Below are 136,673 nucleotides of genomic sequence, written 5' to 3'. Positions count from 1 at the left end.
ATGTCTGTATCATGCCATTGGGACTATTTCCCCGGGAGGGAGTCTGGCCCTCCTTGGTTCAGGATTCTGTCCCAGCTGTTGGGTTCAGGCTGTAGCATGACCCGATCGTATCCGGTGGGACCTGGGTCCTGCGTCCAGTATGGTTTCTCCTGGTTGACAGTATTATTGCCATGGTGCATGGGCCTTATCCGCTTACTCCGTCTCATCCATCAGGTTTCCAGCTTTTCGCACTCCTGCTAGTGGTCTTTTTTCCAACTCACCCTCTTGGGGGGGTATGACTCTGGGCTATTTCACTGGTGTTGATTGGGGTATTTTGCCATCTTTTGCAGGGGTTTCATCGGGCCAGGCCTTGTTCCTTTCCCCTCTCGTATTCTCTCATTTCACAAGCAGTTCATTCTCGGGTCTGGGTGTCACGGGCATCCGGCTCAATTCAATCTTTCAGGGGTTGTTCAGTTGGGTTCAGGGTAGTGTCACAGGTTCGATAGGGGGTTCCTTCTCATCGCCAAGTCAAGAGTCGGTGTGTTCTTTGCCATTGCGAACACTTTCCGGGTACTTGCGGGATACGTACTGCTGCCGTCCGGGAGCACCTTTATCCGTGATTGTTCATTACCTTCCCTTCTTCACCTAAATTTTGTGTCTTTTTGCCCTCTTCTCAGGCATACTGACCAGCTAGGCCAAGGCACACCTCAGGCCTTGGTTCTTAGGAGTATCACTTTTCCCGCTTGAAGACTCTGACTACAAGTTGTAAGGCTGGCCGCAGGCCAGCCTGGATTTGTAGGAGGAGCCTGAGAGGGCTATTTAAACCTCCTCCTCTGTCAGGGCCAGTGTCGGTGGGATTTCTGGATTCCCACCCACCCGTTCCCCAGTTTCATACATTCTCATAGTATTTTGTTCTTATTCTTACATTCAGGGTATGCCCTCTTCTCAGGCATACTGACCAGCTAGGCCAAGGCACACCTCAGGCCTTGGTTCTTAGGAGTATCACTTTTCCCGCTTAAAGACTCTGACTACAAATATATATATATATATATATATGTACATGTATACTTTTAATCATTATTATTATAGACCAGATACATCCTAAATATAGAACCATTTATCCAACTGTCCATCCAGAGCCTCTGGTTTATAGACCAGATACATCCTAAATATAGAGCCGTTTATCCAACTGTCCATCCAGAGCCTCTGGTTTATAGACCGGATACATCCTAAATATAGAACCATTTATCCAACTGTCCATCCAGAGCCTCTGGTTTATAGACCAGATACATCCTAAATACAGAACCATTTATCCAACTGTCCATCCAGAGCCTCTGGTTTATAGACCGGATATATCCTAAATATAGAACCATTTATCCAACTGTCCATCCAGAGCCTCTAGTTTATAGACCGGATACATCCTAAATATAGAAACATTTATCCAACTGTCCATCCAGAGCCTCTAGTTTATAGACCGGATACATCCTAAATATAGAACCATTTATCCAACTGTACATCCAGAGCCTCTGGCTTATAGACCGAATACATCCTAAATATAGAACCATTTATCCAACTGTCCACCCAGAGCCTCTGGTTTATAGACCGGATACATGCTAAATATAGAACCATTTATCCAACTGTCCATCCAGATCCTCTGGTTTATAGACAGGATACATCCTAAATATAGAACCATTTATCCAACTGTCCATCCAGAGCCTCTGGTTTATAGACAGGATACCTCCTAAATATAGAGCCATTTATCCAACTGTCCATCCAGAGCCTCTGGTTTATAGACTGGATACATCCTAAATATAGAACCATTTATCCAACTGTCCACCCAGAGCCTCTGGTTTATAGACTGGATACATCCTAAATATAGAACCATTTATCCACCCTCCATAAAGCTGTCTCGGGGTTGTTGTCTCTCATCCCTGTGAGATAATGGACACCGTGTCTTCTCTGGATCAGGATATAGGTCTGCCCACTAGACCTATTTTGGTGAAGTTGACTTCAATGTGTACAGTACACGCCATGTCCAATGACACCAATGACGGGGCTTACAATATAGACATTCCCGACCACTGTGCACACAGAGCAATGTCATGTCTACAGATCCTCCATCATACATGGTCAGTACGATTTAGTAAACATGTATTCTCTCCAATCCAATATCTACCAGGTAAGACCCAGCTAGAACCAAAACAACTAGAGAAAGACAAAACCTCGGCAGGATCTAACCCTTCTCTTTCCTATCCAAACCTAAAGTATAAAGTTTTGGGTAGGGTCTAATGTTAAAGATAATCTTTGATATTCTATAACGAAGAGGTCCAAATTTCAGAACTTCAGAGGGACGCATATCTCAGTACAGTACTGATAATTCTGATCCTTCTACAGAGAGGAGTGTCCTGTACAAGCCCCATGACCATCTCAGTGAGGATGGACAAGGACTGGCGTTACAATCCCGAAAGAATATTAAACCTCACCCTGCAGACCATTTACCTGCTGACCGGAGAGGTGAGGAGGATTCTGGGTGGTCACATGACATCACTCTTATCTCTATTAGTAAAATATAGAACTATAGTGGAAAGTTGTTGAGACTTGACTCAGATTGTGGCACCACATCCAAATATAGATGCAAAAAAGAAAAAACCAAGGATGAACATGGACTTTAAATTGGTGGCCACCAGTAGACCCAAATGAAAGAGAGAGCACTCAATTGAATAGAAATCCAAATTTATTATGACATCATAGTAAACCCCATTTTAAAATCCAAAAAATGAATATGAGATTGTCCCAAACAGGTGTAGCCTATGAGAACACAACATCACCTGTAGGTATGCCCATAGATATGGTGGACTCTGTAGCTGGTATTTAGAGAAGGTCTTTCATATCAGGGCTCCGCAGGAAATCAAAGGACCAAGGGATCGCTATGCGTTTCGCTTACAGCTTTCTATGTCTAGCTGTGTACTGTTTTTCCGTCTCTCCTTGGGGTGTTGGGCTAGGCATTCCATGTTTCCTGATTGTAATCTAGGTAAGTATCTATGAGAACTTAAATATATGTCACAAATATAAATATTGCCCTTTTTTTATTTCTATTGTCCCACGAGGAACACATACAATATATACTGTTTTTTATGTTGATGTATAACTTCTTTTTGAATATGTATACATGTATTTGCATATTGTAATGTATACTGTATTTCTCAGTACCAATAGGACCCCCTGAGGAAGCTGTAAGCGAAACGCGTAGTGATCCCTTGGTAATTTGATTTCCTGCGGGGCCCTGATATGAAGGATCTTCTCTAAGTACCACCATATCTATGGGTATACCTACAGGTTATTTTGTGTTCTCATAGGCTACATCTGTTTGGGACAATCTCATATGTATACTGTATATATGAAATGACCTGTTTCAAATTCATTTTCTGATTTTAAAATGTTTTTTTACAATGATGTTATAATACATTTGGATTTTTATTCAATTGAGTGCTCTCTCTTTCATTTGGGTCTACTGGTGGCTACCAATTTAAAGTCCATGTTCATCCTTGGTTTTTCTTAAAATATAGACCTGGCCAGATAGGTGAGGAGGATTCTGGGAGGTCACATGACATCACTCTTATCTCTATTAATAAAACACAGACCTGACCGGAGAGGTGAGGAGGATTCTGGGAGGTCACATGACATCACTCTTATCTCTATTAATAAAACACAGACCTGACCGGAGAGGTGAGGAGGATTCTGGGAGATCACATGACATCAGTCATCTCTATTAATAAAACACAGACCTGACCGGAGAGCTGAGGAGCATTCTGGGAGGTCACATGACATCACTCTCATCTCTAGTAATAAAACACAGACCTGACCGGAGAGGTGAGGAGGATTCTGGGAGGTCACATGACATCACTCTCATCTCTATTAATAAAACACGGACCTGACCGGAGAGGTGAGGAGGATTCTGGGAGGTCACATGACATCACTCTTATCTCTATTAATAAAACACGGACCTGACCGGAGAGGTGAGGAGGATTCTGGGAGGTCACATGACATCACTCTTATCTCTATTAATAAAACACAGACCTGACCGGAGAGGTGAGGAGGATTCTGGGAGGTCACATGACATCACTCTTATCTCTATTAATAAAACACAGACCTGACCGGAGAGGTGAGGAGGATTCTGGGAGGTCACATGACATCACTCTTATCTCTATTAATAAAACACAGACCTGAACGGAGAGGTGAGGAGGATTCTGGGAGGTCACATGACATCACTCTTATCTCTATTAATAAAACACAGACCTGAACGGAGAGGTGAGGAGGATTCTGGGAGGTCACATGACATCACTCTTATCTCTATTAATAAAACACAGACCTGAACGGAGAGGTGAGGAGGATTCTCCCTCTCTCAGCCTGGATAAAAGTGATCTTGCAGCGAATCCGCCGCAGAGACCAGCGGACCGCAGGCTGCAGAAGAAGATACCGGGGTTATGGTAGCTATCTGCTGCCATAACAACGGTATTCCTCTTCAAACAGCCGACGTATAATGACCGCAGGCGGTCCGTAAGTGGTTTGACCGCTTCAGCCCCGGAAGATTTTACCCTCTTCCTGACCAGAGCACATTTAACTGACAATCGCGCGGTCGTGCGACTTTGCACCCAAACAAAATTGACGTCCTTTTTTTTTCCAGATCTAGAGCTTTCTTTTGGTGGTATTTGATCACCCCTGCGGTTTTTATTTTTTGCGCTATAAACAAAAAAAGAGCGACAATTTTGAAATAAAAAGCATTATTTTTTTACTTTTTGGTATAATAAATATCCCCCAAAAATATATATAAAAAAAAAAAAATTTTCTCAGTTTAGGCCGATACGTATTCTTCTACATATTTTTGCAATAAGCGATTATTGATTGGTTTGCGCAAAAGTTATAGCGTCTACAAAATAGGAGATCGTTTTATAGCATTTTTTATTATTACATTTTTTTTATTAGTAATGGCAGCGATCTGCAATTTTTATTGTGATTGCGACATTATGGCGGACACATTGGACACTATTTTGGGACCATTGTCATTTATACAGCGATTGATGCTATAAAAATGCACTGATTGCTGTGTAAATGACACTGGCAGGGAAGGGGTTAACCCAGCCTTTCTGAACCTTTTCAACACAGAGGAACCCTTGAAATAGTTCTCCAGTCTCGGGGAACCCCCTGCTAAAAATTAGAAATCTACAACTCATGATACATTAGTGTGATGGTCAGTGGGAAGAATGGTCCTTACACTTGTGGTCATTGGGAAGAATTACCTGATTACAGATAGCTAAAAAGATCAATGGTGTCAGTAAGAACTTATCCGAGAGGCAGAAATGGCCCAATGCTGAAGGAACCCCTAGCAACCTCTGGAGGAACCCTAGGGTTCCACAGAACTCTGGTTGAGAATCACTAGGTTAACCACTAGGGGGCGATGAAGGGGTTAAGTGTGTCCTGGGGAGAGATTCTAACTTTGGGGGGGGGCTACCTACAACATGACAGCGATCCCTTACCCGAACACAGGAGCTGTGATCTCTGTCATGACACAAGGCAGAACAGGGAAACTTCTTGTTTACATAGGCATCTCCCCGTTCTTCCTCTCCACACCGCAATCGCGGGCTGCTGGAGAACATTGAGGTACCGGGACTCGCCGTACATCTGTGTGCCCTGGTCGGCAAGCGGTTAAAGTTCATGTGCCTATAGAGGCAGGTGCCCCAATACTTTTGACAATGTTCTCCAATAGTACATTCCGTTACTCAAAATATACATCACAGACCTTTGGAGAGATCAATGGATCAATGGAATATTCTCCTAAATCGCATATGAGGTCTTCTGAGATTCACTCGAGACCTCCAGGTGCGGATGGATCGACAGATCCATTTAATTCCAAGGAATCTTGAAGCCATGAAAGGATTCACAGAGGTGATAGTCCATTGTCCCGGTTAGAGTGCGGGAAATCTTCCACTGAAAACAGAGCACTTCCTAAACGGCAAAAGAGCCCTGCAAGCGGGCGTCCTTTTTCATGTCCGGAGTGCGGAAAACCCTTTGCCAGGAAATTAGACCTCCCCTAAACACCTGAGGAGTCACACAGGGGAGCGTCTTCATCCGTGCACACAGTGCGGGAAATGTTTTACCGTAAATAGAAACCTTTTCCTACACTAGAAAATCCACGCGGGCGAGCGCCCCTTTTCATGTTCCGAGTGCGGAAAAACTTTCACTAAGAAATCGGACCTTCAGAAACACCATAGAACTCACACGGGCGAGCGTCCTTTTTTGTGTACAGAGTGCGGGAAGCGTTTCGTCCAGAGAAGGCATCTTTTTCTACACCATCGAACCCACGCGGCCGAGCGGCCGTATTCGTGTTCAGAGTGAGGCAAGTGTTTCATTCACAAAGGAGACCGTGATAGGCACCTGAAATTTCACAGGGGCGAGCGTCCTTTCACGTGCGCGGAGTGCGGCAGATGCTTCATTCACAAAGGAGACCTTTATACGCACCGGAGAGTTCACGCGGGGGGAGCGTCCCTATTCCTGTTCAGACTGTCGTGAACTCTTTACGACGCAGAGAGCTTTAGGGCCGGATCACACTGCGGGCGATGCGAGGCGACACCGACTTGCCTCGCCGCGACCTGCCGCGACCTCAGCGGCGATTTGCAAATTACTTCTGTATAGAAGTCAATGCAAGTCCCCCCGAGGTCGCCCAAAAGTAGTACAGGAACCTTTTTTCTGAGTCGGAGCGACTCGAGTCGCTCCTCTCAGAACGGTTCCATTGTACAGAACGGGGGGGGGGGGCGACTTGTCAGATCGCGGCGAGGCAAGTCGTGTCGCCTCGCATCGCCCGCAGTGTGAACCGGCCCTTAATCAGAAAATCGGAGTACGCACACCCGCTAAAGAAGCTGTCAAGAGATGGTGGTAGAACTCTGTAGTCCAAATGTAGATGGAAAAGGGTGTCTATAAAGAGGTAGACGTTGGTCTTGCCGACTCTGGTGGTGGGATCTGCATTCAACATTTCCTGGCACTCTTCTTGACAACATCGGGTTGTGTCCCCATTCCTCTATCCATTCTTCATAAAGTAAAAAAAACATCAGGGAAAAAAGAAAGCTCCTGATCATGGGCATAAAAGGCATGTAAACCCAGGAACTCAACCGAAATGTTTGTAACCCCAACACCAATGTACGTTGGTGTTGACGCCTGTTGGTCAATACTTTTTTTTTTTTCCTTCACAGAAGAAGCTGGTCCAGACACTGTTTAATTCATAATAAAAAAAAGATTTGTTACAGATTCAAGCTTCGTTTTATTATGTGTTTATCACTCGTTTCCTCCAAGTTCCACTCGATAAAAGCTTTACTACCATGCACACCAACATGACCTAAAAACCTTCTTTAGGAGCTACGCTTTCCTCTGCTGAATCCAGCATTCTTCTGGATGTCCAAGCTCTGTTCACTCTTAGGCCGCGTACACACGGGCGGACTGTTCGCCCAACTTTGTCCGCTGAACAGTTTCAGCGGACAGTTGGACGGACAAGGTTTTTCGGAATTTCCGAAAAACTGTCCGCTGAAACCTTGTTTGAGCGAACAGTCCGCCCGTGTGTAGGCTTGTTCGTCAAACAAAGTTGCGCGCATGCTCAGAAAGGATTTTCACGCCGAAAGCTATAATGCAGTGTATAGGACGTCGTATTTTTCGTCCCGTCGTACGTGCCGTTCACGTCATCGCGCACGGTTTCAGCAAACTGTTCGTCCGTCGTGTGTGGCCATGTCCGTCCATGCTAAGTTTGAGCGGACTGTTTGCCGAAACTGTTGGACGGACAAAGTTGGGCGAACAGTCCGCGCGTGTGTACGCGGCCTAACATAAGCTGTCAGTGGAGAAAGGGCCCTTTGATTACAAGCTCAAAGACGAATCGCTACGACCTTGTCAGTGAAGAAGAGCTCCTTACAGTAATGAAGCCGTAACGTCCCCCCTTTCTTTTGTGATCCATGGATATAGTCCCATTATATTGGTGGACAGTGGGAATAAAGTCCCCTTAGCTCATAGAGAATGTAGTGTGTATGTGGGAGGAGAGCTGTCGGAGAATGTAGTGTGGATGGTGGGAGGAGATCTGTCGGAGAATGTAGTGTGGATGGTGGAGGAGATCTGTCGGAGAATGTAGTGTGGATGGTGGGAGGAGATCTGTCAGAGAATGTAGTGTGGATGGTGGAGGAGAGCTGTCGGAGAATGTAGTGTGGATGGTGGAGGAGAGCTGTCGGAGAATGTAGTGTGGATGGTGGGAGGAGAGCTGTCGGAGAATGTAGTGTGGATGGTGGGAGGAGAGCTGTCGGAGAATGTAGTGTGGATGGTGGGAGGAGATCTGTCGGAGAATGTAGTGTGGATGGTGGAGGAGAGCTGTAGGAGAATGTAGTGTGGATGGTGGAGGAGATCTGTCGGAGAATGTAGTGTGGATGGTGGGAGGAGAGCTGTTGGAGAATGTAGTGTGGATGGTGGGAGGAGAGCTGTCGGAGAATGTAGTGTGGATGGTGGGAGGAGATCTGTCAGAGAATGTAGTGTGGATGGTGGGAGGAGAGCTGTAGGAGAATGTAGTGTGGATGGTGGGAGGAGAGCTGTTGGAGAATGTAGTGTGGATGGTGGGAGGAGATCTGTCAGAGAATGTAGTGTGGATGGTGGGAGGAGATCTGTCAGAGAATGTAGTGTGGATGGTGGAGGAGAGCTGTCGGAGAATGTAGTGTGGATGGTGGGAGGAGAGCTGTTGGAGAATGTAGTGTGGATGGTGGGAGGAGAGCTGTCGGAGAATGTAGTGTGGATGGTGGGAGGAGATCTGTCGGAGAATGTAGTGTGGATGGTGGAGGAGAGCTGTAGGAGAATGTAGTGTGGATGGTGGAGGAGATCTGTCGGAGAATGTAGTGTGGATGGTGGGAGGAGATCTGTCAGAGAATGTAGTGTGGATGGTGGAGGAGATCTGTCAGAGAATGTAGTGTGGATGGTGGAGGAGATCTGTCGGAGAATGTAGTGTGGATGTTGGAAGAGAGCTGTCGGAGAATGTAGTGTGGATGTTGGAAGAGAGCTGTCGGAGAATGTAGTGTGGATGGTGGAGGAGATCTGTCCGAGAATGTAGTGTGTATGGTGGGAGGATAGCAGTCGGAGAATGTAGTGTGGATGGTGGGAGGAGATCTGTCGGAGAATGTAGTGTGGATGGTGGAGGAGAGCTGTAGGAGAATGTAGTGTGGATGGTGGAGGAGATCTGTCGGAGAATGTAGTGTGGATGGTGGGAGGAGATCTGTCAGAGAATGTAGTGTGGATGGTGGAGGAGATCTGTCAGAGAATGTAGTGTGGATGGTGGAGGAGATCTGTCGGAGAATGTAGTGTGGATGTTGGAAGAGAGCTGTCGGAGAATGTAGTGTGGATGTTGGAAGAGAGCTGTCGGAGAATGTAGTGTGGATGGTGAAGGAGATCTGTCCGAGAATGTAGTGTGTATGGTGGGAGGATAGCAGTCGGAGAATGTAGTGTGGATGGTGGGAGGAGAGCAGTCGGAGAATGTAGTGTGGATGGTGGGAGGAGATCTGTCAGAGAATGTAGTGTGGATGGTGGAGGAGAGCTGTCGGAGAATGTAGTCTGGAGGGGAGCTGTCGGAGAATGTAGTGTGAATGGTGGAGGAGATCTATCGGAGAATGTAGTGTGGATGGTGGGAGGAAATCTGTCGGAGAATGTAGTGTGGATGGTGGAGGAGATCTGTCGGAGAATGTAGTGTGGATGATGGAGGAGAGCTGTAGGAGAATGTAGTGTGGATGGTGGAGGAGATCTGTCGGAGAATGTAGTGTGGATGGTGGGAGGAGATCTGTCAGAGAATGTAGTGTGGATGGTGGAGGAGATCTGTCAGAGAATGTAGTGTGGATGGTGGAGGAGATCTGTCGGAGAATGTAGTGTGGATGTTGGAAGAGAGCTGTCGGAGAATGTAGTGTGGATGGTGAAGGAGATCTGTCCGAGAATGTAGTGTGTATGGTGGGAGGATAACAGTCGGAGAATGTAGTGTGGATGGTGGGAGGAGAGCAGTCGGAGAATGTAGTGTGGATGGTGGGGGGAGATCTGTCGGAGAGTGTAGTGTGGATGGTGGAGGAGATCTGTCGGAGAATGTAGTCTGGAGGGGAGCTGTCGGAGAATGTAGTGTGAATGGTGGAGGAGATCTATCGGAGAATGTAGTGTGGATGGTGGGAGGAAATCTGTCGGAGAATGTAGTGTGGATGGTGGAGAAGATCTGTCGGAGAATGTAGTGTGGATGATGGAGGAGAGCTGTCGGAGAATGTAGTGTGGATGGTGGAGGAGATCTGTCGGAGAATGTAGTGTGGATGGTGGAGGAGATCTGTCGGAGAATGTAGTGTGGTTGGTGGGAGGAGAGCTGTTGGAGAATGTAGTGTGGATGGTGGGAGGAGATCTATCGGAGAATGTAGTGTGGATGGTGGAGGAGATCAGTCAGAGAATGTAGTGTGGATGGTGGAGGAGATCTGTCGGAGAATGTAGTGTGGATGGTGGAGGAGATCTGTCGGAGAATGTAGTGTGGATGATGGAGGAGAGCTGTTGGAGAATGTAGTGTGGATGGTGGAGGAGATCTGTCGGAGAATGTAGTGTGGATGTTGGAAGAGAGCTGTCGGAGAATGTAGTGTGGATGGTGGAGGAGATCTGTCGGAGAATGTAGTGTGGATGGTGGGAGGAGAGCAGTCGGAGAATGTAGTGTGGATGGTGGGAGGAGAGCAGTCGGAGAATGTAGTGTGGATGGTGGGAGGAGATCTGTCGGATAATGTAGTGTGGATGGTGGAGGAGATCTGTCGGAGAATGTAGTGTGGATGGTGGAGGAGATCTGTCGGAGAATGTAGTGTGGATGGTGGGGGAGAGCTGTCGGAGAATGTAGTGTGGATGGGGGAGGAGATCTGTCGGAGAATGTAGTGTGGATAGTGGAGGAGATCTGTCGGAGAATGTAGTGTGGAGGGTGGAGGAGATCTGTCGGAGAATGTAGTGTGGATAGTGGAGGAGATCTGTCGGAGAATGTAGTGTGGAGGGTGGAGGAGATCTGTCGGAGAATGTAGTGTGGATGGTGGGAGGAGATCTGTCGGAGAATGTAGTGTGGATGGTGGAGGAGATCTGTCGGAGAATGTAGTGTGGATGGTGGGGGGAGATCTGCCGGAGAGTGTAGTGTGGATGGTGGAGATCTGTCGGAGAATGTAGTGTGGATGGTGGAGGAGATCTGTCGGAGAATGTAGTATGATTGGTGGAGAAGATCTATCGGAGAATGTAGTGTGGATGATGGAGGAGATCTGTCGGAGAATGTAATGTGGATGGTGGGGGAGAGCTGTCAGAGAATGTAGTGTGGATGGTGGAGGAGAGCTATCGGAGAATGTAGTGTGGATGGTGGGAGGAGGCGGTGGCGGATATTTTCTTCACATTTAAAAATATATACACTTTTCTTGATCATACATCACGGGACACAGGAGCTTCATTACATAGTGGGTTATATAGGCACCTCTGGTGATTGGACACTGGCTAACCCCCAATTAAGGAGAATTCCTCCCCTATATAACCCCTCCCATATGGGAGGCACCTCCGTTTTTTAGCCAGTGTCTAAGGTGGTTGGTCACGTAAAACATGTGCTATGAAGAAAGCTCTGTGCAGGTCCCTGCGGGGGTCTAAGGGCTATGATATCCGGATCCATATCTCGGGCCGATATTTTGACTCCCAAGATGATATGGTACCCGGGCCTCGTCATCCGAAGAAACAAGGTTTTGCCTGTAAGTCCTCTCCTTTTGGAAGACTGAGCTCTGGGAAAACCAGACTTGGTGTACTATTTACATAGTGGCATGAAAGTTTCTGGCAGAGTCTTTTACAAGGTCCAGGTAAGAGGTTCCTCTGAGAAGGAACCCAAAAAATCCTGAAGGCTGGCACAACTCTGCCTGCCGTGATGGGTGAAGGCTGGAATCTGTCTGTTTTCCGAAATTCCTGCGGCGGGGACAGGTAAGAGAAGTTAATCCTATATAAATCATACATTGTGGATTTCTTCATGTGAGTAGTTGTATGTCTTACCTGGTTTCCACCACTAGAGGGAGTAAGAGCAGCTTGATGCATACTTACATGCCTTTCAAATACACACGCTCAGTGAAGCCTGTTTTCAGATGGCTCACATCTTTCGCTGCAGACTCTGCCTCAATAAAGGTAAGAGAGAGGTCCCACGTAGTCTAGGGGTCCCGCGCGGCTCCGTAGGTGATCCTCTCCCCCCTTGGACGACCGGCAGTCCTCGTGCGCGCATGCACGCACGCTGAGCGCGCTCCCATACTAATGGAAGGAGGGGGGTGTGGTTGCGGGCCGTGCACGCCAGCGTGCACGCCAGCGTACATGGCGTTTTTCTGAGCAGGCGCCAAAGCGGCAATTTTAAAAAGGTCGCCAGTGGGCTGTAAGTGGAAGACACAGAGCTGTGGGCAGTAAGCATCCTAAGGGATTGGATACAGGCAAACCTAAGACACCTACTCAGCATCAGGTTGTGCAGTTTAAGCATATATATTTATTGTGAGACTTGGAGCACAACAGTGATTGCACTTTTGTACTAGTACCTCTGCTTTGTAGCTTAGGACTATGTCTCCTCGTAAGAGGGTCTCAGGGGGAGGTAACAAGGGCACTGGTAAATCACTGCCTAGGTCTAGGGGTCCTAAAGATGCCTGTAGATTACCATCCCCCCCTGCAAGACTGGAGCCATCATCACAGGATGAGTCGGCGCCCCTGTCAGGTTTTGCAGCCTCTCCTAATGTTTCAGCCCCGGTATATGTCACTGAAGACTCCCTTAAGGCTACATTGGAGGGTTTTGAAGGGAGAATTATGAATTTTATTTCAGCTTCCCTAAAAGATAGCAGAAAAAGGGGTAGATCCCCTCCCTCTGCTGAAATTCCTCTTTCAGATGACACCTCTGACAATGAGGAGAGATCCCTATCATGGGATAGGGATCAAGAGCAGTCGGATGAATCAGAGGAAGAGGAGAGAGTCCCCTCCTCCCAGGCACTCAGAAAGCAGGTTCAATATTATACTGAGTTGGTGCGTACCACATTCAGAATGTCCGCTGCTGAGGCCGCTACATCCTCTGTTTCTTCCTTGGGGGTCAGGAGAATCCCACAGACTGCCTTTTCCTTTCCAATTCATCCCTTAATGGATACATTGTTGTATGAGGATTGGGGACATCCCGATAAACTATTTGCTCCTCCTAAAAGGTTTTCTATGCTTTATCCTCTGGAGGAAAGTTTCACCAAGAAATGGGGGGCCCCATCTGTCGATGCGGCTGTTTCTTGTGTGAATAGAAACCTGACCTGTCCTTTGGAGAATGCTCAGATATTTAAAGATCCAACTGATAAGAAGCTGGAAACGTTATTGAAAGCCTCCTTTTCCATGACTGGCGCTGTAGTGCAACCTACAGTCGCAGCTGTGGGGTTGTGTCAGTTCCTCAAGATGCTTGGCCTCCTTCCCAGTGAGGAAGTGGAGAATTATGCAGAAATTCCTCAAATTCTGTGTTTTATGATTGATGCGATTTTGGATTCTGTCCAACAAGCATCTCGTTTGTCTCTCCTGTTGGTACACATGCGAAGGGCCCTATGGCTAAAAAATTGGGCAGCTGAGCTATCGTGTAAGAAGCATTTGACTGGGTTCCCGTTTAAGGGGGAACGCTTATTTGGGGAGGAATTAGATAAATTCGTCCAAAAGATTACAGGGGGTAAATCTACTCTCCTTCCAATCAAAAAGAACAAATGTCCATCATTTAGGCGTTCTCTTTTTCCCAGAGCATCAAGCTCTAAGCAGTGGCGACGGCCTTCCCAACCTCCCTCTAGAGGAAAGGCCCAAGGTCACACCCAGGGGCAGAAAAAGACTTGGGGGCGAAAGCCTGCCAAGCAGAGCCCAAAAGCTTCCTTGTGAAGGGGCGCCCCCACTCGGCCGAGTGCCGGGAAGGCTCCTGCAGTTTGCAGAAGCCTGGCGGGAAGAGATTCGGGACAAGTGGGTAACCTCCTCGGTATCTCTGGGCTACAAGCTAGAGTTTCAGGAGATTCCAACTTCTCGCTTCCTAAGGTCAAGGATCCCCAACGATCCAGTAAAGCAAAAACCGCTATTTCTGGCCTTAGATCACTTGCTATCCCAGGGGGTGATAGTGGAAGTGGACCCAAAAGAACAGGGTTCAGGTTTTTGCTCAAATCTCTTCACCGTTCCAAAGCCAAATGGAGGTGTCAGACCTATCCTGGATCTGAAGGATCTGAACCAGTTTTTGCACTGTCTTTCCGAATGCAGTCAATACGCTCTGTGGTCTCTTCCCTGCAAGGGGGAGAGTTTATGGCATCGGTAGATATCAAGGATGCATATCTTCATGTGCCAATTTTTTTCGCACACCAAAAGTATCTAAGGTTCGCGGTAGATCAGCGCCATTTTCAATTTGTGGCCCTGCTGTTCGGTCTCGCTACAGCTCCTCGAGTCTTCACAAAGATTCTAGACCCTCTCTTGGCAAACCTAAGAGCTCAGGGTATAACCATGATGGCTTATCTAGACGATTTGCTACTCATAGAGCAAACAGTAGTGCTCTTGAACCACAGTGTTACCAAAACATTAGAACACCTGAAACACCTAGGTTGGATTATAAACCTAGAAAAGTCGTCCCTACAGCCTGCTACCAGGTTGGAGTATCTGGGCATGGTCATTGACACCGCTCAGGGCGAGGTGTTTCTACCAAGGCCAAAGGCCATGGCTATAGGGGCTCTGGTGCGCCTAATTCTGGGCAGAAGAACTTCCCCCATTCGGTTGTGTATGAGACTGTTAGGGAAAATGGTCGCCTCCTTTCGAGGCCGTTCCATTCGCCCAGTTTCACTGAAGGCCTTTGCAAAGATGCATCCTTGCGGCTTGGAACAGGCCTTGGACCTCCCTATGTGTTTATCCCCAAGGACACGCAAGAGTCTCGTTTGGTGGTTACAGACCAAGAATCTGCTGAAAGACAAAACTTTTCTTCCTCTTCCATGGAAGATTATAACTACAGATGCCAGCCTGACGGGCTGGGGAGCAGTGTTGGAGGAGGTATGCACGCAGGGGAAATGGTCTGCGACCGCGAAGTTATTGCCCATAAATATTCTGGAAATTTGGGCAGTTTATATGGCCCTCATAAACTGGTCTCCCTGTTCGAGTTCAGTCTGACAATGCCACAGCTGTGGCCTATATCAATCACCAGGGTGGCACCAGGAGTCTGGTTGCACAAAGAGAGGTGAATCGCACACTTGCTTTTGCAGAAAGGCATGTTCCATGCCTTTCTGCAGTCTTCATTCCAGGAGTGGAAAATTGGCAAGCGGACTTTCTAAGCCACCAACAGTTATGCCCAGGAGAATGGGCTCTACACCCTGACATATTTCAGAACATATGTCACAAGTGGGGCACTCCAGACGTAGATCTGTTTGCGTCCAGATTCAACAGGAAGCTGGACAAATTTGTGTCAAGGACAAGAGATGTACTTGCTCAGGGGTCAGATGCTCTGACAGTTCCCTGGGATCGGTACAATCTAATTTATGCCTTCCCACCGTACCCGCTTCTGTCACGGTTCCTGGGAAGAGTCAAGAGCTAAAGAAAGTCAGTTCTTTTGGTAGCCCCAGCTTGGCCCAGGCGACCGTGGTATGCAGAGATCATGAAGCTGGCAGTAGGCAGGCCGTGGATCCTCCCTCTCCGGTCAGATCTGCTCTCGCAGGGTCCAATTTACCATCCTGCTTTACACAGTCTGAATTTAACGGTTTGGCTGCTGAGACCCACATTCTGAGGGATCGTGGACTTTTGGAGCCAGTCCTTTCTACTCTGGTCAATGCCAGAAAGCCAGCCTCCAGGCTTATTTACTACAAGATCTGGAAGGCATAGGTTTCCTGGTGTGAACCCAGGGAATGGCATCCTAGAAAGTATGACACTAGCAGGATCTTGGCCTTTCTCCAGTCAGGCCTAGAAATGAATTTGGCCGTAAGCACTATCAAGGTGCAGATTTCGGCCTTGTCAGTTTTTTTTCCAGAAGCCACTTGCATCACATTCCCTTGTGTGGGCTTTCATCCAGGGGGCTATGCGGTTAAGGCCACCAGTCAAACCTCCGGTATGTCCATGGGATCTGAATTTGGTTCTCTCGGCATTGCAGGGGCAACCCTTTGAACCTTTGCATCAGGCTTCATAAGTTCTTTTGACTAAAAAATTGGTTTTCTTGATAGCCATATCCTCGGGCTAGAAGAGTGTCAGAACTAGCAGCTCTCTCCAGCAAGGAACCTTATCTAATTATTCATAAGGACCGGGTGGTAATGCGTCCTAATGGGTCCTTTCTACCTAAGGTGGTTTCAGGATTCCATTTGAATCAAGATCTAATCCTACCATCCTTTTTTCCGGATCCACAGTCCGCAGAAGAAGAGTCTTTGCACACTTTATATGTGGTAAGGGCAATCAGTATCTATCTCCAGTCAACTGCTCAGATAAGAAAGACTGATTGCTTATTTATTTTGCCGGAAGGCCCTAGGAAGGGCCAGGCGGCATCAAAATCCACTCTCTCAAGGTTATTCTTCAGGCCTATAGTGTAAGGGGAAGAGTCCTCCTTTTCAAGTGAAAGCGCACTCAACTAGGGCTGTAAGTTCTTCTTGGGCAGTGCATCACCAGGCCTCCCTGGCTCAGATCTGTAAGGCTGCAACTTGGTCATCAGTCCACACATTCACCAGATTCTATCAGGTGGATGTCAGAGGGCAAGAGGATATCACCTTTGGGCACAGTGTACTGCAGGCTGCAGTTTAGATCCTCTGGTCCATGGCGGTCTATAATTATGATCTGTGTCTCCCTCCCCTCAAACTGAGCATTGCTTTGGGACATCCCACTATGTAATGAAGCTCCTGTGTCCCGTGATGTATGATCAAGAAAATAGGATTTTTATATACAGCTTACCTGTAAAATCCTTTTCTTGAGAGTACATCACGGGACACAGGGCTCCCGCCCTTCTTGGGTTTTACGTGGTTTCTTATTGCTTTGCTACAAAACTGAGGTGCCTCCCATATGGGAGGGGTTATATAGGGGAGGAATTCTCCTTAATTGGGGGTTAGCCAGTGTCCAATCACCAGAGGTGCCTATATAACCCACTATATAATGAAGCTCCTGTGTCCCGTGATGTACTCTCAAGAAAAGGATTTTACATGTAAGCTGTATATAAAAATCCTATTTTTTTTCCCTATGATGGCATTTTTCTTAACAGGCACTAAAATAATTTTCTTTCATTGCTTATGCTTTTACAAAGGAAATGTTTGAAACGCTACAGTACACTTTTCTATTGACCTACAACTCCAGAAAACATAAAATAACCACCTAAGACCAATGAAGAAGCCAATAACTTTTGCAAAGTATGTACTTTTTTTTTTTCCTTGACTGACTTTTAACTTGCCGCCTACGTTGTGCAGAAACAACGGAGGCGGCAGTCTTTATATTCACCCCAAGATGGCGATCTCACGAATTGCGAGTGGGACGCATAGACAGGAAATGAGGTGTTGTACGGACAGGAAGTAGTATTAAATGCAGGAAGTGAGGTAAGGAAAAAAAAAAAAAAAACAATCGTTTCCCAGTGAAGTAGCAGGAAGTAGAGCGGAGACATTGCTGGAACTGGCTGCAGAGGAGGTAATAAGATATTATATTATATTTACGTCAAATTACAACCCCTTCCCAACCTCTCCCCAGTGTGTCGGTCCTCTTCCTCCATATTTGTGATGCCTTTATCCATTGATTGTGTCCGTCCTCTTCCTCTATATACACGTGATGTATTTTTATCTCCAGAAAATGCTGCTATACACTTGTATATGATATACAACTACTGTACATCAAACTCAAACGCCCTCTATAAATACAGAAATACGACAAACTCAAATCCTCTATTGAGATTTCCCTCTGGGAAAATATACTGCACTTCACCTGGTAGGACATCCAGATCACGTTATTAAAATATCCTATACAGGTTCCCCCGACCCTCCTTCAAACTCCATTGACCACCACGACTCTGATCTTTCATGGTAGTCCACCTACCTATCTAAGCACTCCGTGGGTGTCACCTACAACTCTATCTCCTTCCCTCTTCTTCTTCTCCGTAGAGGTCCTCAAAGGCGTTTAGGTAATCCCTTAAAGCTCATCTCTTAAGGAAACCTCATATTATTATTATAATTATTATTATACAGAATTTTTAAAGTGCCAACAATTTACACAGCACTTTACAATACAAAAGGGAGACAATACAGTTACAATACAATAAAATACAAAGGGGTTAAGAGGGCCCTGCTCAAAAGGGCCTGCAATCAAGTGGTACAAATGGTTGTAACTGTGGGGGGTGACCTGTTGGAAGTGGTTGGAGTGGTGATAGGCTTTTGCCTGAAGGGATGAGTTTTCAGGAATCGGTTGAAAGCAAAGGAAGATGGACCCGCTACTCCAGGTGTGTATTATAACCCAATGGGAACCTACTAACGAGTGTCAGCCCCAGCCCGCTTCCGTAGGATAGCGGGCCGGGGCTGATAGAACTGCTGCACATCCTAAAGGTTAAAAATGCCTTTATTAAGATCACTGTGATGACACCAAGGACACCAGAAAACAGTCACATAGACACGTTTCACACATACATCTTGTGCTTAATTGTTAAGCATAAGATGTATGTGTGAAATAAATTTTTCTGGTGTCCTTGGTGTCATCACAGTGATCTTATTAAAGGTATTTAGATCCATTTGGATGTGCAGCCGTTCTTTTTATTCAATCTGTTGAATGCAGCCACGGTAGGAGATGGCCAGACAGATTGGGATAGTGAGTTCCAGAGGATGGAAGAGGCTCTGGAGGAATCCTGGAGACGAGCATGAGAAGAGAAAAGACAAGGGATCTTGAGAGCAGAAGGTTTTGAGAGGAGCGTAGAGGAAAGGTCCTGGAGACAAGCATGGGAAAAGACAAGGGAGCTTGAGCGTAGGAGGTACCGAGAGGAGCATAGAGGAGAAGTCCTGGAGACGAGCATGAGAAGAGAAAAGACAAGGGAGCTTGAGAGCAGGAGGTCTTGAGAGGAGCATAGAGGAGAAGTCCTGGAGACAAGCATGGGAAAAGATAAGGGAGCTTGAGAGCAGGAGGTCTTGAAAGGAGTGTAGAGGAGAAGTCCTAGAGATGAGCATGAGAAGAGAAAAGACAAGGGAGCTGGAGAGCAGGAGGTCTTGAGAGGAGTGTAGAGGAGAAGTCCTGGTGACAAGCATGAGAAGAGAAAAGACAAAGGAGCTTGAGAACAGGAGGTCTTGAGAGAAGCATAGAGGAGAAGTCCTGGAGATGAGCATGAGAAGAGAAAAGACAAGGGAGCTTGAGAGCAGGAGGTCTTGAGAGGAGTGTAGAGGAGAAGTACTAGTGATGAGCATGAAAAGAGAAAAGACAAGGGAGCTTGAGAGCAGGAGGTCTTGAGAGGAGCGTAGAGGAGAAGTCCTGAAGACAAGCATATAAAAAGACAAGGGAGCTTGAGCGTAGGAGGTACCGAGAGGAGCATAGAGGAGAAATCCTGGAGACGAGCATGAGAAGAGAAAAGACAAGGGAGCTTGAGAGCAGGAGGTCTTGAGAGGAGGGTAGAGGAGAAGTCCTGGAGACAAGCATGGGAAAAGACAAGGGAGCTTGAGAGGAGCGTAGAGGATGGTTTGGATGATGTTGTTAGTATTTTAAATTTAATTCGCTGGGCGATCGGAAGCCAGTGTAGGGATTGGTGGAGAGGGGTGGCAGACACTGAGCGGTTGGTAAGGTAGATGAGTCTGGCAGCAACATTTATGATAGACTGAAGAGGGGATAGCTTGTGGAGAAGTAGGCCTATGAGGAGGGAGTTGCAATAGTCGAGGCGAGAGATGGCAAGGGAGTGAATGAGTAGGTTGGTGGTTTCATAGTTAGTAGTTAGTAAGGTTGAATAAAGACACCAGTCCATCCAGTTCAACCTGAGTGAGTGTCTACAATTGTCCCTATCCCTGTACATTGCACACTCGCATTGGTCCCTACCCTCAGGGAGCCCACAATCCAAGGTCCCCATTCATATACTAGGGCCAATTTTGGACAGAAGCCAATTAACCTACCTGCATGTCTTTGGATTGTGGGAGGAAACCGGAGTACCTGGAGGAAACCCACACAGGCACAGGGAGAACATGCAAACTCCAGGCAGGTAGTGTTGTGGTTGGGATTCGAACCAGTGACCCTTCTTACTGCTAGGTAAGAGTGCTAACCACTACACCACTGTGCCGCCCATAAGTTAAAAAGGGGAACGTTTTTGAGATGGTACAGAGGTGAAGTCTACAAGCTTGGATTTGGGGCTGAAAAGACAGGTAAGAGTCTAGGACAGTGGTGGCAAACCTCGGCACTCCAGATGTTTTGGAACTACATTTCCCATGATGCTCAACTACACTGCAGAGTGCATGAGCATCATAGGAAATGTAGTTCCAAAACATCTGGGGTGCCAAGGTTCGCCATCACTGGTCTAGGATTACACCGAGTACCCTGGCCATATCTTCAGGAAAGCTTGTCTTTTCATGGAAGCCTATTCCACTTCCTATTTAACACAGCCTTTCTAAACATTTTCAACACAGAGGAACCTTTTGGAACCCCAGCTAAACATTACTACATTTACAACTCATGATACATCAGTGTGATGGTCATTGGGAAGAACGCTCCTTACACTTGTGGCTATTGAAAAGAATGACCCCCTTACAGATAGCTAAAAAAAAAAATCAATGGCGTTTTTGGGAATAGCTTGCTCATTGCTCAAGGAACCCTGAGTTGAGAAACCCTGATTTAAGGATTGAACCTTTACCTTCACCTTCTAACTCATCCTTACACAGGTACCACCCTTTGTATCACTTTCTCTTCCCTTTAGATTGTAAGTTATCCCGAGCAGGGTCCCCAGAACCCTCTTTATTTTATTTTTTTAAGTGCTGCACAAACTGTTTGTTAAATAAACCCTGTATAGTAATAATTGTATACCCCTTCAGATGCTGCGTAGACCCACATCATCTCTTTAGAACCCATTATTGTCCCTGGCTCCTTCAGCTGTTGCAGAACTACAAGTCCCATGAGGCATAGCAAGACTCTGACAGCCACAAGCATTACACACAGAGGCAGAGGCATGATGGGACTTGTAGTTTTGCAACAGCTGGAGGTCCACCAATTGCATATCCCATGTGTATTAGATGAGACACAGCAGTCTCTGTGATATTGATTTACCTGTTCCTACTGGGAAGATTTCCTGTCACATCCTGTTGTGTCCGACACCCATCACTTGGAAGTATGTTCCTAAATGGCATACTGGCAACCGAAAACCTAAACAGAGATTCTCAACTAGGATTCCATGGTAATTTTATTATTCATCTACAGAGAGGAGAGCCCTGTGTAGATCACATAACCACATCAACAAGGATGGACAAAAACCAAAGCCACATGACTGAGAGGATATTAGACCTCACCCTGAAGATCATCTACCTGCTGACCGGAGAGGTGAGGAGGATTCTGGGAGGTCACATGACATCACTCTTATCTCTATTAATAAAACACAGACCTGACCGGAGAGGTGAGGAGGATTCTGGGAGGTCACATGACATCACTCTCATCTCTATTAATAAAACACAGACCTGATCGGAGAGGTGAGGAGGATTCTGGGAGGTCACATGACATCACTCTCATCTCTATTAATAAAACACAGACCTGATCGGAGAGGTGAGGAGGATTCTGGGAGGTCACATGACATCACTCTTATCTCTATTAATAAAACACAGACCTGACCGGAGAGGTGAGGAGGATTCTGGGAGGTCACATGACATCACTCTTATCTCTATTAATAAAACACAGACCTGACTGGAGAGGTGAGGAGGATTCTGGGAGGTCACATGACATCACTCTCATCTCTATTAATAAACCACAGACCTGATCGGAGAGGTGAGGAGGATTCTGGGAGGTCACATGACATCACTCTTATCTCTATTAATAAAACAGACCTGACCGGAGAGGTGAGGAGGATTCTGGGAGGTCACATGACATCACTCTTATCTCTATTAATAAAACACAGACCTGACCGGAGAGGTGAGGAGGATTCTGGGAGGTCACATGACATCACTCTTATCTCTATTAATAAAACACAGACCTGACCGGAGAGGTGAGGAGGATTCTGGGAGGTCACATAACATCACTCTCATCTCTATTAATAAAACACAGATTTGCCTGGAGAGGTGAGGAGGATTCTGGGAGGTCATGCAACACCATTCTTATGTATTTACTTAAAGAGGAAGTAAACCCTGATGAGTTTACTTCCTCTTTGATTCCCTGCAAAGGTAAAGCATAATGGACTACTATGCATCGCATCGCATCGCATAGTAGTCCATTATGTGTCACTGACCTGACACAGGAGCCAGCGAAGTCACCGCTGTCCCCTGTAGTCCGGAGCATCCATCTTCTCGGTGGGTCTCGCTACTCCGCCGCAGCCATTCGACGAAGCCGCGATGACGTCACTCCCACGCATGCGCACGGGAGCCGCCACTCGTGGCATATCGCCGTTGACAGCGGTGCGCTCAGTGCACCGTAGACAGCGGTGCCTGTGTTTTGGCAAACATCTCCTAAACTGTATAGGTTTGGGAGATATTTCTTGGACCTACAGGTAAGCCTTAATCCAGGCTTACCTGTAGGTCAAAGTGGTTTGTAAGGGTAAGATAAAACTCAGATCTGACCACAGAGGTGAGGAGGATTCTGGATAGTCTGTAGTGATAATTTTTACTTTTTGTTCTTACACAGGATTATGAAGTAGTGAAGAAAACATCGAGTGAACCATTTACATCCAACAGTTATGTGAAAGGGGCATCACCAATCACAGTGCCTCCACCTCATTGCCTAAAAGAAAACTGTGGAAAGAAAGTTCTAGAAGTCATCAACAAGATGATTGAGGTGCTGACCGGAGAGGTGAGCGGTGGTGGGAATTCTGGGACATTATCCAGTAACAGACAAGGGATGTGTCTGGATGGTGACTGTATCATTGTGTGTGTCAGGTTCCTATAAGGTGTCAGGATGTCACTGTCTATTTCTCCATGGAGGAGTGGGAGTATTTAGAAGGACACAAGGATCTCTACAAGGACGTCATGATGGAGAATCAGCCGCCCCTCACATCACCGGGTAAGAGGAGACTTTATTGTAAAGGAGAGCCAATGGAAAAAGAGAGAGATGCCCCAGGGGACTGTATGGGTGGGGTTTATAAGTAAATTCGTAAACTATTCGTAAATATTGGGATGCGGTGGTGGTTCTTCGAAATTGCTGGTAAATTTCTTTACTTTTCTTATTGTAAAGGAGAGAGCAGTACGGAGGCTCCACCTAGATCCCCCATCATCTGATAAACACATAGAAACAATGTATTCAGTCAGTGTGTGTGTTTCCTACAGATGGATCCAGTAATGGGAACCCACCAGAGAGATGTCCCCGTCCTCTGTATTCCACACAGGAAGGTCACACCACCCTTCACCATCATCAGGTAGGTGGGACTGTGCATGCATTCTAAACCATGAGAAGACATTCTGTGAAATTCCTGGTTCCTTCCTTTGTGCAAATGGATTCTGCTATCCTTTGGGGCTTAGGGTGAAGAAATTAAAGACATTAAAGTTGAGGTTAAAGAGGAAGAAGAAGAGGTGTTGGTGAGTGGAGATCAGCAGTCTATGGAGGAGGGTTGTCCTCTGGATTCCCAGAATTCTACACAGGAAGATCAGAACTATACAGAGAATGGTAGATCAGGAGATCAGGTAGGTGGGACTGGGCACAAAGAACTAAAACATAATTCTATGAGAAGACATTCTTCTATGTAATCTCCTATAATTGGCAGCAGTGTTTCCAGATGTTATATTTTATCATCTCTGGAATTTAGAATGAAGAACGGAAAGACATCAAAGTTGAGGATAAAGAAGAAGAAGAGAGGTTGGTGAGTGGAGATCAGCAGTCTATGGAGGAGGGTGGTCCTCTGGATTCCCAGAATTCTACGCAGGAAGATCACCAATGTACAGAGAATGGTAGATCAGGAGATCAGCAGTCTATGGAGGAGGGGGAGATGATTATGAAAAGTAAACCGGTGGAATCTTCTCTACTTCTCAACACAAGTAAGTAATAAACACTAATTGCAGAAGCATTTCCTTTTTTTTTATTTGCTTATTTGCGTTTTAACCACTTCAATACCGGGGGGCACTTAAACACCTTCCTGCCCAGACCAATTTTGAGCTTTCAGTGCTGTTGCACTTTGAATGACAATTGCGCGGTCATGCTACACTGTACCCAAATGAAATTTTTATAATTTTTTCCCCACAAATAGAGCTTTATTTTGGTGGTATTTGATCACCTCTACGGTTTTTATTTTTTGCGCTACAAATAAAAAAATACCGAAAATTTTGAAAAAAAAAATGTTTTTTTTTGTTTCAGTTTCAAAACTTTGTAAATAAGTACGTTTTCTCCTTCACTGATGGGCACTGATGGGGCTACACTGATGGGCACTGATGAGCACCAATGTGGCACCAATGAAGTGGCACTGATAGGCGGCACTGATAGGCGGCACTGATGGGCGACACGGATGGGCGACACGGATGGGCGACACGGACGGACACTGATAGGTGGCACAAATTGGCACTGATAGCTGGCACAGATGGGCGGCACGGATGGGCGGCACGGATGGGCATGGATAGGCGGCACAGGTGGGCATGGATAGGCGGCACAGGTGGGCATGGATAGGCGGCACAGGTGGGCACTCATAGGCGGCACAGGTGGGCACTCATAGGCGGCACAGGTGGGCACTCAGGCGGCACAGGTGGGCACTCATAGGCAGCACAGGTGGGCACTCATAGGCGGCATCGGTGTTATAGTAATGGATGCCAATCAGTGCCAAACAATAATGCATGCCAATCAGTGATGCCCATTGTGGCCACTGATTGGCATCCATTATGGGCACTGATTGGCACCCATTGTGCTGACTGGCAACCTGGTGGTCTAGGGAGGATTATTGTTTTTTATTACCTTTTCCCTGGTGGTCTAGTGGTGTCCCTGGTGGTCCAGTGTGGGCATCCTCGGGGGGGCTGTGCTGATAATCGATCAGCACAGACCCCCCCTGTCAGAGGAGCAGCCGATCGGCTCTCCTCTACTCGCGTCTGACAGACGCGAGTGAGGGAAAGCCGATCACCGGCTCTTCCCATTTACACTGTGATCAGCCGTGATTGGACACGGCTGATCACATGGTAAAGAGTCTCCGTCGGAGACTCTTTACCGAGATCGTAGTGCCGGGTGTCAGACTGACACCCCGCAACAACGATCGCCGCGATGCGCGCCCCCGGGGGCGCGCAGCGGCTCATAATCCTAATCACGTCATATGACGTCCGGTTAGGATAATGAAACCACTTTGCCGCCGTCAATTTGTAATAGGGCGGGCGGCAAGTGGTTAAAATTAATTATTTACATAATTAAGAAAAAGACAAATGTTCTTGGAATTCAGCCCCAAAAAATTAAAATCTAAACCTGCTGTTTAGATGCGGATGGAGGAAGGAAATCTATATCAAGTTTGGCCCAATTTTCCAACAGGGATGAAATAATTCCACCCTGTTCCCGAAAAAGTTGTCAGACAATTTCACAGATCGACATTCTACCATTTTTATTTCCTACAAATATTAGTGGCTGAAGAAACCCTCAATAATATAATACGTTTTTGTTTTTGGGTTTAACAGCTCCCCGCCCCGGCCTACAGCAGAATGGCGGTTGGGAAGTGGTTCAGTTATCCTGACTGGGCGTCATATGACGTGAAACAGGATAACAAGCCAGCGTGGGCGCTCAGGGGGCGTGCGGGCAATCGGTGCTGTGGTGTGTCAGTCTGACCCACTGCCTCTCCGATCTTGGTAAAGAGCCTCTGATGGAGGCTCTTTACCACGTGATCGGCTGTGACCAATCACAGCTGATCACAGTGTGAACCAGGAAGTGCTGGTAATCAGCTTTCCTCGGTTTGCGCTGACAGAGCCTATTGGCGGCTCTCCTGTCAAAGGGGTGTGCACTGATAATCAGCACATTGATTAACAGTGCAGCTTCCATCAGAGGTGCCCACCACAATGCCAATCAGTGCCCAGCAGCTGCCAGTCAGTGCCCACCCAAATCGCCAATCAGTGCCAATCAGGCCCTTCACAGATGCCCATCAGTAATGCCTGTCACTACCTTCTCATCAGTGCTGCTTATCAATGTCATCTATTAGTGTCCATCGGTGTAGCCTATCATTTTCGGAATGATTCGATTTCGGATCGATCTAAAAAAGTATCGACCGATTCAAATTCTGAAGCCAATTTATTTTTATTTTTACACTGTCCCTTTTATTTATTTTTTAGCACTTTTATTCCTATTACAAGGAATGTAAACATCCCTTATAATAGAAATAAGCATGACAGGTCTTATTTATTGAGAGATCTGGGGTCAAAAAGACGCCTGGTTTCTCATTTACCGTTCAAAGCAGAAGAAACAAAAACATTTTTTATTTCTTTAAGCCCAAGAACCAGAAGTGACGTCGGAGGTCGATCCGGTCCTCCAAGGGCATAGAGCCAAGTGGGGGCTATCTTGCCCTCACACGGCTTCCTGACTAGACATTGGCTGCATCGGATCAGTTCTGGGCTTACCGACGGCTCCAGTAAGCTCAGAAATTACGATAAGTGGGTTTAGAGCATCTCTGCTGCCATCTATAACAGTGATTCCGTGGCAAATCCACCACCAGGATCACTATTATCTGAAAGCCGGCCACCTAAGGGAAAAAAATTATACCGGGTTATAGCTGTTGCCATAATCCCGGTATTTAACGTCAAAATCATGACGTACACTCCTATATCTAGTATTTTGACCAGCTCTGCTCTAGGTCCATCTCCATTCTTCAGTAGGTTGTCACGCTTCCAAGAATTGAGGCGGAGGAAGGTCCATCTCCATTCTTCAGTAGGTTGTCACGCTTCCAAGAATTGAGGCGGAGGAAGGTCCATCTCCATTCTTCAGTAGGTTGTCACGCTTCCAAGAATTGAGGCGGAGGAAGGTCCATCTTCATTCTTCAGTAGGTTGTCACGCTTCCAAGAATTGGGGTGAAGGAAGTTTAATTTCCATTCTTCAGTAGGTTGTCACGCTTCCAAGAATTGAGGTGGAGGAAGGTCCATCTTCATTCTTCAGTATGTTGTCACGCTCCCAAGAATTGAGGCGGAGGACGGTCCATCTCCATTCTTCAGTATGTTGTCACGCTCCCAAGAATTGAGGTGGAGGAAGGTCCATCTCCATTCTTCAGTATGTTGTCACGCTTCCAAGAATTGGGGTGAAGGAAGTTTCATTTCCATTCTTCAGTAGGTTGTCACGATTCCAAGAATTGAGGTGGAGGAAGGTTCATCTCCATTCTTTAGTATGTTGTCACGCTCCCAAGAATTGAGGTGGAGGAAGGTCCATCTCCATTCTTCAGTAGGTTGTCACGCTCCCAAGAATTGAGGTGGAGGAAGGTCCATCTCCATTCTTCAGTATGTTGTCACGCTTCCAAGAATTTTGGTGGAGGAAGGTCCATCTCCATTCTTCAGTAGGTTGTCACGCTTCCAAGAATTGGGGTTAAGGAAGTTTCATTTCCATTCTTCAGTAGGTTGTCACACTTCCAAGAATCGAGGTGGAGGAAGGTCCATTTTCATTCTTCAGTAGACTGTCACGCTTCCAAGAAATGAGGTGGAGGAAGGTCCATCTTCATTCTTCAGTATATTGTCATGCTTCCGAGAATTGAGGTGGAGGAAGGTCCATCTTCATTCTTCAGTAGGTTGTCACGCTTCCAAGAATTGAGGTGGAGGAAGGTTCATCTCCATTCGTCAGTATGTTGTCACGATTCCAAGAATTGGGGTTGAGGAAGGTTCATCTCCATTCTTCGGTAGGCTGTCGCGCTTCCAAGAATTGAGGCGGAGGACGGTCCATCTCCATTCTTCAGTATGTTGTCACGCTCCCAAGAATTGAGGCGGAGGAAGTTCCATCTCCATTCTTCAGTAGGTTGTCACACTTCCAAGAATTGAGGTGGAGGAAGGTCCATCTCCATTCTTCAGTATGTTGTCACGCTTCCAAGAATTGGGGTTAAGGAAGTTTCATTTCCATTCTTCAGTAGGTTGTCACGCTTCCAAGAATTGGGGTGGAGGAAGGTCCATCTCCATTCTTCAGTAGGTTGTCACGCTCCCAAGAATTGAGGTGGAGGAAGGTCCATCTCCATTCTTCAGTAGGTTGTCACGCTCCCAAGAATTGAAGTGGAGGAATGTCCATCTCCATTCTTCAGTAGGTTGTCACACTTCCAAGAATTGAGGTGGAGGAAGGTCCATCTTCATTCTTCAGCAGGTTGTAACGCTTCCAAGAATTTAGGTGGAGGAAGGTCCATCTCCATTCTTCATTATGTTGTCACGCTTCCAAGAATTGAGGTGGAGGAAGGTTCATCTCCATTCTTTAGTATGTTGTCACGCTTCCAAGAATTGAGGTGGAGGAAGGTCCATCTCCATTCTTCAGTAGGTTGTCACGCTTCCAAGAATTGGGGTGGAGGAAGGTCCATCTCCATTCTTCAGTAGGTTGTCACGCTCCCAAGAATTGAGGTGGAGGAATGTCCATCTCCATTCTTCAGTAGGTTGTCACACTTCCAAGAATTGAGGTGGAGGAAGGTCCATCTCCATTCTTCAGTAGGTTGTCACGCTCCCAAGAATTGAGGTGGAGGAATGTCCATCTCCATTCTTCAGTAGGTTGTCACACTTCCAAGAATTGAGGTGGAGGAAAGTCCATCTCCATTCTTCAGTAGGTTGTCACACTTCCAAGAATTGAGGTGGAGGAAGTTTCATTTCCATTCTTCAGTAGGTTGTCACGCTTCCAAGAATTGGGGTGGAGGAAGGTCCTTCTCCATTCTTCAGTAGGTTGTCACGCTCCCAAGAATTGAGGTGGAGGAAGGTCCATCTCCATTCTTCAGTAGGTTGTCACACTTCCAAGAATTGAGGTGGAGGAAGGTCCATCTCCATTCTTCAGTAGGTTGTCACGCTCCCAAGAATTGAGGTGGAGGAAGGTCCATCTCCATTCTTCAGTAGGTTGTCACGCTTCCAAGAATTGAGGTGGAGGAAGGTCCATCTCTATTCTCACAGTAACAATGCCATCCATGTGCAAACACTATTACAATGTGATTTTTCTGCTTTGATTGCACCCAGTTCCATGCCGGAGCTCTGAGAAACCGTTGAATGCTCTACCAACATAATGTATGAGACGTCTGACACTTATTTCAAACTTGGTTTCCCGCAGATGGACTCTATCTATGGAACTCTACTGAGGGACATCTCGTTATATCTCAAAGTTCTCATGTAGACGATAATGGAATTGTACAATATTTTGTAGGAGTAAATCCCATTGCTCAAAGCATCCATCACAGACCTTCCCATCTAGACAGATCAATGCATCCCTCGAATCGTGAGGAACCTCCACATAAATCGAATGTTGATAGTCAAGCTGTCCATCTCAGATCTCCCAGTGTGCCTACACCGACAGATCCATCCAATCCCAAGGAATGGTCTTCAAGCCCTCAAGGTGTTCACGCAGGAGTGGACTCATTAGTGTGCTCGGTGTGTAGGAAATCTTTCACTGAAAGCAAAGACCTTCTCGCCCACCAGAAAAGTCACACGAGTGCGCGTCCTCACGCCTGCCCCGAGTGCGGGAAATGCTTCCTTCACAGAGGAGACCTTCTTCGACACCAGAAACTTCACACGGGCGATCGTCCATATTCATGTTCTGAGTGTGGGAAATGTTTTACTGAGAAAAAAGTGCTCCTCACGCACCAGAAAAGTCACACAGGGGAGCGTCCTTTTTCATGTTCAGAGTGCGGGAAATGTTTCATTCTGAAAAACGCACTGGTTAGACACCAGAGAATTCACACGGGTGAGCGTCCGTTCTCATGTTCATTTTGTGGGAAATCTTTCATTCAAAGAGGAGACCTTCTCAAACACCAGAGAATTCACACTGGGGAGCGTCCTTATTCTTGTCCAGAGTGCGGGAAAGCTTTCATTGAAAAAGGAAAACTTGTTATACACCAGAGAAGGCACAGGGGGGAGCGTCCGTTCTCATGTTCAGAGTGTGGGAAATGTTATACCGAGAAAGCAAAACTTCTCGCACATCAGAGAATTCACACGGGCGATAGTCCTCATTTATGTTCAGAGTGCGGGAAATGTTTTATTCAGAAATCAGACCTTCTTAAACACCAGAGAATTCACACTGGCGAGCGCCCTTTCTTATGTTCAGAGTGCGGGAAGTGCTTTACTGAGAAAGGCGCACTTCTTACGCACCAAAGAATTCACACGGGTGAGCGCCCTTTCTCATGTCCAGAGTGCGGTAAATGTTTCCGTCACAAGAAACCACTTATTACGCACCAGAGAATTCACACCGGTGAGCAGCCTTTTTCATGTTCAGAGTGCGGGAAATGTTTCACTGAGAAAAAAACACTTCTCGCACACCAGAAAAGGCACAGCGGTAAGAGTCCCTTCTCATGTTCAGAGTGCGGGAATAGTTACAGGGAGAAGGCAAAACTGCTTGCACACCAGAAAATTCACACGGGTGAGAGTCCTCATTTATGTTCAGAGTGCGGGAGACGTTTCACTCAGAAATCAGACCTTCTTAAACACCAGAGAATTCACACGGGCGAGCGCCCTTTCTTATGTTCAGAGTGCGGGAAATGTTTTATTCGCAAGGAAGCACTTACTTCGCACCAGAAAATTCACACCCGTGATCATCCTTTTTCATGTTCAGAGTGCGGGAAATGTTTCACTGAGGAAAGAGATCTTATTACACACCGGAGCACTCATACCACTGAGGGTCAGATTTCCTCCTAGTGAAAAATTCTTAGTATAACCACATGAAGATACACAGTATCTCACAAAAGTAAGTACACCCCTCGCATTTTTGTAAATATTTTTCTTCTATCTTTTCATGTGCCAACTCTGAAGAAATGACACTTTGCTACAATGTAAAGTAGTGAGTGTACAGCTTGTATAACAGTGTAAATAACACAACACACAGCCATTAATGTATAAACCGCTGGCAGCAAAAGTGAGTACACCCCTAAGTGAAAATGTCCACATTGGGCCCAATTAGCCATTTTCCCTCCCCGGTGTCATGTGACTCATTAATATTCCAAGGTCTCAGGTGTGAATGGGGAGCAGGTGTGTTAAATTTGGTGTTATCGCTCTCACTCTCTTACTGGTCACTGGAAGTTCAATATGGTACCTCATGGCAAATAACTGAGGATCTGAAAAAAAAGAATGGTTGCTCTACATAAAGATGGCCTAGGCTATAAGAAGATTGCCAAGACCCTGAAACTGAGCTGCAGCACGGTGGCCAAGACCATACAGCGGTATAACAGGACAGGTTCCACTCAGAACAGGCCTCGCCATGGTCCACCAAAGAAGTTGAGGTCACGTGCTCAGCGTCATATCCAGAGGATGTCTTTGGGAAATAGATGTATGAGTGCTGTCAGCATTGCTGCAGAGGTTGTAGGGTGGGGGGGGGTCAGCCTGTCAGTGATCAGACCATACGCCACACACTGCATCTAATTAGTCTGCATGGCTGTTGTCCCAGAAGGAAGCCACTTCTAAAGATGAAGCACAAGAAAGACCACAAACAGTTTGCTGAAGACAATCAGACTAAGGAGATGGATTACTGGAACCATGTCCTGTGGTCTGATGAGACCAAGATAAACGTATTTGGTGTCAGATGGTGTCAGGCGTGTGTGGGGGCAACCAGGTGAGGAGGACAAAGGCAAGTGTGTCTTGTCTACAGTCAAGCATGGTGGTGGGAGTGTCATGGTCTGGGGCTGCATGAGTGCTGCCGGCACTGGGGAGCTACAGATCATTGAGGGAACCATGAATGCCAACATGTACTGTGACATACTGAAGCAGAGCATGATCTCCTCCCTTCAGAGACTGGGCCATAGGGCAGTATTCCAACATGATAACCACCCCAAACACACCTCCAAGATGACCACTGCCTTACTAAAGAAGCTGAGGGTAAATGTGATGGACTGGCCAAGCATGTCTCCAGACCTAAACCCTATTGAGCATCTGTGGGGCATCCTCAAATGGAAGGTGGAGGAGCGCAAGGTCTCCAACATCCACCAGCTCTGTGATGTCATCATGGAGGAGGGGAAGAGGACTCCAGTGGTGACCTGTGAAGCTCTGGTGAACTCCATACCCAAGAGGGTTAAGGCAGTGCTGGAAAATAAAGGCGGCCACACAAAATATTGACACTTTGGGCCCAATTTGGACATTTTCACTTAGGGGTGTACTAACTTTTGTTGCCAGCGGTTTAGACATTAATGGCTGTGTGTTGAGTTATTTTGAGGGGACGGCAAATTTACACTGTTATACAAGCTGTACACTCACTACTTTGTAGCAAAGTGTCGTTTCTTCAGTGTTGTCACATGAAAAGATATGAGAAGAAAATATTTACAAAAATGTGAGGGGTGTACTTACTTTGGTGAGATACTGTATTGAAAAACTGTATGGAGGCATTTAAAGTGTATATTTGAAAAAATAAATAAAAAATATGTATTTATTCTGTCTATTTCTCCAGTGAATGCGCATTTCTTCATGTTTTTTAGTCATTAACCACTTCAGCTCCGGAAGGTTTTACCCTCACCCTCTCCCCCCCAATACGGCACTGCGTTACTTTAACTGACAATTGGGCGGTCGTGCGACACGACACTGTACCCAAATAAAATTGATGTCTTTTTTTCCCCCCAGAAATAAAGCTTTTTTTTTTTGTTGGTGGTATTTGATCACCGCTGCGGTTTTTATTTTTTGCGCCTTAAAAAATAAAAAAAATGGACAATTTTGAAAAAAAAAAAAAAACAATATTTTTTTACATTCTGCTATAAAACACATCCAATAAATTTTTTAAAAAAAATCTAATTTCTTCATCAATTTAGGCCAATATGTATTCTGTTAAATATTTTTGGTAAAAAAAAAAAAATCCAATAAGCGTATTTTGTTTGGTTTGCATCTACAAATTATGGGATACATTTATGGATTTTTTTTATTTTATTTTTTTTACTAGTAATTGCAGCGATCAGCATCTTATAGCTGGGATGCAATATTGCAGACAAATCAGACACTAACTGACACTGTTTTGGGAAGCAGCGCCCCTAGAGCAGTGTTTCTCAAATCCAGTCCTCAGGCCCCCCCAACAGGTCATGTTTTTAGGTTTTCCATTATTTTTCACAGGTGATTTGATCAGTTTCACTGCCTTAGCAATTACCACAGCTGTTTCATCTGAGGGAAATCCTGAAAACATGACCTGTTGGGGGGGCCTGAGGACTGGATTTGAGAAACACTGCCCTAGAGTAATCAGTGCTAAAGAAAAAAATATGCACTGTCACTGTACTAATGACACTGGTTGGGAAGGAGTTAACATCAGGGGGCAAGCAAAGGGGTTAAAATGGAAGCAAAGCTGGTTTGTCAACAAATGGCTGACAGGCAGGCTATTTAGGACAGAAGAGACCCTATTGAGACCCTACATGACAGCTGACAGGCAGAAGGATGCACTTCTGTCATAAATGCATCCTCCTGCCTGTCAGCTGTCATGTTCGTCGAGCCGCTCAGCTCAGCAAACATTTACGACCCCCGATCTGTCCCGCGGTAAATGTGGTTCCTGTGTGACTTCGCGGCTCAGCGAACATTTACGGTCCCCGATCCGTGCCGCAGTAAATGCGACTTCCGTGCGCATGCGTGGGAGTCGCATGCTCATAGTCAGGCCTATCAAAAGGTCGAAGGCACGGGACCCAGAAGAAAAAAAAAAGACCGGGTGGAGATGGAAAGCGCTGGGGAACAGCCGGATCGATCCCAGCGTTGCGCTGAAGGACACCATAGGACAGGTAAGTCATACAAGCACATTATGCCATAACCTACCTGGGGGAGCTTAAAACAAATTTTTTTATAGCGGGTTTTACTTCCTTTATAACTGTGTGCCTAAACTGTGTTTGTGGGGGGGGGGGTGCTTTTACTAGGGGAAGACACGGTTCCTTGTCTCGGCTTTGCAGGAACGCAGGATCCATGCCTTCCCTACTGACGGAATGGGGACCTGCCTTGTTTACATAGGCAGCTTGCCGTTCCGCCTCTAGAGAATGATCAGAGGGTGTCGGCAGACATCGAGTCTGCGGTACCTCGCTGATCGGCTACCGCTGTGCATAATCACAGCAGGAGTGAGCTGCCGGTATGTATTCGCTTCCCCTACCCGGAAGTGCAGGATCACGTGTGTACATATAATATATATATATATGTGATCCTGCACATAGCAGCCGCCCTGTAGCAGTAAAACCGATATACGGCGGTCGTGAAGTGGATAAAATGTTGGTAATACAGAAAGATACTGGTTCACCTGCCAGACACCCAGCAAGCTTAAAACTTCCAATAGTGAGCTTTTTCTTTTAAGCCCGTGGTGTGCGAACACGCTCCAAAAGCTTCACCCGGTGCCCAATGAAAGTGCACACCAAAAAGCGAACACAACAAAAATGCACATATGGTCCTCCAAAATAGAAGGACCTCGCCCTGATCCCCCCGGGGGCGTTAGGCTCCAGACGGCGGCGGAATGGGGTGCTTTCACAACGAAGCCGGACCAACCATTGCACTGGCTGGGGCTCCCTCCGAAGGGCGACCCCCCAATGAGAAAGAGCGAACTAAGCCAGAAGGCCACGTTCACCCACTCCCAGGACTTTCAGGGCAGCCCACGAGGACCTACACCCTACTCATCAAACGTGAAACAAAGCGTACATAACCAACAACCAAAAAAAAAATACATAAAGGTGGGGAAAAGGGAAGTGGAGAAAGTGTAATATTGTGCCGTTGTAAAAAAAAAAAAAGAAGAAGAAGAAAATGCCCGGCCTTCCAGCCAGGCTTAGAAATTCCTCTGCTCCCAGCCAAAAGGTCCGGCCCAAGAGGCAGGTGCGGAAAAATATGTGGTGGTGCAAGTGACCTTGGTGCCGTAACACAAAGTGACCCTCTCTCACAGTGAGATTACGGGCACATCCGCCAGTGGCGTTTTTTGGGACCCGGCCTTCCGCCAGACCCCGTGCCTCTCCATCCTCACCAGGGGTACCCTTCCGGCTTTCTCGGGGGATCCTAATGCTGGCCCCCAAGTTCATTAGGATGCTCCGGACTCAGCTCGAACCAATACTAACCTTCTAGGTACCATTACACCAGAGGATTTGCATAGCCAACCCCCCAACCGTCCTCATAGTTGGGTCACATAAGGGGTTCTGGTAGGGACACAAGTGTAGGAGGACTCCAATGAGGGACACAAGTGTGCAGGGGGGCTCTGGGGAAGACATAAGTGTGCTGGGGGGCTCAGGTGATGACATATGTGTGCAGCAGGGCTCTGGTGAGGGCATATGTGTGCAGGGGGGCTCTGGTGAGGATATAAGTGTTCAGGGGGGCTCTGGTGAGGACATAAGTGTTCAGGGGAGCTCTGGTGAGGGCATATGTGTGCAGGGGGGCTCTGGTGAGGACATAAGTGTTCAGGGGGGCTCTGGTGTGGACATATGTGTGCAGGGGGGCTCTGGTGAGGGCATATGTGTGCAGGGGGACTCTGGTGAGGACATAAGTGTTCAGGGGGGCTCTGGTGCGGACATATGTGTGCAGGGGGGCTCTGGTGAGGGCATATGTGTGCAGGGGGGCTCTGGTGAGGACATAAGTGTGCAGGGGGGCCCTGGTGAGGACATGTGTGCAGGGGGGCTCTGGTGAGGGCATATCTGTGCAGGGGGGCTCTGGTGAGGACATAAGTGTTCAGGGGGGCTCTGGTGAGCTCATATGTGTGCAGGGGGGCTCTGGTGAGGACATATGCGTGCAGGGGGGCTCTGGTGAGGACATATGTGTGCAGGGGGGCTCTGGTGAGGCTATATGTGTGCATGGTGGCTCTGGTGAGGATATATGTGTGCAGGGGGGCTCTGGTGAGGCTATATGTGTGCATGGTGGCTCTGGTGAGGATATATGTGTGCAGGGGGGCTCTGGTGAAGACATATGTGTGCATGGTGGCTTTGGTGAGGACAGAAGTGTGCAGGGGGGCCATGATGGTGACACAAGTGTGAAGGGGGACCCCTGGTCTAGGGTGACAATTCTTATCCTCCATAGATTCAATACAGTGTAGTGAATGATGGTTATAGGTCTCCTAGGATTCATTTACAGTACTATGGTCCTTTAAAAAAAAAGTGCTGCCTTGGTCGCATATTTCACACAGACTGAAACATAGAACCAAACTGTTCTTATACATGGAAAAAAATGACAATATCTGGAGAAGACAATCAGAACATGTATATGAATCCAGTCAATATATAGAGAAAATTACCTTTAATGAAGAAAAGAAGAGGAGAGCGGTCACAGAATGCCGCAAGGATGGTGGAGTAGAGCTGTCGGAGAATGTAGTGTGGATGGTGGAGGAGATCTGTCAGAGAATGTAGTGTGGATGGTGGAGGAGAGCTGTCGGAGAATGTAGTGTGGATGGTGGAGGAGAGCTGTTGGAGAATGTAGTGTGGATGGTGGAGGAGATCTGTCGGAGAATGTAGTGTGGATGGTGGAGGAGAGCTGTCGGAGAATGTAGTGTGGATGGTGGAGGAGAGCTGTTGGAGAATGTAGTGTGGATGGTGGAGGAGAGCTGTCGGAGAATGTAGTGTGGATGGTGGAGGAGAGCTGTCGGAGAATGTAGTGTGGATGGTGGAGGAGAGCTGTCGGAGAATGTAGTGTGGATGGTGGAGGAGAGCTGTGGGAGAATGTAGTGTGGATGGTGGAGGAGATCTGTCGGAGAATGTAGTGTGGATGGTGGAGGAGATCTGTCTGAGAATGTAGTGTGGATGGTGGAGGAGATCTGTCGGAGAATGTAGTGTGGATGGTGGAGGAGATCTGTCTGAGAATGTAGTGTGGATGGTGGAGGAGATCTGTCGGAGAATGTAGTGTGGATGGTGGAGGAGAGCTGTCGGAGAATGTAGTGTGGATGGTGGAGGAGATCTGTCGGAGAATGTAGTGTGGATGGTGGAGGAGATCTGTCGGAGAATGTAGTGTGGATGGTGGAGGAGAGCTGTCGGAGAATGTTGTGTGGATGGTGGAGGAGATCTGTCGGAGAATGTAGTGTGGATGGTGGAGGAGATCTGTCGGAGAATGTAGTGTGGATGGTGGAGGAGAGCTGTCGGAGAATGTAGTGTGGATGGTGGAGGAGATCTGTTGGAGAATGTAGTGTGGATGGTGGAGGAGAGCTGTCGGAGAATGTAGTGTGGATGGTGGAGGAGATCTGTCGGAGAATGTAGTGTGGATGGTGGAGGAGATCTGTCGGAGAATGTAGTGTGGATGGTGGAGGAGATCTGTCGGAGAATGTAGTGTGGATGGTGGGAGGAGAGCTGTCGGAGAATGTTGTGTGGATGGTGGAGGAGATCTGTCGGAGAATGTAGTGTGGATGGTGGAGGAGATCTGTCGGAGAATGTAGTGTGGATGGTGGAGGAGAGCTGTCGGAGAATGTAGTGTGGATGGTGGAGGAGAGCTGTCGGAGAATGTAGTGTGGATGGTGGAGGAGATCTGTCGGAGAATGTAGTGTGGATGGTGGAGGAGATCTGTCGGAGAATGTAGTGTGGATGGTGGAGGAGATCTGTCGGAGAATGTAGTGTGGATGGTGGAGGAGATCTGCTGGAGAATGTAGTGTGGATGGTGGGAGGAGATCTGTCGGAGAATGTAGTGTGGATGGTGGGAGGAGATCTGTCGGAGAATGTAGTGTGGATGGTGGAGGAGAGCTGTCGGAGAATGTTGTGTGGATGGTGGAGGAGATCTGTCGGAGAATGTAGTGTGGATGGTGGAGGAGATCTGTCGGAGAATGTAGTGTGGATGGTGGGAGGAGAGCTGTCGGAGAATGTTGTGTGGATGGTGGAGGAGATCTGTCGGAGAATGTAGTGTGGATGGTGGAGGAGAGCTGTCGGAGAATGTAGTGTGGATGGTGGAGGAGAGCTGTCGGAGAATGTAGTGTGGATGGTGGAGGAGAGCTGTCGGAGAATGTAGTGTGGATGGTGGAGGAGAGCTGTGGGAGAATGTAGTGTGGATGGTGGAGGAGATCTGTCGGAGAATGTAGTGTGGATGGTGGAGGAGATCTGTCTGAGAATGTAGTGTGGATGGTGGAGGAGATCTGTCGGAGAATGTAGTGTGGATGGTGGAGGAGATCTGTCTGAGAATGTAGTGTGGATGGTGGAGGAGATCTGTCGGAGAATGTAGTGTGGATGGTGGAGGAGAGCTGTCGGAGAATGTAGTGTGGATGGTGGAGGAGATCTGTCGGAGAATGTAGTGTGGATGGTGGAGGAGATCTGTCGGAGAATGTAGTGTGGATGATGGAGGAGAGCTGTCAGAGAATGTAGTGTGGATGGTGGAGGAGAGCTGTCGGAGAATGTAGTGTGGATGGTGGAGGAGATCTGTCGGAGAATGTAGTGTGGATGGTGGAGGAGATCTGTCGGAGAATGTAGTGTGGATGGTGGAGGAGAGCTGTCGGAGAATGTAGTGTGGATGGTGGAGGAGATCTGTCGGAGAATGTAGTGTGGATGGTGGAGGAGAGCTGTCGGAGAATGTAGTGTGGATGGTGGAGGAGAGCTGTCGGAGAATGTAGTGTGGATGGTGGAGGAGAGCTGTCAGAGAATGTAGTGTGGATGGTGGAGGAGAGCTGTGGGAGAATGTAGTGTGGATGGTGGAGGAGATCTGTCGGAGAATGTAGTGTGGATGGTGGAGGAGATCTGTCAGAGAATGTAGTGTGGATGGTGGAGGAGATCTGTCGGAGAATGTAGTGTGGATGGTGGAGGAGAGCTGTCGGAGAATGTAGTGTGGATGGTGGAGGAGATCTGTCGGAGAATGTAGTGTGGATGGTGGAGGAGATCTGTCGGAGAATGTAGTGTGGATGATGGAGGAGAGCTGTCGGAGAATGTAGTGTGGATGGTGGAGGAGAGCTGTCGGAGAATGTAGTGTGGATGGTGGAGGAGATCTGTCGGAGAATGTAGTGTGGATGGTGGAGGAGAGCTGTCGGAGAATGTAGTGTGGATGGTGGAGGAGAGCTGTCGGAGAATGTAGTGTGGATGGTGGAGGAGAGCTGTCGGAGAATGTAGTGTGGATGGTGGAGGAGATCTGTCGGAGAATGTAGTGTGGATGGTGGAGGAGATCTGTCGGAGAATGTAGTGTGGATGGTGGAGGAGATCTGTCGGAGAATGTAGTGTGGATGGTGGAGGAGAGCTGTCGGAGAATGTAGTGTGGATGGTGGAGGAGATCTGTCGGAGAATGTAGTGTGGATGGTGGAGGAGATCTGTCGGAGAATGTAGTGTGGATGATGGAGGAGAGCTGTCGGAGAATGTAGTGTGGATGGTGGAGGAGAGCTGTCGGAGAATGTAGTGTGGATGGTGGAGGAGATCTGTTGGAGAATGTAGTGTGGATGGTGGAGGAGAGCTGTCGGAGAATGTAGTGTGGATGGTGGAGGAGATCTGTCGGAGAATGTAGTGTGGATGGTGGAGGAGATCTGTCGGAGAATGTAGTGTGGATGGTGGAGGAGATCTGTCGGAGAATGTAGTGTGGATGGTGGGAGGAGAGCTGTCGGAGAATGTTGTGTGGATGGTGGAGGAGATCTGTCGGAGAATGTAGTGTGGATGGTGGAGGAGATCTGTCGGAGAATGTAGTGTGGATGGTGGAGGAGAGCTGTCGGAGAATGTAGTGTGGATGGTGGAGGAGAGCTGTCGGAGAATGTAGTGTGGATGGTGGAGGAGATCTGTCGGAGAATGTAGTGTGGATGGTGGAGGAGAGCTGTCGGAGAATGTAGTGTGGATGGTGGAGGAGATCTGTCGGAGAATGTAGTGTGGATGGTGGAGGAGATCTGTCGGAGAATGTAGTGTGGATGGTGGAGGAGATCTGCCGGAGAATGTAGTGTGGATGGTGGGAGGAGATCTGTCGGAGAATGTAGTGTGGATGGTGGGAGGAGATCTGTCGGAGAATGTAGTGTGGATGGTGGAGGAGAGCTGTCGGAGAATGTTGTGTGGATGGTGGAGGAGATCTGTCGGAGAATGTAGTGTGGATGGTGGAGGAGATCTGTCGGAGAATGTAGTGTGGATGGTGGGAGGAGAGCTGTCGGAGAATGTTGTGTGGATGGTGGAGGAGATCTGTCGGAGAATGTAGTGTGGATGGTGGAGGAGATCTGTCGGAGAATGCAGTGTGGATGGTGGAGGAGAGCTGTTGGAGAATGTAGTGTGGATGGTGGAGGAGAGCTGTCGGAGAATGTAGTGTGGATGGTGGAGGAGATCTGTCGGAGAATGTTGTGTGGATGGTGGAGGAGAGCTGTCGGAGAATGTAGTGTGGATGGTGGGGGAGATCTGTCGGAGAATGTAGTGTGGATGGTGGGAGGAGATCTGTCGGAGAATGCAGTGTGGATGGTGGAGGAGAGCTGTTGGAGAATGTAGTGTGGATGGTGGAGGAGAGCTGTCGGAGAATGTAGTGTGGATGGTGGGAGGAGATCTGTCGGAGAATGTAGTGTGGATGGTGGAGGAGAGCTGTCGGAGAATGTAGTGTGGATGGTGGAGGAGATCTGTTGGAGAATGTAGTGTGGATGGTGGGAGGAGTTCTGTCGGAGAATGTAGTGTGGATGTTGGAGGAGATCTGTCGGAGAATGTAGTGTGGATGGTGGAGGAGATCTGTCGGAGAATGTAGTGTGGATGGTGGAGGAGATATGTCGGAGAATGTAGTGTGGATGGTGGAGGAGATCTGTCGGAGAATGTAGTGTGGATGGTGGGAGGAGATCTGTCGGAGAATGTAGTGTGGATGGTGGAGGAGAACTGTCGGAGAATGTAGTGTGGATGGTGGAGGAGATCTGTCGGAGAATGTAGTGTGGATGGTGGAGGAGAGCTGTTGGAGAATGTAGTGTGGATGGGGGAGGAGATCTGTCGGAGAATGTAGTGTGGATGGTGGAGGAGATCTGTCGGAGAATGTAGTGTTGATGGTGGAGGAGATCTGTCGGGGAATGTAGTGTGGATGGTGGAGGAGATATGTCGGAGAATGTAGTGTGGATGGTGGAGGAGATCTGTCGGAGAATGCAGTGTGGATGGTGGAGGAGATATGTCCGAGAATGTAATGTGGATGGTGGAGGAGATCTGTCGGAGAATGCAGTGTGGATGGTGGAGGAGATATGTCGGAGAATGTAGTGTGGATGGTGGAGGAGATCTGTCGGAGAATGCAGTGTGGATGGTGGAGGAGAGCTGTTGGAGAATGTAGTGTGGATGGTGGAGGAGAGCTGTCGGAGAATGTAGTGTGGATGGTGGAGGAGATCTGTCGGAGAATGTTGTGTGGATGGTGGAGGAGAGCTGTCGGAGAATGTAGTGTGGATGGTGGGGGAGATCTGTCGGAGAATGTAGTGTGGATGGTGGAAGGAGATCTGTCGGAGAATGCAGTGTGGATGGTGGAGGAGAGCTGTTGGAGAATGTAGTGTGGATGGTGGAGGAGAGCTGTCGGAGAATGTAGTGTGGATGGTGGGAGGAGATCTGTCGGAGAATGTAGTGTGGATGGTGGAGGAGAGCTGTCGGAGAATGTAGTGTGGATGGTGGAGGAGATCTGTTGGAGAATGTAGTGTGGATGGTGGGAGGAGTTCTGTCGGAGAATGTAGTGTGGATGTTGGAGGAGATCTGTCGGAGAATGTAGTGTGGATGGGGGAGGAGATCTGTCGGAGAATGTAGTGTGGATGGTGGAGGAGATCTGTCGGAGAATGTAGTGTGGATGGTGGAGGAGATATGTCGGAGAATGTAGTGTGGATGGTGGAGGAGATCTGTCGGAGAATGTAGTGTGGATGGTGGAGGAGATCTGTCGGAGAATGTAGTGTGGATGGTGGAGGAGATATGTCGGAGAATGCAGTGTGGATGGTGGAGGAGATATGTCGGAGAATGTAATGTGGATGGTGGAGGAGATATGTCGGAGAATGCAGTGTGGATGGTGGAGGAGATATGTCGGAGAATGTAGTGTGGATGGTGGAGGAGATATGTCGGAGAATGTAATGTGGATGGTGGAGGAGATATGTCGGAGAATGTAGTGTGGATGGTGGAGGAGATCTGTCGGAGAATGTAGTGTGGATGGTGGAGGAGATCTGTCGGAGAATGTAGTGTGGATGGTGGGAGGAGATCTGTCGGAGAATGTAGTGTGGATGGTGGAGGAGATATGTCGGAGAATGTAGTGTGGATGGTGGAGGAGATCTGTCGGAGAATGTAGTGTGGATGGTGGAGGAGATATGTCGGAGAATGTAGTGTGGATGGTGGAGGAGATATGTCGGAGAATGTAGTGTGGATGGTGGAGGAGATCTTTCGGAGAATGTAGTGTGGATGGTGGAGGAGAACTGTCAGAGAATTTAGAATGGATGGTGGAGGAGATCTGTCGGAGAATGTAGTGTGAATGGTAGGGCGTTGATCTTGATTAAGCTCATGATCTGAGTGTGAAAGGCGTCAACAGCTTGTCCTGATTTGCTTCTCTGTCTGTGAGGACAATACATTTTTTTTTTCATTGCTTATGCTTTTACAAAGGAAATGTTTGAAACGCTACAGTACACTTTTCTATGGATCTACAAGTCCAGAGAACATAAAATAACCACCTATGGTGAATGAAAAAGCCAATAACTTTTGCAAAGTATGTAAAAAATGTTTTTCCTTGGTTGACTTTTAACTTGCACAAGAACATGGAAGAATGTTTTCAAAGTGTTCAGAAACAACGGAGGCGGCAGTCTTTATATTCACCCCAAGATGGCGATCTCACCAATTGTAAGTGGTACGCATAGACAGGAAATGAGGTATGGTACAGACAGGAAGTAATATTAAAAGCAGGAAGTGAGGTAAGGAATAAAAACAATGGTTACTGGTGAAGTAGCAGGAAGTAGAGCGGAGACATTGCTGGAACTGAGGAGGTGATAAGATATTATTTTATATTTACTTCCAATTGCAACCCCTTCCCAACCTCTCCCCAGTGTGTCGGTCCTCTTCCTCCATATTTGTGATGCCTTTAACCATTGATTGTGTCCGTCCTCTTCCTCTATATACATGTGATGTATGTTTATCTCTGACAAATGCTGCTACACACTTATGATATACAATTTCTGTACACCAAACTCCAACGCCCTCTATGAATACAGAAATATGACAAACTCAAACCCTCTATAGAGATTTCCTTCTGGGAAAATATACTGCACTCCACCTGGTAGGACATCCAGATCACATTAATAAAATATCCTATACAGGTTCCCCGACCCTCCTTCAACCTCCATTGACCACCACTACTCTGCTCTTTCAGGGTAATCCACCTACCTATCTAAGCACTGCTTGGGTGTCACATACACCTCTATCTCCTTCCCTCCTCTTCCTCTTTCCATAGAAGTCCTCAAAGGCCTTCAGGTGATCCCTTGAAGCTCATCTCTTCAGGAAAGCTCATATTATTATTATTCTACAGGATTTATATGGCGCCAACAGTTTACACAGCTCTTTACAATTTAAAAGGGAGACAGTACAGTTACAATACAATAAAATCCAAAACGGTTAAGAGAGCCCTGCTCAAAAGAGCCCACAATCTAATAGGGTGGAACAAGTGGTACAAATGGTTGTAACTGTGCGGGATTATCTGATGGAAGGGGTAACAGATAAGTTGGAGGGGTGTTAGACTTCCCTGATGAGATGAGTTTTCAGGAATTGGCTGGACGCAGCCAAGGTAGACGATAAGCTGGACAGATTGGGGTAGTGAGATCCAGAGAATGGAAGAGACTCTGGAGAAGTCCTACATCATCGTTTTTGCAATTACGTCTCGCCCTTAAATACTGGCTATATGGTATAGACCTGATAAGGGACTCGGGATGAAAACTGGAGGCATGAAGAATATTATTCCCCGCCGTAGTTTTGCGATACAGACTGCTGCTGAGTGTACCATTGTTGTTCCTAGAAACTGAAACATCGAGGAACGGGATGGTATTGACATCCGAGGACCAATATTTTCGACACGGAGGAATCTTTTGAAATGACTTTCTGTTCCCAGGGAACCTCTGCTAAACATTAATATAAATAAATATAAATATATATATATATATATATATATATATATATATATATATATATATATATATATATATATATATATATAAATATTTTTTTTTTTTCAAAAAGTTTTTATTTAGCATATCAAAAAATAGACATACAAGACATCGGGTAGGTGTTACAGCAAGTATATTCAGCAATGAATTCCACAGCGATCCAGACATTAGTGTAATCATCAGCAGTCCATAGCCATAGTTTTCTGGCTCTCCAACCCTCTCTCACTTTGATAAATTTGCTTTTATAAAACCGTAGAAAGCCATCAGTTCAACCCCCCCCCCCCCCCCCAACTTTCCCCTTAGAAGGAACCATTCCTCCCTATTCCATGAAGGGCATGACCCTCTACCCCACCCCACCCCAGGGATTTCAACATTCCGTTTTTGAAAGCCACTGGCAATGGGATATAAAAACTTTACCTATCCTACTACACCCTTCTAACTTCAATGTTCATATTTTCCGGTGTCCTCGTATTCTCACCCTCTAGCTCAACTCTGCCAATGGAATTACACTCTTATGTACTTCCAGAACTCAATGTCCTTCTTCCTCCAGTTCTTGGAGTCCACCCATCTAAACCATACCTTTCTAAATTTCTTGGGGGCACCCCTGGCCTTATACGTCATTTTATAAAAAAGTACATCCGCGTTTGCTACGCTAACCCACATCCCTACTGTCAGCTGTTGTCCATAAATCCATTTCCGGGCTATAAGTTTCCTTACTCCAAAGTATAGGATCCTAAGGAACAGTTTAGTGTATACATTCATCTCCTCCTGGTCAAAGACCCCCAGGAGGCAACATAGGGCAGAGCATATATTAGGTAGTCCAAAGTTATCAGAAATAAATTCAGTTACTTGAGACCACAGTGGTCTTATATTAGGGCATTCCCACACCATATGGATGAAAGTTCCTTCCGCCCCCATACATTTATGACAGACTGCAGATTCCCTCCTACGCATTCGGTGTAGTCTATTTGGCGTGTAGTACATCTGGTGAAGGTATCGAAGTTGAATCATCTTATCCTGGAAGAGATGACAGATACAAGACCGGTATCGAGAGCCTCTTGCCACAGTTCCTAAGACAGCTCCGGGACAACAGTCACCCACCGTGCTCTGGCCTTGGACAATAAATCTGGGTTCCCAGGACTCACTTTCCTATAGTATCTAGTAATTCATTTAGATGGATCCGGTGTCAATCAGAACCTTATCCGGCTCCATATTCTGTACATGAAGCTCACCATTCCCAAACTGAGCGCCTGCTGCATGACGCAGCTGAGCATAGCGGAAATGCCACGTCCTGGGTATTCCAAATTGTTCCCTCAATTGTGTAAAAGTTGAACTGGATGGACTTGTGTCTTTTTTCAACCTGACTAACTATGTAACTATGTAACTATGGACAATCCATTGTCCTGGCATATATGATGTAAATATTTTATCCCATATTTTGCCCATATCTATCCATCTGTTAATTAAAAAAACTCCTCCGAGGATTTATTACACCACGAAGGGTTATTTGGGGATAGCCATAAGGCTCCATCCCTTCTCCATTGGGAAGAGAGATGGAATATTTTTCCAGGAAGCGCCAGAACTGACCAAACCTTCCTCTCTGGGATCATGTTCCTGTACACCATATTTAGTAGGGCTTTTTTGCGAGGTGGAAACAGCTGCTTCCAATAAAGTAGTGGCATTAGGTGTCTGGGGAAAAAGTCACCATTGTAGAAAGGACAATTGTGAAGCAAAAAAATAGGAGCGCAGGTCTGGGAGGACCATCCCCTCCCATTGTAATTGGTCATTTTAGAACTGCTAGAGAGACTCTGGGGGCGCGCGATCCCCACAGGAATCCCACAATAATGGAGTCAATGGTTCTGAAAATCCGTAGTGTAGCAAAGCCCGGGGAGTTCAAGAGGATATAAAGAAATTTAGGGAGAAAAATCATCTTAAACAAATTTATTCGTCCCATCAATGTGATTGGTAAATTCTGCCATTTCTGTACCTTCTCTCTAAAAGTCCTGACAATTGGTGACAGATTAGTCTCCAGAAACCGTGAGATAGGGAACGTAACCACAATCCCTAAATATTTGAAAGAAGTTGACGACAAGTGAGCGGTGCCGGGAATTCTGGGACATTATCCAGTAACAGACAAGGGATGTGTCTGGATGGTGACTGTATCATTGTGTGTGTCAGGTTCCTATAAGGTGTCAGGATGTCACTGTCTATTTCTCCATGGAGGAGTGGGAGTATTTAGAAGGACACAAGGATCTCTACAAGGACGTCATGATGGACAATCAGCCGCCCCTCACATCACCGGGTAAGAGGAGACTTTATTGTAAATGAGAGAGCAGTACGGAGGCTCCACCTAGATCCCCCCATCATCTGATAAACACATAGAAACAATGTATTCAGTCAGTGTGTGTGTTTCCTACAGATGGATCCAGTAATGGGAACCCACCAGAGAGATGTCCCCGTCCTCTGTATTCCCGGGATTCCACACAGGAAGATCACACCATCCCCCACCATCATCAGGTAGGTGGGACTGTATTCTAACCATGAGAGGACATTTTATGAAATTCCTGGTTCCTTCCTTTGTACAAATGTATTCTGTTATCTTGGGGGTTTAGAGTGAAGAACTGAAAAACATTAAAGTTGAGGTTAAAGAGGAAGAAGAAGAGAGGTTGGTGAGTGGAGATCAGCAGTCTATGGAGGAGGGTTGTCCTCTGGATTCCCACAATTCTACACAGGAAGCTCACCAATATACAGAGAATGGTAGACCAGGAGATCAGGTAGATGGGACTGGGATCAAAGAACTAAAAAATAATTCTATAATGCCGCGTCCACACGACCGGACTTTTTGAGGGACTAGGTCCGACGGACATTTTCGACGGAGTTCTGACAGAGTTCTGACGGACTTTCCGAATGAACGGACTTGGCCACACACAATCACACCAAAGTCCGACGGATTCGAACGTGATGACGTACGACCGGACTAGAATAAGGAAGTTCATAGCCAGTAGCCAATAGCTGCCCTCGTGTCGGGTTTTTGTCCGTCGGACTAACATACACACGAGCGGATTTCTCGGTAGGAACTGGGTCCGGCAGAGTTCCGGCTGAAAAATTTGAAACATGTTCCATTTCTAAAGTCTGTCGGATTTTTGCAAATCAAAAGTCCGCTGCAGCCCACACACGATCGAATGGTCCGCCGGAATCGTTCCGTCTGACCTTTTGATGTCGAACAGTCCGGTCGCGTGTACGCGGCATTAGAGAACATTCTCCTCTGTCATCTCTTATTATTGGCAGCAGTGTTTCCAGAAGTTATATTGTACCATCTCTGGAATTTAGAATGAAGAACGGAAAGACGTCAAAGTTGAGATTAAAGAAGAAGAAGAAGGAGAGAGGTTGGTGAGTGGAGATCAGCAGTCTATGGAGGAGGGGGAGATGATTATGGGAAGTAAACTGGAGGAATCTTCTCTACATGAGGACACAAGTAAGTCATAAACACTAATTGCAGAAGAATTTCCTTTTTTTAATTTACTTCTTTGCGTTTAAAGAATTAATTTGACATAATTTCATATGTTGAAAAGGACAAATGTTCTTGGAGCTTACCCCAAAAAATTTTAAATGTAAACCCGCTGTTTAGATGCAGGTCCACCTAGATCCCCCATCATCTGATAAACACATAGAAACAATGTATTCAGTCAGTGTGTGTGTTTCCTACAGATGGATCCAGTAATGGGAACCCACCAGAGAGATGTCCCCGTCCTCTGTATTCCCGGGATCCCACACAGGAAGGTCACACCATCCCTCACCATCATCAGGTAGGTAGGACTGTATTCTAACCATGAGAGGACATTCATGGTTCCTTCCTTTGTACAAATGTATTCTGTTATCTTTGGGGTTTAGAGTGAAGAACTGAAAGACATTAAAGTTGAGGTTAAAGAGGAAGAAGAAGAGAGGTTGGTGAGTGGAGATCAGCAGTCTATGGAGGAGGGAGGTCCTCTGGATTCCCAGAATTCTACGCAGGAAGATCACCAATATACAGAGAATGGTAGATCAGGAGATCAGGTAGATGGGACTGGGCACAAAGAACTAAAAAATAATTCTGTAAGAGGACATTCTTCTATGTCATCTCTTATTATTGCCAGCAGTGTTTCCAGATGTTATATTTTATCATCTCTGGTAATTCAGAATGAAGAACGGAAAGACATCAACGTTGAGGTTAAAAAGGAAGAAGAAGAAGAGAGGTTGGTGAGTGGAGATCAGCAGTCTATGGAGGAGGAGGAGATGATTATGGGAAGTAAACCAGAGGAATCTTCTCTACTTCTCAACACAAGTAAGTAATAAACACTAATTGCAGAAGCATTTCCTTTTTTTAATTGACTTCTTTGCGTTTAACCACATCAATACCGGGCACTTTCACCCCCTTACTTCCCAGGCCAATTTTCAGTTTTCAGCGCTCTCGCATTTTCAATGACAATTGCGCGGTCATGCTACGTTGTACCCCAATGAAATTTTTATCATTTTGTTCGCACAAATAGAGCTTTCTTCTGGTGGTATTTATTCACGACTCCGTTTTTTATTTTTTGCGATAAAAGCGAAAAAAAAAGAGCGGAAATTTTGAAAAAAAAACCAATATCTTTCTATTTTAACCACTTCCCGACCAGCGCACGACGATGTACGTCGACAGAATGGCAGAATGGCACGGGCAGGCATATTGGCGTACAGGTACATCCAATATTCGATGCCGCCCTGCCATCGGGAGCGCGCCGCCGGCGGCGCGCTCCCGCGCTGGTCGGGACCCCCGTGAGTCCGGTCGCGGGACCCGCGGACTCGATCGCCGCGGGCATCCCCGCGATCGTCTCACGGAGCGGCCGAATAGAGCAAATGCTGTGTAAACAACATTTGTCTATTCTGCCTAGCAACTAGTGACGCTGATCTCTGCTCCATGTGATTGGAGCAGAGATCAGTGTACACTAAATGAAAGCCCAACCCCCCCACAGTTAGTAACACTCCCCTAGGAACACTTAACCCCTACACTGCCACCCACTGGTTAACCCTTTCACTGCCAGTGTCATTTACACAGGAATCACTGCATTTATATAGCAGTGATTACTGTATAAATGACAATGGTCCCAAAAATGTGTCAAAAATGTCCGATGGGTCCCCCACAATGTCACAGTCACAATAAAAATCGCTGATCGCCGCCATTACTAGTAAAAAAAAAAAAATAAAAAAAAAAAATTATTAATAAAAATGCTATAAAACTATCCCTATTTTGTAAACGCTATAACTTTTGCGCAAACCAATCAATAATCGCTTATTGCGATTTTTTTTTTACCAAAAATATGTAGAAGAATACGTATCGGCCTAAACTGAGGGAAAAAAATGTTTTTTTATATATTTTTGGGGGATATTTATTATAACAAAAAGTAAAAAATAACGCTCTATTTTTGTTTATAGCGCAAAAAATAAAAACCGCAGGGGTGATCAAATACCACCAAAAGAAAGCTCTATTTGTGGGAAAAAAAGGACGTCAATTTTGTTTGGGAGCCACGTCGCACGACCGCGCAATTGTCAGTTAAAGCGACGCAGTGCCGAATCGCAAAAAGTGGTCTGGTCTTTGACCAGCAAATTGGTCCGGTCTGAAAGTGGTTAAAAGAAATCCCAAAAGAATCAAATTTTGTCATAAATTTAAGCCAAAATGTATTCTGCTACATGTCTTTGGTAAAAAAAAAATCCCGTTAAGTGTATAATAATTGGTTCCTGTGATCATGGACATATGTACGCAGATGATCAGGTACAGATGTGTGCAGGTGATCACGGATATATGTGTGCAGATGATCATTAGGACATATGATGTTACTGTTACATATGTGGGGGACAGGTCTTTTTACTGTGTGGGGACACTGGTGGGCTGGTGATTAGTGTGTAAAAAAAAAAAAAAAACCTGTAAAAACAGCTCATACTCACTGATCACCGGCCGGCTGCAGCGATTCGCTCTCCTCTCCTCACTGACAACTTCTGTGTGAGGAGAGGAGAGCCGATTGCCTCTAGCAACCGGCTCTCCATTTACATCACATGACGGCTGTGAATGGACACGGCCGTCTTATGATCAGGAGAGCCAATCCAAGAGAGGTCCTGCCGATCGGAGATGCGCCGTGTCCGGGTGACACAAGCGCATCGGGAATGGGCCACTGCGTGGGCACGTGCGCGATCCCCCTCCTTCTGGGGGAAGTTCCTAAACAACCACTTAGGAGGAAGAAGCACCCACCCCGCCGTATAGATGCAATGGCCGGTGAGATGTGATTAAAGAATGAATTTTATTTAATTTCATGGAGTTGAAAAAGACAAATGTTCTTGGAATTCACCCCAAAAATGTTTAATCTAAACCTGCTGTTTAGACGCAGACGGAGGAATGAAATCTATATCAAGTTTCGCCCAATTTTCCAACAGGAATGAAATAATTCCATCCTGTTCCCGGAAAAGTTAGATAAGATAATTTCACAGATTGACATTCTACTATTTTTATTTCCTACAAATACTAGTAGCTGTAGAAACCCTCAATATCATGGGGTGTTCAACCTGGGGTAGGCAGGATGAGCAGACAGCTAGCTGTTGTCATAATCCCGGTATTTAACATCAAAATCATGACTTGCATTCCTATATCTAGTAATTTGACCATGTCTGCTCTAGGTCCATCTCCATTCTTCAGTATGTTGTCACACTTTCAAGAATTGAGGTGGAGGAAGGTCCATCTTCATTCTTCAGTAGGTTGTCAGGCTTCCAAGAATTGAGGTGGAGGAAGGTCCATCTTCATTCTTCAGTATGTTGTCACACTTCCAAGAGTTGAGGTGGAGGAAGGTCCATCTTCATTCTTCAGTAGGTTGTCAGGCTTCCAAGAATTGAGGTGGAGGAAGGTCCATCTTCATTCTTCAGTAGGTTGTCACATTTCCAAGAATTGAAGTGAAGGAGGGTCCATCTCCATTCTTCAGAATGTTGTCACGCTTCGAAGAATTGAAGTGGAGGAAGGTCCATCTCCATTCTTCAGTAAGTTGTCACACTTCGAAGAATTGAAGTGAAGGAGGGTCCATCTCCATTCTTCAGTAGGTTGTCAGGCTTCCAAGAATTGAGGCGGAGGACGGTCCATCTCCATTCTTCAGTATGTTGTCCCATTTCCAAGAATTGAGGTGAGGGAAGGTCCATCTCCATTCTTCAGAATGTTCTCACACTTCGAAGAATTGAAGTGGAGGAAGGCCCATCTTCATTCTTCAGTAGGTTGTCACGCTTCCAAGAATTGAGGTGGAGGAAGGTCCATCTCCATTCTTCAGTATGGTGTCACGCTTCCAAGAATTGAGGCGGAGGAAGGTCCATCTCCATTCTTCAGAATGTTGTCACACTTCGAAGAATTGAAGTGGAGGAAGGTCCATCTCCATTCTTCAGTAGGTTGTCAGGCTTCCAAGAATTGAGGTGGAGGAAGGTCCATCTCCATTCTTCAGTAGGTTGTCACACTTCCAAGAGTTGAGGTGGAGGAAAGTCCATCTTCATTCTTCAGTAGGTTGTCAGGCTTCCAAGAATTGAGGTGGAGGAAGGTCCAGCTTTATTCTTCAGTAGGTTGTCACGCTTCCAAGAATTGAGGCAGAGGAAGGTCCATCTTCATTCTTCAGTAGGTTGTCAGGCTTCCATGAGTTGAGGTGGAGGAAGCTCCATCTCCATTCTTCAGTATGTTGTCACACTTCCAAGAATTTAGGTGAAGGAAGGTCCATCTTCAGTAGGTTGTCACGCTTCCAAGAATTGAGGTGGAGGAAGGTCCATCTCCATTCTTCAGTAACAATGCCACCAATGCACAATCAATATTACAGTGTGATTTGGGTGTACTGTATCCTTTTATCTCCCAAAAGTAAGTACACCCCTCACGTTTTTGTGAATATTTTCTTCTCTCTTTTCATGTGACAACACTGAAGAAATGACACTTGTCTACAATGTAAAGTAGTGAGTGTACAGCTTGTATAACAGTGTAAATTTGCCGCCCCCTCAAAATAACGCAACACACAGCCAATAATGTCTAAACCGGATACTGTACGTTACATTTTTTTCTGCTTTGATTGCACCCAGTTCCATGCCGGAGCTCTGAGAAACTGTTGAATGCTCTACCAACATAATGTATGAGACGTCTGACACGTATTCAAAACTTGGTTTCCCGCAGATGGACTCTATCTATGGAAGTCTACTGAGGGACATCTCGTTGTATCTCAAGGTTATATTGCCGAAGATAATGGAATTGTACGATATTTCGCCAAAGTAAATCCCTCCAATAGTGAGGAACCTCCACAGAAATCGAATGTTGATATTCAGGATGCCCATCTCAGATCTCACAGTGTGCCTACACCGACAGATCCAGGAGTGGACCCGTTATCATGCTCCGAGTGCGGGAAATGCTTCGTTTACAGAAGACACCTTCTTCAACACCAGAAACTTCACGTCGGCGATCGTCATTCATGTTCAGAGTGCGGAAAATGTTTTACTGAGCAAAAACTGCTCCTCAGGCACCAGAAAATTCACACAGGGGAGCGTCCTTTTTCATGTTCAGAGTGCGGAAAAGCTTTCAATCTGAAAAACACACTGGTTAGACACAAGAGAATTCACACGGGTGTGCGTCCTTATTCATGTTCAGAGTGCGGGAAATCTTTCATTGAGAAAGATAAACTTGCTATACACCAGAGAATTCACACGGGTGAGCGCCCTTATCCGTGTCCAGAGTGCGGGAAAGCTTTCATTGAAAAAAGAGACCTCATTAAACACCAGAGAATTCACACGGGGGAGCGTCCTTATTTATGTTCAGAGTGCGGGAAACGTTTCAGTCAGAAATCAGACCTTCTTAAACACCAGAGAATTCACACGGGTGAACGTCCGTTCTCGTGTTCAGAGTGTGGGAAATGTTATATTGAGAAAGCAAAACTTCTTGCTCACCAGAAACTTCACACGGGCGATTGCCCTTATTCATGTTCGGAGTGCGGAAAATGTTTTACTGATCAAAAACTGCTCCACAGGCACCAGAAAATTCATACAGGGGAGCGTCCTTTTTCATGTTCAGAGTGTGGAAAAGGTTTCATTATGAAAAACGCACTGGTTAGACACCAGAAAATTCACACGGGCGAGCGTCCTTATTCGTGTCCAGAGTGCGGGAAAGCTTTCATTGAAAAAAGAGACCTTCTTAAACACCAGAGAATTCACACGGGCGAGAGTCCTCATTTGTGTTCAGAGTGCGGAAAACGTTTCATTCAGAAATCAGACCTTCTTAAACACCAGCGAATTCACACGGGCGAGTGTCCTCATTTATGTTCAGAGTGCGGGAAATGTTTCATTCAAAAATCAGACCTCCTTCGACACCAGAAACTTCACACGGGCGATCGCCCTTATTCATGTTCAGTGTGCGGAAAATGTTTTACTGAGAAAAAAGTGCTCCTCACGCACCAGAAAATTCATACAGGGGAGCGTCCTTTTCCATGTTCAGAGTGCGGAAAATGTTTCATTCTGAAAAATTCACTGGTTAGACACCAGAGAATTCACACGGGGGAGCGTCCTTATTCGTGTCCAGAGTGCGGGAAATCTTTCATTGAGAAAAATAAACTTGTTTTACACCAGAGAATTCACAGCGGGGAGCGTCCGTTCTCGTGTTCAGAGTGTGGGAAATCTTTCATTCAAAAAAGAGACCTTCTTAAACACCAGACAAGTCACACGGGGGAGCGTCCTTATTCGTGTCCAGAGTGCGGGAAATGTTTCCGTCACAAGAAATCACTTACTGCGCACCAGAGAATTCACACTGGTGAACAGCCTTTTTCATGTTCAGAGTGCGGGAATTGTTTTGCTGAGAAGAAAACACTTCTCGCACCCAGAGAAAACACAGTGGTGAGCCTCCCTTCTCATGTTTAAAATGAGGGAAGTGTTACACGGAGAAGACGAAACTTCTTGCACACCAGAAAAATTCACACGGGTGAAAGTCCCTATTTATGTTCAGAGTGCGGGAAACATTTCATTCAGAAATCAGACCTTCTTAACCACTTGCTTACTGGGCACTTAAACCCCCCCCCCCCCCCCCCCCCCCCTCCTGCCCAGACCAATTTTCAGCTTTCAGCGCTGATGCACTTTGAATGACAATTGCGCGGGCATACAACACTGTACCCAAATGAAATTTTTATCATTTTTTTCCCACAAATAGAGCTTTCTTTTGGTGGTATTTAGTTACAGCTCGGAGTTTTATTTTTTGCTAAACAAACAAAAAAAGATGCAAAATAAAAAAAAATTTAAAATCACGTTTAATAGTTTGTTATAAAATTTTGCAAACGGGTCATTTTTCTCCTTCCTTGAAATGTGCTGATGAGGTGGCACTGGTGGGCACTGATAGGCTGCACTGGTGGGCACTGATAGGCACAGTTAAGGTGGCACCGATAGGCACAGATAAGGCAGTACTGATGGGCACAGATAAGATGGCATGGATGGGTGGCATGGATGGGCACAGATAGGTACTACTGATAGATGGGACTGATGGGCACTGATAGGTGGCACTGATGGGCACTGGTAGATGAGACTGATGGGCACGGATATGTGGCATATGAGGTGCAGCACTGTTGTTGAGGCAGATTGTGGGCACTGATGGGTGGCACTATGGGCACTAATGGGTGGCAATATGGGCACTAAGGGGTGGTACTGATGGGTGGCACTTTTACTTTATTTAGGTGGCACGGGCAGGTGGGCACTAATGACTTGGCCGTGACTGAAGTCCTTCTCATGGCCGCCGGTGATCGGCTGACAGCACGAGGAGGAAAAATAGCCGATTACCGGCTGTTGTGATCACATGATCAGCTGTCATTGGCTGACAGCTGATCACGTGGTAAGGGGTCGGGATCGACCTCTTGCTCCGAGCTGTGATCAGGCGAGTCTTGTAGACTCGCTGATAACAGAGCGCGCCGCGCGCGCCCCTCAGGGGGCACGCAGGCCGCTCGTGCACGGCACGACGTCAATAGACATCGTCCCGGCAAAGGGTCTCAAGCGGTTAAACACCAGAGAATTCACATGGGCAAGCGCCGTTTCTTATGTTCAGAGTGTGGGAAATGTTTCATTCGCAAGCAAGCACTTACTACGCACCAGAAAATTCACACCGGTGAGCATCCTTTTTCATGTTCAGAGTGTGGGAAATGTTTCACTGAAAAATGTGATGATATTACACACCGGAGGAGTCCTACCACTGAGGGTCAGATTTTCTCCTAGTGAGAAATTCTTAGTTATAACCACATCACAGGAAGCACCTCCATGGTTAACAGAGGACAGAATTAAAATTAGACTTGGGAAACTTGGCATTAAAAAAATTCCGGGACCAGATGGCTTGCACCCGAGGGTACTTAGGGAACTCAGTCAAGTAATTGCCAGACCATTGTTCTTAATTTTTACTGACAGTATACTGACTGGAATGGTACCAGCTGATTGGAGAAAAGCCAATGTAGCACAATATTTAAAAAGGGCCCAAAATACATCCCTGGGAATTACAGACCAGTTAGCCTAACATCAATAGTATGTAAACTCTTGGAGGGGATGATAAGGGACTATATACAAGTTTTTAGTAATGACAACGGTATCATTAGCAGTAGTCAGAATGGATTCATGAAGAATTGTTCTTGCCAAACCAATCTACTAACCTTCTATGAGGAGGTGAGTTGCCATCTAGGTAAAGGAAGGCCCGTAGACGTGGTGTATCTAGATAAAGGAAGGCCCGTAGACGTGGTGTATCTTGGATTTGCAAAAGCATTTGACACAGTTCCCCATAAACGTTTACTGTACAAAATAAGGTCCGTTGGCATGGACCATAGGGTGAGCACATGGATTGAAAATTGGCTACAAGGGTGAGTTCAGAGGGTGGTGATAAATGGGGAGTACTCGGTTTGGCAAGAACGATTCTTCATGAATCCATGCTGATTACTGCTAATGATACCTTTCTCATTACTAAAATCTTGTATATAGTCCCTTATCATCCCCCTCCAAGAGTTTACATACTATTGATGTTAGGCTAACTGGTCTGTAATTCCCAGGGATGTATTTTGGGCCCTTTTTAAATATTGGTGCTACATTGGCTTTTCTCCAATCAGTTGGTACCATTCCAGTCAGTAGACTGTCAGTAAAAATTAGGAACAATGGTCTGGCAATTACTTTTAATGAGTTCCTTAAGTACCCTCGGGTGCAAGCCATCTGGTCCCGGTGATTTGTTAATGTTAAGTTTCCCAAGTCTAATTTGAATTCTGTCCTCTGTTAACCATGGAGGTGCTTCCTGTGATGTGTCATGAGGATAAACACTGCAGTTTTGGTTACTGAAGCCCTGGATTCCCTCGTGAAGACTGAGAAGAATAAATTCAATACCTTCACCATCTCCCCATCCTTTGTAACCAGATGTCCTTCCTCATTCTTTATGGGACCAATAGGGTCTGTCCTCCCTTTTTTACTGTTTACATACTTAAAGAATTTCATGGGATTTTTTTTTGTTCTCCTCCGCTATGTGTCTTTCATGTTCTATCCTAGCCATCCTTATTGCACCCTTACATTTCTTGTTGCATTCTTTATAAATTCTGAATGCTGATGATGACCCTTCAACCATTGTATTTTTTGAAGGCCTTTTCTTTTGCTTTTATATACATTTTTACATTTGAGTTAAGCCATCCAGGACTTTTGCTCGCTCTTTTAAATTTATTATCCAATGGTCCGCATTGGCTAATGCCCTTATTTAATATGCTCTTAAAACAATCCCATCTCTCCTCCGCGTTCTTTGTTGCTAAGATTTTATCCCAATTTATGCCTTGTAGCAAGGTTCGTAGTTTAGGGAAATTGGCTCTTTTGAAATTCAGTGTCTTTGTATTCCCCTTATGTTTGTGTGATTTATACCGAAGCCACTTCAGAAGCGATCACTGCCCTGTGATCACTGTTATCTAAATTGCCCCGTATTTCCACATCCGTGATCAGGTCTGTATTGTTGGTAATCAGTAGATCCAGTAACGCTTTATTTCTAGTTGGTGCGTCTACCATCTGACCCATAAAATTGTCCTGCAAGATATTTAGGAAATGGCGAGCCTTCGGTGAATGGGTGGTTCCCTCAGCCCAGTCTATGTCTGGATAATTAAAATCCCCCCTTATGATAACACTTCCCATCCTTGCTGCTAATCCAAATTGTGATAGGAAATCCGCCTCCCCCTCCTCCCTCAGGTTAGGGGGCCTATAGCATACTCCCGGTATTTTCCCCTCTGGATGCTCTACCCATAAGGATTCCACCTGCTCCCTATCTCCCTTTGTGATGTCATCTCTCACGTTCACTTGTACATTATTCTCGATATATAGGCATACCCCTCCCCCCTTTTTACCCTCTCTATCCTTGCGATAAAGGGTATACCCTTGAATGGTTGCCAGCCAATCATGAGAGCTGTTGAACCAGGTCTCTGAAATTCCCACAAAATCCAAATCCTCCTCGTACCACAGTATCTCTAGTTCACCCATCTCGTCCGCCAGGCTCCTGGCATTGGTGAACATTTCAATTTACAAATACCGTACTGGTGACCCCACAATAGGGATACAAAATTTTCGCGGATGGGAGTTTAACAAGACACATGGCCACTCATTAAAATTAGAAGAAAAGAGGTTTAACCTTAAACTACGTAGAGGGTTCTTTACTGTAAGAGCGGCAAGGATGTGGAATTCTCTTCCTGGTGTCAGCTGGGGGGCATCGATTGTTTCAAGAAACTATTAGATAAGCACCTGAACGACCGCAACATGCAGAGATATACAATGTAATACTGACATATAATCACAATATATTTTTACATTCTGCTATAAAACCTAACCAATAAAAAAAAATTAAAAAATCTAATTTCTTCATCAATTTAGGCTAATATGTATTCTGTTACATATTTTTGGTAAAAAAAAAATCCAATAATCGTATATTGATTGGTTTGCATCTACAAATTATGGAAAATATTTATGGATTTTTTATTTATTTTTTTTACTAGTAATTGCGGCGACCAGCATCTTAGAGGACTGCAATATTGCGGTGGACAAATCAGACACTAACTGACACTGTTTTGGAAACCAGCGACACTAATAGAGTAAGCAGTGCTAAAAATATGCACTGTCACTGGAGTTAACATCGGGGGCAATCAAAGGGTTAAAATGGAAGTAAAGCTGGTTTGTTAACAAATGGCTGACAGGCAGGGTATTTATGACAGAAGAGACCCTATTGGTCTCTTCTGTCATAAATGCATCCTTCTGTCTGTCAGCTGTCATGTTTGTTGAGCCACGCATGCGCAGCTCAGCTCAGCAAACATTTACGGTCCCGATCCGTGCTGCGGCAAATGAGAGTCCTGTGCGCATGCGAGGCTCAGCGAACATTTACGGCCCCCGATCCGTGCCACAGTAAATGGAACAGCTGGATCGTTCCCAGCGTTGCGCTGAAGGACACCATAGGACAGGTAATTCATACTAGCACATTATGCCATAACCTACCTGCACCCAGCAAGCTTATAACTTCCAGTAGTGAGCCTTTTCTCTCTTTTTTTTTTTTTTAAGCCCGTGGTGTATAAAACTCCACCCTCCACACAAAAATATCCCCCAGGGTGTTAGGCTCCAGACAGGGACTGGGGTACTTTCACATGGTCCATCTGGCCAAAGCCAGACAGACCCCGTTCTCTAGAAGGTCTGCCAAAACAGACCCACCCAAGTACTTGGTGGGGGTCCCCCAATGAGAGGGGGCACACAAACCCAGAAGTCCATGTCCACCCCTCCTAGGACTTTCAGGCAGGCCCAAGGACCTACACCAGTGATGGCAAACCTTGGCACCCGAGATGTTTTGGAACTACATTTCCCATGATGCTCAGCTACACTGCAGAGTGTTAGAGCATCATGGGAAATGTAGTTCCAAAACATCTGGGGTGCCAAGTTTCACCCCCACTGACCTACACCCTACTCATCAAACATGAAACAAAGTGTACATACCCAACAACCAACAAAGTGCCATTGTGTGGTACAACAGCCAGCCTTCCAGCCAGGAATAAGAATTCCTCTGGTCCCAGCCAAAAGGCCCGGCTCAAGAGGCAGGTGCGAAAAAAGTGTGATGGTGCGGTGACCTTGGTGCCGTAACACAAAGTGACCCCCACTCACAGTGAGATTTTGGGCACATACACCACAATCTTTTTTCGGGACCCGGCCTTCCGCCAGAGCCTCTCCATCCTCACCAGGCGCACCCTTCCGGCTTTCGCGCGGGGGGGGGGGCTAACACCGGAACACCTTCTTTCTTACAGAAGAGAGTGGGATGGATTCTGTATTCCAAATCAAAAGTGAATAGTCTAGGGCCAGGGTCTCCAAAGTACGGCCCGTTAGGGCGTTTTTTGTCCGGCCCGCAGTTACAATCGGCGGCCTCACTGCGGGGACGGACTCTGCTCGAGTTGCGGGAGAGCAGCACAGGATGTACTTGCACAGCAGTAATAAACACACCGATCTATGGGGGGTATTAGAAGGCGGTGATACAAGTGTAGGGGGACTCTGACGAGGGACACAAGTGTGGGGGAGACTAAGATGGGGACACAAGTGTGCAGGGGGGCTCTGGTGAGGACATAAGTGTGCAGGGGGCTCTGATGGGGGACACAAGTATGAGGGGGACTCTGATGGAGGACACAAGTGTGCAGGGGGGGTCTGGTGAGGACATAAGTTTGCAGGGGGCCCTGATGGGAACACAAGTGTGGAGGGAGGACTCTGATGAAGGCCAAAAGTGTGGAGGGGGCTATGGTGAGGACATAAGTGTGCAGGGGGGCCCTGATGGGGACACAAGTGTGCAGGGGGCCCCTTTTGAGGACATATACGTGTGCAGAGGGGCTCTGGTGAGGACATATGTGTGCAGAGGGGCTCTGGTGACGACATATGTGTGAAGGAGGGCATGATGGGGGGCACAAGTGTTGAGTGGGACTCTGAGGGACAAAAGTGTGGCGGGGGACTCTGATGAGGGACAAAGGTGTAGGGGGGGCGCTGATGGGGATACAAGTGTGTGGGGGGGCCACGAGTATGAGGAGGACTCTGAAGGGGGACACAAGTGTGCAGGGGGGCTCTGATGGGGGACACAAGTGTGGAGGGGGCTCTGGTGAGGACATATGTGTGCCAGGGGGGTTTGATGGGGGCACAAGTGTGTAGGGGGTCCTGATGGGGACACAAGTGTGGAGGGACTCTGAGGATACAAGTGTGCAGGGGGGATTTGGTGAGGACATAAGTGTGTAGGGGGGGCTCTGGTGAGGACATAAGTGTGCAGGGGGGTCTAATGGGGGACATAAGTGTTCAGGAGGTCTCTGATGGGGGCACAAGTGTGGAGGGGGCTCTGACAGGGGGACACATATGTGAAGAGGGGGCTCTGATGGGGACACAGATGTAAGGCCTCATGCACACTTAATTTTTGGCCCTGGTGCATGAGAAGCTGGCATTTAGGTGCGGGCGGAGGATAAAGGTGCACCATCCAGCCTCGCTCATAGCAGCCTTTTTTTAAAGTCTATTCTATTTCATGATTGAGGATTCGTTTATATATAACTTTTTTTTTTCGGCCCACGAATATCTGTAAAATATATGATGTGGCCCTCAAAGTAAAAAGTTTGGAGACCCCTGCTCTAGGGTGACATTGCTTCCTCCATAGAATAAATACAGTGAGTGAATGATGGTTATAGGTCTCACAAGATTAATTTATAGGACTATGGTCCTTTAAAAAAAAAAAATTGCTGCCTTGGTACATTTCACACAGACTGAAATATAGAACCAAACTGTTGTTATACATGAAAAAAATGGCAATATCTGGGGAAGACAATCAGAACATGTATATGAATCCAGTGAATATATAGAGAAAATGGTCTTTAAACACTTAAGGACCAGGCCTCTTTTTAAGATTTGGTGTTTACATGTTTAAAACAGTTTTTTTATTTTTTGCTAGGAAATTACTTAGAACCCCAAAACTTTTTATATTGTTTTTTTTTTTTTAACACCCTAGAGAATAAAATGGCGGTCATTGAAATACTTTTTTTCACACCGTATTTGCGCAGCGGTCTTAGAAGCGCACTTTTTTTGGAAAAAATTCACTTTATTGAATAAAAAAACAAGACAACAGTAAAATTAGCCCAATTCTTTTTTTTTTATATTGTGAAAGATAATGGTACGCCGAGTAAATTGATACCCAACATGTCACGCTTCAAAATTGCGCCCGCTCGTGGAATGGCGTCAAACTTTTAGCCTCAAAAATCTCCATAAGCGACACTTAAAAAATTCTACAGGTTGCATTTTTTGCGTTACAGAGGAGTTCTAGGGCTAGAATTATTGCTCTCGCGCTACCGATCACGGTGATACCTCACATGTGTGGTTTGACCACCGTTTTCATATGCGGGCGCTACTCACGTATGCGCTAGCTTCTGTGCGCAAGCTCATCGTGACGGAGTGTTTTTAAAAAAACTTTTTTTTTTTTTTTATTGATTTTATTTATTTTTACACTGTTTTAAAAAAAAAAAAAATGGATCACTTTTATTCCTATTAAAAGGAATGTAAACATCCCTTGTAATAGAAAAAAGCATGACAGGTCCTCTTAAATATGAGATCTGGGGGGTCAAAAAGTCCTCAGATCTCATATTTGGACTAAAATGCAAAAAAAAAAAAAAAGAAAAAATGACATTTAAAAAAAATATACCTTTTAAGAGGTATGGGCGGAAGTGACGTTTTGACGTCGCTTCCACCCTCCTATGGTATAGAGACGAGTGGGGGCCATCTTAGCCTTACTCATCTCCATACCCAGCTAGAGAAATGACCCGATTGCCTCCGCCGCTACCGACGGCTCCGGTAAACGCCGGAAGGTGCGGGAGGGCGGTGGGAGGGGGGTGGCACCTCACCCGCCGCCGATAGCAGTGATCTCGCAGTGAATCCGCCGTGGAGACCACCGTTATCGTACAGCCGACCGGCACCTGAAGAGATGGATATCTCGGTGGTGGCAGCAGCTGCTGCCGTTACGGAGATATCCCTCTTCAAAAATAGGACGTACATCGTCGTGCGCTGGTCGGTAAGTGGTTAATGAAGAAAAGAGGAGAGCCGGGCATAGAATGCCGTATGGATGGTAGAGGAAAGCTGTCGTGTGGATGGTGGAGGAGAGCTGTCGGAGAATGTTTTGTGTGGATGGTGGAGGAGATCTGTCGGAGAATGTTTTGTGTGGATGGTGGAGGAGATCTGTCGGAGAATGTATTGTGGATGAAGGGAGGAGAGCTGTCGGAGAATGTAGTGTGGATGTTGGAGGAGATCTGTCGGAGAATGTAGTGTGGATGGTGGAGGAGAGCTGTCGGAGAATGTAGTGTGGATGGTGGGAGGACATGTGTTGGAGAATGTAGTATGGATGGTGGAGAAGATCTGTCTGAGAATGTAGTGTGGATGGTGGAGGAGATCTGTTGGAGAATGTAGTGTGGATGGTGGAGGAGAGCTGTCGGAGAATGTAGTGTGGATGGTGGAGGAGATCTGTCGGAGAATGTAGTGTGGATGGTGGGAGGAGATCTGTTGGAAAATGCAGTGTGGATGGTGGGAGGACATGTGTTGGAGAATGTAGTATGGATGGTGGAGAAGATCTGTCTGAGAATGTAGTGTGGATGGTGGAGGAGATCTGTCGGAGAATGTAGTGTGGATGGTGGAGGAGATCTGTCGGAGAATGTAGTGTGGATGGTGGGAGGAGAGCTGTCGGAGAATGTAGTGTGGTTAGTGGAGGAGATCTGTCGGAGAATGTAGTGTGGATGGTGGAGGAGATCTGTCGGAGAATGTAGTGTGGATGGTGGGAGGAGATCTGTCTGAGAATGTAGTGTGGATGGTGGAGGAGATCTGTCGGAGAATGTAGTGTGGATGGTGGGAGGAGAGCAGTCAGAGAATGTAGTGTGGATGGTGGAGGAGATCTGTCGGAGAATGTAGTGTGGAGGGTGGAGGAGATCTGTCGGAGAATGTAGTGTGGATGGTGGGAGGAGATCTGTCGGGGAATGTAGTGTGGATGGTGGGAGGAGAGCTGTCGGAGAATGTAGTGTGGATGGTGGGAGGAGATCTGTCGGGGAATGCAGTGTGGATGGTGGAGGAGAGCTGTCGGGGAATGTAGTGTGGATGGTGGAGGAGAGCTGTCGGAGAATGTAGTGTGGATGGTGGAGGAGAGCTGTTGGAGAATGTAGTGTGGATGGTGAAGGAGAGATGTCGGAGAATGCAGTGTGGATGGTGGAAGGAGAACTGTTGGAGAATGTAGTGTGGATGGTGGAGGAGATCTGTCGGAGAATGTAGTGTGGAGGGTGGAGGAGATCTGTCGGAGAATGTAGTGTGGATGGTGGGAGGAGATCTGTCGGGGAATGTAGTGTGGATGGTGGGAGGAGAGCTGTCAGAGAATGTAGTGTGGATGGTGGAGGAGATCTGTCGGAGAATGCAGTGTGGATGGTGGGAGGAGATCTGTCGGGGAATGTAGTGTGGATGGTGGAGGAGAGCTGTCGGAGAATGTAGTGTGGATGGTGGAGGAGAGCTGTTGGAGAATGTAGTGTGGATGGTGAAGGAGAGATGTCGGAGAATGCAGTGTGGATGGTGGAAGGAGAACTGTTGGAGAATGTAGTGTGGATGGTGGAGGAGATCTGTCGGAGAATGTAGTGTGGATGGTGGAGGAGAGATGTCGGAGAATGCAGTGTGGATGGTGGAAGGAGAGATGTCGGAGAATGCAGTGTGGATGGTGGAAGGAGAACTGTTGGAGAATGTAGTGTGGATGGTGGAGGAGAGCTGTCGGAGAATGTAGTGTGGATGGTGGAGGAGAGCTGTCGGAGAATGTAGTGTGGATGGTGGAGGAGAGCTGTCAGGGAATGTAGTGTGGATGGTGGAGGAGATCTGTCGGAGAATGTAGTGTGGATGGTGGGAGGAGAGCTGTCAGAGAATGTAGTGTGGATGATGGAGGAGAGCTGTCGGAGAATGTAGTGTGGATGGTGGAGGAGAGATGTCGGAGAATGCAGTGTGGATGGTGGAAGGAGAGCTGTCGGAGAATGCAATGTTGATCGTGGAAGGAGAACTGTCGGAGAATGTAGTGTGGATGATGGAGGAGAGCTGTCGGAGAATGTAGTGTGGAGGGTGGAGGAGATCTGTCGGAGAATGTAGTGTGGATGGTGGGAGAAGATCTGTCGGGGAATGTAGTGTGGATGGTGGGAGGAGAGCTGTCTGAGAATGTAGTGTGGATGGTGGAGGAGAGCTGTCGGAGAATGTAGTATGGATGGTGGAGGAGATCTGTCGGAGAATGCAGTGTGGATGGTGGGAGGAGATCTGTCGGGGAATGTAGTGTGGATGGTGGAGGAGAGCTGTCGGAGAATGTAGTGTGGATGGTGGAGGAGAGCTGTTGGAGAATGTAGTGTGGATGGTGAAGGAGAGATGTCGGAGAATGCAGTGTGGATGGTGGAAGGAGAACTGTTGGAGAATGTAGTGTGGATGGTGGAGGAGATCTGTCGGAGAATGTAGTGTGGAGGGTGGAGGAGATCTGTCGGAGAATGTAGTGTGGATGGTGGGAGGAGATCTGTCGGGGAATGTAGTGTGGATGGTGGGAGGAGAGCTGTCAGAGAATGTAGTGTGGATGGTGGAGGAGATCTGTCGGAGAATGCAGTGTGGATGGTGGGAGGAGATCTGTCGGGGAATGTAGTGTGGATGGTGGAGGAGAGCTGTCGGAGAATGTAGTGTGGATGGTGGAGGAGAGCTGTTGGAGAATGTAGTGTGGATGGTGAAGGAGAGATGTCGGAGAATGCAGTGTGGATGGTGGAAGGAGAACTGTTGGAGAATGTAGTGTGGATGGTGGAGGAGATCTGTCGGAGAATGTAGTGTGGATGGTGGAGGAGAGATGTCGGAGAATGCAGTGTGGATGGTGGAAGGAGAGATGTCGGAGAATGCAGTGTGGATGGTGGAAGGAGAACTGTTGGAGAATGTAGTGTGGATGGTGGAGGAGAGCTGTCGGAGAATGTAGTGTGGATGGTGGAGGAGAGCTGTCAGGGAATGTAGTGTGGATGGTGGAGGAGATCTGTCGGAGAATGTAGTGTGGATGGTGGGAGGAGAGCTGTCAGAGAATGTAGTGTGGATGATGGAGGAGAGCTGTCGGAGAATGTAGTGTGGATGGTGGAGGAGAGATGTCGGAGAATGCAGTGTGGATGGTGGAAGGAGAGCTGTCGGAGAATGCAATGTTGATCGTGGAAGGAGAACTGTCGGAGAATGTAGTGTGGATGATGGAGGAGAGCTGTCGGAGAATGTAGTGTGGAGGGTGGAGGAGATCTGTCGGAGAATGTAGTGTGGATGGTGGGAGAAGATCTGTCGGGGAATGTAGTGTGGATGGTGGGAGGAGAGCTGTCTGAGAATGTAGTGTGGATGGTGGAGGAGAGCTGTCGGAGAATGTAGTATGGATGGTGGAGGAGATCTGTCGGAGAATGCAGTGTGGATGGTGGGAGGAGATCTGTCGGGGAATGTAGTGTGGATGGTGGAGGAGAGCTGTCGGAGAATGTAGTGTGGATGGTGGAGGAGAGCTGTTGGAGAATGTAGTGTGGATGGTGAAGGAGAGATGTCGGAGAATGCAGTGTGGATGGTGGAAGGAGAACTGTTGGAGAATGTAGTGTGGATGGTGGAGGAGATCTGTCGGAGAATGTAGTGTGGAGGGTGGAGGAGATCTGTCGGAGAATGTAGTGTGGATGGTGGGAGGAGAACTGTTGGAGAATGTAGTGTGGATGGTGGAGGAGATCTGTCGGAGAATGTAGTGTGGAGGGTGGAAGGAGAACTGTTGGAGAATGTAGTGTGGATGGTGGAGGAGATCTGTCGGAGAATGTAGTGTGGAGGGTGGAGGAGATCTGTCGGAGAATGTAGTGTGGATGGTGGGAGGAGAGCTGTCGGGGAATGTAGTGTGGATGGTGGGAGGAGAGCTGTCGGAGAATGTAGTGTGGATGGTGGAGGAGATCTGTCGGAGAATGTAGTGTGGATGGTGGAGGAGATCTGTCGGAGAATGTAGTGTGGATGGTGGAGGAGATCTGTCGGAGAATGTAGTGTGGATGGTGGAGGAGATCTGTCGGAGAATGTAGTGTGGATGGTGGAGGAGATCTGTCGGAGAATGCAGTGTGGATGGTGGGAGGAGATCTGTCGGGGAATGTAGTGTGGATGGTGGAGGAGAGCTGTCGGAGAATGTAGTGTGGATGGTGGAGGAGAGCTGTTGGAGAATGTAGTGTGGATGGTGAAGGAGAGATGTCGGAGAATGCAGTGTGGATGGTGGAAGGAGAACTGTTGGAGAATGTAGTGGGGATGGTGGAGGAGATCTGTCGGAGAATGTAGTGTGGATGGTGGAGGAGATCTGTCGGAGAATGTAGTGTGGATGGTGAAGGAGAGATGTCGGAGAATGCAGTGTGGATGGTGGAAGGAGAACTGTTGGAGAATGTAGTGTGGATGATGGGAGGAGATCTGTCGGAGAATGTAGTGTGGATGGTGGAGGAGATCTGTCGGAGAATGTAGTGTGGATGGTGGGAGGAGATCTGTCGGAGAATGTAGTGTGGATGGTGGAGGAGATCTGTCGGAGAATGTAGTGTGGATGGTGGGAGGAGAGCTGTCAGGGAATGCAGAGTGGATGGTGGAGGAGAGCTGTCGGAGAATGTAGTGAGGATAAGGGGAGGAGAGCTGTCAGAGAATGTAGTGTGGATGGTGGAGGAGAGCTGTCGGAGAATGTAGTGTGGATGGTGGAGGAGAGCTGTCGGAGAATGTAGTGTGGATGGTGGAGGAGATCTGTCGGAGAATGTAGTGTGGATGGTGGAGGAGATCTGTCGGAGAATGTAGTGTGGATGGTGGGAGGAGAACTGTCGGAGAATGTAGTGTGGATGGTGGGAGGAGATCTGTCGGAGAATATAGTGTGGATGGTGGAGAAGATCTGTCGGAGAATGTAGTGTGGATGGTGGGAGGAGAGCTGTCGGAGAATGTAGTGTGGATGGTGGGAGGAGAGCTGTCGGAGAATGTAGTGTGGATGGTGGAGGAGATCTGTCGGAGAATGTAGTGTGGATGGTGGATGAGATCTGTCGGAGAATGTAGTGTGGATGGTGGAGGAGATCTGTCGGAGAATGCAGTGTGGATGGTGGAAGGAGAACTGTCAGAGAATGTAGTGTGGATGATGGAGGAGAGTTGTCGGAGAATGTAGTGTGGATGGTGGAGGAGAGCTGTCGGAGAATGTAGTGTTGATGGTGGAGGGGAGCTGTCGGAGAATGTAGTGTGGATGGTGGAGGAGATCTGTCGGAGAATATAGTGTGGATGGTGGAGGAGAGCTGTCGGAGAATGTAGTGTGGATGGTGGAGGAGATCTGTCGGAGAATGTAGTGTGGATGGTGGGAGGAGATCTGTCGGAGAATATAGTGTGGATGGTGCAGGAGAATGTAGTGTGGATGGTGGAGGAGAGCTGTCGGAGAATGTATTGTGGATGAAGGGAGGAGAGCTGTCGGAGAATGTAGTGTGGATGTTGGAGGAGATCTGTCGGAGAATGTAGTGTGGATGGTGGGATGAGATCTGTCGGAGAATGTAGTGTGGATGGTGGGAGGAGAGCTGTCGGAGAATGTACTGTGGATGGTGGAGGAGAGTTGTCGGAGAATGTAGTGTGGATGGTGGGAGGAGATCTGTCGGAGAATGTAGTGTGGAGGGTGGAGGAGATCTGTCGGAGAATGCAGTGTGGATGGTGGGGGTAGAGCTGTCGGAGAATGTGGTGTGGATGGTGGGAGGAGAGCTGTCAGGGAATGTAGTGTGGATGATGAAGGAGAGCTGTCGGAGAATGTAGTGTGGATGGTGGAGGAGAGATGTCGGAGAATGCAGTGTGGATGGTGGAAGGAGAACTGTCGGAGAATGTAGTGTGGATGGTGGAGGAGAGCTGTCGGAGAATGTAGTGTGGATGGTGGAGGAGAGCTGTCGGAGAATGTAGTGTGGATGGTGGAGGAGATCTGTCGGAGAATGTAGTGTGGATGGTGGAGGAGATCTGTCGGAGAATGTAGTGTGGATGGTGGAGGAGATCTGTCGGAGAATGTAGTGTGGATGGTGGGAGGAGATCTGTCGGAGAATGTAGTGTGGATGGTGCAGGAGAATGTAGTGTGGATGGTGGAGGAGATCTGTCGGAGAATGTAGTGTGGATGGTGGAGGAGATCTGTCGGAGAATGTAGTGTGGATGGTGGAGGAGATCTGTCTGAGAATGTAGTGTGGATGGTGGAGGAGATCTGTCGGAGAATGTAGTGTGGATGGTGGAGGAGATCTGTCGGAGAATGTAGTGTGGATGGTGGAGGAGATCTGTCTGAGAATGTAGTGTGGATGGTGGAGGAGATCTGTCTGAGAATGTAGTGTGGATGGTGGAGGAGATCTGTCGGAGAATGTAGTGTGGATGGTGGAGGAGATCTGTCGGAGAATGTAGTGTGGATGGTGGAGGAGATCTGTCGGAGAATGTAGTGTGGATGGTGGGAGGAGATCTGTCGGAGAATGTAGTGTGGATGGTGCAGGAGAATGTAGTGTGGATGGTGGAGGAGATCTGTCGGAGAATGTTTTGTGTGGATGGTGGAGGAGAGCTGTCGGAGAATGTATTGTGGATGAAGGGAGGAGAGCTGTCGGAGAATGTAGTGTGGATGTTGGAGGAGATCTGTCGGAGAATGTAGTGTGGATGGTGGGAGGAGAGCTGTCGGAGAATGTAGTGTGGATGGTGGGAGGAGAGCTGTCGGAGAATGTAGTGTGGATGGTGGAGGAGATCTGTCGGAGAATGTAGTGTGGATGGTGGGAGGAGAGCTGTCAGAGAATGTAGTGTGGATGATGGAGGAGAGCTGTCGGAGAATGTAGTGTGGATGGTGGAGGAGAGATGTCGGAGAATGCAGTGTGGATGGTGGAAGGAGAACATTCTCCGACAGTAGTGTGGATAGTGGAGGGGAGAGCTGTCGGAGAATATAGTGTGGATGGTGGAGGAGAGCTGTCGGAGAATGCAATGTTGATCGTGGAAGGAGAACTGTCGGAGAATGTAGTGTGGATGATGGAGGAGAGCTGTCGGAGAATGTAGTATGGATGCTGGAGGAGAGCTGTCAGAGAATGTAGTGTGGATGGCGGAGGAGAGCTGTCGGAGAATGTAGTGTGGATGGTGGGGGAGAGCTGTCGGAGAATGTAGTGTGGATGGTGGAGGAGAGCTGTAGGAGAATGTAGTGTGGATGGTGGAGGAGATCTGTCGGAGAATGTAGTGTGGATGGTGGGAGGAGAGCTGTCGGAGAATGTAGTGTGGATGGTGGGAGGAGATCTGTCGGAGAATGTAGTGTGGATGGTGGAGGAGATCTGTCGGAGAATGTAGTGTGGATGGTGGAGGAGAGCTGTAGGAGAATGTAGTGTGGATGGTGGAGGAGATCTGTCGGAGAATGTAGTGTGGATGGTGGGAGGAGAGCTGTCGGAGAATGTAGTGTGGATGGTGGGAGGAGATCTGTCGGAGAATGTAGTGTGGATGGTGGAGGAGATCTGTCGGAGAATGTAGTGTGGATGGTGGAGGAGAGCTGTCGGAGAATGTAGTGTGGATGGTGGGAGGAGATCTGTCGGAGAATGTAGTGTGGATGGTGGGGGATAGCTGTCGGAGAATGTAGTGTGAATGGTGGGGCGTTGATCTTGATTAAGCACATGATCTGAGTGTGAAAGGCATCAACAGCTTGTCTTGATTTTCTTCTGTGTCCGTGAGGACAATAAAATATATATTTTTTCATTGCTTATGCTTTTACAAAGGAAATGTTTGAAACGCTACAGTACACTTTTCTATTGACCTATAAGTCCAGAGAACATAAAATAACCACCTAAGGCCAATGAAAAAGCCAATAACTTTTGCAAAGTATGTACTTTTTTTTTTTCCTTGGTTGACTTTTAACTTGCACAAGAACATGGAAGAATGTTTTCAAAGTGTTCAGAAACCACGCAGTCTTTATATTCACCCCAAGATGGCGATCTCACCAATAGAAGTGGCACGCATAGACAGGAAATGAGGTATGGTACAGAGAGGAAGTAGTATTAAAGGTAGGAAGTGAGGTAAGGAAAAAAAAAACAATCGTTTCCAGTGTAGTAGCAGGAAGTAGAGAGGAGACATTGCTGGAACTGAGGAGGTAATAAGATGATATTTTATATTTACGTCCAATTGCAACCCCTTCCCAACCTCTCCCCAGTGTGTCGGTCCTCTTCCTCCATATTTGTGATGCCTTTAACCATTGATTGTGTCCGTCCTCTTCCTTTATATACATGTGAGGTATTTTTATCTCTGGCAAATGCTGCTGCACACTTATGATATACAATTACTGTACATCAAACTCAAACGCCCTCTATGAATACAGAAATATGACAAACTCAAACCCTCTGAGATTTCCCTCTGGGAAAATATACTGCACTTCACTTGGTAGGACATCCAGATCATGTTAATAAAATATCCTATACAGGTTCCCCGATCCTCCTTCAAACTCTATTGACCACCACGACTCTGATCTTTCATGGCAGTCCACCTACCTATCTAAGCACTGCTTGGGTGTCGCATACAACTCTATCTCCTTCCCTCCTCTTCCTTTTTCCATAGAAGTCCTCAAAGGCCTTCAGGTGATCCCTGAAAGCTCATCTCTTCAGGAAAGCTCATATTATTATTATTAATATTATCATTATTATTCAGCAATTATAAGGTGCCAACTGTTTACACAGCTCTTTACAATTTAAAAGGGAGACAGTACAGTTACAATGCAATAAAATACATAACAGTTAAAGCGGAGGTCCACCCTAAAATGGACCTCCGCTCATCGGAATCCCCCCCCCCCCTCCGGCGCCACAATCGGCACCTTTCAGGGGGGAGGGGGGTGCAGTTACCTGGATAATCCAGGTAACTGCACCCACTTCCGGGCTAGCTCTCTGCGGAACGGGGCGTACGTTACGCCCCCGTTCCGCAAGCGCCCGCCCCCTTCAGCAAGTGCCCCGCTGCCTGCTGGGAAACACACAGCTCCCAGAGGCAGCGGGGACCGTCCGGATTGCGCCGCGCGGCTCGCGCATGCGCAGTAGGGAACCGGGAAATGAAGCCGAAAGGCTCCATTTCCTGATTCCCATACCCAAGATGGCGGCGGGACCCGGCAGCCGAGCGAGCGATCAGCTTCGGGTGCCGACATCGCGGGCGCGCTGGACAGGTAAGTGTCACTATTTAAAAGTCAGCAGCTGCAGTATTTGTAGCTGCTGGCTTTTAAAAAAAAAAAAACGCGGAGTCCCGGTGGACTCCCGCTTTAAGAGAGCCCTGCTCAAAAGAGCCTACAATCTAATAGGGTGGAGCAAGTGGTACAGATGGTTGTAACTGTGGGGGGTGAGCTGATGGAAGTGGTAAAAGATTAGTCGGAGGGTTGATAGACTTCCCTGAAGAGATGAGTTTTCAGGAATCGGCTGGTCGCAGCCAAGGTAGACTATAGCTGGACAGATTGGGGTAGTGAGTTCCAGAGGATGGGAGAGACTCTGGAGAAGTCCTTGAGACAAGCATGGGAGGAGAAGACAAGGGAGCTTGAGAGTAGGAGGTCTTGAGAGAAGCGTAGAGGACGGTTTAGGTGATATCTGGAGACAAGATTAGTGATGTAGCTCGAGGCAGAGTTGTGAATGGCTTTGTAAGATGTTGTTAGTAATTTGAATTTAATTCCCTGGGCGATCGGAAGCCAGTGTAGGGATTGGTGGAGCGGATTGGCAGATACTGAGCGGTAGGCAAGGTAGATGAGTCTGGCAGCAACATTCATGATAGACTGAAGAGGGGATAGCTTGTGGAGAAGTAGGCCTATGAGAAGGGAGTTGCAATAGTCGAGGCGAGAGATTGGCAAGGGAGTGAATGAGTAGCTTGTTGGTTTCATTAGTTAAAAAGGGGGAACATTTTAGAGAAGTTATGGATATGAAGTCTACAAGCTTTTGACAACAATTGGATTTGGGGTTGAAAGGACAGGTCAGAGTCTAAGTTTACACCTCGTACCCTGGCCATATCTTCAGGGAAGCCTATCCCACTTCCTATTTAACACGGCGTTTCTCAACATTTTTCGACACAGAGGAACCTTTTGAAATAACTTTCTGTTCCCAGGGAACCCCTGCTAAACATTACTATATATCTTTTTTTTATTTATTTTTTCCAAAGGTTTTGATTTAGTGTATCAAAAAATAGACCTAGAAGACATCGGGTAGGTGTCAGCAAGTATATTCAGCAATGAATTCCACAGTGATTCAGACATTAGTGAAATCATCAGAAGTTCACAGCCATAGTTTTCCGGCTCTCTAACCCTCTCTCACTTCGATAAATTTGCTCTTTTTTTTTTTTTATAAAACCGTAGAAAGCCATCAGTTCAACCCCCCCCCCCCCCCCCAACTTGCCCCTTAGGAGAGGGAAGGAACCATTCCTCTCTATTCCATGAAGGGAATAACCCTCCTCCCCCTCCCCCTAGGGAGTTCAACATTCAGTTATTGAAAGCCGTGGGCAATGGTATAAAAAAACTTTACCTAGCCTACGCCACTCTTCTAACTTCAATATTCATTTTTTCCTAACGGTGTGCTCATATTCTCATCCTCTGGCTGAACTCTGCCATTGGAATTACACTCATGTACATCCAGAACTCCAGGTCCCTTCTTCCTCCAGTTCTTAGAGTCCACCCATTTAAACCATACCTTTCTAAATTTCTTGGGGGCACCCCTGGCCTCTTATGTCATTTTATATAAAAGTAAAACTGTATTTACTACCTTAACCCACATCCCTACTGCAGGGGCGGATCCAGAGCCTAGTCTCGGGAGGGGCACTGCCAGAAAATAAGGTGTTGCTTATAGAACACGTTTGTATTAAAATATATGTATTTAACATATCATACAGTCATAACCTTGTTTAAAACAGTGACACTGTTTTAAAGTGTTAGATGCATCCCCATGCCAGCATCCCATTTATTTGTATTCTAACACATGGCTGCATGGACACAGCCACTATGTCCCAATATAACATGCTGGTGTGGGTACATGAAGGCACCTGGCAAGCATTCTGGGACCCACGCAGGACATATTGGGACACAAAAGCTGTGTGTGTCATTAGAAATAAATGGGATGCCAGCACAGGGATATGTACAACACTTTATGGGACATTCCTTTTAGTATATCCCACACTTTATCCATCCCCAAGTCAGTTAAAGACAGCCCGCATGTCTGCAGCATGCCCCCTGTGTGAATGAGGCCTAAAGATGAATTTTAATAATCACACAATACAGGTGCTGTGGCTCATGATGATGATTGGTAATTGTAATACACAGCATGGAGGGGGGTAATGTACCGACTGATGCATTTGTGACCAATGGCAATTAATTAATCCCTTTGTGCTGCATTAGTAGCAGTGTTTTTTTTTAACCCCATCATGCTGCAGCATAAAAGGGGTTAATTAATAATGATGGTGCCACTGCCACTAATGCAGCACAAAGGGGTTAATTAATTGCCATTGGTCATGAATGCATCAGTGAGTACATTACCCCCCTCCATGCTGTGTATTACAATTACCATTCTAACTGCATTAACACCCCTCCCCTTCAAATGTTAACCACTTCAGCAGTTCACACAGCTAACACACTGTTAAGGAGTTAAGGCAGTTAAGTGATCACTCACTTGCAGACAGTGTAGATGGGCTCACAGGTCGGACAGCATCTTGTCTTGAATCTCGCGCTCCCGGCCTCTGAAATATGACGTCACGCCAGCCGGGACTAGGGAGCTCCTGTTGGGTGGAGATCACTCCGCTTGACAGGGAAGTAACACTGGGCACGTCCACACCGCTCTGCAAATACTACACAGCGTGTAGCGGCGACCCCAGTTTTACCATGGTCTTTACCCCCATAAGGACGCCACCGCCTGGGCCCCTCTAAATGAACGGATGGGGCACACTGAATATGTCTTAAGCCATCTTGGAGTGGGGGAAGCAGAAATAAAGTCCCTGCAACTGCATTTAGACGATTCCTCGCCAAATGTAAATAGGTGGCGGAGGGAGAAAGCCTTGAAGTGAAATATTTTCGGGGGGGGGGGGCAATTGACCCGTTGCCCCCCCCCCCGATCCGCCCCTGCCCCACTGTCAGCTGGTCTCCATAAATCCATTTCCGGGCTATAAGTTTCCTTACTCCAAAGTATAGGATCCTAAGCAACAGTTTAGTGTATACATTCATCTCCTCCTGGTCAAAGACCCCCAGGAAGCAACATAGGGGAGAGCATATATTAGGTAGTCCAAAGTTATCAGAAATAAATTCAGTTACTTGAGACCACAGTGGTCTTATATTAGGGCATTTCCACACCATATGGATGAAAGTTCCTTCCGCCCCATACATTTATGACAGACTGCAGATTCCCTCCTATACATTCAGTGCGTAGGCTAGTTGGCGTGTAGTACATCTGGTGAAGGCGCTGAAGTTGAATCATCTTATCCTGGAAGAGATGACAGATACAAGATGAGTATCGAGAGCCTCCTGCCACAGTTCCTCAGACAACTCTGGGGCAACTCGCCCACCGTGCTCTGGCCTTGGACAGTAAGCCTGGGTTCCCAGGACCCACTTCCCTATAGTATCTAGTAATTCGTTTAGATGGATCCGGTGTCAATCAGAACCTTCTCCGGCTCCATATTCTGTACATGAAGCTCACCATTCCCAAACTGAGCGGCCGCTGCATGACACAGCTGAGCATAGGGGAAATGGTATTCCAAATTGTTCCCTCAATTGTGTAAAATGGACAATCCATTGTCCTGGCATATATGATGTAAATATTTTATACCATATTTTGCCCATATCTGTCTGTCTGTTAATTTAAAAAAAACTCCTCCAAGGATTTATTACACCACAAAGGGTTATTTGGGGATAGCCATAAGGGCCCATCCCTTCTCTGTTGGGAACAGAGATGGAATATTTTTCCGGGAAGCTCCAGGACTGACCAAACCTTCCTCCCCGGGATCATATTCCTGTACACCATATTTAGTAGGGTTTTTTGTGAGGTGGCAACCACTGCTTCCAATAACGTAGTGGCATTATGTGTCTGGGCAAAAAGTTGATAGTGTAGAAAGGACAATTGTGAAACAAAAAAAAAATAGGAGCGCAAGTCTGAGAGGACCATCCCCTCCCATTGTAACTGGTCATTTTTGAACTGCTAGAGACTCTGGGGGCGCGCGATCCCCACAGGAATCCCACAATAATGCAGTCAATGATTCTGAAAATCCATAGTGTAGCAAAGCCCGGGTAGTTCGAGAGGATTTAAAGCAATGTAGGGAGAAAAATCATCTTAAACAAATGTATTCGTCCCATCAACGTGATCGGTAAATTCTGCCATTTCTGTACCTTCTCTCTAAAAGTCCCAACAATTGGTGACAGATTAGTCTCCAGAAACCATAAGATAGGGAAAGGAACCACAATCCCTAAATATTTGAAAGAAGTTGACGACAAGTGAGCGGTGCTGGGAATTCTGGGTCATCATCCAGTAACAGACAAGGGATGTGTCTGGATGGTGACTGTATCATTGTGTGTGTCAGGTTCCTATAAGGCATTCCGATGGAAGAACAACTGCATCATCTATGGGGAAAAGGGACAATTTTGTCCAATTAATTCTAAATCCGAAGTAATCTCCAAATTCTTGTATCGGCCTGAAGGCCCCCAAAAGCAAGGGTCCTGGACCTTGCAGAAACAAAATCATGTAATCTTGTCATCTGCATAGAGAGACACCTATTCTTCAAACTCCCCAATTCGCAGACCAGCCAAAGTAGGTGTAGATCTTAGCTTTTCTGCCAGGGGCTCTATGGCCAGAGCAAACAGGAGGGGCGATAGTGGGCACCCCTGCCTAGTTCCCCTGGATATAGAGAAGGGGTCTGAGATCATGCCATTAACCCTTAGTCTGACCAACGGTTCTGTGTACAGCAGCCGCACCCAAGAAATAAGAGGCAAAACAAGTATGTCCACTCTACTGAGTGAAAATACTTTTTTGTATCTACGGAGGCTGTTAGAGAAATTAGATGCTTATTTTATAATCATGCTTGCAAAAGGTTTCTTAGAAGTAGAATAATTTCAAGTTACACAGAGTTGTTTCGAGTCTTAGAAATGCATATAAATCACAGAGATAAGATAGTTCATTTTTAGTTCACTACAGACTGATAAGATAAAACATCTTATACAGGTGGTTTAAAAATAATTATGTGGAATATGGAAAAGTTATGTACAGTACATTAATTACGTTTTGACAGGGTAAAACAAAGGTCTGCTTGTGCCTTCATTAACCACTTTCAGACCGGACCATTTTGCTGGTAAATGACCAGAGGTCTTTTTACACTTTGGCACTGCGCTGCTTTAACTGGTAATTGCGCGGTCATGCAATGTTGTACCCAAACAAAATTTGCGTCCTTTTCTTCCCACAAATAGAGCTTTCTTTTGATGGTATTTGATTGCCTCTGCGATTTTTATTTTTTGCGATATAAACGTAAAAAGACCACAAATTTTGAAAAAAAATGATATTTTCTACTTTTTGTTATTAGAAAAATCCAATAAACTCAATTTTAGTCATACATTTAGGCCAAAATGTATTCAGCCACATGTCTTTGGTAAAAAAAAAGTCAATAATTGTATATTTATTGGTTTGCGCAAAAGTTGTCACATCTACAAACTAAGGTACGTTTTCTGGAATTTACGCAGCTTTTAGTTTACGACTGTCTATCTCATTTCTTGAGGTGCTAAAATGACAGGGCAGTACAAAACCCCCCCAAATGACCCCATTTTGGAAAGTAGACCCCCTAAGGAAATTGATAAGAGGCATGTTGAGCCCATTGAATATTTTATTTTTTTGCCTCAAGCGATTGAATAATGACAAAAAAAAAATTTTTTTTTTTTTTTTTACACAAAGTTGTCACTAAATGATATATTGCTCACACATGCTATGGGCGTATGTGAAATGACACCCCAAAATAAATTCTGCTGCTTCTCCTGAGTACGGGGATACCACATATGTGGGACTTTTTGGGAGCCTAGCCGCGTACAGGGCCCCGAAAACCAAGCACCGCCTTCAGGCTTTCTAAGGGCGTAAATTTTTGATTTCACGCCTCACTACCTATTACAGTTTTGAAGGCCATAAAATGCCAAGATGGCACAAAACCCCCACAAATGACCCCATTTTAGAAAGTAGACACCCCAAGCTATTTGCTGAGAGGCATGTTGAGTCCATGGAATATTTTATATTTTGCCACAAGTTGCGGGAAAATTACAAACTTTTTTTTTTTTTTTTTTTTTTCACAAAGTTGTCACTAAATGATATATTGCTCATGCATGCCATGGGCATATGTGAAATGACACCCCAAAATAAATTCTGCTGCTTCTCCTGAGTACGGGGATACCACATATGTGGGACTTTTTGGGAGCCTAGCCGCGTACGGGGCCCCGAAAACCAAGCACCGCCTTCAGGCTTTCTAAGGGCGTAATTTTTTGAGTTCACTTCTCACTACCTATTACAGTTTTGAAGGCCATAAAATGCCAAGATGGCACAAAACCCCCACAAATGACCCCATTTTAGAAAGTAGACACCCCAAGCTATTTGCTGAGAGGCATGTTGAGTCCATGGAATATTTTATATTTTGCCACAAGTTGCGGGAAAATTACAAACTTTTTTTTTTTTTCACAAAGTTGTCACTAAATGATATATTGCTCACGCATGCCATGGGCATATGTGAAATGACACCCCAAAATAAATTCTGCTGCTTCTCCTGAGTACGGGGATACCACATATGTGGGACTTTTTGGGAGCCTAGCCGCGTACGGGGCCCCAAAAACCAAGCACCGCCTTCAGGCTTTCTAAGGGCGTTACAGTTTTGAAGGCCATAAAATGCCAAGATGGCACAAACCCCCCCCCCCAAATGACCCCATTTTAGAAAGTAGACACCCCTAAATTTAGGGGTACACTAGTGAGACTAGGTAATAAATGGCGGGTGCCCTGAAACTATAAAAAAATAACTAACCAACCAGCGTCACCTGTAACAGTTATATGGTGATCACTGGTGAAAGGGTTAACTAGGGGGCAATCAGGGGGCTTTATGCGGTAGTATATGGGGGTCCCTGGCGCTATAAAAAGCTGCGGCGAACCTAAATACCTACCTGCCTAACTAGCGTCACCTGTGACACTAATACAGCGATCAGAAAAACGATCGCTTATTAGGCTGGGTTCACACTGGAGCGATGCGGGAACGCCACGAATGCGCGGCGGGTTCCCGCATCGCATGCCTCCCGGCGGCAGTTCACACTGCCCTATGCGAACTGCTGGGAGTGTCAGTGAAATGTTAATGACACCCCCAGATCAGTTCGCATATCGCAGTGCGATCTGCAAACTTGGATCGCATGGTGTGAACACCCATGCGATCCGATTCTGCTGCGGACCAAAAAAAGGGTCCCGTGCGAGTTTGCGGCGGGTGCGGCGGGTGCGACACGAATTCAGCCATACTATCTGTATAGCTGAACTCGAATCGCACAGAGATCGGATGTGATTTGCACTGCAGTGCGGTGCGAATCACATCCGTTCTCATAAACCGCTGCAATGTGAACCCAGCCTTAGTGACACTGGCGACGGGGGGTGATCACGGGGTTAAACCTTTATTGGGGGGGTTAGGGGGGTACCTTAGAACTAAAGGGGGCTAACCCTAACTGCCCTAACAGTTATTAGTCACAAATGACACCTGCCGGGTGATCAGGGGGTTAAACCTTTATTAGGTAATAAATGGCGGGTGCCCTGAAACTATAAAAAAATAACTAACCAACCAGCGTCACCTGTAACAGTTATATGGTGATCACTGGTGAAAGGGTTAACTAGGGGGCAATCAGGGGGCTTTATGCGGTAGTATATGGGGGTCCCTAGCGCTATAAAAAGCTGCGGCGAACCTAAATACCTACCTGCCTAACTAGCGTCACCTGTGACACTAATACGGCGATCAGAAAAATGATCGCTTATTAGGCTGGGTTCACACTGGAGCGATGCGGAAACGCCGCGAATCCGCGGCGGGTTCCCGCATCGCATGCCTCCCGGCGGCAGTTCACACTGCCCTATGCGAACTGCTGGGAGTGTCAGTGAAATGTTACTGACACCCCCAGATCAGTTCGCATATCGCAGTGCGATCTGCAAACTCGGATCGCATGGTGTGAACACCCATGCGATCCGATTCTGCTGCGGGCCAAAAAAAGGGTCCCGTGCGAATTTGCGGCGGGTGCGGCGGGTGTGGCGGGTGCGGCGGGTGCGGCGAATGGCTGAACTCGAATCGCACAGAGATCGGATGTGATTTGCACTGCAGTGCGGTGCGAATCACATTCGTTCTCATAAACCGCTGCAATGTGAACCCAGCCTTAGTGACACTGGCGACGGGGGGTGATCACGGGGTTAAACCTTTATTGGGGGGGTTAGGGGGGTACATTAGAACTAAAGGGGGCTAACCCTAACTGCCCTAACAGTTATTACAGTCACAAATGACACCAATGCAAAAAAAAAAAAAAAAAATGACATTGGTGTCACTGTGACTGGGGGGCAGGGGTAATTGGGGGGGTGATCGGGGGGTAAAGGGGGGGTGTGAGTGTGCCTGGCATGTTCTACTGTGTGTGGGATGTGTTGGTGCAACTCACTGATCCGCTCTCCTCCGTGTCGGAACGAAAAATACCGACACGGAGGAGAGAATACATCACTTCCTCTCCTGTGTTTACATTACAGGAGAGGAAGTGATGTCACCGGGGATTTCCATTCGTCGGGAGCGATCGCGAGGGGGTGGCCATGAATGAATGGCCGTCCCCTCGTCCGGGATCGCTCCCGAACGAAAACTGACCGCCGCAGGCACCGGGCGGGGGCCCGATCGGGCCCCCGACCCGCGGGAGGCAAAGCACGTACATGTACGTGCTTATGCCTGCCCGTGCCATTCTGATGACGTACATCGGCGTGAGGCGGTCGGCAAGTGGTTAACACTGTTAAAATACAATGAATAAGAAAACACTGATGTGTATGTATGTATGTATATATTAATAATTAGACAATATTGAATAAAGTAGTTGGCTGTGTGTGTGTGTCATTCTCCCAAAGTTGTAAATCTGTTATCCTTGAAGTTGGTGGAGTGTTATCAGGATGAGGAGGGTTTGATTTAACACAGCTGGGTGCCATACTGTCTCTACATAGGTGTTTTTAATTGGACAAAGCCAGTTATAAATCACTTTAATGAACATATAGGAATTCTGGGAATGAATAAGTTTGTCTGGTTGTAGAACAGGTGTCAGATTTATGGTTAGTTACATTAACGTAGATCTTAACAACCAATCGTATCTAGGAGAGATGGCTAAGATAAGGCTTGTAAAAGGTATATAAATGCAAGTTTTACAAGTTTTGTTAGACAGACAAGTAAGATAGGAGCCCATAAGGCTGAACTCTATGTATGCTGCCCTATTGCACGCGTCATAGAGATCAGAACCAATGGGCAAATATCTGTCCTTTTGAAAACTTCTTAATTTGACCCAGAGTGTGGTCTCGGGTGAATTTCTATCACAGAGGCTACTACTCTTGTTCCATCACTTGGAAGTAAAATGTTCCTAAATCGCATACTGGTGACCGAAAACACAAACAGAGATTCTAACCCAGGTTTTCTCAGGGGTTTCATGGAGCCCAAGGGTTCCTCCAGTGGTTGCTAGAGGTGCATTTGAGCAATGAGCAATTTCTGCCTCTTGATCTTTTTAGCTACAGTATCTGTAAGGAGGTAATTCTTCCTAATGACCACAAGTGTAAAGAGCATTCTTCCCACTGACCATCACACTAATGTATCATGAGTTGTAGATATAGTCATTTGTCATTAGTCACAGGTTCTCTGAGACAGTAAATGCTGACCGGAGAGGTGAGGATTCTGGGAGGTCACATGACATCACTCTCACCTCTTTACTTAAAACTGAGATCTGACCGGAGAGGTGAGGATTCTGGGAAGTCTGTGGTGATCATTTTTGACTTTCTATCCTTATAGGATTATAAAGTTGTGAAGAAAATATTGAGTGAACCATTTACACCCAACGGTTATGTGAAAGAGGCATCACCCATCACAGTGCCTCCACCTCATTGCCTGAAAGAAAACTGTGGAAAGAAAGTTCTTGAAGTCATCAACAAGATGAGGTGAGCGGTGTCCTGAATTCTGGGACATTATCCAGTAACAGACAAGGGATGTGTCTGGATGGTGACTGTATCATTGTGTGTGTCAGGTTCCTATAAGGTGTCAGGATGTCACTGTCTATTTCTCCATGGAGGAGTGGGAGTATTTAGAAGGACACGAGGATCTCTACAAGGACGTCATGATGGACAATCAGCCGCCCCTCACATCACCGGGTAAGAGGAGACTTTATTGTAAAGGAGAGAGCAGTACGGAGGCTCCACCTAGATCCCCCATCATCTGATAAACACATAGAAACAATGTATTCAGTCAGTGTGTGTGTTTCCTACAGATGGATCCAGTAATGGGAACCCACCAGAGAGATGTCCCCGTCCTCTGTATTCATGGGATTCCACACAGGAAGATCACACCATCCCCCACCATCATCAGGTAGGTGGGACTGTATTCTAACCATGAGAGGACATTCTATGAAATTCCTGGTTCCTTCCTTTGTACAAATGTATTCTGTTATCTTTGGGGTTTAGAGTGAAGAACTGAAAGACATTAAAGTTGAGGTTAAAGAGGAAGAAGAAGAAGAAGAAGAAGAAGAAGAGAGGTTGGTGAGTGGAGATCAGCAGTCTATGGAGGAGGGTTGTCCTCTGGATTCCCAGAATTCTACACAGAAAGATCACCAATATACAGAGAATGGTCGATCAGGAGATCAGGTAGGTGGGACTGGGCACAAAGGACTAAGAAGAATGTTCTCTTATATAATTATTTTTATGTAATCTCTTGTTATTGGCAGCAGTGTTTACATATGTTATATTTTATCATCTCTGGTAATTTAGAATGAAGAACGGAAAGACATCAAAGTTGAGGTTAAAAAGGAAGAAGAAGAGAGGTTGGTGAGTGGAGATCAGCAGTCTATGGAGGAGGGGGAGATGACTATGGAAAGTAAACGGGAGGAATCTTCTCTACATGAGGACACAAGTAAGTCATAAACACTAATTGCAGAAGCATTTCCTTTACTTAATTTACTTCTTTGCATTTAAAGAAAACATTTTACATAATTTCATGTGTTGAAAAGGACAAATGTTCTTGGAGCTTACCCCAAAAAAATAAATAAAATGTAAACTTGCTGTTTAGATGCAGGTCCACCTAGATCCCCCATCATCTGATAGACACGTGAAAACGATGTATTCAGTCAGTATGTGTGTTTCATACAGATGGATCCAGTAATGGGAACCCACCAGAGAGATGTCCCCGTCCTCTGTATTCCCGGGATTCCACACAGGAAGGTCACACCATCCCCCACCATCATCAGGTAGGTAGGACTGTAGTCTAACCATGAGAGGACATTTTATGAAATTCCTGGTTCCTTCCTTTGTACAAATGTATTCTGTTATATTTGGGGTTTAGAGTGAAGAACTGAAAAACATTAAAGTTGAGGTTAAAGAGGAAGAAGAAGAGGTGTTGGTGAGTGGAGATCAGCAGTCTATGGAGGAGGGTTGTCCTCTGGATTCCCACAATTCTACGCAGGAAGATCACCAATATACAGAGAATGGTCGATCAGGAGATCAGGTAGGTGGGACTGGGATCAAAGAACTAAAAAATAATTATATGAGAGAACATTCTTCTATGTAATCTCTTATTATTGGCAGCAGTGTTTCCAGATGTTATATTTTATCATCTCTGGTCATTTAGATTGAAGAACGGAAAGACATCAAAGTTGAGGTTAAAAAGGAAGAAGAAGAAGAGAGGTTGGTGAGTGGAGATCAGCAGTCTATGGAGGAGGGTTGTCCTCTGGATTCCCACAATTCTACACAGAAAGATAACCAATATACAGAGAATGGTAGATCAGGAGATCAGGTAGGTGGGACTGGACACAAAGAACTAAAAAAATAATTCTATAAGAAGACATTCTTCTATGTAATCTCTTATTATTGGCAGCAGTGTTTCCAGATGTTATATTTTATCATCTCTGGTCATTTAGAATGAAGAACGGAAAGACATCAAAGTTGAGATTAAAGAGGAAGAAGAAGAAGAGAGGTTGGTGAGTGGAGATCAGCAGTCTATGGAGGAGAGAGGTCCTCTGTATTCCCGGGATGTTCCCAAGAAAACCCCCAGTTATAAAGAGACTGATCAGGTAGATGGGACTGGGGGAAAAAATAATGAATTATATGAGAAGGACATTCTTCTATGTAATCTCTTGTTCTTATCTATAAATCTTTGGGGTTTAGGGTGAAGAACTGAAAGATATCAAAGTTGAGCATAAAGAAGAAGAAGAAGAAGAGAGGTTGGTGAGTGGAGATCAGCAGTCTATGGAGGAGGGGGAGAGGATTATGGAAAGTAAACAGGAGGAATCTTCTCTACTTCTCAACACAAGTAAGTCATAAACACTAATTGCAGAAGCATTTCCTTTTTTTTAATTTACTTCTTTGCGTTTAACCACATCAATGCCGGGCACGTTCGCCCCTTTCCTTTCCTTTCCAGGCCAATTTTCAGCTTTCAGCGCTCTCGCACTTTCAATAACATTTTTATCATTTCGTTCGCACAAATAGAGCTTTCTTTTTGGTGGTATTTATTCCCGAAATAAGTTATTTTATTTTTTCCGATATATATAAGCAAAAAATAAGCGCAAATTTGGAAAAAAAACAATATTTTCTATTTTAAAAGAAATCCAATAAAATCTATTTTTGTCATAAATTTAAGCCAAAATGTATTCTGCTACATGTCTTTGGTAAAAAAAAAAAAAGTGTAAATATAATAAGTGTATGATTGGTTTGTGTGATTTTGTTCGAACAAATAGAGCTTTCTTTTGGTGGTATTTATTCACAACTCCATTTTTTATTTTTTGCGATAAAAGCGAAAAAAAGAGCGGAAATTTTGAAAAAAAAACAATATTTTTCTATTTTAAAAGAAATCCCAAAAGAATCAAATTTTGTCATAAATTTAAGCCAAAATGTATTCTGCTACATGTCTTTGGTAAAAAAAAAAATCCCGTTAAATGTATAATAATTGGTTCCTGTGATCACGGACAGATGTACACAGATGATCATGTACAGATGTGCGTAGGTGATCACGGACAGATGTACACAGATGATCATGTACAGATGTGCGCAGGTGATCATGGATATAGGTGTGCAGATGATCGTTGGGACATGTGATTTTACTGTTACATATGTGGGGGACAGGTGTTTTTACTGTGTGGGGACATGTGTTTTGGGGACATTGTGTGGGGGCTTTGGGTGTTTTACATGTGTGGGGACACTGGGCTGGTTATCAGTGTGTAAAAAGCTGTAAAAAAAAAAAAAAAAAAAAGGTCATACACACTCGCTGATCACCAGCCAGCTGCAGCAATCCGCTCTCTTCTTACTGACAAAATAAATACATTTAAATAGATGCCCAACATGTCGTGCTTTAAAATTGCGCCTACATGTGAAATGGCACCAAACTTCGGTACTTAAAAAAAAAAAAAAATCTCTGTAGACTATGCTTTAAATGTATTTACAGATTACCAGTTTAGATTTACAGAGAAGTTCTAGTGCTAGAATTATTGCTCTCGCTCTAACGCTCACAGCGATACCTCACATGTTTGGTTTGAACGCTGTTTACTAATGCGGGGCGCAACGTGCACGTTTGTGCATGAGAGCGCGCGGGGATGGGGAACCTTTATTTTTATATATATATGTGTGTGTGTGTGTGTGTATATATATATATATATATATATATATATATATATATATATATATATATATATATATATATATATATATATATATATATATATATATATATATATATATATATATATATATATATGATATTTATTTATTTTTTTCTTATTTATTTTACTTTTTGTTTTTTATGTTTACGCTGTCCCTTTTATTTTTTTTGTATTACTTTTATTCCTATTGAAGGAATGTAAACATCCCTTGTAATACAAATAGGCATAACGGGTCCTCTTTATTGAGAGATCTGGGGTCAAAAAGACCTCACATCTCTCATTTACCCTTCAAAGCAAAAGAAACAAAATTTTTAAATAAAAATAAAATAAAAAAGAATATGTATTTAAGCCCCAGAACCGGAAGTGATGCCGGAGTTCGCTCCGGTCCTCCAAGGGCATAGAGCTGAGTGGGGGCTATATTGCCCTCGCTGGGCTTCCTGCTTAGCCATTGGCCGCATTGGATCAGTTCTGGGCTTATCAACGGCTCCAGTAAGTTTGGAAATGGTGGGAGGGGGTACCTCTCCTGCCACCTATAAAGGTGATCTCATGTTGAATCAGCCCCCCCCGAGATCACTTTTATCTGAAAGCCGGCCGCCTAAGGGAAAAAAAATGATACCGGGTTATGGCAGCTAGCTGTTGCCATAATCCCGGTATTTAACGTCAAAATCATGACTTGCATTCCTTTATCTAGTAATTTGACCATCTCTGCTCTTGGTCCATCTCCATTCTTCAGTATGTTGTCACACTTCCAAGAATTGAGGTGGAGGAAGGTCCATCTTCATTCTTCAGTATGTTGTCACACTTCCAAGAATTGAGGTGGAGGAAGGTCCATCTCCATTCTTCAGTAGGTTGTCACACTTCCAAGAATTGAGGCGGAGGAAGGTCCATCTCCATTCTTCAGTAGGTTGCCACGCTTCCAAGAATTGAGGCGGAGAATTGAGGCGGAGGAACAATGCCTACTGAAGAATGGAGATGGACCTTCCTCCGCCTCATTCTTCAGTAGCTTGCCACGCTTCCAAGAATTGAGGTGGAGGAAGGTCCATCTCCATTCTTCAGTAACAATGCCACCGATGCACAAACAATATTATAGTGTGATTTGCGTGTACTGTATCCTTTTATCTCACAAAAATAAGTACACCCCTCACATTTTTGTAAATATTTTCTTCTATCTTTTGTGACAACACTGAAGAAATGACACTTGTCTACAATGTAAAGTAGTGAGTGTACAGCTTGTATAACGGTGTAAATTTGCTGTCCCCTCAAAATAACTCAACACACAGACATTAATGTCTAAACCGCTGGCAACAAAACTGAGTACACCCCTAAGTGAAAATGTCCAAATTTGTCCCAAAGTGTCAATATTTTGTGTGGCCACTTTTATTTTCCAGCACTGCCTTAAGCCTCTTAGGTATGGAGGTCACCAGAGCTTCACAGGTTGGCACTGGGGTCCTCTTCCCCTCCTCCATGATGACATCACGGAGCTGGTGGATGTTGGAGACCTTGCGCTCCTCCACCTTCCATTTGAGGATGCCCCACAGATGCTCAATAGGGTTTAGGTCTGGAGACATGCTTGGCTAGTCCATCACCTTTACCCTCAGCTTCTTTAGCAAGGCAGTGGTCATCTTGGAGGTGTGTTTGGGGTGGTTATCATGTTGGAATACTGCCCTGCGGCCCAGTCTCTGAAGGGAGGAGATCATGCTCTGCTTCAGTATGTCACAGTACATGTTGGCATTCATGGTTCCCTCAATGATCTGTAGCCCCCCAGTGCCGGCAGCACTCATGCAGCCCCAGACCATGACACTCCCACCACCATGCTTGACTGTAGGCAAGACACACTTGTCTTTGTACTCCTCACCTGGTTGCCCCCACACACGCTTCATACCATCTGACACCAAATACGTTTATCTTGGTCTCATCAGACCACAGGACAAGGTTCCAGTAATCCATGTCCTTAGTCTGTTTGTCTTCAGCAAACTGTTTGCAGGCTTTCTTGTGCTTCATCTTTAGAAGAGGCTTCCTTCTGGGACAACAGCCATGCAGACTAATTTCATGCAGTGTGCGGCGTATGGTCTGATCACTGACAGGCTGACCCCCCCCCCCCCCCACACACACCCCTACAACCTCTGCAGCAATGCTGGTAGCACTCATACGTCTATTTCCCAAAGACAACCTCTGGATATGACGCTGAGCAGGGGCATTCAACTTCTTTGGTGGACCATGGCGAGGCCTGTTCTGAGTGGAACCCGTCCTGTTATACCGCTGTATGGTCTTGGCCACCGTGCTGCAGCTCAGTTTCAGGGTCTTGGCAATCTTCTTATAGCCTAGGCCAGTGATGGCGAACCTTGGCACCCCAGATGTTTTGGAACTACATTTCCCATGACGCTAATGCACGCTGTACTTGAGCATCATGGGAAATTAGTCTGGAGTGCCAAAGTTCCGCCATCTTTATGTAGAGCAACAATTCTTTTTTTTTTTTTTCAGATCCTCAGAGAGTTCTTTGCCATGAGGTGCCATGTTGTTGAACTTCCAGTGACCAGTATGAGAGAGTGAGAGCGATAACACCAACATTTAACACACCTGCTCCCCATTCACACCTGAGACCTTGTAACGCTAACGAGTCACATGACACCCGGGGAGGGAAAATGGCTAATTGAGCAAAATTTGGACATTTTCACTTAGGGGTGTACTCACTTTTGGGAGATACTGTACGTTAATTTTTTTTCCTGCTTTGATTGCACCCAGTTCCATGCCGGAGCTCTGAGAAACTGTTGAATGCTCTACCAACATAATGTATGAGACGTCTGACACGTATTCAAAACTTGGTTTCCCACAGATGGACTCTATCTATGGAAGTCTACTGAGGGACATCTCGTTGTATCTCAAGGTTATATTGCAGAAGATAATGGAATTGTACGATATTTCGCCAGAGTAAATCCCTCTAAGTGTGAGAAACCTCCACAGAAATCGAATGTTGATATTCAGGATGCCCATCGCAGATCTCACAGTGTGCCTACACCGACAGATCCAGGAGTGGACCCGTTATCATGCTCCGAGTGCGGGAAATGCTTCATTTACAGAAGACACCTTCTTCGACACCAGAAACTTCACGCCGGCGATCGTTATTCATGTTCAGAGTGCGGAAAATGTTTTGCTGAGCAAAAACTGCTCCTCAGGCACCAGAAAATTCATACAGGGGAGCGCCCTTTTTCGTGTTCAGAGTGCGGAAAATGTTTCACTATTAAAAAAACACTGGTTAGACACCAGAGAATTCACACGGGCGAGCGTCCTTATTCGTGTCCAGAGTGCGGGAAAGCTTTCATTGAAAAAAGAGTCCTTCTTAAACACCAGAGAATTCACACGGGCGAGTGTCCTCATTTATGTTCAGAGTGCGGGAAACGTTTCGTTCAGAAATCGGACCTTCTCAAACACCAGAGAATTCACACAGGTGATCGCCCTTATTCATGTTCAGAGTGCGGAAAATGTTTTGCTGAGAAAAAAGTGCTCCTCACGCACCAGAAAATTCACACAGGGGAGCGTCCTTTTTCATGTTCGGAGTGCGATAAATGTTTCATTCTGAAGAACTCACTGGTTAGACATCAGAAAATTCACACGGGTGAGCGTCCTTATTCATGCCAAGAGTGCGGGAAATCTTTCATTGAGAAAAGTAAACTTGTTATACACCAGAAAATTCACAAGGGCGAGCGTCCGTTCTCGTGTTCAGAGTGTGGGAAATCTTTCATTCAAAATAGAGACCTTCTTAAACACCAGAGAATTCACACGGACGAGAGTACTCATTTATGTTCAGAGTGCGGGAAACGTTTCATTCAGAAATCAGACCTTCTTATACACCAGAGAATTCACACGGGTGAGCGTCCATTCTCATGTTCAGAGTGTGAGAAATGTTTCATTATGAAAAATTCACTGGTTAGACACCAGAGAATTCATACGGGGGAGCGTCCTTATTCGTGTCTAGAGTGCGGGAAAGCTTTCGCTGAGAAAGGAAAACTTGTTATACACCAGAGAATTCACAGTGGGGAGCGTCCGTTCTCCTGTTCAGAGTGTGGGAAATCTTTCATTGAAAATAGAGAGCTTCTTAAACACCAGAGAAATCACACGGGGGAGCGTCCTTATTCGTGTCCAGAGTGCGGGAAATGTTTCCGTCACAAGAAATCGCTTATTACGCACCAGAGAATTCACACTGGTGAACAGCCTTTTTCATGTTCTGAGTGCGGGAAGTGTTTTGCTGAGAAAAAAACACTTCTCGCACACCAGAGAAAACACAGCGGTGAGCGGCCCTTCTCATGTTTAAAATGAGGGAAGTGTTACACGGAGAAGACAAAGCTTCTTGCACACCAGAAAAATTCACACGGGTGAAAGTCCCTTCAGAGTGCGGGAAACATTTCATTCAGAAATCGGACCTTCTTGAACACCAGAGAATTCACACGGGGCGAGCACCCTTTCTTATGTTCAGAGTGTAGGAAATGTTTCATTCGCAAGCAAGCACTTACTACGCACCAGAAAATTCACACCGGTGAGCATCCTTTTTCATGTTCAGAGTGTGGGAAATGTTTCACTGATGAATAAGATATTATTACACACCGGAGGAGTCATACCACTGAGGGTCAGATTTTCTCCTAGTGAGAAAATCTTAGTATAACCACATGAAGATACACAGTATCTCACAAAAGTAAGTACGCTGCAATGCATATAAAAGCAAAAGAGAGGGCCTTCAAAAAATACGAGGTTGAGGGATCATCATCAGCATTCAGACTTTATAAAGAATGCAACAAGAAATGTAAGGGTGCAATTAGGACGGCTAAGATAGAACATGAAAGACACATAGCGGAGGAGAGCAAAAAAAAAATCCCAAGAAATTCTTTAAGTATGTAAACAGTAAAACGGGGGGACCGACCATATCGGCCCCATAAAGAATGAGGAAGGACATCTGGTTACAAAGGATGGGGAGATGGTGAAGGTATTGAATTTATTCTTCTCCTCAGTCTTCACAAGGGAATTGGGGGGGCTTCAGTAACCAAAACTGCAGTGTTTATCCTCATGACACATCACAGGAAGCACCTCCATGGTTAACAGTGGACAGAATTAAAATTAGACTTGGGAAACTTAACATTAATAAATCACCGGGACCAGATGGCTTTCACCTGAGGGTAGTTAGGGAACTCAGTCAAGTAATTGCCAGACCATTGTTCCTAATTTTTACTGACAGTCTACTGACTGGAATGATACAAGCTGATTGGAGAAAAGCCAATGTAGCACCAATATTTAAAAAGGGCCCAAAATACATCCCTGGGAATTACAGACCAGTTAGCCTAACATCAATAGTATGTAAACTCTTGGAGGGGATGATACGGGACTATATACAGATAAGTGACTATATAGAGATTTTAGTACGGTATCATTTGGTTTGGCCAGATTGATTCTTCATGAATCCATGCTGATTACTGCTAATGATACCGTAGTAAAATCTTTATATAGTCCCTTATCTGTATATAGTCCCTTATCATCCCATTCAAGAGTTTACATACTATTGATGTTGGGCTAACTGGTCTGTAATTCCCAGGGATGTATTTTGGGCCCTTTTTAAATATTGGTGCTACATTGGCTTTTCTCCAATCAGCTTGTACCATTCCAGTCATTAAAAATTAGGAACAATGGTCTGGCAATTACTTGACTGAGCTCCCTAAGTACCCTCGGGTGCAAACCATCTGGTCCCGGTGATTTATTAATGTTAAGTTTCCCAAGTCTAATTTGAATTCTGTCCTCTGTTAACCATGGAGGTGCTTCCTGTCATGTGTCATGAGGATAAACACTGCAGTTTTGGTTACTGAAGCCCCTCGATTCCCTCGTGAAGAATAAATTCAATACCTTTGCCATCTCTCCATCCTTTGTAACCAGATGTCCTTCCTCATTCTTTATGGGTCCAATATGGTCTGTCCTCCTTTTTTACATACGTAAAGAATTTCTTGGGATTTATTTTGCTCTCCCCTGCTGTGCGTCTTTCATGTTCTATCTTAGCTGCCCTAATTGCACCATTACATTTCTTGTTGCATTCTTTATAAAGTCTGAATGCTGATGATGATCCCTCAACCTTGTATTTTTTGAAGGCCTACTCTTTTGCTTTTATATATGTAGCGCCCACCACCTTTAGGTAAGTGTTAGGTAAAGTGCCAGTGCCTTACCCCTTTTATTTAGGCCTGGTTGTTAATTTGTTTTGGGGAGGAGTAGTAGAATAGAGGGGGGTGTGACCACCTGTACTCTGCCCTGAAAGACCTCCCTTGCTTCTCCAAGAAATGTTCTGGAAAGGAGGTGGGTCAGGGACTGGAGGCAGTTTATATGGCCCTGGCCCAATCATTAATTTGTATGGGCAAGGGTGGGACTGATATACATATACTGAGGTGCTTCCTGGGGGAGATGGGAAGAAACTGAGTACACAGAAACAGCCGAAATGTGACTCCAAAGAACAGGCTTGAAGGCCTGGGGTTTCAGGGACCCCAGCGCTGGAGAGCAGGAACCAAACCTGAAGGCCTGAGGGTTCAGAGACCTCAGTGCTGGATGGTTCAACTACACCAAGTCATCAAAGAAACCTTGGGAGAAGTGAACCAAGCATTCGGGCTGGGATGGTTCTAACTACAAGAAATGGGAAGTAACTGCAAAGAGGATGGTACATGGAAAGTTCCACATCATTACGTGCTTTTACTGGGGCTCCGGAGAGCATAGCCACCTTCCCAGCACCCCCTATCAAACAGTTCTCAGATACCCCTCAAAACAGGGCACCAACTTTTCAGCAAAGGGCTATGAGAGCCTTGGATGCATGTGTACTGCCTGGGCGGGGAAGGCCCAATGAGCTACCATGGCTGTCACGGTTCCAACGGGACGTCCAAAAGAGGGTTGCCCAGGAGTGGGGACTGGATTTTCCATACATGCTAGACAAGGTCATGGAGACAGTAGAGGCCTCCCGCGAATGGTGGGAGAGTGACCTTGTCTGGGACTACTTACATGTGCCTAAACCCCAACGGACACCGGATCATGAGATGTGGGTGAGGCTTCAGGACATCTTCCGTGAGTGGCGGCAGGGAAGGGCCATCTATAAAGACAGAGTCCTTTGTTCAAAAGCCTGACCAGCACACAATCTCAGTCTGAGCGGAAGGGGACACACGCAGCAGGTTGCCAGACCCCCGGTATTACTTGTAGAGTGATCCTACAGGTATGCTGGGTATTGCCGTGAACTGCAAGTGTGCAGACGGGTTAGGGTGGGCTATCCCAATGTGACTTCTTACACAGAGCAACCAGCTCCAGTGCCTAACTGGCCAGTTAATGGACACCATCACCTGCTGTCCCTGTTAATCTCTTTGATTCATTTCTGGTTAAAAAGTTCTGGACTTCTGTTGAAGCCAATCGGAAAGTAGTCTGGCTTCTTCTTGTATAAATATACTGGCGTGTCTGTCCAGGCTGCATTCTGACAGGATCGCACATGCCAACCAATTGTTGATTTGTATAGATAGCTTATAGAACAGGATGTTTGTTTACAGGTACACTTGGATGGGACGGCTGTCTAAATCAACGCAACAAGACCTGGAGTAATTGAAGTATTTCCCCCTCGGGGGGCAGTGCTTCGGTTCTCTTTGTATCAGTTACCCAGTATAGGGATCTATAGTTAGGAACTGTCGTATGTATATATTGTGCCGTGATCATTTGTATGTATATGTGTGTGTGTGTGTGTATATATATATATATATATATATATGTGTGTGTGTGTGTGTGTATGTATATGTGTATATATATGTGTGTATATATATATATATATATATATATATATATATATATATATATATATATATAATAATATACATATACAAATTTCTTCCAATGTTATGAGATGCCTCATGCTTAGGAGGTAGGTTAGGACTGTTTCCTAGTTTGTGGATTCCTTTTCCACAACTGGGGACAGTTGTGATTCTAGAGGGGGGTGTATGTAGCGCCCACCACCTTTTAGGTGGGTGCTCATAGGTAAGCGATAGGTAAAATTGCCAGTGCCTTACCACTTTTGTTTAGGCCTGGTTGTTAATTTGGTTTGGGGATCAGTAGTAGAATAGAGGGGGGTGTGACCACCTGTACTCTGCCCTGAAAGACCTCTCTTGCTTCTCCAAGAAATGTTCTGAAAAGGAGGCGGGTCAGGGACTGGAGTGCAGGCAGTTTATATGGCCCTGGCCCAATCATTAATTTGTATGGGCAGGGGCAGGAGATATATATATATATATATATATATATATATATATATATATATATATATATATATATATATATATATATATATATATATATATATACCCTGTTTCCCCTAAAATAAGACCTAGTGTGATTGTCGGTGATAGCTGCAATAAAAGCCCTACCCCCCAAATAAGCCCTAGTTAAAGTCCTTGTAGGTCTTCTTTTCAGGGTAGGGCTTATTTTTTGAGGAAACAGAGTAGGGCTTATTTGGGTGGTAGGGCTTATATTGCAGCCAACACCGACAATCACGCTAGGTCTTATTTTAGGGGAAACAGGGTATATATATATAATTTTTACACAGGGTTTGACAAAACCCGGGCGCCAGGTCGCATTTGCGACTAGAAATAGCGACCTGGCGCCTAGGGCAGCACAGCTGGAGGTATCCTGTCTCCGTGGACCCCCCCAGAGCGGTCGCGTCGGGCCGTTCCGCTGGCGGCCGGTAATTGAGGCCGCGGCTTTGAGGCCTTCTGCGGTCCTATGATTCCTTCTGTAATCTGGCACCCTCTTGTGGTGGCCGTTGGAATGACAACCAGCAATGCTAATGGAGCTTCCTCTGCCTGTTTTTTTATTACCTGCCTATCTCCTTCCCTTTATTTAGAACCCCCTAAAGAATAAAATGGTGGTTGTTGCAATACTGTCTGTCACACCGTATTTGCCCAGCGGACTTACAAGCGCACTTTTTTGGGGAAAAATTATTTATTTAATAAAAAAATAAGACAACAGTAAAGTTAGCCCAATCTTTTTTTTTATATTGTGAAAGATAATGTTACGCCGAGTAAATTGATACCCAACATGTCACGCTTCAAAATTGCACCTGCTCATGGAATGGCGACAAACTTTTACCCATTAAAATCTCCATAGGCAACGTTTAAAAAAATTCTACAGGTTGCATGTTTTGAGTTAGAGGAGCGTCTAGGGCTAGAATTATTGCTCTCATTCTACCGATCACGGCGATACTTCACATGTGTGGTTTGAACACCACTTTAATATGTTCTTTTAAAAAAATAATTGTCACTTTTATTCTTATTACAAGGAATGTAAAAATCCCTTGTAATAGAAAAAGCATGGCAGGTCCTCTTAAATATGAGATCTGGGGGGTCAGAGAGACCTCACATCTCATATTTACACTAAAATGCAAAAAAAAAAAAAATGTCATTTGAAAAAAATAAATAAATAAAATCTCTCTCTAAGAGCTATGGCCAATGACTTGGAGACAGGTGGGGGGCGGCGGCGCTATCTTCCCCTCACACGCCTCCATGTCAGGCCAGGGACAGGTCCGGATCGCCGTTCCCGACCTGGCTCCTAACTTTTTAAGCTGGCTCCTAGATTCCAAGCAAATTTGTCAAGCCGTGTGTGTGTGTATGTATGTATGTATGTATGTGTGTGTATATATATATATATATATACTGAGATCCCATGCTTCCTGGGGAAGATGGGAAGAAACTGGGTACACAGAAACAGCCAAAATGTGACTCCAAGGAGCAGGCTTGAAGGCCTGGGGGTTCAGAGACCCCAGCGCTGGAGAGCAGGAACCAAACCTGAAGGGTTCAGAGACCTCAGTGCTGGATGGTTCAGCTACAAACACCGGGAAAAAAAAACGGATGTAGCTGTAAAGAGGATGGAGTAGACCGTGATGTTATCCGGACTTTCCTGAACTGACCTGGGAGGATCGCAGGAGGTAAGATGGGCAGGTGAGGCCTCCAGCATCCATATACCAAGGTGCTTTTCAGAGGGGCAGTTCATTAAGGGAAAGGGACTTAAATACTCTAAGGAACCAGAAGGAAGAGGCAGCTCATACATTCCTTTTAATACACTTGTAATGGACTGAAACCAAGAAAAATAAAGTTATCTGTTCAACCTTTATTGACTATTTTTGTTGTGAATCGTACAACGATGGAAGAACGCCGACCTCCAAATTTGTTAGGACGCTCCAGACTCGGCTTGCCCCAATACTAACCTTCTAGGTACCATTACACCAGAGGATTTGCATAGCTGCCCTTCTAGTCGGGGCAGTAGCACAGCACCTCCTATTGGCAACTGATAAGAACAGATACTACACTTGATCTTAGCCAAATGACCGAGAAGTGATATTGAGCTGCCAACCTTCTTTCTGCTGGACTGAAATCCAATACAGTGTTGGCCCTACCCAATTCTCCCCTGCTGGACTCCAGAACACCTTTCTTTCTTACAGAAGAGAGTGGGATGGATTCTGTATTCTCTATGCCAAATAAAAAGTGAATAGTCTAGGGCCAGGGTCTCCAAAGTACAGCCCACAGTTACATTCCTCAGACTCACTGCAGGGATGGACTCTGCTCGAGTTGCGGGGAAGCAGCACAGGATGTACTTGCACAGCGGTAATAAACACACTGATCTATGGGGGGGTATTAGAAGGCGGTGATACAAGTGTAGGGGGACTCTGACAAGGGACACAAGTGTGGGGGAGACTCTGATGGAGGACATAAGTGTGCAGGGGGGCTCTGGTGAGGACATAAGTGTGCAGGGGGGGTCTGATGGGGGACAAAAGTGTGCAGGGGGCTCTGATGGAGCAAAAGTGTGGAGGGGGCTCTGATGGGGGACACATATGTGAAGAGGGGGCTCTGATGAGGACACAATTGTGTGGGGAGATTCTGTGGGGACACAGATGTATGGGGAGATTCTGCTGGGGACACAAATGGGCAGGGGGGCTCTGAAGGGGACACAGATGTAAGGCCTCATGCACACTTAATTTTTGGCCCTGGTGCATGAGAATCTGGCATTTAGGTGCGGGCGGAGGATAAAGGTGCACCATGCAGCCTCGCTCATAGCCTTTTTTTAAAGTCTATTCTATTTCATGATTGAGGATACATTTATAAAAAACTTTTTTTTCGGCCCACGAATATCTGTAAAATATATGATGTGGCCCTCAAAGTAAAAAGTTTGGAGACCCCTGGTCTAGGGTGACATTGCTTCCTCCATAGAATCAATACAGTGAGTAAATGATGGTTATAGGTCTCATGAGATTAATTTATAGTACTATGGTCCTTTTAAAAAAAAAAGTGTTGCCTTGGTACATTTCACACAGACTGAAACATAGAACCAAACTGTTGTTATACATGAAAAAAAGACAATATCTGGGGAAGACAATCAGAACATGTAAATGAATCCAGTGAATATATAGATAAAATGGTCTTTAATGAAGAAAAGAGGAGAGCGGTCATAGAATGCCATATGGATGGTGGAGGAGAGCAGTCAGAGAATGTAGTGTGGATGGTGGGAGGAGATCTGTTGTAGAATGTAGTGTGGATGGTGGAGGAGATCTGTCGGAGAATGTAATGTGGATGGTGGAGGAGAGTTGTCGGAGAATGTAGTGTGGATGGTGGAGGAGAGTTGTCGGAGAATGTAGTGTGGATGGTGGAGGAGAGTTGTCGGAGAATGTAGTGTGGATGGTGGAGGAGAGTTGTCGGAGAATGTAGTGTGGATGGTGGGGAAGAGTTGTCGGAGAATGTAGTGTGGATGGTGGGGGAGAGCTGTTGGAGAATGTAGTGTGGATGGTGGGAGGAGAGCTGTCGGAGAATGTAGTGTGGATGGTGGAGGAGAGCTGTCGGAGAATGTAGTGTGGATGGTGGAGGAGAGTTGTCGGAGAATGTAGTGTGGATGGTGGAGGAGCTCTGTTGGATGGTTGGAGGAGAGCTGTCGGAGAATGTAGTGTGGATGGTGGAGGAGATCTGTCGGAGAATGTAGTGTGGATGGTGGGAGGAGAGCTGTCGGAGAATGTAGTGTGGATGGTGGGAGGAGAGCTGTCGGAGAATGTAGTGTGGATGGTGGGAGGAGAGCTGTCGGAGAATGTAGTGCGGATGGTGGGAGGAGAGCTGTCGGAGAATGTAGTGCGGATGGTGGGAGGAGATCTGTCGGGGGAATGTAGTGTGGATGGTGGGAGGAGAGCTGTCGGAGAATGTAGTGTGGATGGTGGAGGAGATCTGTCGGAGAATGTAGTGTGGATGGTGGGAGGAGAGCTGTCGGAGAATGTAGTGTGGATGGTGGAGGAGATCTGTCGGAGAATGTAGTGTGGATGGTGGAGGAGATCTGTCGGAGAATGTAGTGTGGATGGTGGGAGGAGAGCTGTCGGAGAATGTAGTGGGGATGGTGGAGGAGAGCTGTCGGACAATGTAGTGTGGATAGTGGGGCATTGATCTTGATTAAGCACATGATCTGAGTGTGAAAGGCGTCAACATCTGGTCCTGATTTGCTTCTCTGTCTGTGAGGACAATAAAGGACAATAAAATATTGTTCTTTCATTGCTTATGCTTTTACAAAGGAAATGTTTGAAACGCTACAGTACACTTTTCTATTGACCTACAAATCAAGAGAACATAGGTGGTTATTTTAAGGCCAATGAAAAAGCCAATAACGTTTGCAAAGTATGTACATGGAAGAATGTTTTCAAAGTGTACAACGGAGGCGGCAGTCTTTATATTCACCCCAAGATGGCGATCTCACCAATTGTAAGTGGCACGCATAGACAGGAAATGAGGTATTGTACAGACAGGAAGTAATATTAAAGGCAGGAAGTGAGGTAAGGAAAAAAAACAGTAGTTTCCGGTGAAGTAGGAGGAAGTAGAGAGGATTCATTGCTGGAACTGAGGAGGTGATAAGATATTATTTTATATTTACGTCCAATTGCAAACCCTTCCCAACCTCTCCCCAGTGTGTCGGTCCTCTTCCTCCATATTTGTGATGCCTTTAACCATTGATTGTGTCCGTCCTCTTCCTCTATATACACGTGATGTATTTTTATCCCTGGCAAATGCTGCTACACGTTTGTATATGATATATAACTACGGTACATCAAACTCAAATTCCCTCTATAAATACAGAAATAAGATAAACTCAAACCCTCTATTGAGATTTCCCTCTGGGAAAATATACTGCACTTCCCCTGGTAGGACATCCAGATCACGTTATTAAAATATCCTATACAGGTTCCCCGACCCTCCTTCAAACTCCCTTGACCACCACGACTCCTTGGGTTTCACATACAACTCTATCTCCTTCCCTCCTCTTCCTCTTTCCATGGAAGTCCTCAAAGGCCTTCAGGTGATCCCTGAAAGCTCATCTCTTCAGGAAAGCTTGTATTATTATTATACAGGATGTATATGGAGCCAACAGGTTACACAGAGCTTTACAATATAAAAGGGAGACAGTACAGTTACAATACAATAAAATACAAAATGGTTAAGAGAGCCCTGCTCAAAAGAGCCTACAATCTAATAGCGTGGAGCAAGTGGTACAGATGGTAGTAACTGTGGGGGGTGAGCTGATGGAAGTGGTAAAAGATTAGTTGGAGGGGTGATAGACTTCCCTGAAGAGATGAGTTTTCAGGAATCGTGTGGACGCAGCCAAGGTAGACTACAGCTGGACAGATTGGGGTAGTGAGATCCAGAGGATGGGAGAGACTCTGGAGAAGTCCTTGAGAAAAGCATGGGAGGAGAAGACAAGGGAGCTTGAGAGCAGGAGGTCTTGAGTGGAGCGTAGAGGACGGTTTAGGTGATATCTGTTGTCAAGATTGGTGATGTAGCTCGGGGCAGAGTTGGGAATGGCTTTGTATGATGTTGTTAGTATTTTTAACTTAATTCGCTGGGCGATCGGAAGCCAGTGTAGGGATTGGCGGAGAGGGGTGGCAGACAATGAACGGTTGATGAATGAGTAGCTTGGTGGTTTCATCAGTTAAAAGGGGGAACATTTTAGAGATGTTACGGAGGTGAAGTCTACAAGCTTTTGACAACGATTCAATTTGGGGTTGAAAGGACAGGTCAGAGTCTAAGTTTACACCTAGTACCCTGGCCATATCTTCAGGGAAGCCTATCCCACTTCCTATTTAACACGGCGTTTCTCAACATTTTTCGACACAGAGGAACCTTTTGAAATAACTTTCTGTTCCCAGGGAACCCCTGCTAAACATTACTATATATTTTATTTTTTTCCAAAAGTTTTTATTTAGCGTATCAAAAAGTAGACATACAAGGTAGGTGTTACAGCAAGTATATTCAGCAATGAATTCCACAGCGATCCAGATATTAGTGTAATCATCAGAAGGCCATAGTCATAGTTTTCCGGCTCTCCAACCCTCTTTCACTTCGATTAATTTGCTCTTTTTTTTCTTTTACCCGTTTTTTAACCCCCCCCCCCCCCCCCCCCGCAACTTGCCCCTTAGGAGAGGGAAGAAACCATTCCTCCCTATTCCATGAAGGGCATAGCCCTCCAACCCCTTCAGGGATTTCAACATTCCGTTTTTGAAAGCCATGGGCAATGGGATAAAAAAAAAAATTTACCTATCCTACTACACCCTTCTAACCTCAATATTCATTTTTTCCTAACGGTGTGCTCATATTCTCACCCTCTGGCTGAATTCTGCCATTGGAATTACACTGTTATGTAAGTCCAGAACTCCAGGTCCCTTCTTCCTCCAGTTCTTGGAGTTCACCCATCTAAACCATACCTTTCTAAATTTCTTGGGGACACCCCTGGCCTCATATGTCATTTTATATAAAAGTACATCCGCATTTACTACTATAACCCACATCCCTACTGTCAGCTGCTCTCCATAAATCCATCGCCGGGCTATAAGTTTCCTTACTTCAAAGTATAGGATCCTAAGAAACAGTTTAGTGTATAAATTCATCTCCTCCTAGTCAAAGACCCCCAGGAGGCAACATAGGGGAGAGCATATATTAGGTAGTCCAAAGTTATCAGAAATAAATTCAGTTACTTGAGACCACAGTGGTCTTATTTTAGGGCATTCCCATACCATATGGATGAAAGTTCCTTCCACCCCCATACATTTATGACAGACTGCAGATTCCCCCCTACGCATTCGGTGTGTAGGCTAGTTGGCGTGTAGTACATCTGGTGAAGGCTCCGAAGTTGAATCATCTTATCCTGGAAGAGATGACAGATACAAGACCGGTATCGAGAGCCTCCTGCCACAGTTCCTAAGACAGCTCCGGGACAACAGTCACCCACCGTGCTCTGGCCTTGGACAATAAGCCTGGCTTCCCAGGACTCACTTCCCTATAGTATCTAGTAATTTGTTTAGATGGACTCTGGGTCAATCAGAAGCTTCTCCGGCTCCATGTTCTGTACATGAAGCTCACCATTCCCAAACTGAGCGACCGCTGCATGACGCAGCTGAGCATAGCGGAAATGCCACGTCCTGGGTATTCCAAATTGTTCCCTCAATTGTGTAAAAGTGGACAATCCATTGTCCTGGCATATATGTTGTAAATATTTTATACCATATTTAGCCCATATCTGTCCATCTGTTGATTTAAAAAACTCCTCCAAGGATTTATTACACCACGAAGGGTTATTTGGGGATAGTCATAAGGGCCCATCCCTTCTCCGTTGGGAACAGAGATGGAATATTTTTCCAGGAAGTGCCAGAACTGACCAAACCTTCCTCCCCGGGATCATGTTCCTGTACACCATATTTAGTAGGGTTTTTTGTGAGGTGGCAACTGCTGCTTCCAATAAAGTAGTGGCATTAGGTGTCTGGGGAAAAAGTTGCCAGTGTAGAAAGGACAATTGTGAAGGAAAAAAAAATAGGAGCTCAGGTCTGAGAGGACCATCCCCTCCCATTGTAACTGGTCATTTTAGAACTGCTAGAGAGACTCTGGGGGCGCGCGATCCCCACAGGAATCCCACAATAATGCAGTCAATGGTTCTGAAAATCCATAGTGTAGCAAAGCCCGGGGAGTTGGAGAGGATATAAAGCAATGTAGGGAGAAAAATCATCTTAAACAAATTTATTCGTCCCATCAACATGATCGGTAAATTCTGCCATTTCTTACCTTCTCTCTAAAAGTCCCGACAATTGGTGACAGATTAGTCTCCAGAAACCATGAGACAGGGAGCTGAACCACAATCCCTAAATATCTGAAAGTAGTTGACAAAGGAATGGGGCATTCCGATGGAAGAACAACTGCATCATCTATGGGGAAAAGGGATGATTTTGTCCAATTAATTCTAAATCCGGAGTAGTGTCCAAATTCTTGTATCACCCTGAAGGCCCCCGAAAGCAAGGGTCCTGGATCTTGCACATACAAAAGCATGTCATCTGCATAGAGAGACACCCGTTCTTCAAACTCCCCAATTCGCAGACCAGCCAAACTAGGTGTAGATCCTAGCTTTACTGCCAGGGGCTCTATGGCCAGAGCAAACAGGAGGGGCTATAGTGGGCACCCCTGCCTAGTTCCCCTGGATATAAGGAAGGGGGTCTGAGATAATGCCATTAAACCTTAGTCTGACCAACGGATCTGTGTACAGCAGCCGCACCCAGGAAATAAGAGGTGAAACAAGTATGCCCACTCTACTGAGTGAAAATACTTTTTTATATTTAAGGAGACTGTTAGAGAAATTAGATGCTTATTTTATAATCATTTATGCATGCTTGAAAAAGGTTTCTTAGAAGTAGAATAATTTCAAGTTACACAGAGTTGTTTCGAGTCCTTGAAATGCATATAAATCACAGAGATAAGATAGTTAATTTTTAGTTCACTACAGCCTAATAAGATAAAACATCTTATACAGGTGGCTTAAAAATAATTATGTGGAATATGGGAAAGTTATGTACAGTACATTAATTACGTTTGACAGGGTCAAACAAAGGTCTGCTTGTGCCTTCATTAAAACTGTTAAAATACATTGAATAAGAAAACACTGTTGTGTATGTATGTATATATTAATAATTAGACAATATTGAATAAAGTAGTTGGCTTTGTGTGTGTGTGTGTGTGTGTGTATATATATATATATATATATATATATATATATATATATATATATAGGATTATATAGTGAGACATATAACACATAAGGATGGGTCGTTCTCCCAATGTCATAAATCTGTTATCCTTGAAGTTGGTGGAGTGTTATCCGGACGAGGAGGGTTTGATTTAACACAGCTGCGAGCCATACTGTCTCTACACAGGTGTTTTTAATTGGACAAAGCCAGTTATAAATCACTTTAATGAACATATAGGAATTCTGGGATTGAATAAGTTTGTCTGGTTGTAGAACAGGTGTCAGATTTATGGTTAATTACGTTGACGTCGATTTTAACAACCAATCGTGTCTAGGAGAGATGGCTAAGATAAGGCTTGTAAAAGGTATATAAATGCAAGTTTTACAATTTTTAGACAGACAAGTAAGATAGGAGCCCATAAGGCTGAACTCTATGTATGCTGCCCTATTGCACGAGTCATAGAGATCAGAACCAGTGGGCAAATATCTGTCCTTTTGTTGTAACTTGTCTCCTCGTAGGAGTCAAATAAAGAAAACTTCTTAACTTGATCCAGAGGTGGTCTCAGGTGAATTTCCATCACAGAGGCTACTACTCTTGTTCCATCACTTGGAAGTAAAATGTTCCTAAATGGCATACTGGTGACCGAAAACACAAACAGAGTTTCTAACCCAGGTTTTCTCAACTAGGGTTTCATGGAGCCCAAGGGTTCCTCCAGTGGTTGCTAGAGGTTCCTTTGAACAATGAGCAATTTCTGCCTCTTGGTCATTTTAGCTACAGTATCTGTAAAGGGGTAATTCTTCCTAATGACCACACGTGTAAGGGGCATTCTTCCCACTGAGCATCACAGAGGTGAGGAGGATTCTGGGAAGTCTGTGGTGATCATTTTTACTTTCTATCCTTATAGGATTATAAAGTTGTGAGGAAAAAATTTTGAGTGAACCATTTACACCCAACAGTTATGTGAAAGCATCACCCATCAGTGCCTCAACCTCATTGCCTGAAAGAAAACTGGGGAAAGAAAGTTCTTGAAGTCATCAACAAGAGGATGGAGCTGCTGACAGGAGAGGTGAGCGGTGCCGGGAATTCTGGGACATTATCCAGTAACAGACAAGGGATGTGTCTGGATGGTGACTGTATCATTGTGTGTGTCAGGTTCCTATAAGGTGTCAGGATGTCACTGTCTATTTCTCCATGCAGGAGTATTTAGAAGGACACAAGGATCTCTACAAGGACGTCATGATGGACAATCAGCCGCCCCTCACATCACCGGGTAAGAGGAGACTTTATTGTAAAGGAGAGAGCAGTACGGAGGCTCCACCTAGATCCCCCATCATCTGATAAACACATAGAAACAATGTATTCAGTCAGTGTGTGTGTTTCCTACAGATGGATCCAGTAATGGGAACCCACCAGAGAGATGTCCCCATCCTCTGTATTCCCGGGATTCCACACAGGAAGGTCACCCCATCCCCCACCATCATCAGGTAGGTAGGACTGTATTCTAACCATGAGATGACATTTTATGAAATTCCTGGTTCCTTCCTTTGTACAAATGTATTCTGTTATCTTTGGGGTTTAGAGTAAAGAACTGAAAAACATTAAAGTTGAGATTAAAGAGGAAGAAGAAGAGAGGTTGGTGAGTGGAGATCAGCAGTCTATGGAGGAGGGTTGTCCTCTGGATTCCCAGAATTCTACACAGGAAGATCACCAATATACAGAGAATGGTCGATCAGGAGATCAGGTAGATGGGACTGGGCACAAAGAACTAAAACAATAATTATATGAGAGAACATTCTTCTATGTAATCTCTTATTATTGGCAGCTGTGTTTACATATGTTATATTTTATCATCTCTGGTCTTTTAGAATGAAGAATGGAAAGACATCAAAGTTGAGGTTAAAAAGGAAGAAGAAGAAGAAGAGAGGTTGGTGAGTGGAGATCAGCAGTCTATGGAGGAGGGGGAGATGATTATGGAAAGTAAACTGGAGGAATCTTCTCTACATATCAACACAAGTAAGTAATAAACACTAATTGCAGAAGCATTTCCTTTACTTAATTTACTTCTTTGCCTTTAACCACTACAGATCCGCGCTATTGCCAAATGACGGCATCAGCGCGGACCTACATTTCCGGGACGACGTCTATTGACGTCGTCCCGGATACGAGCGGCCTGCGCGCCCCCTGAGGGGCGCGCGCGGCGCACTCTGTGATCGGCGAGTCAGTGAGACTCGCCTGATCACCGATCCGTGCAAGGGGTCGATCCCGACCCCTTATCACGTGATCAGCTGTCAGCCAATGACAGCTGATCATGTGATAGAACGGAGCCGGTAATCGGCTATTATTCCTCCTCGCGCTGACAGCGCGAGGAGAAAAAAAAAAAGCCGATCACCGGCGGCCGTGATCGGGACATCAGTCCCGATCACGGCCATCAATACAAGGGACCACCTGCCACCTGCCAGTGCCCACCTGCCTCCCGCAGTGCCATCCTGAAGTAAAATAAAACGCAAAAGTAAGTGCCCCCCGTCAGTGCCCATAGTGCCCACAGTGCCACCCACAGTGCCACCCACAGTGCCACCCCACAGTGCCACCCAATCTGCCTCAAAGGTGCTGCACCCCAGTGCCGCCCATCAGTGCCCAGCAGTGCCGCCCATCAGTGCCCAGCAGTGCCGCCCATCAGTGCCCAGCAGTGCCACCTATCAGAGCCACCTATCAGTGCCCATCAGTCCCATCTATCTGTGGTACCTATCAGTGCCCATCCGTGCCACCCATCCGTGCCACCCATCTGTGCCACCCATCCATGCCATCTTATGTGCCCATCTTTGCCCATCAGTGCCGCCTTATCTGTGCCCATCGGTGCCGCCTTATCTGTGCCTATTAGTGCCGCCTTAACTATGCCTATAAGTGCCCACCAGTGCAGCCCATCAGTGCCCACCAATGCAGCCCATCAGTGCCCACCAATGCAGCCCATCAGTGCCCACCAATGCAGCCATCAGTGCCGCCTAATCAGCGCACTTCAATGAAGGAGAAAAATGACCTGTTTGCAAAATTTTATAACAAACTATTAAAACATGATATTTTTTTTTTTTTTGCATCTTTTTTTGTTTGTTTAGCAAAAAATAAAACTCCGAGCTGTAACTAAATACCACCAAAAGAAAGCTCTATTTGTGGGAAAAAAATGATAAAAATTTCATTTGGGTACAGTGTTGTATGCCCGCGCAATTGTCATTCAAAGTGCATCAGCGCTGAAAGCTGAAAATTGGTCCGGGACTGAGGGGGGTTTAAGTGCCCAGTAAGCAAGTGGTTAAAGAATACATTTTACACAATTTCATGTGTTGAAAAGGACAAATGTTCTTGGAGCTCAGCCTAAAATTTTTTTAAATGTAAACTTACTGTTTAGATGCAGGTCCACCCAGATCCCCCATCATCTGATAAACACATAGAAACAATGTATTCAGTCAGTGTGTGTGTTTCCTACAGATGGATCCAGTAATGGGAACCCACCAGAGAGATGTCCCCGTCCTCTGTATTCCCGGGATTCCACACAGGAAGATCTCACCATCCCCCACCATCATCAGGTAGGTAGGACTGTAGTCTAACCATGAGAGGACATTTCTGGTTCCTTCCTTTGTACAAATGTATTCTGTTATATTTGGGGTTTAGAGTGAAGAACTGAAAAACATTAAAGTTGAGGTTAAAAAGGAAGAAGAAGAAGAGAGGTTGGTGAGTGGAGATCAGCAGTCTATGGAGGAGGGTGGTCCTCTGGATTCCCAGAACTCTACACAGGAAGATCACCAATATACAGAGAATGGTAGATCAGGAGATCAGGTAGATGGGACTGGGATCAAAGAACTAAAAAACTAATTCTATAAGAAGACATTCTTCTATGTAATCTCTTATTATTGGCAGCAGTGTTTCCAGATGTTATATTTCTATCATCTCTGGTAATTCAGAATGAAGAACGGAAAGACATCAAAGTTGAGGTTAAAAAGGAAGAAGAAGAAGAAGAGAGGTTGGTGAGTGGAGATCAGCAGTCTATGGAGAAGGGGGAGAGGATTATGGAAAGTAAACAGGAGGAATCTTCTCTACTTCTCAACACAAGTAAGTAATAAACACTAATTGCAGAAGCATTTCCTTTTTTTTGAACCACCTCCCGCCCGCCCTATAGCCGAATGACGGCCGTAGAGCAGGCGGGTTCCTTCGCCTGGCCGTCCCTGGACGGCCTTTTTTTTACTTCCGCAATGCGTGCCGCCGGGGGCGCGCATCGCGGAAGTTTTGTATTCGCCGTGTCTCCCGGAGACAGGCAAATACAGATCGCCGTGAACGGCCAATCAAAGCGGCCGTTCACAGCGCGATCGCAGCTGCCAATGGGAGATGATCTCAAATGTAAACATATGAGATCATCTCCCATTGCCGTGTCTCTCCCTCCTCACACAGAGACAGCGTGTGAGGAGAGAGAGGATCTGTGAGTGATACATTGTTACACTGTCAGCCCCAGTGCCAGTGCCATCTGTTAGCCCAGTGCCATCTGTCAGCCCAGTGCCATCTGCCAGTAGTGCCAGTGCCGCCAGTGCCACCTGCCAGCGCCAGTGCTGCCAGTGCTACCTGCCAGTGCCACCTGCCAGCACCAGTGCCACCTGCCAGCGCCAGTGCCATCCGTCAGCCCCAGTGCCGCCAGTGCCACGTGCCAGTGCCACCTGCCAGCGCCAGTGCCATCCTTCAGCCCCAGTGCCGTCAGCCCCAGTGCCACCAGTGCCACCTGCCAGTGCCACCTGCCAGCGCCATCTGCCAGCCGCAGTGCCATCTGCCAGCCCCATTTGCCAGAGCAATTAGCCAGAGCAAATAGCCAGCACCATCTGCCAGTGCCATCTGCCAGTGCCAGCCCCAGTGCCATCTGCCAGCGACATCTGTCAGCGACATCTGTCAGCCCCATCTGTCAGCCCCATCTGCCTCCAGTGCCATTTGTCAGTGCCACGTGTTGTCAGTGCCACGTGTTGTCAGTGCCACGTGTCATCAGTGCCACCTGTGATCAGCGTCACCTGTCAGTGTCACCTGCCACATCAGTGTCACCTGTCAGTGTCATCTGCCAGATCAGCGTCACCTGTCAGTGCCATTTGTGATCAATAAAAATGTCACAAAGATTGTATTCAGCTGAGGAGGCATATGATATTCTTGCAGCCGACGAGAGCAACGGGGAGGTTTCCGCTTCAGATTCCTCCTCATATTCAGATTGTGACTCTGACGTGGACTACGAGCCTGTCCTCAGCAGCGGTACCATGACAGCCTCAGAGGAGGAAGATGATAGTCCGCCCGTCAGACGAAGGCGCACTGGTGAGGAGGCGGTACCATCCACCAGCACCGCAGAGCCATCCACCGGAAACCCAGTGCCATCCACCGGCACCACAGTACCTCGGCAAAGGCCACGTACAAGTGGGGTGTCAACTCGGCCCCAAAGGGTTAGGTCCCATGCCAGCCTTCCCTATTCCCTCCAGAACCCCTTGTGGCTTCCTCCTAACTCAGGAGAAGCTAACGTTCCCCCTTTCACTGCCAACCCAGGAGTCCAGGTGGACACACACAATTTTTCCCTGATGGACTTTTTCCACCTAATTTTTACAGAGGACATGCTTCAATCCATTGTGGTCCAGTCCAACCTATATGCCCAACAATTTATTGAAAGCAACCCAACGTCCTCTTATGCCCGTCCCTACGAGTGGAAAGCCCTAACAGTGGAGGAGTTTAAAAAATTTTTGGGCCTCACATTTTGTATGGGACTAAACAATAAAAATGAAATATGTGCATATTGGTCATCCCGCCCCATCTATCACATGCCCATCTTTTCCTCAATAATGTCCCGGACCAGATATCTAACGATAATGAGATTCCTACACTTTAACGACAATACCCAGTGCCTTCCCCGGAATGACCCAAATTTTGATAAACTTTACAAAATTCGGCCGCTAATAAATTATTTTTCTCAGATTTTCCCCCAGTTGTTTACCCCAGACCAACACATATGTGTGGATGAGTCCCTGATAAAATTTTCTGGCAGGCTGGGCCTAAAGCAATTTATTACCTCCAAAAGGGCCCGCTATGGGGTGAAAATGTATAAATTGTGTGATCGAGCCACAGCGTATACATATTCCTTCATGGTATACGAAGGGAAGGACACCCAGCTACATCCCCCTAATTGCCCCGAATACATCGGATCGAGTGGGAAAGTTGTTTGGGAACTCATAAACCCACTCCTGGAGAAAGGCTACCATCTGTATGTGGACAATTTTTATACCAGTTTACCCCTGTTCCGCAACCTCCATAGAAAGCAAACTCCAGCATGTGGCACCGTAAGAACGAACCGGAAGGGCTTTCCTCAAAGCCTCGTCAACAAAAGGCTAAGAAAAGGCGAAGCGGCGAGTTTACGGAACGAGGAAATTTTGGCTGTGAAGTGGAGGGACAGAAGGGATGTCTACATGCTTTCTTCGATCCACAACAACACTTTTGTTGAGATCACCAGGAGGGATGGCCCAATACAAAAACCCACTTGTATCCATGAGTACAACATGTTCGTGGGGGGTGTCGACTTGAACGACCAGATGTTCGAACCCTATCTTGCCACAAGAAGAACATACAAGTGGTATAAAAAAATGTCAATTTATTTCTTTAATTTGGCCATATACAACACATATGTAATTTATCGTAAGTCCACAGAAAGACCCATACCCTTCCTTGGCTACCAGGAGGAAATCACCACTGCCCTTATATACCCCAACGGCCCACCACAAAACATTCGATCCGATGTAATTAGCAGACTCTCTGAACGCCACTTTCCTGATAAAATCCCTCCCAGACCAACAGGCCGAAGACATCAGAAAAAATGTCGGGTGTGCAGCAAACGAGGATTGAGAAGAGACACCACTTATCATTGTGCCCAATGCCCTTCCCAACCAGGCCTCTGCATAGGTGACTGTTTCCGCCGTTACCATACTTCAGTGAATTATTAGTGAAGTATGGTAACCATAACCCTCACTTCCTGCCATTTACCTTCAAACCCCTTATGCCTCTGCTTGCTCTGTAACTGACCCTGGCTTGTTATTCGACCACGCTTCTGCCTACTGATTCTGTTTATGCCTCTGCCTGATCTGGAACTGACCCTGGACTGTTATTCGACCACGCTTCTGCCTACTGATTCTGTACATACCTCTGCCTGATCTGGAACTGACCCTGGACTGTTATTCGACCACGCTTCTGCCTACTGATTCTGTACATACCTCTGCCTGATCTGGAACTGACCCTGGACTGTTTGACCATGCCTTTTGCCTGCCTCTTGGACTGATCTTGTACCCTCTCAGTGGACTAGTGGGATTCATAACAGGGGTCTCACATATGTGAGGGGCTCCAGAATAGTTTTTTTGGATGAAGAAGACAATTTCCTTTGTTTTCTCATTCCTAGATTAGGGTCTGGAGACTCGGAGGCTTCAAAGAGATTTGGGTGGGAGAAGCCTCTACCTCTATCCCCATTCTGTCCTGAACAAGGCCCTACTTCTGCCTGCTGCCTGTAGGACCTATACCATCATGCCTCTGCCTGTCGCATGAACTGACCACACCACATGGATGGACCATGTTCCTGCCTACTACCAGGACCAATATTTTGGCAATGCTGACGATCTATGCCTGCACTGACCTTGGACTGTATATGGACGGTATCCCTGCCTGCTGCCAATATTGACTATGGACAGTATACCTGCCTGTTGCCTGGAAAATTGTGTTCACTTTTGCTGACCAAGTCCCTGCCTGCTGCCTGGACCAGTGCTATCATCCTGTGGACAACTGCGCTGCTAAAACCACAGGTAATCTTTTGTTTACTCTTTTCTCAGCAGAATGTATTTTGGGGTGTAATTCTTGGTATGTGCATGCTATGTGTCCCTGGAACACCTGATGGTGTTCCTTGCATGTTGAGCCTCTGTATGTGGCAAAGCTGTGTAAAAGTCTCACATATTTGGTATTGCCATGCTCCTAGAACGCCTAATGGTGCTATTTCAATATTGGGCCTCTGTATGTGGCCAGGCTGTGTAAAAGTCTCACACATTTGGTATCGTAATACTCAGAAGGAGTAGTAGAACGTATTTTCGGGTGTCATTTTTGCTATGTATATGCTATGTGTTGGAAATATCTTATAAATGGACAACTTTGCGTAAAAAAAAATGCGTTTTCATTTTTTTTCCACATTTTCCCAAAACTTCTGGAAAAAAAATGAACCATTCAAACGACTCAATATGCCTCATAGATTATACATTGGGGTGTTAGCTTTCCAAAATGGGGTCACTTTGTGGGCATTTCCATTGTCCTGGTGCTCCAGGGCCTTCAAAACTGTAATAGGTGGTTGAGAAATGAGATGTGTAATTTATGCTCCTAGAACGCCTGATGGTGCTATTTCAATATTGGGCCTCTGTATGTGGCCAGGCTGTGTAAAAGTCTCACACATTTGGTATCGTTATACTCAGGAGGAGTAGCAGAACGTATTTTGGGGTGTCATTTGTGGTATACACATGCCATGTGAGAGAAATAACCTATTACATTGAAAATTTTGTGAGAAAAAAAAAAAAAAAAAAAATCTTCATTTTGCAAAGAATTGTGGGAAAAAGATGACAACATCAAAAACCTCACCATGCATCTTAGTAAATACCTTGGAATGTCTACTTTCAAAAAAGGGGTCATTTGGGGGGTATTTGTACTTTCCTGACTTGTTCGGGTCGCAAGAAATGAGATAGGCCACCAGTACATCAGGTGTGATCAATTTTTTATGATTCGCACCACAGCTTGTAGACTCTCTAACTTTCACAAAGACCAAATAATATCCACTAATTTGGGTTATTTTTACCAAAGACATGTAGCAATATAAATTGTGGCCAAAATTTATGAAAAAAAAATTATAATTTGCAAAATGTTATCACAGAAACAAAGAAATATGCGTTTTTTTTCAAAATTTTCGGTCTTTTTTCATTTATAGCGCAAAAAATAAAAACCCCAGAGGTGATCAAATACCACCAAAAGAAAGCTCTATTTGTGGGAAAAAAAGGACACAAAATTCATTTGGGTACAGTGTTGCATGACTGAGTAATTGTCATTCAAAGTGTGAGAGCACCAAAAGCTGAAAATTGGTCTGGTCAGGAAGGGTGTTTAAGTGCCCAGTAAGCAAGTGGTTAAGCCCCAGAACCGGAAGTTATGTCGGAGTTCGCTCTGATCCTCCAAGGGCATAGAGCTGAGTGGGGGCTATATTGCCCTTGCTGGGCTTCCTGCTTAGCCATCGGCCGCATTGGATCAGTTCTGGGCTTACCAACGGCTCTGGTAAGTTTGGAAATGACCAGGAAATGGCGGGAGGGGGCACCATTTCCTCCCGCCTATAAAGGTGATCTCATGTTGAATCAGCCCCCCCGAGATCACTTTTATCTGAAAGCCGGCCGCCTAAGGGAAAAAAATTATACCGGGTTATGGCAGCTAGCTGTTGTCATAATCCCGGTATTTAACGTCAAATTTATGACTTGCATTCCTATATCTAGTAACTTGACCATCTCTGCTCTTGGTCCATCTCCATTCTTCAGTAGGTTGTCACACTTCCAAGAATTGAGGTGGAGGAAGGTCCATCTTCATTCTTCAGTAGTTTCCACGCTTCCGAGAGTTGAGGTGGAGGAAGGTCCATCTCCATTCTTCAGTAGGTTGTCACACTTCCAAGAATTGAGGTGGAGGAAGGTCCATCTCCATTCTTCAGTAGGTTGTCACACTTCCAAGAATTGAGGTGGAGGAAGGTCCATCTCCATTCTTCAGTAGGTTGTCACACTTCCAAGAATTGAGGTGGAGGAAGGTCCATCTTCATTCTTCAGTAACAATGCCACCGATGCACAAACAATATTATAGTGTGATTTGGGTGTACTGTATCCTTTTATCTCCCAAAGGTAAGTAGACCCCTCACATTTTTGTAAATATTTTCTTCTATCTTTTCATGTGACAACACTGAAGAAATGACACTTGTCTACAATGTAAAGTAGTGAGTGTACAGCTTGTATAACAGTGTAAATTTGCCGCCCCCTCAAAATAACGCAACACACAGACATTAATGTCGAAACTGTTGGCAACAAAAGTGAGTACACCCCTAAGTGAAAATGTCCAAATTTGGCCCAAGGTGTCAATATTTTGTGTGGCCTCCATTATTTTCCAGCACTGCCTTAACCCTCTTGGGCATGGAGTTCACATGAGCTTCACAGGTCACCACTGGAGTCCTCTTCCACTCCTCCATGATGACATCACAGAGCTGGTGGATGTTGGAGACCTTGCGCTTCTCCACCTTCCATTTGAGGATGCCCCACAGATGCTCAATAGGGTTTAGGTCTGGAGACATGCTTGGCCAGTCCATCACCTTTACCCTCAGCTTCTTTAGCAAGGCAGTGGTCATCTTGGAGGTGTGTTTGGGGTGGTTATCATGTTGGAATACTGCCCTGCGGCCCAGTCTCTGAAGGGAGGGGATCATGCTCTGCTTCAGTATGTCACAGTACATGTTGGCATTCATGGTTCCCTCAATGATCTGTAGCTCCCCAGTGCCGGCAGCACTCATGCAGCCCCAGACCATGACACTCCCACCACCATGATTGACTGTAGACAAGACACACTTGTCTTTGTCCTCCTCACCTGGTTGCCCCCACACACGCTTGTCACCATCTGACACCAAATATGTTTATCTTGGTCTCATCAGACCACAGGACAAGGTTCCAGTAATCCATCTCCTTAGTCTGCTTGTCTTCAGCAAATTGTTTGTGGGCTTTCTTGTGCTTCATCTTTAGAAGAGGCTTCCTTCCGGGACAACAGCCATGCAGACCAATTAGATGCAGCGTGCGGCGTATGGTCTGAGCACTGACAGGCTGACCCCCCTACCCCTACAATCTGCAGCAATGCTGGTAGCGCCCATACGTCTATTTTCCAAAGACAACCTCTGGATATGACGCTGAGCATGTGACCTCAACTTCTTTGGTGGACCATGGAGAGGTCTGTTCTGAGTGGAACCTGTCCTGTTAAACCGCTGCATGGTCTTGGCCACCGTGCTGCAGCTCAGTTTTAGGGTCTTGGCAATCTTCTTATACCCTAGGCCAGTGATGGCGAACCTTGGCACCCCAGATGTTTTGGAACTACATTTCCCATGATGCTCCACTACACTGCAGAGTGCATGAGCATCATGGGAAATGTAGTTCCAAAACATCTGGAGTGCCAAGGTTTGCCATCACTGCCCTAGGCCATCTTTATGTAGAGCAACAATTCTTTTTTCAGATTCGCAGAGAGTTCTTTGCCATGAGGTGCCATGTTGAACTTCCAGTGACCAGTATGAGAGAGTGAGAGCGATAACACCAAATTTAACACAGCTGCTCCCCATTCACACCTGAGACTTTGTAACACTAACGAGTCACATGACACGGGGGAGGGAAAATGGCTAATTGGGCCCAATTTGGACATTTTCACTTAGGGGGTGTACTCACTTTTGTGGCCAGCGGTTTAGACATTAATGGCTGTGTGTTGAGTTATTTTGAGGGGACAGCAAATTTACACTGTTATACAAGCTGTACACTCACTACTTTACATTGTAGACAAGTGTCATTTCTTCAGTGCTGTCACATGAAAAGATAGAAGAAAATAGTTACAGAAATGTGAGGGGTGTACTCACTTTTGGGAAATGCTGTACGTAAAAAATGTTATGCTTTGATTGCACCCAGTTCCATGCCGGAGCTCTGAGAAACTGTTGAATGCTCTACCAACATAATGTATGAGACGTCTGACACGTATTCAAAACTTGGTTTCCCGCAGATGGACTCTATCTATGGAAGTCTACTGAGGGACATCTCGTTGTATCTCAAGGTTATATTGCAGAAGATAATGGGATTGTACGATATTTCGCCAGAGTAAATCCCTCTAAGTGTGAGAAACCTCCACAGAAATCGAATGTTGATATTCAGGATGCCCATCGCAGATCTCACAGTGTGCCTACACCGACAGATCCAGGAGTGGACCCGTTATCATGCTCCGAGTGCGGGAAATGCTTCATTTACAGAAGACACCTTCTTCAACACCAGAAACTTCACGTCGGCGATCGTTATTCATGTTCAGAGTGTGGAAAATGTTTTACTGAGCAAAAACTGCTCCTCAGGCACCAGAAAATTCATACAGGGGAGCGTCCATTTTCGTGTTCAGAGTGCGGAAAAGCTTTCATTCTTAAACACGCACTGGTTAGACACCAGAGAATTCACACGGGTGAGCGTTCTTATTCGTGTCCAGAGTGTGGGAAAGCTTTCTTTGAAAAAAGAGAACTTCTTAAACACCAGAGGAGAATTCACACGGGCGAGCGTCCTTTTTCATGTCAAGAGTGTGGGAAATCTTTCATTGAAAAAAGAGAACTTCTTAAACACCAGAGAATACACACGGGGGAGCGTCCTTATTTATGTTCAGAGTGCGGGAAATGTTTCATTCAGAAATCAAACCTTCTTAAACACCAGAGAATTCACACGGGTGAACGTTCGTTCTCGTGTTCAGAGTGTGGGAAATGTTATACTGAGAAAGCAAAACTTCTTGCTCACCAGAAACTTCACACGGGCGACTGCCCTTATTCATGTTCAGAGTGCGGAAAATGTTTTACTGATCAAAAACTGCTCCTCAGGCACCAGAAAATTCATACAGGGGAGCGTCCTTTTTCATGTTCAGAGTGCGGAAAAGCTTTCATTCTGAAAAACACACTGGTTAGACACCAGAGAATTCACACGGGTGAACGTCCTTATTCGTGTCCAGAGTGCGGAAAATCTTTCATTGAGAAAGGAAAACTTGTGATACACCAGAGAATTCACACGGGTGAGCGTCCTTATTCGTGTCAAGAGTGCGGGAAAGCTTTCATTGAAAAAAGAGAACTTCTTAATCACCAGAGAAGAAATCACATGGTGGAGCGTCCTTATTCGTGTCCAGAGTGCGGGAAAGCTTTCTTTGAGAAAGGAAAACTTGTTAAACACCAGAGAAGGCACAGGGGGGAGCGTCCGTTCTCCTGTTCAGAGTGTGGGAAATGTTATGCTGAGAAAGCAAAACTTCTCGCCCATCAGAGAATTCACACGGGCGAGAGTCCTCATTTATGTTCAGAGTGCGGGAAATGTTTCATTCAGAAATCAGACCTTCTTAAACACCAGAGAATTCACACTGGCGAGCGCCCTTTCTTATGTTCAGAGTGCGGGAAGTGCTTCACTGAGAAAGGCGCACTTCTTATGCACCAAAGAATTCACACGGGCGAGCGCCCTTTCTTATGTTCAGAGTGCGGTAAATGTTTCCGTCACAAGAAAGCACTTATTACGCACAAGAGAATTCACACCCGTGATCATCCTTTTTCATGTTCAGAGTGCGGGAAATGTTTCACTGAGGAAAGAGATCTTATTGCACACCGGAGGAGTCATACCAATGAGGGTCAGATTTCCTCCCAGTGAGGTGTGTGTATGTGTGTAAACATCAGGGGAGAGAAGACAGATCGTGTGATCCTAGTATATAGGAACACCGATCTGTCTCGTTCCCTAGTCAGTCCCCTCCTGCTACAGTTAGAACACACACAGGGAACATATTTAACCCCTTGATCGCCCCCTAGTGTTAACCCCCTTCCCTCCCAATTTATACAGTAATCAGTGGCTATTTAAAGCACTAATCGCTGTATAAATGACTGGTCCCAAAATAGTGTCCAATGTGTCTGCCGTAATGTCTCAGTCCCGATAAAAATTGCAGATCGCCACCATTACTAGTAAAAAAAAAAAAATGATAATAAAAAATGCCATAAATATATCCCCTATTTTGTAAACACTATAACTTTTGTGCAAAGCAATTAATATATGCTTGCGTTTTTTTTTTTTTTAACCACAAATATGTAGAAGAATATCGGCCTAAACTGAGGAAGAAAATTTTTTTTTTCTTTAACTTGGGATATTCATTATAGCAAAAAGTTGTCACTCTATTTTTGTATATAGCGCAAAAAATAAAAAATGCAGAGGTGATCAAATACCACCAAAAGAAAGCTCTATGGGGAAAAAAAAGGATGGCAATTTTGTTTGAGTACAACGTCGCACGACCGCGCAAGAGTTGCAAAAAATGGCACGGTCAGGAAGGGGGCAAATCCTTCCCGGGGGTGAAGTGGCTAATAAAACTGTATGTATATTTGAAAAAAATAAAAATATATATTTAATCCATCTATTTCTCTGAAAAATGTAGTGTAGATGGTGGAGGAGATCTGTCGGAGAATGTAGTGTGGATGGTGGAGGAGATCTGTCGGAGAATGTAGTGTGGATGGTGGAGGAGATCTGTCGGAGAATGTAGTGTGGATGGTGGAGGAGATCTGTCGGAGAATGTAGTGTGGATGGTGGAGGAGATCTGTCGAAGAATGTAGTGTGGATGGTGGAGGAGAGCTGTCGGAGAATGTAGTGTGGATGGTGGAGGAGATCTGTCGGAGAATGTAGTGTGGATGGTGGAGGAGATCTGTCGGAGAGTGTAGTGCGGATGGTGGAGGAGATCTGTCGGAGAATGTAGTGTGGATGGTGGAGGAGATCTGTCGGAGAATGTAGTGTGGATGGTGGAGGAGATCTGTCGGAGAATGTAGTGTGGATGGCGGAGGAGAGATGTCGGAGAATGTAGTGTGGATGGTGGAGGAGATCTGTCGGAGAATTTAGTGTGGATAGTGGAGGAGATCTGTCGGAGAATGTAGTGTGGATGGCGGAGGAGAGATATCAGAGAATGTAGTGTGGATGGTGGAGGAGATCTGTCGGAGAATGTAGTGTGGATGGCGGAGGAGATCTGTCGGAGAATGTAGTGTGGATGGTGGAGGAGAGCTGTCGGAGAATGTAGTGTGGATGGTGGGAGGAGAGCTGTCGGAGAATGTAGTGTGGATGGTGGAGGAGATCTGTCGGAGAATGTAGTGTGGATGGTGGAGGAGAGCTGTCGGAGAATGTAGTGTGGATGGTGGAGGAGAGATGTTGTAAAATGTAGTGTGGATGGTGGAGGAGATCTGTCGGAGAATGTAGTGTGGATGATGAGGAGATCTGTCGGAGAATGTAGTGTGGATGGTGGGGGAGAGCAGTCGGAGAATGTAGTGTGGATGGTGGAGGAGAGCTGTCGGAGAATGTAGTGTGGATGGTGGGAGGAGAGCTGTCGGAGAATGTAGTGTGGATGGTGGAGGAGATCTGTCGGAGAATGTAGTGTGGATGGTGGAGGAGAGCTGTCGGAGAATGTAGTGTGGATGGTGGAGGAGAGATGTTGTAAAATGTAGTGTGGATGGTGGAGGAGATCTGTCGGAGAATGTAGTGTGGATGGTGGAGGAGATCTGTCGGAGAATGTAGTGTGGATGGTGGGGGAGAGCAGTCGGAGAATGTAGTGCGGATGGTGGAGGAGAGCTGTCGGAGAATGTAGTGCGGATGGTGGAGGAGAGCTGTCGGAGAATGTAGTGTGGATGGTGGAGGAGATCTGTCGGAGAATATAGTATGGATGGTGGAGGAGAGCTGTCGGAGAATGTAGTGTGGATGGTGGAGGAGAGCTGTCGGAGAATGTAGTGTGGATGGTGGGAGGAGATCTGTCGGAGAATGTAGTGTGGATGGTGGAGGAGAGCTGTCGGAGAATGTAGTGTGGATGGTGGAGGAGAGCTGTCGGAGAATGTAGTGTGGATGGCGGAGGAGATCTGTCGGAGAATGTAGTGTGGATGGTGGAGGAGAGCTGTCGGAGAATGTAGTGTGGATGGTGGGAGGAGAGCTGTCGGAGAATGTAGTGTGGATGGTGGAGGAGATCTGTCGGAGAATGTAGTGTGGATGGTGGAGGAGAGCTGTCGGAGAATGTAGTGTGGATGGTGGAGGAGAGATGTTGTAAAATGTAGTGTGGATGGTGGAGGAGATCTGTCGGAGAATGTAGTGTGGATGGTGGAGGAGATCTGTCGGAGAATGTAGTGTGGATGGTGGGGGAGAGCAGTCGGAGAATGTAGTGCGGATGGTGGAGGAGAGCTGTCGGAGAATGTAGTGCGGATGGTGGAGGAGAGCTGTCGGAGAATGTAGTGTGGATGGTGGAGGAGATCTGTCGGAGAATGTAGTGTGGATGGTGGGAGGAGATTTGTCGGAGAATGTAGTGTGGATGATGGAGGAGATCTGTCGGAGAATGTAGTGTGGATGGTGGAGGAGATCTGTCGGAGAATGTAGTGTGGATGGTGGAGGAGATCTGTCGGAGAATGTAGTGTGGATGGTGGAGATCTGTCAGAGAATGTAGTGCGGATGGTGGAGGAGATCTGTCGGAGAATGTAGTGTGGATGGTGGAAGGAGAGCTGTCGGAGAATGTAGTGTGGATGGTGGAGATCTGTCAGAGAATGTAGTGCGGATGGTGGAGGAGATCTTTCGGAGAATGTAGTGTGGATGGTGGGAGGAGATCTGTCGGAGAATGTAGTGTGGATGATGGAGGAGATCTGTCGGAGAATGTAGTGTGGATGGTGGAGGAGATCTGTCGGAGAATGTAGTGTGGATGGTGGGAGGAGATCTGTCGGAGAATGTAGTGTGGATGGTGGGAGGAGATCTGTCGGAGAATGTAGTGTGGATGGTGGAGATCTGTCGGAGAATGTAGTGTGGATGGTGGAGGAGATCTGTCGGAGAATGTAATGTGGATGGTGGAGGAGATCTGTCAGAGAATGTAGTGTGGATGATGGAGGAGAGCTGGCAGCCAGGTGGCATACAGCCCAACAGAAGAGGGGGTTCCTGTACCCTATCCCTGTACACCTTCTAAACCAACTTGATTATCTATGAAACTATTATACTAGAGCAGGGATCTGCAAACTATGGCTCCCCAGCTGTTGCAGAACCACATGTCCCATGAGGTATTGTAAAGCTTTGATATTCACAGACATGACTGGACATGGATACTGCAGTTCCGGAATGGCCGGAGGGCTCCAGATGATGGTTCTTTGCCCCTGTCTTTTTTTTTTTTTTTGGAATAGGGCAGAGCTGGGCAGCATTAGTAACAGAACTTCACACTTAGATATCGGGAAACAGCACGGGACTAAAACTTCACAGAACAAGGTAATTTAAACTCAGATAGTTAACAAGTATGAGGCAGCTATTTTGGGCCCCACAACAATGACAGGGCCCAGGGCAGCTGCCCCTTTTTCCCTGCCTTAAAGAAGGCTCTGCATCTATTGCTTCTGCCCAAGGATGAGGTACAGTGCCTTGCGAAAGTATTCGGCCCCCTTGAACTCTTTAACCTTTTGCCACATTTCAGGCTTCAAACATAAAGATATAAAAATTTTATTTTTTGTGAAGAATCACCAACAAGTGGGACACAATTGTGAAGTGGAACGAAATCTATTGGATTTTTGAAACTTTTTTAACTAATAAAAAAATGAAAAGTGGGGCGCGCAAAATGATTCGGCCCCCTTGCGTTAGTACTTTGTAGAGCCATCTTTTGCTGCGATTACAGCTGTAAGTCTCTTGGGGTATGTCTCTATCAGTTTTGCACATCGAGAGACTGAAATTCTTGCCCATTCTTCCTTGCAAAACAGCTCGAGCTCAGTGAGGTTGGATGGAGAGCGTTTGTGAACAGCAGTTTTCAGCTCTTTCCACAGATTCTCGATTGGATTCAGGTCTGGACTTTGACTTGGCCATTCTAACACCTGGATAGGTTTATTTGTGAACCATTCCTTTGTAGATTTTGCTGTATGTTTGGGATCATTGTCTTGTTGGAAGATAAATCTCCGTCCCAGTTTCAGGTCTTTTGCAGACTCCAACAGGTTTTCATCCAGAATGGTCCTGTATTTGGCTGCATCCATCTTCCCCTCAATTTTAACCATCTTCCCTGTCCCTGCTGAAGAAAAGCAGGCCCAAACCATGATGCTGCCACCACCATGTTTGACAGTGGGGATGGTGTGTTGAGGGTGATGAGCTGTGTTGCTTTTACGCCAAACATATTGTTTTGCATTGTGGGCAAAAAGTTGGATTTTGGTTTCATCTGACCAGAGCACCTTCTTCCACATGTTTGGTGTGTCTCCCAGGTGGCTTGTGGCAAACTTTAGACGAGACTTTTTATGGATATCTTTGAGAAATGGCTTTCTTCTTGCCACTCTTCCATAAAGGCCAGATTTGTGCAGTGTACGACTGATTGTTGTCCTATGGACAGACTCTCCCACCTCAGCTGTAGTTCTCTGCAGTTCATCCAGAGTGATCATGGGCCTCTTGGCTGCATCTCTGATCAGTCTTCTCCTTGTCTAAGCTGAAAGTTTAGAGGGACGGCCAGGTCTTGGTAGATTTGCAGTGGTCTGATACTCCTTTCATTTCAAAATGATCGCTTGCACAGTGCTCCTTTGGATGTTTAAAGCTTGGGAAATCTTTTTGTATCCAAATCCGGCTTTAAACTTCTCCACAACAGTATTACGGACCTGCCTGGTGTGTTCCTTGGTCTTCATGATGCTCTCTGCGCTTTCAACCGAACCCTGAGACTATCACAGAGCAGGTGCATTTATCAGAGACTTGATTACACACAGGTGGATTCTATTTATCACCATCAGTCATTTAGGACAACATTGGATCATTCAGAGATCCTCGCTGAACTTCTGGAGTGAGTTTGCTGCACTGAAAGTAAAGGGGCCGAATAATTTTGCACGCACCACTTTTCAGTTTTTTATTTGCTAAAAAAGTTTAAAATATCCAATATATTTCGTTCCACTTCACAATTGTGTCCCACTTGTTGGTGATTCTTCACAAAAAATTAAAATTTTATATCTTTATGTTTGAAGCCTGAAATGTGGCAAAAGGTTGAAAAGTTCAAGGGGGCCGAATACTTTCGCAAGGCACTGTATGTGTGAAATTAAACCTCCGCAGCTTGGTACTGCTTCCTGTAGCAAAAGGATGCAATTCAGGAAAGGTCCACTGGCCCACAATCCAACTGAATAACTTCAGTTGTAGGGATCATTTGTTGGGAATCCGGAAATGCTTGGGATAGGTGATTGGCATAGGTGATTGGCATCTGTGTTTAAGTGAGCTGGACGACAGACTACTCTTAAGTCCTTCAGATTGCCCTCTGCCCAAATGAAGATAGGCTCCACTTGCCTTAGTAAGGAACTGTTGTTGGTTCCGCCTTGGTGATGTATGTATTATATTGCAGCTCTATTGTCTATCCGAATCAGAACTGATTTGTCCTTGATCTGAGAGAGCAAATGCTGTTGATGCGAGATAATCCACCTAGATTTCCAGGATATTTGCGATGATGTCTGCCACATTGAACACCCATCTCTCTTGAACCAACATCTGGTTGCAATGTGCCTCCTAGCCTATTGCATTGGTGTCTGTGGTAACTGTGATCCAGAAGACATGCCTTAATGGACGTGGCTTTACAGGCATCTCCCTCTTTGTCACCTAGTGCAGACCCCTGTGCATCAAACTTGTTTGATGGATTGGGATAGACTGTTTGCTCCATTACTTCAGGAATTCTAGCTAAAAGGTGCCTGAGGTAGCCATGTGTCCATCTGGATACAAAAAGACAAAAATCTGTATTAAGTTGAGTTAGTGCGAGGCTGTTATGTACACCAGTGGTCATCAACCTTGTCCTCAGGGCCCACTAGCAGGACAGGTTTGCAAGATAACTGAAATACATCACAGGTGATATAATTTGCTGCTCAGTGATTGCAGTATTCTAGTCTGTATCTCCCCAAGGTAATACATAAAACCTGGCCTGTTAGTGGGCCCTGAGGACTGGGTTGATGACCACTGATGTAGGACCATGTTCTCACTCTCCTTTCTGAATGATCGCCCACACTTTCTGAGATGGCAGGGACACTGTCCCTTTTGCGGTGTTGACTAAGGCGCCTAAACTGGAGAAAAGATGACTCGTTTGATGATTTACCATCCAACCATATCTTGATAGTGTAGGCCACAGCATCCACCTGTGTTCCACTAGCTGTGCTGGATCTTTTGATAAAAGGAGGATAAAATAGAGAGGGGAGGGACATCTTGTGGAAGATACAACCCTCTAAAAAATGATTTTGACAAACCAGGGCAAAAAAAAAAATTTGCCCCTATTCAAGATGGCCACCATGACTTCAGGCCAGACCGCACATGCGCGGCCGGCGACACTAGGACCTATGCGGCAGGAAGACACTGAGGGACTCAGAAAAGCCGGTGCGAGGTGCGCGCCGTCCATTATGGTAACCAGGAATGAAGGTACACAAAAGGAGGGGAAGGTGGTGGGGGAGGAAGAAAGCGAAAAAGAGAGAGAGGAATGCAAAGAAAGGAAAGTGAGAGAGAATAGATGACAGGAAGGAGAAATGGAAGCATTAAGGCTAAGTGAAAAATAGATATAGCTGCTTTGCAGGCTTGTGCAAATGCCAGTATATAAATGCAGATAGGAGCCCTTAGTTAAGAGACCACGGCTGTCCCAAAAGACCCACAGAAGGGGCTCCCTATCTTATCAGCACATTTAGCTGCCCAAGAATAGGGACTGCACCTGGGAGAGGCTGAACCCAGCTGGAAGCTGCCGATTGCAAAGGTAAGGAACGTTCGATCGCCATTTACTGACTATGAGGGGGAAAAAAGGAGAATGCTGGGAGTGCACTAATCATTTTCTTTTATAATATTCACCGGTCCTGAGGGAGGAGTCAAAGGGGAGCTTGATACAGGTATGCTGCCATGGAGGCCCCAGGAAAATGTCTCTACCAGGTTGTGATTACCACCGAGGAAAGAATATGCGCACTGGGAACCTTTCCAGAGAAAGCCGCAGGTGGTTTTCTTCTACATTTGTTCCCGAAAGTTAATAAAGTTATCATCTGCTGTATAAATAAGTGCTGTGAGCAGCTGGTCAGGTCTGACCGCTCAGATCTGGGATCTACTCTATACACTGAGCAAATAAAGGAAACAGGCGGCAGAATCCCTGATGAAAAGAGGAAGTGTCATTATCTTTAGTTTCTTTATATAAATGATGATTTTTGTATTCTAATTTTGAATAATTACACTATCAAATTATTGTTTTTTTTTTGTTTTTTCTCTTTTAATATCTTAGTGTTCCCCAATGTATAAATGGTACATGATTAAGGAATTAATATAGAATGCCCCATAAGGCAGCAGAAAAAAAAGGCTGAAACATTTTCTACTGTTCTTATATTGTTCACGTGATGGCGACCTCATTGTGAGCGCTTTGTACAGACAGGAAGTGATGTAATGTACAAACAGGAAGTCATGTAATATACAGACAGGAAGTTGAGGGTGAGACGGGAGGAAGTAGAGAGGAGACATTGCTGGAACTGGCAGCAGAGGAGGTAAGAAGATCTTATTTTATATTTACACCCAGTAAGCCCCCCGTCATGCACATTTATCCAGCTGTCCACCCAGAGCCTCTGGTTTATAGATCTTTTATCCAATTGTCCATCCAGAGCCTCTGGTTTATAGACCGGATACATCCTAAATATAGAACCATTTATCCAACTGTCCATCCAGAGCCTCTGGTTTATAGACTGGATACATCCTAAATATAGAACCATTTATCCAACTCTCCATCCAGAGCCTCTGGTTTATAGACCGGATACATCCTAAATATAGAACCATTTATCCAACTGTCCATCCAGAGCCTCTGGTTTATAGACCAAATACATCCTAAATATGGAACCATTTATCCAACTGTCCATCCAGAACCTCTGGTTTATAGACCGGATACATCCTAAATATAGAACCATTTATCCAACTGTCCATCCAGAGCCTCTGGTTTATAGACCGGATACATCCTAAATATAGAACCATTTATCCAACTGTCCATCCAGAGCCTCTGGTTTGTAGACCAGATACATCCTAAATATAGAACCATTTATCTATCCTCCATAAAACTGTCTCGGGGTTGTTGGCTCTCATTACTGTGAGATAATGGACACCATGGGGGTTATTTACAAATAGTGATGGACGAACTTCCGACGGGACGTTTCGCGAACGCGAAACGCGAACGGGCACAAACGTTCGCGAAAACGACCGTTCGCCGCGGGCTCCATTGACTTCAATGGGAGGCGAATTTCGCAAACCTTTAGGTCGAATTTGCGGCCACGGGGTAATTATTAGGGGGTAGCACGTAGTCCCACCACCTGGACAATAGCATAATACATGTATGAGGTGAATTTGGGATCGATAACTACAAGCATTTTTTTTTTATTTGGGAAATTGTTCTGACAATTCAGGACTATGGAGCTAATGAAGGCAATGGAGGAGAGGGAAGGTCAGGGACCAGGGTAGGCAAACAAGAGGGTGCAGGAGATACAGAGCACTGACAGCAGCACCGTAATACAGAGCACTGACATCAGCACCGTGACATACAGCGCTGACAGCAGCTCCGTGACATACAGCGCTGACAGCAGCTCCGTGACATACAGCGCTGACAGCAGCTCCGTGACATACAGCGCTGACAGCAGCTCCGTGACATACAGCGCTGACAGCAGCTCCGTGACATACAGCGCTGACAGCAGCACCGTGACATACAGCGCTGACAGCAGCTCCGTGACATACAGCGCTGACAGCAGCTCCGTGACATACAGCGCTGACAGCAGCTCCGTGACATACAGCACTGACAGCAGCTCCGTGACATACAGCGCTGACAGCAGCTCCGTGACATACAGCGCTGACAGCAGCACCGTGACATACAGCGCTGACAGCAGCTCCGTGACATACAGCGCTGACAGCAGCTCCGTGACATACAGCGCTGACAGCAGCTCCGTGACATACAGCACTGACAGCAGCTCCGTGACATACAGCGCTGACAGCAGCTCCGTGACATACAGCGCTGACAGCAGCACCGTGACATACAGCGCTGACAGCAGCACCGTGACATACAGCGCTGACAGCAGCTCCGTGACATACAGCGCTGACAGCAGCTCCGTGACATACAGCGCTGACAGCAGCTCCGTGACATACAGCGCTGACAGCAGCTCCGTGACATACAGCGCTGACAGCAGCTCCGTGACATACAGCGCTGACAGCAGCTCCGTGACATACAGCGCTGACAGCAGCTCCGTGACATACAGCGCTGACAGCAGCACCGTAAGCAGCCCCAGGAGGAAGTCAGCACAGCACAGGGATGGTGTGATCCCCTCATAATAAGAACCCCCAGGAGGAAGTCAGCACAGCACAGGGATGGTGGGAGCCCCTCATAATAAGAACCCCCAGGAGGAAGTCAGCACAGCACAGGGATGGTGGGAGCCCCTCATAATAAGAACACCCAGGAGGAAGTCAGCACAGCACAGGGATGGTGGGAACCCCTCATAATAAGCAGCCCCAGTAGAAATATGACACCGCTCAACCTCTTCAAAGAGGAGGGTAGGGGCATATAGTACGGTGTGCTTTTTTGGGTCAGGGAAGTGAGCCAAATGAATTAAGAAGGTCTGTGTGCTTGATTCCAAAAATTGTTTATAGACATATACATGGTCTACTGATCACATGTGTTGAATTCCTCCGAGATCCATGCCTCATTCATTTTTAGAAATGTAAGGTAGTTAACACTGTCGTGAGCTAGGCGAGTACGCTTATCGGTCACAATCCCCCCTGCTGCGCTGAACGTCCTTTCGGACAGGACACTGGATGAGGGGCAAGCCAACAGTTCGATTGCAAATTGGGCAAGCTCTGGCCAGAGGTCAAGCCTGCCCACCCAGTAGTCTAGGGGTTCATCACTCCTCAGAGCGTCCACATCGGCCGTTAACCCAATGTAGTCGGACACCTGACGGTCTAGGCGTTCCCTGATGCTGGATCCGGATGACACCTGTCGATGGGTCGGCTGAAAGAATGACCTCATATCCGAAGTCACCAACACATCTTCAAACCGGCCTCTTCTTGCAGGCGCTGTTGGATTGGTACCCGCAAATCCTTCTCTGGGAGTGGGAATTGCTCCTCTGCCAGCGCACGCAAAAGCAGAATGCAGCATTTCTCGAAGCAAGGCCTGGAAGTGCTGCATTCTGACAGCCCTCTGCGACGGCGGTAACATTTCCGCCATTTTGTGTTTGTACCGGGGATCTAAGTACGTTGCCACCCAGTACTGGTCCTTGACCCTCATGCTTTTTATACGGGGGTCCCTATTAAAACACTGGAGCATGAAGGCCCCCATTTGCACTCAAGCGGAAGGTATGTGGTGGTGGTGGTGTTGTTGGTGGTAGTGTCTTTGGGGGTGCACATAGCAGAGAGTGAAGAAGAGGGTGCAGATCGAGAGGATGAGGAGGGTGCAGAAGAATAAGGCTGAGTGAGCCACTCAACCAAGTCTGGTGCGTCCTTTAAAGTAATTGAACGCACCTTCTGCAACTTCCCACTTTGGCTCAAGGCTGTTGCTCCTGCCCTACCCCTACCACCCCTGCGGAAGGGCCTGCCTCTTCCTCTGCCTGTCATTTTTTAAATCACCCTGTGACAAAACTCTTAGTCCCTATACCGCTGAAGGACTGCTGCAGTATAGGGCAGCGGTCAGCAGTAGTGCACGTCAACCCTATGTATTGTGGACCGATAGCGGTCCTTACAGAACAGCAGACTGTACTGCACTCAGGCCTATGTACCGTAGCACCCTATACCAAGTTACCAGTCCTTATAAAAACTTTTGTGGACCAAGCAGGTTGTGTGTTAGTGATTAGCAGACTGTACGTCAGTCCCTATACCAATGAAGGACTGCTGCAGTATAGGGCAGCGGTCAGCAGTAGTGCACGGCAACCCTATGTATTGTGGACCGATAGCGGTCCTTACAGAACAGCAGACTGTACTGCACTCAGGCCTATGTACCGTAGCACCCTATACCAAGTTACCAGTCCTTATAAGAACTTTTGTGGACCAAGCAGGTTGTGTGTTAGTGATTAGCAGACTGTACGTCAGTCCCTATACCAATGAAGGACTGCTGCAGTATAGGGCAGCGGTCAGCAGTAGTGCACGGCAACCCTATGTATTGTGGACCGATAGCGGTCCTTACAGAACAGCAGACTGTACTGCACTCAGGCCTATGTACCGTAGCACCCTATACCAAGTTACCAGTCCTTATAAGAACTTTTGTGGACCAAGCAGGTTGTGTGTTAGTGTTTAGCAGACTGTGCGTCAGTCCCTATACCGCTGAAGGACTGCTGCAGTATAGGGCAGCGGTCAGCAGTAGTGCACGTCAACCCTATGTATTGTGGACCGATAGCGGTCCTTACAGAACAGCAGACTGTACTGCACTCAGGCCTATGTACCGTAGCACCCTATACCAAGTTACCAGTCCTTATAAAAACTTTTGTGGACCAAGCAGGTTGTGTGTTAGTGATTAGCAGACTGTACGTCAGTCCCTATACCAATGAAGGACTGCTGCAGTATAGGGCAGCGGTCAGCAGTAGTGCACGGCAACCCTATGTATTGTGGACCGATAGCGGTCCTTACAGAACAGCAGACTGTAACGCACTCAGGCCTATGTACCGTAGCACCCTATACCAAGTTACCAGTCCTTATAAGAACTTTTGTGGACCAAGCAGGTTGTGTGTTAGTGATTAGCAGACTGTACGTCAGTCCCTATACCAATGAAGGACTGCTGCAGTATAGGGCAGCGGTCAGCAGTAGTGCACGGCAACCCTATGTATTGTGGACCGATAGCGGTCCTTACAGAACAGCAGACTGTAACGCACTCAGGCCTATGTACCGTAGCACCCTATACCAAGTTACCAGTCCTTATAAGAACTTTTGTGGACCAAGCAGGTTGTGTGTTAGTGATTAGCAGACTGTACGTCAGTCCCTATACCAATGAAGGACTGCTGCAGTATAGGGCAGCGGTCAGCAGTAGTGCACGGCAACCCTATGTATTGTGGACCGATAGCGGTCCTTACAGAACAGCAGACTGTACTGCACTCAGGCCTATGTACCGTAGCACCCTATACCAAGTTACCAGTCCTTATAAGAACTTTTGTGGACCAAGCAGGTTGTGTGTTAGTGTTTAGCAGACTGTGCGTCAGTCCCTATACCGCTGAAGGACTGCTGCAGTATAGGGCAGCGGTCAGCAGTAGTGCACGGCAACCCTATGTATTGTGGACCGATAGCGGTCCTTACAGAACAGCAGACTGTAACGCACTCAGGCCTATGTACCGTAGCACCCTATACCAAGTTACCAGTCCTTATAAGAACTTTTGTGGACCAAGCAGGTTGTGTGTTAGTGATTAGCAGACTGTACGTCAGTCCCTATACCAATGAAGGACTGCTGCAGTATAGGGCAGCGGTCAGCAGTAGTGCACGGCAACCCTATGTATTGTGGACCGATAGCGGTCCTTACAGAACAGCAGACTGTAACGCACTCAGGCCTATGTACCGTAGCACCCTATACCAAGTTACCAGTCCTTATAAGAACTTTTGTGGACCAAGCAGGTTGTGTGTTAGTGATTAGCAGACTGTACGTCAGTCCCTATACCAATGAAGGACTGCTGCAGTATAGGGCAGCGGTCAGCAGTAGTGCACGGCAACCCTATGTATTGTGGACCGATAGCGGTCCTTACAGAACAGCAGACTGTAACGCACTCAGGCCTATGTACCGTAGCACCCTATACCAAGTTACCAGTCCTTATAAGAACTTTTGTGGACCAAGCAGGTTGTGTGTTAGTGTTTAGCAGACTGTGCGTCAGTCCCTATACCGCTGAAGGACTGCTGCAGTATAGGGCAGCGGTCAGCAGTAGTGCACGGCAACCCTATGTATTGTGGACCGATAGCGGTCCTTACAGAACAGCAGACTGTAACGCACTCAGGCCTATGTACCGTAGCACCCTATACCAAGTTACCAGTCCTTATAAGAACTTTTGTGGACCAAGCAGGTTGTGTGTTAGTGATTAGCAGACTGTACGTCAGTCCCTATACCAATGAAGGACTGCTGCAGTATAGGGCAGCGGTCAGCAGTAGTGCACGGCAACCCTATGTATTGTGGACCGATAGCGGTCCTTACAGAACAGCAGACTGTAACGCACTCAGGCCTATGTACCGTAGCACCCTATACCAAGTTACCAGTCCTTATAAGAACTTTTGTGGACCAAGCAGGTTGTGTGTTAGTGATTAGCAGACTGTACGTCAGTCCCTATACCAATGAAGGACTGCTGCAGTATAGGGCAGCGGTCAGCAGTAGTGCACGGCAACCCTATGTATTGTGGACCGATAGCGGTCCTTACAGAACAGCAGACTGTAACGCACTCAGGCCTATGTACCGTAGCACCCTATACCAAGTTACCAGTCCTTATAAGAACTTTTGTGGACCAAGCAGGTTGTGTATTAGTGTTTAGCAGACTGTGCGTCAGTCCCTATACCGCTGAAGGACTGCTGCAGTATAGGGCAGCGGTCAGCAGTAGTGCACGGCAACCCTATGTATTGTGGACCGATAGCAGTCCTTACAGAACAGCAGACTGTACTGCACTCAGGCCTATGTACCGTAGCACCCTATACCAAGTTACCAGTCCTTATAAGAACTTTTGTGGACCAAGCAGGTTGTGTGTTAGTGTTTAGCAGACTGTGCGTCAGTCCCTATACCGCTGAAGGACTGCTGCAGTATAGGGCAGCGGTCAGCAGTAGTGCACGTCAACCCTATGTATTGTGGACCGATAGCGGTCCTTACAGAACAGCAGACTGTAACGCACTCAGGCCTATGTACCGTAGCACCCTATACCAAGTTACCAGTCCTTATAAGAACTTTTGTGGACCAAGCAGGTTGTGTATTAGTGTTTAGCAGACTGTGCGTCAGTCCCTATACCGCTGAAGGACTGCTGCAGTATAGGGCAGCGGTCAGCAGTAGTGCACGGCAACCCTATGTATTGTGGACCGATAGCAGTCCTTACAGAACAGCAGACTGTACTGCACTCAGGCCTATGTACCGTAGCACCCTATACCAAGTTACCAGTCCTTATAAGAACTTTTGTGGACCAAGCAGGTTGTGTGTTAGTGTTTAGCAGACTGTGCGTCAGTCCCTATACCGCTGAAGGACTGCTGCAGTATAGGGCAGCGGTCAGCAGTAGTGCACGTCAACCCTATGTATTGTGGACCGATAGCGGTCCTTACAGAACAGCAGACTGTACCGCACCCAAGCCTATGTACCGTAGCACCCTAGACAGACCAAGTTACCAGTCCTGATAAAGAGCTTTGTGGAACAAGTGAGTTGTGAATGATTAGCAGACTGCAGCAGAAGGGCAGCAGTCAAGTATAATATTCTTTCTATATTTGGAAGAAAGAATATTATACGTGTACAAGCCTATTACCGTACCACTGATACCAGTCCTGAAAAGAACCTTTGTGGAACTAATAGTAACAGCAAGTCTTTAAAATTATCCTCACTGCCTGACACACTGCTTCCTGCCTGTCCCTATACAAATTGGCAAAAAAGAGTAGGCTGGAACGATTAGCTGGAACAGCTCTTTTGTGGACCTGATAGTAACAGCTAATGATGATGATGATGATGATGATGAAGAAAGACTAATCTGGCTGAGCTGTCCCTAAAATAGCAGCATACAGCGCTCTGTCCCTTTATCTAAACTGACAAAAGAAACTCAGGCTGCTGACCTAACACCTATACCAGTCCTGAAAAGAACTTTTGTGTACCAAATAGCTAGCGTTTTCTCTGTCCCTACTCCACACAGGATCCTTTCCCTACAGTGACAGAAGAAAGAATGTAAAATGGCCACCGGATCGGGTGTATTTATAGGTTAGGGGGAATGTCCAAGTGTCCATGAGCTGTCATGTCTCAATTGGTTGTCCTGTAACACATGATAAACGTGTCACGAAAGGTTAAAGTTCTTGTATACATTAAACACGTAAGTCCGCCGGGGCGAACGACGGAAAAAGGCGTTCGAACCCGCGGACGGCGAAAGTCGGAAATTCGCCGCGAAACGACCGCCGGGCGAACCGTTCGGCCATCACTATTTACAAAAGGCAAATCCACTTTGCACTACAAGTGCAAAGTGTACTTGAAATTGCTCTGAAAGTGCAATGGAGAGGAAGAAGACTGAACTCGAGTACAAGTTCTAATCAAGGCACCATAAGTAATGAACATCCCTACAGTATATAGAATAAGGGATAAAGGGATATTCATGATTTGATGGAAGGGATGCTGGCCCCTTACTATAACCTTTCTTTATACAGTTTTAGATGGAGGCGGGAGCCACTATAACTCCCATCAGATTATCCTTTTGTCTTTGTACCTATTGGGTTGACGACCCTTTAAATTTCGATCTGTTTGTCAGCTGGACAGAAAGTTAGGGGAACTCTTTCCAGCAAGGACATAGAGAGAAACATTTGCTTCATTACAATCTAGTCAATACAAATGTAAACAAAAGGGGTTTGTATGGAGTTGTCCTCTCCAGCACTAGAACTGCTTGGTTTACATTCACTTCACACTGTATGCAGACAGAGCTCAGGACTGCTGATAGAAATCATAGGGCCCCGTACAGTCTTCCTGATGGTGCCCACCCCAGGTGCAGTGGAACAGCGGCACACTGATGTCACAGAAACACGATCGGACATTCCGACAGCAAAATCCATGTTGGCTCAAGCTTGTCTTGCATACAGACGGTCACACAAACGTTGACGGAAATTCCGAACGTCAAGAACGCGATGACGTACAAGACGTATGACGAGCCGAGTTCAATAGCCAGTGCGGCTCTCCTGCTTGATTTTGAGCATGCGTGGAACTTTGTGTGTCGGAATTGTGTACAAGCGATCGGAATTTCCGGCAACGGATTTTGTTGTCGGAAAATTTGAGAGCTAGATCTCAAATTTTGTTTGTTGGAAATTCAGACGGAAAATGTCTGATGGAGCCTACACAAGCTCCCATCGAACGTTTGTTGTCGGAAATTCCGGCCGTGTGTACGCGCCATTACTTGTTCCACCTGCACATGTAAATTTTTTAAAAGTTCCTCCTCTGCTTCCACCTCCTGGGCCCCTCTGTTGACGTGGGAAATGTAATTAAATCCCTGGTAAGCATGTAGGAGCGGGGTCTAGTAAAACCAATTCATTATTTTAGGCAGAAATGAACAATAAAGCTGCCCTGGGCCCCCTTGTTTTTTTTTGGAAAATTCTTTTTTATTCAGTTTTTAAGCATGCAATTAACATGCCACACTTGGACCGACAACCACCGGCTATAAAATTTGGACATTTACATACAAAACAAAAAACAAAAATAAAACATGGAGTTAAATCCCCCCCTCCCTCCCCCAAAACAATAGAACTTTTGCCTAGATTTATTCCGTCCAAGTTGGCCTCCAAACTGGAGGAAGGCACTACTAGGTGACACTGCACCCGTGTTGTCCGAAATTTTGGGCCTTGATGTTAAATACAGTTCAAAGTATGGCCCGGGCCCCCCCCCCATACAAAAGTGACCAGTTATCCTAATGCAGAATTATCAATATTTCTCCTGTATGCCAGTCATATACATCTCCCGTTATGGCCTAGCACACCAATATCAATAGCTATAGGTTATCTGTAATTGGTCTGATACCGTACCCACCGGTGCCATCTGGGCTCCCTTGTTTAGCTGATAAGGCCTGGGCCCAGTACAACAGGACCCCGATAGAGCCCATCTCATTTCTTGGGTGGAGGGCATCCAGCATCATCTAGATTTTTTTTTCCCTTCCCAGTCTGATTGTCCCTGGCTCATCTTTTTGGATTTCAGTCACAGAAGCTCGGCATCACATGAAGACATTATGTAGGTCAATCTACTGTTTTAGGAAAACGATGTACCGCCCCTTCCACCAGCCATTGTTCTGACTGCATTGTGTGGGCAAGCACACAGTTCCAGTGATGTCATGTCAAGTAGAGGCGCAAAAGATCAGAAAATAATATACTCCAGAGGGCTGTTTGTATAAAGTTATATTGGACGATAATATGAATGAGAGCTTTTAGTTCTCAAGTCCCGTGAAAGTGTCTTTCGTTCTTTGAGTGGGACTTTAGAATGCAGGGCTGCCACCACAGGGAGCTGAAACCAGGCTCCTAGACTGTTGCAGGAAAAGAGAAGAAGAAGGGGGCGCCTCTGGGTGTAGATTTTTAAAAGGCAATTTATTCACAGGTAAAACAAACAGATTATGCATTCACATTTTCCAAGGCATAAAAAGGCATGTAGAATACAAGGGGGGCGGTTTTTTCATTTGATTCGTCCGTCACATAAGATCCGGTCCGCGGGTGTCATGTTGTCCTCTCCTGGCGTTACCACGAGTTTGTTGTTTTAAAGAATGCCGGCTTGGTGGACTCAGAGGATGTGTTTCCAAAGCGAGGCTTGGTTAGCGGTGACACGCCGGTCGCGGGGTTGTTACGTCACGGCGGGCGACGCGTTTCCTGAGCGTTCGGGTCGAGGTGGAGAGACGACCGCGCTCTTTCATCAGGCCAGTCATCACTGGGTCCAGGCTAATGTATGTCATAACAACAGAAAAGTGTGGTTTGAATGATGAACGGGGAAAAGCGGAATTTAAAAGGCTAAATAGAAGCAGATTTACAAGCTTTCTAATACAGTAACAGTCCGAGATGTCAGAACTATGGAGGAACTCTGTGCAGACATTATTCATCCCAGTACAGTCCAGATCATTCTCAGTTTATTATCCGTCTACAGAGGAGGAGAGTCTTGAATAGAATCACATCAGTGAGGATGGAGGAGAACTCGAGTCACATGACTGAGAGGATATTAGGCCTCACCCTGGAGATCATCTACCTGCTGACTGGAGAGGTGAGGAGGATCCTGGGAGATCACATGACATCGCTTTTATCTCTATTAATAAGACACATCTGGAGTGGTAATGAGCATTTTGTAATGCCTGAAATGAGAATTGTTAATATCTCTCTTTACACAGCGTTATGAGGTAGTGAAGAATATATATGGCGAGCCATTAAAAATTAGCAGCTGTCTTCATGAGACCACAACAGGGCCTCCACCTCAATGTCTGTCAGCTGAGAGTAAATACACCAATATTCTGGAGGTCACCAACAGGATCACTGATCTGCTGACAGGAGAGGTGAGCGGTGCCGGGAATTCTGGGACATTATCCAGTAACAGACAAGGGATGTGTCTGGATGGTGACTGTATCATTGTGTGTGTCAGGATGTCACTGTCTGTTGCTTGATAGGGTTGGAGGTATTTAGAAGACCTTTCTAAGGATGCGAAGACAGAGAATTGCCAAAGCTTCATATCACCGGGTGAGAGGAGACTTTAAGGAGAGAGCAGTACGGAGGGTCCACCTAGATCCCCCATCATCTGATAAACACATAGAAACAATGTATTCAGTCAGTGTGTGTGTTTCCTACAGATGGATCCAGTAATGGGAACCCACCAGAGAGATGTCCCCGTCCTCTGTATTCCCGGGATTCCACACAGGAGGGTCACACCATCCCCCACCATCATCAGGTAGGTGGTGGGACTGAGAATGAAAACCTAATACTGTATTTTAAACTTTATGATATGACAATCTTCTATTTATTTTTTTATTTTTATTTTTTTTTACAAATATCTACTCTCATTTTTGGGGTTCAGGGTGTAGAGCTGAATAACATTAAAGTTGAGGATAAAGATGAAGAAGAAGAGAGGTTGGTGAGCGGAGATCAGCAGTCTATGGAGGAGGGGGAGATGATTATGAAAAGTAAACAGGAGGAATGTTCTCTACACAGGAACACAAGTGAGTAATAAACACTACATACAGAAACATTTCTCATTTTCATGTTGCGACTAGGAGTATAAAAGTGTTTATTTACAATGTTACATCAATTGAGAAAAAGTCTGTTTTATCAAATTCACCCAAAAATAAAATGAAAAATTTGAAAGCGGCAGTTGATCAAGAGGATAGCAGAATATCAATAAATAGCTTGGCCTAATTTTCTTCAGGTTAAAGAAAATTCCTGCCCGACCCCTGGTCCAGGTGCTTCATTCACCTTTAACCACTTGCTTACTGGGCACTTAAACCCCCCTCAGTCCCAGACCAATTTTCAGCTTTCAGCGCTGATACACTTTGAATGACAATTGCGCGGGCATACAACACTGTACCCAAATGAAATTTTTATCATTTTTTTCCCACAAATAGAGCTTTCTTTTGGTGGTATTTAGTTACAGCTCGGAGTTTTATTTTTTGCTAAACAAACAAAAAAAGATGCAAAAAAAAAAAAAAAAAAATCATGTTTTAATAGTTTGTTATAAAATTTTGCAAACGGGTCATTTTTCTCCTTCATTGAAGTGCGCTGATAAGGCGGCACTGATAGGCTGCATTGGTGGGCACTGATGGGCTGCATTGGTGGGCACTGATAGGCTGCATTGGTGGGCACTGATAGGCTGCACTGGTGGGCACTGATAGGCATAGTTAAGGCAGCACTAATAGGCACAGATAAGGCGGCACCGATGGGCACAGATAAGGCGGCACTGATGGGCAAAGATGGGCACAGATAAGATGGCACGGATGGGTGGCACGGATAAGTGGCATGGATGGGTGGCACGGATGGGCACTGATAGGTACCACAGATAGATGGGACTGATGGGCACTGATAGGTGGCACTGATAGGTGGCACTGCTGGGCACTGATGGGCGGCACTGCTGGGCACTGATGGGCGGCACTGCTGGGCACTGATGGGCGGCACTGGGGTGCAGCACCTTTGAGGCAGATTGGGTGGCACTGTGGGTGGCACTGTGGGCACTATGGGCACAGACGGGGGGCACTTACTTTTACTTTTATTTATCCTTCAGGATGGCACTGCGGGAGGCAGGTGGGCACTGGCAGGTGGCATGTGGTGCCTTGCATTGCTGGCCGTGATCGGGACTGATGTCCCGATCACGGCCGCCGGTGATCGGCTTTTTTTTTTTCTCCTCGCGCTGTCAGCGCGAGGAGGAATAATAGCCGATTACCGGCTCCGTTCTATCACATGATCAGCTGTCATTGGCTGACAGCTGATCACGTGATAAGGGGTCGGGATCGACCCCTTGCACGGATCGGTGATCAGGCGAGTCTCACGGACTCGCCGATCACAGAGCGCGCCGCGCGCGCCCCTCAGGGGGCGCGCAGGCCGCTCGTAACCGGGACGATGTCAATAGACGTAGTCCCGGAAATCTAGGTCCGCGCTAATGCCGTCATTCGGCAATAGCGCGGTACCCAAGTGGTTAACAGAGCTCAACTCTTTAAGCACATATGGGTGTAAGCCATCTGGCCCAGGTGCTTTATTCACCTTTAACAGTGTTCAACTCTTCGAGCGCACTTGGGTGTTGGCCTTCTGGTCCAGGTACTTTGTTTGCCTTTAACATAACTCAACTCTTTCAGAACACATGGGTGTAAACCATCTGGTCCAGGTGCTTCATTCACCTTTAACAGGGTTCAACTCTTTGAGCACACATGGGTGTTAGCCATCTGGTACAGGTGCTTTATTTACTTTTTTTTGTCTAAATGTTTCTGTACCATGTCAATTTTGAGCCACTGTGAATCATTTAAAGCTATGTCAACACTATTATGGACGTGAGTTCCATACTTTTGTTTGTATACACAGAGCTGAAGATGGTATTTCATTTGCCTTGTCTTTGTTCCCAGTCCCT

General features: G+C 46.1%; 4 protein-coding genes and 1 pseudogene across 5 annotated transcripts in view; 4 read left to right on the top strand and 1 right to left on the bottom strand.

Moving 5' to 3' along the window:
- The first annotated feature begins 17,603 nt into the window (after positions 1–17,603).
- Positions 17,604–116,377, top strand: LOC143955396 (uncharacterized). Its single transcript, XM_077465452.1, has 19 exons — positions 17,604–17,658; positions 21,394–21,513; positions 22,801–22,965; positions 23,052–23,175; positions 23,439–23,527; positions 23,631–23,792; positions 23,915–24,143; positions 29,326–30,901; positions 45,143–45,207; positions 55,250–55,399; positions 82,575–82,672; positions 82,768–82,929; positions 83,053–83,217; positions 83,342–83,494; positions 83,589–83,733; positions 87,909–89,317; positions 109,534–109,537; positions 112,785–112,803; positions 114,319–116,377. The coding sequence occupies exons 2-19, from the start codon at positions 21,436–21,438 to the stop codon at positions 115,628–115,630; spliced, it is 6,105 nt and encodes a 2,034-aa protein (XP_077321578.1). The 5' UTR covers positions 17,604–17,658; positions 21,394–21,435; the 3' UTR covers positions 115,631–116,377.
- On the top strand, positions 42,895–54,462 carry LOC143955571 (uncharacterized). Its single transcript, XM_077465648.1, has 9 exons — positions 42,895–42,993; positions 46,342–46,465; positions 46,583–46,680; positions 46,776–46,937; positions 47,494–47,638; positions 47,872–47,969; positions 48,055–48,216; positions 48,340–48,484; positions 52,355–54,462. The coding sequence occupies exons 2-9, from the start codon at positions 46,381–46,383 to the stop codon at positions 54,079–54,081; spliced, it is 2,622 nt and encodes an 873-aa protein (XP_077321774.1). The 5' UTR covers positions 42,895–42,993; positions 46,342–46,380; the 3' UTR covers positions 54,082–54,462.
- On the top strand, positions 70,253–82,543 carry LOC143955951 (uncharacterized). Its single transcript, XM_077466077.1, has 6 exons — positions 70,253–70,333; positions 81,229–81,374; positions 81,461–81,584; positions 81,701–81,798; positions 81,894–82,073; positions 82,197–82,543. Exons 3-6 carry the CDS (start codon positions 81,500–81,502, stop codon positions 82,347–82,349), a joined length of 516 nt encoding a protein of 171 aa, XP_077322203.1. The 5' UTR covers positions 70,253–70,333; positions 81,229–81,374; positions 81,461–81,499; the 3' UTR covers positions 82,350–82,543.
- Positions 95,339–95,450, bottom strand: LOC143956420 (U2 spliceosomal RNA; annotated as a pseudogene).
- A 4,612-nt stretch (positions 116,378–120,989) lies between the features above and the next one.
- LOC143955646 (uncharacterized) overlaps positions 120,990–136,673 on the top strand; it is a 22,927-nt gene continuing 7,243 nt past the window's right edge. The window contains exons 1-6 of one of the 2 annotated variants that reach the window (XM_077465749.1): positions 120,990–123,453; positions 133,725–133,838; positions 133,963–134,124; positions 134,236–134,305; positions 134,416–134,513; positions 134,640–134,781. In XM_077465749.1, coding sequence (XP_077321875.1) covers positions 133,761–133,838; positions 133,963–134,124; positions 134,236–134,305; positions 134,416–134,513; positions 134,640–134,781 — 550 coding nt within the window. In that variant the 5' untranslated portion in view covers positions 120,990–123,453; positions 133,725–133,760. Of the gene's footprint in view, positions 123,454–130,894; positions 133,839–133,962; positions 134,125–134,235; positions 134,306–134,415; positions 134,514–134,639; positions 134,782–136,673 lie in introns of those variants that run through there. The other variant, XM_077465748.1, reaches the window with a different exon arrangement.

Source organism: Lithobates pipiens, unplaced genomic scaffold, assembly GCF_037356315.1.
Source record: "Lithobates pipiens isolate NorthernLeopardFrog02 unplaced genomic scaffold, aLitPip1_a1.2 Scaffold_35, whole genome shotgun sequence".
NCBI classification, from domain to species: Eukaryota; Metazoa; Chordata; class Amphibia; order Anura; family Ranidae; genus Lithobates; species Lithobates pipiens.
The sequence above is the reverse complement of the archived record's forward strand: the minus strand, read 5'-3'. Positions and strand labels throughout refer to the sequence as shown.

Coding starts and splice junctions, on each gene's coding strand:
- LOC143955951 (XM_077466077.1), top strand. CDS start 81,500: ATGGAGGAGTGGGAGTATTTAGAAGGACACGAGGATCTCTACAAGGAC. Junction 81,585..81,700: donor GCCGCCCCTCACATCACCGG/GTAAGAGGAGAC, acceptor TGTTTCCTACAG/ATGGATCCAGTAATGGGAAC. Junction 82,074..82,196: donor ATGGTCGATCAGGAGATCAG/GTAGGTGGGACT, acceptor CTGGTAATTTAG/AATGAAGAACGGAAAGACAT.
- LOC143955571 (XM_077465648.1), top strand. CDS start 46,381: ATGGAGGAGTGGGAGTATTTAGAAGGACACAAGGATCTCTACAAGGAC. Junction 46,938..47,493: donor ATGGTAGACCAGGAGATCAG/GTAGATGGGACT, acceptor TCTGGAATTTAG/AATGAAGAACGGAAAGACGT. Junction 47,970..48,054: donor CCATCCCTCACCATCATCAG/GTAGGTAGGACT, acceptor TTTGGGGTTTAG/AGTGAAGAACTGAAAGACAT.
- LOC143955396 (XM_077465452.1), top strand. CDS start 21,436: ATGGACAAAAACCAAAGCCACATGACTGAGAGGATATTAGACCTCACC. Junction 83,218..83,341: donor ATGGTAGATCAGGAGATCAG/GTAGGTGGGACT, acceptor CTGGTCATTTAG/AATGAAGAACGGAAAGACAT. Junction 83,734..87,908: donor TTCTCTACTTCTCAACACAA/GTAAGTCATAAA, acceptor GGTTTCCCACAG/ATGGACTCTATCTATGGAAG.